The 144,179-nt window shown below is 41.1% G+C and overlaps 4 protein-coding genes and 1 non-coding gene across 8 annotated transcripts; 4 read left to right on the top strand and 1 right to left on the bottom strand.

Moving 5' to 3' along the window:
* Window positions 1–5,919: 5,919 nt before the first annotated feature.
* Window positions 5,920–7,020, bottom strand: LOC122672368. Its single transcript, XM_043869854.1, has one exon. It carries the CDS (start codon window positions 7,018–7,020, stop codon window positions 5,920–5,922), a length of 1,101 nt encoding a protein of 366 aa, XP_043725789.1.
* LOC122638462 lies at window positions 6,533–6,638 on the top strand. The gene has a single exon (XR_006329455.1). It is a non-coding gene; the product is annotated as a small nucleolar RNA R71 (small nucleolar RNA).
* A 17,197-nt stretch (window positions 7,021–24,217) lies between the features above and the next one.
* On the top strand, window positions 24,218–108,106 carry LOC122672765 (xanthoxin dehydrogenase-like). 4 transcript variants are annotated; one of them, XM_043870254.1, is made up of 3 exons: window positions 24,218–24,254; window positions 50,331–50,413; window positions 107,294–108,106. In XM_043870254.1, the coding sequence occupies exons 2-3, from the start codon at window positions 50,370–50,372 to the stop codon at window positions 108,090–108,092; spliced, it is 843 nt and encodes a 280-aa protein (XP_043726189.1). In that variant the 5' UTR covers window positions 24,218–24,254; window positions 50,331–50,369; the 3' UTR covers window positions 108,093–108,106. The 4 variants fall into 4 exon arrangements, with proteins under 4 accessions (XP_043726189.1, XP_043726188.1, XP_043726187.1 ...); XM_043870253.1 differs by having other exon boundaries at window positions 24,223–24,258; window positions 50,332–50,413; XM_043870252.1 differs by lacking the exons at window positions 24,218–24,254; window positions 107,294–108,106 and adding exons at window positions 39,982–39,992; window positions 52,342–53,165 and having other exon boundaries at window positions 50,337–50,413.
* Window positions 108,107–113,058: 4,952 nt separating this feature from the next.
* On the top strand, window positions 113,059–113,496 carry LOC122672365. The gene has a single exon (XM_043869853.1). The coding sequence runs from the start codon at window positions 113,059–113,061 to the stop codon at window positions 113,494–113,496; it is 438 nt and encodes a 145-aa protein (XP_043725788.1).
* Window positions 113,497–119,726: 6,230 nt separating this feature from the next.
* LOC122672766 (xanthoxin dehydrogenase-like) lies at window positions 119,727–138,419 on the top strand. Its single transcript, XM_043870255.1, has 4 exons — window positions 119,727–119,823; window positions 121,617–122,442; window positions 124,142–124,144; window positions 138,408–138,419. The coding sequence occupies exons 1-2, from the start codon at window positions 119,780–119,782 to the stop codon at window positions 122,413–122,415; spliced, it is 843 nt and encodes a 280-aa protein (XP_043726190.1). The 5' UTR covers window positions 119,727–119,779; the 3' UTR covers window positions 122,416–122,442; window positions 124,142–124,144; window positions 138,408–138,419.
* The last annotated feature ends 5,760 nt before the right edge of the window (window positions 138,420–144,179 follow it).

Here is a 144,179-nt window from a genome sequence, read left to right as displayed (position 1 = left end):
AGAGAGAAGGAGAGTGAAAGGGATGTGTGGAGAAAGAGAGAGAGATTCTAGGAGATTGGGATTTTTTATATATTTTTTTTTAGGAAGAGATGGGAGAGATAGTGATTGGTGAAGGGTTCTAAAAGGAAAGAATTTAGGAGAGAGAGATAAGTGAGAAAAAGGGAAAGAGAGCTCTCCACGCGAAGAAGGGAAAAGAGAAAGATTATGGGATGGGAGCAAGAGGGTCACGTGGAGGGAGATTAGAAAGTGGATGGGACAGTCAAAAATCCTCTTTTTGAAAATATCTCTCCATCCTAGCCCCAGATGGCCCCAATCCGAGAATTAAAGTTGCTCCAATTAATGTTCCGGACGATATGAGCCCAATATCGAATATCTTATGAAAATTTTCCCATTTTTTAAAATTATAGCTATGCCCTTGTGCTTGAGTTTCCTTTACTGCCCAATTTCTTGGTCATACTTCTAATTTGAGGTGAAATATTTTCAATGCCCTTGGCTCTTCAGTAAAATTTCTTCCCATCTCGCCCTTGATCAGATGTGAGTCAATCCATGGGTAGACTGGTGCCTAGATTGCATCAAATCCTTCCATTCAGCATCTTTTTATGTGCATGACCCTGTAACACCCTGAAATGCCAATTACATAGCAAAATGGAATTAATTAAACCAAAGATATTAAATTAGAACCAATAATTAAATAAAAATTCAATGCATAATTACAGCCCAATCACACTCCCCAACTTGCACTTTCGCTCGTCCTCAAATAAAAGAGAACAAAAACTACTCTGCTTATCACTCATTCAGCTTAATTTAACCACTTAGAAGCAAGTAAAATCAACATCAATGAATCAATAGCAACAACCCTTAAGCATGTCAATAAAATCCAATAGAAATCTAAACAAAGAACAAGAAACTTTTCCAAGTTAGCCAACTCCTACTCATGCATTCAAAATCACTCATCTTAAGCTATGTCATGTCCAAGTGTTACACAAGCCCACTATTCATTACCGTGCTTTATTTTTTTTTATTATATATATATATATATATAACTTTTTCAATCAGTGCAATGTCCTGACCCCTTAAGCTTTCTAGATGGGTCTTGTTGCGAGCTTTGGGTCAATTACTCTCAAGCCAGAGGGCTTTAAGGAATTAGGTGTAAAATACACCTCGGACTTACTCAACCCAAATAGGCTACAAGTCAAGACTGGATTAAAGAGTCAAACTTTTTTTTTTCAACTTTCCAACCGTTTTACACGAAGCTCAATGTTTGTGACAAAGAGACCCGGTTACTAAGTAGGAAGTTTTTTTATTTTTTTTATTTTTTTTATAGACATTCCAACTGTTTGACGCGAAACTTAATGCTTGTGACAAAGAGGCCCGATTACTAAGGAGGAAGTCATAAATGCATGATTTTGGAAAATTTTCAACCACAAAGGCTTACATAGTTATACATAAATCATCATAAACATTCACTAAAGATGAAAATCAATATCTCAAGCAAACATTTAACCAACAATGGAACAGAAATAATGTTCTAAGTTTAAATAACTGGTAAAAACATTAACAAACTCTAGAATCACCTGCTATAACTCCTAATAACGACATTGAATGCTCTAGATTGAAAAAAAATTTCAGCATGAATTCACAATAAAGATCAGAGTTCAATGTTGTGCCCTTCCCAGCTTAAATGACATTGTCCCCAATGACATGCAAAAGAATATGACAATATAAAACAATGGGAAACAAATAAAAACAAAGGAAAGGAGCAATACAACCTTGTGAAGTGGAGCTCTACGACCATCAACCCGCACCTGCCATGGCTATCTACTGTCTACCTAAAAAACTAAGAAAAACAAAAACCGAAGTAAAATGGTGGGTTGCTTCCCACAAACGCTAAGTTTACTGTCTTCAGCCAGACAAAGAGTAGGGGCTCAAGAAAATTCATAAATCGGGCCAATCAAATCAATAGACTCAATGACTTGCCCATCTGTAATACCATCCACTTAGGGCTTCAGACGCTGCCCATTAACCTGAAAGAGTGCCCTGTTTTAGGATTTTGAATGGTAATAGCACCATGGGGCGACACTTTAATGATCACAAAGGGGCCATCCCATTGAGAACGAAGCTTACCAGGAAAGAGGCGTAACTTGGAATTGAAAAGCCAAACCTTCTGGTTAACCTCAAAAGACTTACAGACAATATGTTTACCATGAAAAACCTTTGTCCTAGCCTTATAGCTATGTGCGCTCTCATACGCAACATTGCGTATCTCTATTGGACACCCCCTTGACCACTGGTCTGCGGATGACAAGGCGTGGCAACCTTATGAGTAATAGAATACTTCTTCAACAATGCCCCAAAATTCCAGTGATTAAAATGAGAGCCACCATCACTAATGATGGTACGTGGAAATCCAAAGCGACTGAAAATATGGCTCTGTACAAACTTAACCACCACCTTGTGATCATTGGTTCTAGTGGCTAATGCCTCAACCCACTTAGACACATAGTCTACCGCAATCAAAATATACTCAAAGCCAAAAGACGAAGGAAAAGGTCCCATGAAATCTATACCCCACACATCAAAGATCTCAACAACTAGAATAGGATTAAGGGGCATCATATCTCTACGAGACATATTTTTGACTTTCTGACACTGGACACAATTGCGGAAAAACTCATGGGCATCTCTAAAAATAGTAGGCCAAAAGAAACCACTCTGTAAAACCTTGGCAGTAGTTTTCTTGCCACTAAAATGCCCTCCACATGCAAGAGTGTGACAAAAGGTAAGGATACTAGTAAACTCACTCTCTGGGACACAGCGATGGACAACCTGGTCAGGACAATATCTGAACAACTCCAGTCTAGATCCTCCCAATAAAAGAACTTCAATTGTGAGAAGAAGCGGTCTTTCTCTTGCTTAGACTAACCAGCAGGAAACTTCCCAACAGCTAAATAGTTCACTATATGAGCAAACCAAGGAGAAAGAATACGAGAAATAGCAAACAACTGCCCATTAGGGAAGGATTCTCTAACCAACTCAGTGGTGGAGGGAGACTTAATTAAGATCCTAGAGAGATGATCTGCTACCACATTTTCGGAACCTTTTTTGTCCCAAATTTCTAAATCAAACTCTTGCAGCAGAAGAATCCATCTAATCAATCTAGATTTGTTGTCTTTTTTGGCAAGTAAATGCCTAAGAGCAGCATGATCAAAATACACCATAACCTTGGATCTTAAGAGATAAGACCGGAATTTATCAAGAGCAAATACAATTGCTAGCAACTCTTTCTCAGTCGTGGTATAATTCAATTGAGCTTCTGAGAAGGTCTTACTAGCATAATGTATGACAATGGGTTTCGTGTCGACTCTCTGTCCTAACACAGCTCCAACCCCATAGTCAGATGCATCACACATAATATCAAATGCCAGCGACCAATCCAGGGGCTGGATTATGGGTGCTGTAGAAAATGAAACTCTAAGGGTATTGAAGGGTTGGAGGCAGGCATCATCAAAGACAAAATGTGCATCCTTGGCAAGGAGATTGCACAAGGGTCTTGATATATGGTTGAAGTCTTTGATGAACTGCCTATAAAAGCCTGCATGGCCTAGAAAGGAACGGACCTGCCGAACAGAAGCGGGGGGTGGGAGGTTGGAAATCAAATCAACTTTAGGCCTATCAACCTCTATCCTACGTTGAGACACAATGTGACCAAGCATAATCCCTTGTTGAACCATGAAGTGGCTCTTCTCCCAACTCAACATCAGATTTGTCTCCATGCAACGTTTTAGGACATCAGTCAAGTTTAGGAGACAATCATCAAAGGAGGACCCAAATACAAAGAAATCATCCATGAAGACTTTAAGAAACTCCCCCACCATGTTAGAGAAGATAGACATCATGCATCTCTGGAAGGTGGCGGGTGCATTACACAAACCAAAGGGCATCCGCCTAAAAGCGAATGTACCATAGGGGCATGTGAAAGTGGTTTTCTCTTGGTCCTCTGGGCACACAGACACCTGATTATAATGTGAATAGCCATCTTGGAAACAATAATGGCTTTAGCCTGCTAATTTCTCAAGTATTTGGTCTATGAAAGGGAGAGGGAAGTGGTCCTTACGGGTGACATCATTCAATTTTCTATAATCAATGCATACCCGCCAACCTGTAGTTGTACGAGTAGGGACCTTGTCACCCAAGTCATTCTCAATGACAGTGATGCCCGATTTCTTAGGCACAACCTGAGTCGGACTCACCTACTTGCTATCAGAGATGGGGTAAATAATGCCTATATCTAACCATTTTACCACCTCTTTCTTGACAACTTCGTGTATGTTAGGATTCAATCTCCTTTGCACATCCCGAAAAGGTTTAGCCCCATCATCACAATAGATACGATGCATACAAATCGATGGGCTAATACCCTTTAAATCGGCCACGGACTACCCGATGGCAGCCTTATGTTCTTTGAGGACACCTAGCAGTTCGCTTTCTTGATCAAATGTTAAGCTAGAGGCAATGATGACAGGTAATGTCTCATTTGATCCCAAGAAAGCATACTTCAAAGAGTCTGGTAATGGTTTAAGCTCTAACACTGGTGGGGACTCAATAGAACTCAATGGCGGCTTCTCAGCTAGGGGAGGAAGTGACACATACTTGACAGTCCATGAAAGACAGTCTGGAGGAGTAGGGGCATCTAATAACGCATTGACCTCAGCAGTATACGCATCAATATCAAAATCATCACCTCCAGAGAAGGTCAGACACTGCTGCAATCGGTCATCTACTAACATCACCAGTGTGCACTCTGCTACTACCTCATCTATAACATCAATAGAGAAGCACTCTTCCTCATGTTGGGGCCCTAAAGAAGCATTGAAGATGTTCAATCGGAGCTTCTTATTACCAAAGAAAATATCCATTGCACTTGATTTACAGTTAACGCAAGAGTAGCCAAGAATGGACGTCCTAAGATAATCCACTGTGGTTTTCCCATTAGTTGGTGTTTCTATGTCAAGGACTAGGAAATCCACAGGAAAATAGAGCTCATCTACTTTAACCAACACATCCTCAATAAAACCTCTAGGGACTTAAATGGAATGGCCAGCAAGTTGGAGAATAACCTTTGTAGGCTTCAATTCTCCAAATCCAAAATGATCATAAACTGAGCTAGGCAAAATATTTACACTCGCCCCTCGATCAAGGAGTGCTCGTTCAATGGGAAGGTTGCCAATGGTGTAAGATATAAGAGGGGCTCCTGGATCCTTAAGCTTAGGGGGAAGTCGATTGGAAAGTACTGCACTCACTTACTCAGTAAGATGGATAGTCTTAGGAATGTGGGTCATCAGCTTAAGCTTTTGAGGGCATAAATCTTTCAAAACTTAGCATAAGCTGGGACTTGCTTAATGACATCAAGAAGGGGAAGGTTGATCTAGACTTGTTTAAACAGTTCCATCCTTTCTTCCATCTTTGCACCCTTCTTGCGAAATGCAGAAGAAGATAGAGATTCTAAACAAGAGGGAAAAGGGGCTCTAGGCATGTAAACATCAGGGTTGTTACCCTCCCCAACTTGTTCAATCTCATGGTTCTTGGAAGCTTGGGAAGCTTTAGGACTGGGTTTTGAACTCATCTCTTTCTCAGAATTCTCTGCAGGGGAACTCTATTCAAGGGTTCCCAATACTCGGCCACTCCTTAAAGTCATAACTGCCTTAGCTTGTTCATGGAAAACTCGGTTACTACGTTGACTGTTAGGATTTCCTACCACTTGACTTGGTAGTTGACCTTCTTCTCTCCTACTTATGGCATCAGCTAACTGACCCAACTGAGTTTCTAACTTTGTGAAAGATTAAGTATAGGAGTGCAAGAGCTGTGTGTTATAGTCCAACCCATTCAAGGCACACATCACCTTTTGCTCTAATGATGAACTCATAGGCGGAGAGGAAGTGGTTGTTGTGGCTCTCTATAAGCATTCCATTGATTGGAAAAATTCTGCCTATAGGGTGGAGCCTGGAATCCATTAGGTTGTTTCCAACCAAAGTTTGGGTGGTTCCTCCAACCAAGGTTATAGGTATTAGAGAATGGATCATTACCCAATTTAGAGAAACTCTGTGCAGCCTGGGCTTGTTCTTGAACATATTCAGGGAATTGCCCAGCTAAGGGATACTCACTCATATAATGGGAAGGATTGGTGCAAAGAGTGCAAACATCCTGAAAGGTTTGAGGAGAATTTGTTGGCCTAGGAATCTGCCCTATAGATAACAAATGATCTAACTTCTGAGAGAGCATGTCCACTTTGGTGTTTATGGCCACAAATTGACCTACCTCATAGAGGCCACCTTTTCTTTGGGGTCCACTCATGGGAATTTCAGTCCTAGAGGCCGACACATGATACAATGAATTCTCACTAAGGGTCTCGAACAATTGCCAAGCCTCATTCTCACTCTTATGAATGAATGTACCTCCACAAGAAGCATCCACCATCTGTCTATTTCTATCAGTCAGTCCATCATAAAAGCATTGAACTAACCGCCACTTAGGTACAGCATGATGGGGACACTTTCTAATCAAGTCCTTAAGTCTTTCCCAAGTCTCATGAAATTGCTCACCATCAATTTGCGAAAAGCTAGTGATGGCTTGCCTAATATGATTGGTCTGACCTATGGGGAAATGCTTTTTCAGAAACGCTTGTTGTATCTGCGCCCAAGTAGTGATCACTACAGCATCCAAGGAATTGAGCCATTGTTTGGCTTTATCCTTGAGGGAAAATGGGAACACGATCAACCTCAGAGCATCTTCAAAAAAATTCTGGATTTTAACAGTTGAGCGTATCTCTAAAAATTCATCCAAATGTTTGTAGGGTTCCTTATTATTAAGTCCATAAAAAGATGAGAGCATTTGAATAACACTGAACTTAATCTCATATTGGGCTACCTGAACAGCAGGAACCCTAATGCATGAAGTCGACGTATAGGTCGAAGGAGTGAAGTGCTCACTCAATGGGCGTTGGTTTGTTTCGTTCTCTCCCATTCTTTTATTTTTCCGAATTAAACGCAAAGTTCTCTCAATTTCAAGGCCTAAATCGGTCAATGTAGGATGACAGGAATGACAACCAAGCATCAATTAAACTAAAAACTATAAAAAAAAAAATCTAACAACAAAAAGACTCACAATCAAGATGTGAAGACATCATAAAATTATACTATGCAAATCAAATAGAAGAGGTAGGGTATATACCTGAAACGCCTAGCTCCAATGAAGATTGATCCTCACTTGAACTTTGCCGCATCCAAGAATGAATAACCAATAAAAAGAAAATTACACACATGATCTTAAGGGGAAGGGAGAATAAAATTCTGCTTTAACAATGATGAGAACAAAATAAACGAATGGGAAAAAAAAATGTGCAAGGGGGATGAATACAAGTTCAACAAGTTAGGCTGAATATGGCGTACTTGTCCTTGTTCTGCAAACTGGGCTGCCTACAAAACAAAATAAAAGCAACTTAGACTGAAATAAAATTAAACTAAAGAAGAAATTACAAAGAATAATTTTGATTGTGTTTTATTTATTTATTTTTTCAATCTGAAATTAAAACAAAAACAAAATAGAAAAAGAAACAACCAAATCAATCTTAGCAGCCATGCTTCGGTTCCCCGGTAACGGTGCCAAAGTTTGATCGTCTCATTATGTGATAAAAAAATAAACCCTAATTAGAACTAATAGAATAGTGGTAAATATGGATATAATCCAAGAGGAACTGGTAGGCTAAAATGCTAAGGATGAAATATAGTCGTTTAGGTTTTGATTAAACTAAACAAAAAGTAATAACTTAATTAACTATAAGGGATACTAAAAGTCAATTTGAGAGATGAAAGAGAGAGACTGTCTTCAGGTTTTGAAACCACATTGATTCATTAGTTAATTTATGGCATACACTTAAGGTTCATTACAGCTACAAGCCTAATGACACCACAGAATGATAAATTGCAATTTGATCTAGTTATACTCTATCTTACTGATCTATCGTCATTCACTTTTGGCTTAACACGCTTGGTTCGGTCAGTTATAGACTTTCATCGGTTTCAATTACAATCATAGGAATACCATTGCTTGAATAAAGAAGATGAATCACAGAAACAAATTTTCTAAACTAGATTTAGCAATAAAACCCATTCAATGAAATAAAATTATAAGTCTTAACATCAAGTAATCAAATGTATCATCCATAAATTTAATTAACAAAATTCAATGCTTCATCTACACATAAAGACAGAAGATACTTAGCCACTCATGGGGCTAATCGGGGGGGGGGGGGGGGGAGCAATGGTGATCTTCCATGGTGATGAAATGCAGGTGGAGAACTGGAATGCTACAACGATGGATGAAGCTGCTGGTTTGTGATGGGGCTGCAATGCGGTGAAGACGACGCTGCTGAAATGGTGATGGCAAGGCTGCTCTCCACTTGGGCTCCCAAGATAAAACGGAAGAAGAAGAAAGGGATTGAGAAGAGGAGAAGTCCCATCCGAGAAAAAAAAAAGAACAAAAATAAAAAAGAAAGCGTGAGAGAGATAGAAAAATTAGAGAAGTTGGGATTTGAGGGATAGATAGAATCGTGTGGGTGAGAGAAATGAGATAGAGATAGTTGGGAGAGAGAAGGAGAGTGAAAGGGACGTGTGGACAAAGAGAGAGAGATTCTAGGAGATGGGATTTTTTTATATTTAATTTATGGAAGAGATGGGAGAGATAGTGATTGGTGAGGGGTTCTAAAAGGAGAGAATTTAGGAGAGAGTGAGATAAGTGAGGAAAAGGGAAAGAGAGCTCTCCAAGGGAAGGGAAAATAGAGAGATTATGGGATGGGAGAAAGAGGGCCATGTGAAGGGAGATTAGAAAGTGGCTGGGAGAGTAAAAAATCCTCTTTTTAAAAATATATCTCCATCCTGGCCCCGGATGGACCCAATCCAAGAATTAAAGTTGCTCCAATTAATGTTCTGGATGATATGAGTCCAATATCGGATATCTTCTGAAAATTTTTTAATTTTTTGAAATTATGGTTATGTTCTTGTGCTTGATTTTCCTTTGCTGCCCAATTTTTTGGTCCTACTTCTAATTTGAGGTGAAATCTCTTCAATGCCCTTGGGTCTTTTGTGAAACTTCTTTCCATCTCGCCCTTGATCACATGTAAGTCGATCCGTGGGTAGACTAGTGCCTAGATTTCATCAAATCCTTCCATTCACAATCTTTTATGCGCATGACCCTAAAACACCCTACAATCACAATTACATAGCAAAATGGAATTAATTAAACCAAAGATATTAAATTAGAACCAACAATTAAATAGAAATTCAATGCATAATTACACCCCGATCAATGGAACTCTATGAAGCTAAGTCATCCAAGAGTCTCGCAGTGTTTCAAAACCCAAAAAAAAAAAGGCCTTTCATGGGGGTAAATTAAAGACCAGTGGATTTGATAGAATTAGGACGTGTTTGGTTCACTAAATCAAGTGGTGGTTGCGTTGATATAGGTGAGGAACCATTGGTGGTACACCAGTGGATTCGTTGTCCTGACAGAAAAACTGTTTGGTTTGTACGAGTCTGGTAGTTGAATCTTCCTGAAAAACTGTTTGGTTACCTTGAGTCAGTCAGTTGGATTCAACTTGAATCTGTATGAATAACCTTTTGGTTCAGACAGATTCTATCAACATATTGGTTACTATATGGCTAGAATATGGAACATTTATGAAGATATTTGCATGCACCTGATGTTTAAACTTGAATTAAAATGGCAGTTAAAAAGTTTTTGTCCAATAAATGTCCTTGTCATCCATTACATTAATAAAATATAATTAAAAATGTTCTTATGCTATAAGAAATGCTCCCAATCTTTGTAGCTAAAGGAGTTTGGGCCTTGGTGGATTCGATCCACCATCCCCTTAGAACACGCTCATGTTCCAAATGCTCTACCAATTTGAGCTAAAGGCCCTCAAGCAGAGGTTGGGATTTACAAGTAACCATAATACCTTGCCACAAGCCTTGACATCCATGGTGTTTTGAAGATGCAATCCTAAAGTTCTAGAATCCAATATCCCTATATAGTTGAAAACTATGAAGTATGTTCTCACTCAATTTCAAGTCTCTGAAAATTCAAAAGGGCAAGATCTAAGAGGGGGTAACACAAAAGGAAAATGTCTTGCATTGCTGTCAGTTTATTTAGCAAGAATGGAGTTTATAATTCAACATCAAACAACTTCTACACATTCAAGTTTTAACCTGAGAATACTCACAACTACATGTTCCCATCTCAATTGTTGGCCATCCATCCCCACATTTTTCAAGTTTCACAGCATCCTTCGCAGTCATGCAGTGCCTACTCTCTCATCCATGATGGAAACTATTTTCACTGTTTCCATCATCTAAAAAGCTTGGATTAAAGCAGGGAACATCAACAAACGCAGTAAGTTCATTGGGGCAATCAAGTTGGTCATCATTTAGTCGAATATTCTTTCTGTCTTCCAACAAAGAATGGTACCTACAATACTAGCAATGAGAATCTGCATCCAAATATTTAGAACCTAAAGTTGTGATACATCAATTTGTCTATTAGTTTTTTAGTAAGAAATTTGACTATAGTTTGGTCCTCCTGTCAGAAGAGAATCACTTCCCTCCAAAAGATCAGGACATTCAAACTCCAAAGAATTACTCATACATTAATAATACATATGCCATATGCATAGAGAGACTTAACAGCCATGGCACCGGATGAACCCAAATTCACACATCCAATCAGAGATCGCCATGTGGCATGACCCAGAAGAGTGGTCCAAGACAGAGTCAGTGAAGCACCATCCACCAACACCCATGGGCGCGGCCACCCTTGGGCGCCAACCCAATTGGGGCGCGGACCCCTTCTCCGAGCACGTCATCCCCGAGCACGGCTTCCCCTAACACGTCATCCTCGGGCAAGTCTCCCTCGAACACGGCAGTCACCGCCGCCATCAACAAGGCACAGATCGCATCACCAAGGACTCTAGGCCACCGCCTATCAGTCACATAGTCCGAACGGACTCATGCACCAGAAACCCCATCTACCCCGTAGATGAGGTCTATCCACCAAGGACACCAAGTCTATCAGGACACTACTTCTTACAGGAAGACAACTACCAAGTCTATCAAGGACACCACGTCTCCCCGAAAGACGACTACCAGGTCTACCGTGACATCACGTCTCACGGGAAGACAGCCTATCAGGGATAAGCTTTGCTACTTAGGGACTCTATCACCTACGGCAAACACTCTACATCAACTAAGACTCTCCACACCACCATACGCTACTATAAAAGGCAAGGTACACAACCCCATCAGGGGACATCTTAACTCATATTGAATACTACTATTCATCTGTTTGCTCAGAGAGATCTAACTTAGGCATCGGAGAGTCCTAGGCTGGAACCACACCGGTTCTCCTTTGTCATCCAGGGTCTTTTGCAGGTTACGGCATCCAAAGGACCGCTGAGCGATTTCTTGACCCAACAGATTGGCGCCGTCTGTGGGAACGACGCTAGCCATTACACCTACTAGCTTGTTTCCATATCTGATCAACCATGGCATGTAGGAAGACCGCTCCCTCCGCCAACAATGCCCCGAGGGAGGGGAATGGATCACCTCCTCCAGAGAGCTCACGTTGTAGAGCCACAAACCATGTCTCTCAGAGGAGGGGGTCCCAAAGAGCCAACAGGTTCGGGGAGTCAACCTCAACCCCGAAGCAGCCACTGAAGGCGTCGTGGAACCAGTACCTGATCTCAATGCACCAACGACTGTAGGTCAGATCAACGACCTGCAATGTCAGATCCTCAATGACCAACGACTCTTCCGCGAATATCTAAGGCAAAAAGCGGTCACCCATCGTCGTAGGCAAGAGCAGAGACGAGAGCAAAGCCCTAGGAGATCACCTCCTAGGGGTGATAGATCCGAAGGGCACACCAGGCAACAAAGGAATCCCTCCCAACATCAGAGGGGGACAGAGGAGCTCCAAGTACAGTTAGACCGAGGGAGGACACCATCACACCAATCCGTGGTGCCCAACCCTGAAGGGCCTGTCCGAAGGTCGGTGTTTGATGGTCGACTAGAAGGAAGTCATGTACCAGAGCGAAGCCAGACTTACCGTGAAACAATCCCCTCGCGGTCAAGACAAGATTCGTCATGACGTGATCCTTCAACATCTCGCCAACAGTCGAGATGGGAGGGGACTTCCAGGAGAGGACGTGAACGAGCTCGTAGAGAACGACCGGTGAGACGTGAAGGATAAACACGAGATCAAGAGTTAGACAAGAGACTCCGAGAGTTGGACGAAAAGCTCGAAGGGTTGAAGAAGCAAACTAAGGGTGAGACGCACTCAATCCCTGGACAACACCCCTTCTCAGAAGAGATCATGTCAGCCTCACTCCCATCCAGGTGCAGGTTACCTACCTTTGAACTCTACAGTGGTACCACCGACCGTAATGACCACATCAACTACTTCAATGGCATGATGACACTATATGGTGGATCGAACGTGGTATCCTGTCGAGCATTCCCTGCATCCCTCAAGGGTGCAGCAACTTCATGGTTCTACCGACTACGACCACGGTCGATTGGATCGTTTGCAGAGCTATGCAAATAGTTCGTGACCCGCTTCCAGAGCAGCGTCAAGCAGAAGAAGATCACGGTCAACCTACTAAACGTGATCCAAAACCCTAGGGAGTCCCTCAGGGAGTATGTCAGCAGGTTTACCAAGGAATCCTTGGAAATCAGAGACTTGGATGACCAAACCCAGCATGCAGCCCTGGCAAGGGACATCTGAGACATGGAACTAATCAAGGACTTGGCACATCATGAGACCAAGACCATGAAAGAGCTCCTGGAGCGATGTAACCAGTTCGCCAACATGGCCGAAATAGTATAGTCACAGACGAAGGCAATTGAAGGCAAGACCCAAGACAACAAGAGGTCAGCACCAGATGATCGCAAAGATAATAAAAGGTCGAGGACTGAGTGTCGACAGGAGAAAGGAGATCAACCGTCGGGAAGAAGTGATCGTCAATCAGAGAGAAGTGAGAAGGCAAGCAGCCCAGAGTTCACACCCCTCAACACCACCAGGTCACAAATTCTCATGCAGATCCAAGACCGTGACCTAATCAAATGGCCACGACCCATGCTAACAGGACCTGAGAAGCGCAACCCTAACAAGTACTGCCTCTTCCACAAGGACTATGGGCATGACACAGAGGAATGCTATCAACTGAAGAGAGAGATAGAAAATCTTGTAACAACAGGAAGTTTGAACAGGTACATAAAAGGAAGGCGTGACAATCGTTCAGGCCAAGGTGACCAAGGTCGTGATCGAGAAAGGGAAGAACTAATACAATAAGGGAAGAAAGGAGAGTGGATCGAGATAGAGAAAGAGACCGCACTAACGAGAGAAGAGATGCAGCAGAGCCAAGTGGCACCAAGGGAGCCCCTATCCTCACCATACTTAGAGGACCGGGGCAAGATTCAACCAGAAAAGCCAAAGCCCGCGTTAGGTTCGTGGGAGTAACGGAGAAGCCAAGCAAAATAGCAAAGACCGAGACGGTGATCTCCTTCTCGGATGCAGAGACTTGGAAGGCGTAAGCTTTCGACATGAGGACGCCCTGGTAGTACAGGTGGAGATAGCCAATCGACCAGTGCACAGGGTGTTGATTGACACAGGGGCGTCCGTGGACGTACTCTCATTAGAAGCGTACCGCTAATTTGGGATTGGAGACGATCAACTTAAGCCAGAGCCCACCTACCTCCATGGATTCTCGGGCGCAACAGCCTCCATTAGAGGCACTATAAAGCTACTCGTCACCTTCGGAGAACACCCTCGCTAGGTGACCATCATGGTGAACTTCATGGTGGTCAGGTCCGTGGTGTCATTCAATGGCCTCCTAGGGCGACCATCCCTGACGGCCCTCAGAGGCACCGTCTCTCCAATCCACCTGAAGATGAAGTTCCCTACCGACAATGGTGTGAGAGAAGTTCGAGGTGATCAGAACAAGGCCCGAGAATGCTAGCCACCTTTGTGAAAAAGAACAATGGCAACACACGAGGGATGCCACTATGCATAGAGAACCTGATCAGTGACCAGAGAGATGAGCTGACAGAGAAGAGAGGAAGACCGGTGGAGGACCTTACCCCCTGGCCACTCAGCAAAGACGACCCTTCCAAGGTCGTATAGATGTGCTCACTACTAAGCAACAAGCAGAAAGAAGAACTGGGACACCTCCTGCAGACAAACATGGATGTCTTCGCATGGTCGACTGCAGACATGCCAAGCATACCTAGATCCATAGTAGAGCACAGACTATATGTAGACCCAACCAGGAAGCCCGTCCAGCAGAAGAGAAGAAATTTTGCCCTCGACCGATAGGCAGCCATCAAAGAAGAGGTCGAGAAATTGAGTCGAGCAGGGTTCATCAGAGAAGAAAAGTTCCTTACCTGGCTCGCAAACGTGGTCATGGTACCCAAGCCTAACGGGAAGTGGAGGATGTGCGTCGACTACACTGACTTGAACAAGGCATGTCCCAAGGATGAGTACCCACTACCTAGGATCGATCTGCTGATCGACGCTACTGCAGGACATGAGATGCTAAGTTTCATGGACGCCTACTCCGTCTATAACCAGATCCTCAAGCATGAGGATGACGAGTCTTACACTGCCTTCCGAACGGACAAGGAGAATTATTGCTACCGTGTCATACCTTTCGGACTGAAGAATGCAGGGGCCACCTACCAAAGGATGGTCAACAAGATGTTCGAGGAACAAATTGGGCGCAACATGGAGGTGTACGTGGATGACATGCTCGTGAAAAGCATCCAAGCTCATCAACACCTCACCGACCTGGAAGAGGTATTCGCCATACTGAGAAGGAACCAGATGAAACTCAACCCTACAAAGTGTGCTTTCAGAGTAACGTCCGAAAAATTCCTAGGTTTCATGGTCTCAGTACGAGGAATAGAAGCCAACCCCTCCAAGATCAAGGCCATCCAAGAGATGGCACCCCCGCGGATAGTCAGGGAAGTACAAAGGTTGAATGGAAGGATCGCCGCCCTATCAAGGTTCGTGTCAAGGTCCGGAGACAAGAGTCTGCCATTCTTCAAGACTCTGAAGAACCTTCGAAGTCCTAAAGACTTTGCATGGACGGAGGAGTGCCAGAAGGCGTTTGAAGAGTTGAAGCTGTACCTAGAGAACCCACCATTGCTTGGGCGCCCGGAGCCCAATGAAGAATTGCAAGTCTACCTGGAAGCGACACCCGTCGCAGTGAGCACAGTACTGCTAAAAGAAGAGGGTAAAATGCAAAGGCCCATCTACTATGTAAGCCATGTTCTAATTGATGCAGAGACCAGGTACACAAGAATAGAGAAAGTCGCATATGCACTGGTGATTGCGACAAGGAAGCTCAGACCATATTTTCAGGACCATACCATCACGGTCCTCACCAACTTACCATTAAAGAAAGTGTTGCACAAGCCAGATGTCTCCAGACAATTGATCGCTTGGGCGATCGAGTTGAGTGAGCATGACATCAAATTCCACCCCAGGACAGCCATCAAAGGCTAAGCTCTGGCAGACTTCATCGTTGAGTGCACCCTACCAGAGACAGAGACAGAAGAACAGGAACCGGAGGAGTAGGATCGAGGGTCGTGGGAGATGTTCATGGATGGTTCAAGCAATGCCACGAGAAGTGGAGCTGGTTTCATGCGTACCAGCCTTGAAGGATTCCGAATACAGTATGCTCTCCGATTCACCTTTCCAGCATCTAACAATGAAGCAGAGTACGAAGCACTATTGGCTGGACTCCGGGTGGCCAAAGCTACTCAAGTCACACACCTATCCATCCGGAGTGACTCCCAGCTTGTAGTGAACCAGGTGAACGGAGAATATGAGGCAAAGGATGAGCGCATGGCATCATACCTAGCACGTGCTCGGGAATTGATCGGGTAGTTCATGAAGTTCGAAATGGTTCGAGTACCCAGGATCGAGAATGTCACTGTAGATGCACTATCTAGGCTAGCCAACGATGAACTCAAGAACCTAGCCAGTGTAGTATAAGTAGAAATGTTGCATGAACCAACGTATTAAGAGAAGTTGGTCAACGAGATTGAGGAAGGGCCTAGCTGGATGGACCCTATACTCAACTACCTACAGAATGACATGTTACCAGAAGACAAGGTCGAGGCAAGAAAGATAAGGATGAGAGCTGTGAAGTACACCATCCTGGACGGAGTACTATACAAAAGGGGGGCCACAACACCACTGCTTCAGTGCCTAGGACCCAAAGGAGCACAATATACCCTGGCAGAGGTACATGAAGGCATCTGCAGAAGCCACATGGGAGGAAGAGCCTTAGCCTACAAGATCCTCCGTCAGGGACTCTACTGGCCAAGAATGCCAGAGGAAGCCATCCAATATGTCAAAGCTTGCGAGCAATGTCAATTGTTAGCCCCAGTACCCCATCTACCCGCCACCAAGCTGACATCAATCATCAACCCCATTCCCTTTGCCATGTGGGGGGTAGACATCCTGGGGGAATTCACAGCAGCATCAGGCAACCACAAGTACTTGGTGGTTGCCATAGACTACTTCACCAAATGGGTAGAAGCCAAGCCACTAGCCAAGATCATAGAGAATGAGATGGAGAAGTTCCTCTGTGACGACATCATCTATAGGTTTGGGGTACCAAAAATCATAGTCTCAGACAATGGGAAGCAGTTCAATAACCCCAAGTTCAGAACTTTCTGTTAGAGTTACTACATTGACTATCGGCCTGTCTCGGTAGCATACCCATAGGCCAATGGTCAGATGGAGGTGACAAACCGCACCCTACTGGATGGAATAAAGAAAAGACTAGAAGGAGCCAAAGGGAGGTGGATAGAAGAATTGTCAAGCGTACTGTGGGCATACTGTACCACAGTAAGGACACCCACAGGAGAAAGTCCATTCCGCCTGGCGTATGGCACAGAAGCACTGGCACCAGTAGAGGTCCTCGCAATGTCTCACAGAGTACTGCACTTCAATGAAAGAACATACATAGATGGACTGCAGGCAAACCTGGACTTCCTGGATGAGGTGCGTGAGAAAGCATTGCTCAGGAACGTGGCCTATCAGCAGCGAACAGCCAAATACTACAATGCCAGGGTACGTGAAAGGTTGTTCCATTAGGGAGACCTAGTCCTAAGAAGGGCAAGTGCATCACAGCCAAGAAAAAAAGGGAAGCTATCGGCAAACTGGGAAGGACCCTATATAGTTTCCAAGCAGATACGTCCAGAGACCTACCGCTTGAAAACTCTTGGGGGCAAGAAGGTAGACCGCACCTGGAACTCAGAACACCTGAAGAGGTATTACCAGTAGAAGCAATACCAGGAGAAGCAATAGCAGTAGAAGCGACAGCAACAGTAGCAGTCAAGTAGTAGCAATAGTGGTAGTAATAGTAGTAGTAGCAGTAGTAGTAGCAGTAGATGGCATCACTGTTTCAAGTACAGTTTGAAAATTTTCATTCAAAATAAGGAGGTGTTTCAGAAATACGTGTCTTCTTCTACCACTAAATCACTGCCACTACATCAAAGCTTTACGCCACACTGAGGCTCTACGCCTAAGGCTTTATGCCACTCCGAGGCTTCACGCCTAAGGCTTTATGCCACTCCGAGGTTTCACGCCTAAGGCTTTACGCCACTCCAAGGCTTCACACCTAAGGCTTTATGCCACTCCGAGGCTTAACGCCTAAGGCTTTATGCTACTCTGAGGTTTTATGCCTAAGGTAATACGCCACCATCGAGGCTTTATGCCTAAGGCTTTACGCCACACTGAGGCTTTACGCCACACTGAGGCTCTACGCCTAAGGCTTTATGCCACTCCGAGGCTTCACGCCTATAGCTTTATGCCACTCCGAGGCTTCACGCCTAAGGCTTTATGCCACTCTGAGGCTTCATGCTTAAGGTTTTACGCCACTCCGAGGCTTCACGGCTAAGGCTTTATGCCACTCTGAGGCTTCATGCCTAAGGCAGTACGCCACCATCGAGGCTTTATGCCTAAGGCTTTACGCCACCACCGAGGCTTTATGCCTAAAGCAGCATACCACCACCGAAGCTATATGCCTAAGGCAGTACGTCACACCGAGGCTCCACGCCTAAAGCTATGCCATCCCCGAGGTGTCACGCCACCAAGGTCCATGGACCACCAAAATAGGGCACCCATATGGACCACCAATCACATAAGACTGTGCAGATCAATATCAAAAGCAACAAGGATAGAATCATATCAACATCGAAAGAAATGGTCAAGTGTATCTGAAAGACAAAAGCAAACACCACAATCCAAAAGAAAACATCATCATCCAAAAGCGTAATACCCAAAAAGTCATCATCCAAGAAAGAACATCTATAAAATCAAGAAGCATCTAGTGGAGGAGTAGCCTCTAATCCAGAAGGTGAGATCAAATCAGCATCAGCAAAAGGAGCAACCCTCTCCTCTGGGGCGACCACATCCTCCTAGCAATAGGGCAACCTCTGGGAACCCCGAGAAATCATAGTCAGGGGTCCTCTCTAAGATGCCAACTGCCAATCATACCACCATCATATATCTCCGGGTTGAACTGGTGAAAGTACGCAGTAATCTCAGGAGACAGCTTGTATGCCGCCACGGCTCACTCCCCGGCCTCAGACAACTCTACCTCAACATGTGGAGCTCCTCCTCTAACTCCAAAACTCGGGAAGAACTCTGAGTAGCGGCAGCAGTGGCCGCCTCAAGCCCCTCCAGCGCCTTCTGCTCACAGGCCACAACATCCTCGCGGGCAGCCTTAAGCCCCTGGACCTCCTTCTCCACATTCTGTAGTGCACGCCGTATCTGATGATCAAGGTGAGCATGACTCTCCAGTCAGAGCACCGTCTCAGTAGCACGGTGCTAAACCTACAATCAATGAAATAGGCAATAAACATCCCAAGTACAAAAGAAACGACAACCTGGAAGGAATGAGGAGAACAACTCACAGAAGCCATGTCATAATAAAGACTCTAAGCGAGCAGGGCGTCACTGATCTGGCGAAGGGTTGAACGCTCCGTGGGAAGCCTACCCTGGTCTAACCACTCTCGGCTCACACCCTGGGAGGCCAAAGTAGCTCCCTCCAGAAGATCCCACGCCAACACTAAGGGCGAAGAAGTCGATGGATCGACGGCAGAACCAGCAGGAGCAGAGGCCACCCCTTTCCCCTTAGCAGAGGGTGAAACAGTGGGTCTAGGAGTGGAAACAGGAGGAGATGTCCGGGGAAGAATAACGCGGGGTCTAGTCCTCGTCGAGTTAGGGGGACTAGGACCCCCCTTCCTCTTGGTCTCGGCAACCGTAGAAGAAGAAAAAGCCAGGGGTACAGCACCCGAAGAACCACCCCCAGAAGCAGCAGCCAAAGCGCCCCTCCTCTGCAGGTTGGAGCAGAAAGTACCAAGGTCCGGCCTTATATCCACTATACAACAACCAACAACACAGAGCAGGTCAAGCCATGAGTGCATGTAAAGACAATATGTGAACAAACACCCAAGGAATCAAATATCTTACCAGGACTCAACTTCCAAAGGCACAAGAAGGCCTCAGAATCCAATAGGCGAACGTCGAACGGGTCGCATCCCTGACACCGCTGAAGGGAGTCGCGCTCAAAATCGCTCAACTCAAGAAGGCGGTTCACCCTCTTGATATCAATAACCCCCCAAGTGGACCGCAAGACACATCGAGGGACCATGGCAAAAAAGAAGCGATCCCTCCAATACTTCACCGAGTCCGTGATCCCCACTAGAGGATCAAGCGCGGCAAGTGACCCCCTTGGAAGACGACGGGCGAAGTGGTAACACCCCCCTTCCCCCTTCTTTAACACATAAAAGTAAGAGAACAATGGAATAGTCGCAGCACGCCCCAATCGGGCGAAGAACACATAGAAGCCCAAGATAACCCGCCAGGAGTTGGGCAACACCTGCCTAGGGTAAGACACTAGTGCTCTAGTACTAACCCCACGAAGATGGGGATAGGGAAGCGAAGGCCATGAACAAAAAAGATGTGATACAAGCAAATCTCATCTTCTCTATGGGAGTAGGCACGGTCATCCGGTCCGGGGACATGAAGCACGACCTCAGAAGGAATGTGGAACTCCCGACGAAGAGACGCCAAGTCCGCAGAAGACAAGATGCTGCCAATATGAGCCAACTTACTCCTACGGTCGCCAATAGAAGTGGAAGCTCGAGAGGCTCGGCGACCTCTACTAGGAGCAGAACCCCCAGAGACCTCTTCCCCATCACTAGCAACAGGGGAAAGCGGGGGAGAAGTACCAGGGGAGGACGACCCCGCTGAAGACTCCTCAACAGATCCAACCTCGGCCGAGGCTGGATCAGAATCATCAGATGAAGACATGAAAAGACAATGAAGTGAACTGATCACTTACTCAAATAGGCGATCTCCCCGAAGAACCAAGCAACCAGGAAGAAGAAGACCCACTTGCAACTGACAATGCAAGGTCAATCAAAAAAAAAAAAAAACACAATGAATGTAAGTGCTACATGGAAAAGCGAGAAATGAAGAACAGTACTCATCAAGGGCGTCGATCGAAGCTAGGGTAGGCACGGATCGCCTAAGGGTGCGGATCGCTATAGAGCGTCGATCGAGGCAACAAGCACCAGGCACGGATCGTCACGGGCGCGGATCGTCACAGGCGCGGATCGCCAAGGGCGAGGAGCACCCAGTCACCGGCGCCAAGGGCGCGAATGGCCTACAGGCGCGAATCGCCATGGGCACGGATCGCCAAGGGAGCGGACCACCCAATCACGGGCGTAAATCGCCTACAGGCGCGGATCACTACGGGCACGGATCGCCAAGGGCGCGGACCACCCAGCCATGGGCAGCGGGTGCGGATCGCTACAGGTCATCGATTGAGGCAAAAGGAACCAGGCACGGTTCGTTATAGGCGCGGATCGCCAAGGGCGCGGACCACCTAGCCACGGGAGTGGATCACCGTAGGGCACCGATCGAGGCCGCAGGCACCAGGCGCGGCAAGACACTGATCGAGGACACGGGCACCAGGCGCGGACCGCCACTAGACTCTGGTTGAAGTTCAAAAGAGCATGAGCCGCGGGTCAAAACCCAAACAAAGAAGCCACAGCAAGGCACCAAGCCAAGGCAAACAAAGGGTATATGGCACAATAAGCAAAAGCCCAAGGCACTAAACCAAGCAAAGCACCAAGGGCAAGACAAGTGCCTACGAGCTAAGCAAAATGCCCCTCCATGTGACAAATGATCAAACACTTGGGGGGCATGGTCATGGGACACAAAAGCCAAAGATCAAGCCAAAAGGTGAAAGAAGAAAAAGCAAGGGAAGAGAAAAAGTTAGAAAGAGAGAGAGATGATGGAAAGCAAAAAGTAAAAAATGAAATGAAGACAAAGACATATATATCTACAAAAAAGAGTGGGAAAAGACAAAAAGATGAGGAAGGAGGGGTTTGAACCTATGACCTCTCCCTCACCAAGTTATTCACAAGCACACCCTCAGAGAAGAAATTATTCGCAGGGAGCCCCCTAGTTGATACAAGGAGATGGAGGATACTCGCTTGAGCACTCCGTTCCATGAGAGCGGGGGGCAAATTATGAACCCAAATTCCCACCAACCAATCGAAGATCGCCACGTGGCACGACCCAGAAGAGTGGGCTAAGACAGAGTCAGTGAAGCACCATCCACCAACACCCATGGGAGCGGCCACCCTTGGGCACCAACCCCCTTGGGGCTTGGACCCCTTCTCCACACACATCATCCTCGAGCACGGCTTCCCCGAACACATCATCCCCAGGCAAGTCTCCCTCGAACACGGCAGTCACCGCCGCCATCAACAAGGCACAGATCGCATCACCAAGGACTCTAGGCCACCGCCTATCGAGTCACGTAGTCTGAACAGACTCATGCACCAGAAACCCCATCTACCACGTAAATGAGGTCTATCCACTAAGGACGCCAAGTCTATCAGGACATTACTTCTTACAGGAAGACAACTACCAAGTCTATCAAGGACACCACGTCTCTCCGGAAGATGACTACCAGGTCTACCGTGACACCACGTCTCACGGGAAGACAACCTATCAAGGATAAGCCCTGATACTCAGGGACTCTATCACCTACGGCAAACACTCTACATCAACTGGGACTCTCCACACCGCCATACACTACTATAAAAGGCAAGGTACACAACCCCATCAGGGGACATCTTAACTCATATTGAATACTACTATTCATCTGTTTGCTCAGAGAGATCTAACTTAGGCATCGGAAAGTCCTAGGCCGGAACCACACCGGTTCTCCTTTGTCACCCAGGGTCTTTTGCAGGTTACTGCACCTGAAGGACCGCTGAGCGATTTCTTGACGCAACAGCACCAAGGGAGTAATCATGAACCCTGAACATTAAAAATTAATATCCATATTCCAGGTATGCTTTCCATATTCAAATGTAAGTAACCTTTATCTTTTAGGATTGGTGAGGCCTTGACACATGAGGCAACCTGGTTGTCTTGGGCATCAAGGCCCACCGTGTCCCCTAGGAACTTGGCAGTGCCTTGATGGTTATCTCATCAGTTTTGAAAAAGAGAATGTTAAGAGAGAGAATTATTTGCATTTTATGCATAATATTTTCTCAATTTATGTTGGTATTGGATGTTTCTGCCCAGAATTCATATGTTGTGGATTTAAAGAAATTCGTATGACTGCTCAAAAAATAACCAACAGGATGTGTGACCATTTCAGTTGATTAAAATACAATGTGTTGTAATAAATGATAATTCACACTAACTAGAGGTAGGGGCCAACAAAAAGTTGCTTTTCCTTTTTTATATCACAAATTAAACTGAAAATATTACATAAGCAAAACAAGAGAATTACAAACTGAAGTCCAGGTTCATGTAAAAATAAAGCTAAAGTCAATATTCTTCATGTATTTCCTGATTCTTCAACACACACAAGAAAAAAAACATAGAGGAAAGGAATGATAGGAATTTTAATTTTGTCACTTGCAAAAACAGTGAGTTGAATGTGATATTACGTGACCTCTTCATGTCTGCCCTTTCGCCTCCAATAACCTTCATCCTCATCAACCTGTATTTAGGAGGATCTTTATCACCTCCAGTTTGCTGACCGGCCCAGTTCCCGCTTCCTCTAACAAAGGGGGTTGAAATGACCTCTCTACCCATGCCCAAACACCCTGCCGGATGGGGTCCACCATCCCCCTATTAGAGGAACTGGGAACTGGGAACTGGGCCGTCAGCAAACCGGAGGTGATAATTTTCCGTATTTAGGAACATCAATGAGTGGAATGAATAAAAAATATATTGAAAAAAGGTGAAGAAGAAGGAGATATGAGCAAGGCTTCTCACCTATGGCCTTGGTTAGTCTCTCACCAACCAATATGGTATCTCACCCACACCACTGTCTCGCAGCAAACAAGGGCTCAAAGCCAATTCAACCCACAAAGAATATGGAAAAATAATAAAAAACTCCTAGTTTTCCAATTCAACCCACAAAGAATATGGCAAAAATAAATCCAGTACATATTTCAGTCTAACTAAATATATCAAAAGCTCAATACTCTCCAAATAAACAAGCGCTCAAGCAGCATGGCAAAGATAATCTCTACAGTCTATAACTGAAGATCAAAATAAAGCCCTTTACTCTGAACTAACAAAACCGGCCAACCCCTCATTACTTTTCCAAATTAAAACACCCAGATAAAATCACAAGGAGAAGCCGAATGAATTCCAGAAAAACCCCCCAAAAATTAGAAATTTCCTCAATAAATCCTGCAGACAAGCATAGGAAATAAAAGGTGGAAGGGCTGAATCCCAATCCCAAATGAAAAAAAAAAGCCTATGCTGAGAACTAAAAGAAGCAAAAGAGTCGGCCTCATAGTTTCCATATACATAAAACTAAACACAGAACAATAGATAAGGCCAGAGAGAGAGAGAGAACAAACATGCCATACATGCGTTAATCAAAGATGAATCTTCTAGTGGAGAAGTTCAATAAGAGAAGAATCGAGCCTAATTGAACTTCCTAAAACCTGAAATGGAAAAAAATTTGGTCGGCAATCAGAACAATCAACGTACAATCCAAATTTTAAAAAAACCTAACTAACTATACAGAACGAGAATGAGATAGAGAGAGAGAGAGAGCGAGAGAGAGAGAGAGAGAGAAAGTCATGAAGCTTTTACCTGGTCGACCATCGCAGATCGGGAGCTGCAGAGCTTGCCATGGTTCTTCGCTTCCTTGGAGAAGAAATGCTCGACGGGTTGAAATTACAGGAGGTCGATTTTGGTTTCTCTGTGGATTCACACCTAAAAAGAGTATTGATACTAAGGTTACAATTTGATAAATCAATTCCATAGGTGGACCCAAAATTGTTTCAAGTTTACATAGGAAAGGTGAATTAATCAGTGATTATGAATCCGAATCAGTGCACCATCATTTTGAACCAAATGATCTTTTAAATTCAGATTCATGTATCCATTGATACACCACCAGTTGATTTAGGGAACCAAACACGTCCTTAAGTGCTCTGTCTTTAGAGGTAGTATTTATGCAATAATTTTAGGCAATCTTCTTGCGAATTTAACTTCTAACATATTTCAAGCATGTGATACTGATATAAACCTCATAGATCTCAATAAATTACTTAAGTTATTAGTAATAAGGTGATGAGAACTCAATAAAATTTTAATGACAGCCCAAGGTCATGAAGTTCTTGGAGCAAAATAAGAGAAATCCTATGAGAGTTTAATAAAGGTGGTGGGAAATTATTTTTGTATCCAAATGGAGAAGTTTGTGCAATTATGCTACATAATACATATATAGTGTAATTGGAATTTTAGGGTTTATATATGTAGCCATTGTTTTTATTGCACTCCAGGAAAATATGTTTACATTTTAAAAATTATTTTCTTGTAGGGGGTGCATGGTGGGAGTGCAAATATGCTGCCAACTTATTCTCACATCCTTTAATTGTAACTATAGACCTGTCATAATGTTAATCTAAACCATCAATTAATTTTTCACTTGGTCGCAATTTCGACTTATACAATAAAATTCTGTAAGTGACTATTGACTCCTGTAGTCGTCTCTCTCTCTCTCTCTCTCTCTAAGGCCTCTGTAATGGAAGCTAATCTGAATTCAAAGATCATTAAATGATCTTATGCTAAAAAATGTTTTTGAAACAAATGAATAAGCTGGTCAAAATTCCATGCTATAAATAAAAAATCAACTCGAAAATGAGATATAAATAACCTTCTAAGAAAAATATTTGTCTTGTGGAAAAAATCAGGTCAAATGTTCTACCGCATAGATTCGATGAGGTTAGGTCAATGATTATGAGTCAAATTGAACTGTCAACATACTCTCAGATCCACCCCACGACCATTTAGCCTTCTTGGATTCTTGCAAAGCAAAAATTAAGGTTATTCTTTTTATTGGCGTATATGAGTGTCTCTCTATGCATGCGAGTTCAATAAACATTCTCATTCATATCTCTCTCTCTCTTGTAATCTTTCCTTTCCTTGCACAACACTCAATGTTGTGTATATATTTTCTCATTGCTTCTATAATTGTAGGACAATAATAATACAAACAATCTCTAAATCTATATGGTATCATAGCTAACCCATCTCCTCTCCCAGTCTATTCCTCCTCTTCCTACCAACCCTAACCCATCTCCCTCCCCTACACCTCCTCGTTTTTGCTCACTAGAAGAATTATATGCCCACCCTACCTCCACCCAACCCCTGGTTGAACCCTCATCCTCTACCTCACCCTTGGCTGAACCACGTTCCCCGCTCTTGGTTGCACCCTCCCTCTTGACATTACCAGCCCCACCTAGACCCATACAATGACCATTTGTGAGGCCAATGACATGGCAGAGGCTGATCTCCTCGTGTCCTCTACCTCATCCTTATTTTAGGGGGAGCAGAAGAGGTGATAATGTATGTAGGGGTTGCACCTAGAGGAGGGTCTAGGACCTACAATGTAAGATTGACTCTCTTGCAATACCCTTTGGAGCCTGATCGGTCCATTGGTTTAGGTACGAATCAAATTACGGTCCAGGGAAGGTACTAGGCACCCTAGTCTACCCGGTCAAGTTGGTCTTTCTGTTACTTGGCTAGGCTTGGATATAACATGCTTTAAGGGTTGGAAATAAATTACAAAAATGGTGAAATTAAGGTACAAAGGGAGGTAATAAGGGACATGATGGTTGAATCAGATATATGGCCTACATGACAAAGGTGTGATGGTGACTAGGGTATAGTGGAAAAAGGAAAAGTAATCCTATTGCATGTATACATAGAAAAATCAGGATGAAGGGGGGGGGGGGATAGTGAACATGAACATATTGTGCATGGATGATGAAAAGGAGGGTTTGGGATCATTGAAATTAACAATGAGACATAATGGTGCTAAATAAGTAAAAGAATGAGAGGTCTGACAAAGGGCACAAGCATCGAATCATGCAAAAATATAGCAAACATGATTTGATGAAGAGAGAGAATAAGGGGAGTCATAGTCTTAAGGGGATGAGGGTCATGTTTTGAGAGTAACTATAATAAATAGAAAAACAACAGATGCATGGGTGTGTGATCACCATCTAGAGAGATGGGATCGCACACCTCTAATTAGATGCAAAACAAAAGGAAGAAATAAGGGTGATAAAACCGGTGAAAGTAAGTAAAAAGAAACAGTTGAAAGCCAAAGAAGTGATTCCTTGAACACATAACATTGTTAGTGAGCGAAAAATGACTTGATACCTTGCTTAGGGGTGCCAAGGTCGAAATCTTGTAAAAACATTTAAATTCATGTCTTAAAGGAAGTCGTGTCTTAAAATAATGATGTCTGATCAATTACCTGTCTAACCGCATAGCCAACAACAGTACCTCATAACCTATCAGTCTTGCAAAACTTTCTAAGAAATCACGGGGTAGTCCTCTTGGACTTTGAACCAAAAGAGTTCTAAAGAAAGAAAATAAATCTACACTTCTTGAGAATTCCGAGGTAGCCCTCTTCAATTTTTATCCTCTGCTGTCCGCTGACCGGACAGCAGGGTGTTGTCCCCTCACATGGGGGCGAAATGACCATATAACCTCCCCTCGGGCAGTGTGTTCGGGCAGGGAGGTTAAATGGTCATTTCGCCCCCATGTGAGGGAATAGCACCATGTTGTCCGGTCTGCGGACAGCAGAGGATAACGATTCAGCCCTCTTGTACCTTAAACTAAAGGAGATTCAAAGAAGATCAATCGTGTCTCTTTTTTTGTCTTTTCCATTTTATTTTTTTAATTTGTTGTTGTTTTTTTATTTTTTGATATACAAGGTAAGGGATACTTACCTGTGACTTAGGTGCTTCTTATGACCATGTCACGAACAGTACCATTCGCAGGGCACTTCTGTATCACAAGTTTGACCTATTTGCAGGGCTTGGTTGAACTATGATTCCCCATAATAATCTGATAAAACTTCCTTCCTAATGATCAAGTAAAAATGTATACCTGTGGATATTCCCATTTTTTACTATTAGACTATCACATACAGATCAATACAGTCAATGAGGCTATCCAAATATTCTTTAGCTCAAATCAGGGGACTTAGATATCTAGGAAAGTGCCAGGGGAAAAATGATTATTTTTGTAAAAGATGTCGAATTCAGGTGAAATTTCACACAAAAGCTTAAAATGGTCAAATAAAGCTATCGTGGGGGTCTTGGCTCTATTTGGGACAGTCTGGGGGGTAGAAGTAAATTAGGGAGTGTAGACACTGAATTTTGTCACCCCTCGACAATGACAAAAATTAGACATGGACAGACATTGACATCTCTCTCGAGAAGGATTTTTATCCCAATACCCAAGCCATATCATCCTTAGATCCCTAAAAATGATTCAAAAGACCCTTATACCAAATGCTGAAAGAGGTACTACTCACCTTCCCCAAAGGAAGACCAGAGGATCTTGCAAGTAAAAGAAACCGAATGATTATAATGAATATCCAAAGGAAAATCATAGGGAGTCAGAATAGTAAAAAAAATGAAAGCTAAAATCAAGTCTAGTCGTCTATTAACCATCCTTTTACCATGATTATCGGAAATAAGAAGGGGATCTTACATTGAATGTGGAATTCCCATCAGATATGTACGTAGTAATTCTTGATCACAGTAACATGAGCGGTAGTGATCGAGGCTATTGTGAAGCTTCGTTCGATCAATAATCACTAACTGAAACCCTTGCTTAATAGAAATCTCGCAACACTAATCACCGGCGATATCAAATCTCATTGATTTCTTGAATCGAAAATTGCAAAGCTGGTAAGACCGGAAGAAGAACTTCGATTGTCAACAGAAACTTCTATCGTGAGATCTTTCTACAAGAAAAATCCTTTGATCTCTTTCTATCTCTCAATCTCTCAATCTCTCTTCTCTATCTTTCTCTGTTTCAGTCTCGTCTTTCTAAAATAAATCAAAAAAAATTTAATCGGTAAGAAGTCGAACCTCTCACTGTGAAAACCCCAAACCCTAAGAACGAAAAAAAATGGCAAAATTTCTCTGAAACTTTTAATTTGATACACGCACAGAGAGAATAAACACCGACTAAAACCCTTGCTCAGCAAAAATCAATGAGAGGGAGATGGGAGACTATAGAGGAAGAAAGGGAATATAAGAAGAGTTTGAAGAGTTCAAGAGTTTCCATAGGAAAAAGGAATTCAAGTAAAAAATAATTAAATAAACAATAAGAATGCCACTAATTTGAAAAAAGATAAAAAGAAAGACTTAAAAATAATAAAAGAAAAAATATTTAAATAAAAGAGAAGGGTATAAAGTAGTCAAATGAAAAAATAACCACGAAACATGAGTTCGTGCACTTATATATATATGTCCGGGAATGTGGCTTACGCCAATACCCCCATGAGTCTATCTCTCTCCTCTATGTGGAAAGACACCTCCACCACCTTGTTTTAAGGAGGAAAGAAATAGACACATGGGAGTGCTGGCGTAGGCCACACTCCCGGACAACAATCTACCTCCCTATATATCTATCTATCTAGATAGATAGATATAGATGTACGGACCATTCTCAATAGTTATTCAACAATATACTTTAAACTTAAGTTTTGTAAAATGCTCAATATTTATCCATAGAGAAAGAGCTGAACTTTTGAATTTTTTTTATGAATATCAATTTATTGAAAAGTAAGAAAAAGAGAGGGGGAGAAAATATACAACAAGGCGGATCTGGCACCCCAAAGACAGACCTAAGGAGGACCTAATCAGCACCCTAACCACAAAAGATGTGGAACAAAGACCATAAAAATAGGCGCCAAATCCTCACAGAGGAGAAAATAACCAAATGAACTAACGAAGGAAACAAAAGATGGAGGGAGCCAAGGGGCCGAGACCATTAGATATGAACACCCCAGGTCTGGCAAGAAAGACATTTCTAGTGGACTTGATCTTTTGAATTAGTGGCACATATACAATTGTACTTATGATGGTTGTTCCCCATCAATTGTGCAGCCACATCCTTTATTATGTACGCACATGGGTGCATGGGTGATTAAGATATGTTGTTGGTGTGTGTAAGTCAATTGTTGTTCTAAGTAGTTTTGGGTTGGGAGTTATTAACCTAAAGTTGTGGGGAGTAGTTATATTAGTAAATTGGTAGGAGTTATTATGAAAGTGGGATACTTAGTTGTACAGGTAATTATTCTTAGGTAGAATTCCTATTTAAATGCAAGTAGACGTAATGAACGGGAGATTGGAAAATTCTAAATTAATTCTTGAGTTTATCTTGAGAGGATTGGCTGCTTTCCAATTGCGCCAAGACACCTGACTTCGTCAATAAAGCCAAAATCCCTTTTTTTTTTCTTTCTCTCTCTTTCTATCTTCTCTCTTTTTTTTTTTTCTTTTTTTTTTTTTTTCTTAGATTATCTTGCATGAAACATGCTTACAGTGGATGGTTTGTTTAATGGGAAAATTATGCGTACACCCCCTGTACTTTGCCTAAAGTAGTACTGAACCCGAAGTCTCAAAAATTGCACTTGTACTCCCCTCTTATTTATAAAAAAAACTATAAAATTGACTGTCCGTTAACAACTCAACGTTAAGTAATGACGTGGAGTATACTTTAGACATGAAATGACTCTTTTACCCTCATGTGTCAGAGTCTCCTCCCCCTCCTTTAGACATGAAATGACTCTTATACCCTTATATGTTTGAGTCTCCTCCCCCACTCTGGCAACTGACCTTCTTCTCCCTCTCCAACTCTGCAACTCTCTCCTCTTCCCCCTGACCCCTCTCAGTTTCCCTCACTCTCCCGTCAATGAAAGTAGAACCGGCGTTCCCCAATGAACTCTATATATTCCCCAATGGAAAACGTTTGTAGAGTGATTCCCTAGTGAACTCTATTGATCGAAGAGCAAGATTCTCTGACAAAATGCGATTCGAACACTGCTTCCCATAATGATTTCAAACTTTGATTGCTTCACTGAAATCTTGAAAGAAAGGGCTTTGATAACATCAGACCCGAGCTTGATGGTGAAACTGAAGAACCAGCAGCACACCCTCTTCTCTGACCTCTCTCTCTCTCTCTCTCTCTCTCACTCAAGCCGTTTTTTTTTTTTTGGAAGAAAGCTAAAAGAAAAAGAAGATGGAAGAAGAATCGAGAAATGGGAAAGAAGATGGAGGTGCGGTCATGCCTATTGGGGTTCAGGATTACTTGGGCTCACAAGGATGTGGCAGCCATGGCTACTGGAGTGTTTGATGCCTTGTTATCCCCTGGCTCAATTCCTTTTTCTTCTTCAGATTTCTAATCTCTCCATTAAAGAAGAGAGAAGAGCAAAACCCTTCACAACGCCAAGTCCATGAAAGACCTCCGATCCCGCATGGACTCCGTTATCTCCACATCCCTAAAAGAGGCCAAACTTATCAAGGTCAGACTCGAAGCCCTAGCCCGAGCCAACACAGCCAATCGAAGCCTACCAGACTGTGGGCCTGGAAGCTCCTCCGATCACACACGAACATCCGTGGTGAGCGGCCTCAGGAAGAAACTCATGGACTGCACGAAAGGGTTCAACAAGCTGAGGTAGCAGATCTCTGGAGAGTACAAGGAGTTGGTGGAGAGGAGATACTATACGGTGACGGGAGAGAAGCCGATGCTTCTTCTTGGCCTCTTAGATCCAACGTGAGAGAATATGCAAGAACAGAGGAACAGGGCTGGTTCGCCTCTTCGCGGGAGACAGGGTGGTGAGGTTTAGGGAGGACATTCGGTTTGTGTTAAGGGTACGGTGAAAGGATAAAAGAGTCATTTCATGTCCAAAGTAAAACCTACGTCATCACTTAACGTTTACTGGCTAACGGACTATTAGTTTTCTATTTTTTGAAAAATATAGGGGGGGTACATGTGTGTTTTTTGAAACTTTCGGTTGAATAGTACTTTAGGCATGTAATGAGGGTATACATGTAATTTTCCCTTATTTAATTTATGCAAATCACTTGACCTTGGACTCGTGAATGTTGTTCATCATGAGACCCATTATAAGACTTGTGAACTCGAAAGGTAGAATAGAAGGGATGAAGAAGCTGCATAACCGGTATATGATTACAGCCCCACTAAAAAATAATTAAAGAGGATAAAGGACATAAGCAAGGAAAGAAGAAATAAGGCAACCAAGATTTACGATTAAGCAAACAAGCCATAATCTATAACCCTAAGCCCATTAAAAGTCCATTCTGAAGAAGCCCAATTGAATATTTTAAATTTAAATAAGATATTTTGGGTTCAAATACCCATTGATATGCCTTACCCACTTTAATTATTCATTTTTTTGCCGGGTAATTGTTCAACATTTCAACTAATACTTTCCATGTCAGAAGTGATGCAGAAGCATTACAGAAGTCATGAGTTGCTGTGAAAGTCTTTCAGAAAGAGGGGAAAAAAATTCCAAAAAAAACAAAAAAGGTGCCTTTCAATACTAGCCTTTCTAAACAATAAGTGCAACCCAGCCAAATGCCATTCTATTGGGCCGGTTTGGTTCTGTACTAAAACCATACTTATACTAAAATTGGCCCAAAGCATGAAAGTACTAGAGCTTACACAAACTGGGCCAGACATCAAACCAGAAAAGGCTGGCTGATCCACTTAAAACCCATTCTGCCCAATTGACCATGGATCACATAAACAGCCTGTAATACAAGAATCAAACAGAACCCATTCCAATAGAAAATAATCTCAACAAAAACAAGGCTAAAAAATTGTGAATTGATTTCAGAATACTTGCAACTTAGGAGGAGCAGTCTCTCTTTCTGCATATATTACTAGAAGGATACCACTCCTCTGTAGGTTGGAGACTGCCCCCCTCTAGCATAGCAGCAGACATTGTTTGCGACGCTAATGGTCAGCCAAGATACATGTTTTTGTAATTTTTTGTGAAATCCTCTAGCCTTTCTTGTAGTTCTTTTGATGGCCATGCTGAAAGAAGTTCTATAAGTTGGGTTGGTTTCTCTTTCTCCCCTGCTGCTGATGTCCATGTCAAAAAGGTGGTGGGGTTTTAGGAGATCCTTTTCTGTATTTTTGTTTTTTAATTTCTCATCATCAGTATGTCTCACATTTCATTTTCTATTAATAAATTTTTTTTTTTTTTAAAAAAAAAATCGCTGACTTTTAGCAAAAGAAAAAAATACCAGAAGGATTTGTGTCATGAGCTTTGTTTTTTATAACACATGATTAAGTTTTCCTTCACCGGAGCGGTGAAAGGGGAATTCCTTCAATGATGGTCATCATTGCGCTTCTATTACTATCTGAAAACAATGAAAAACCAATTTCGTATCTCCAACATATAAGTGTGATGTTAAATCTGTGGGTGAAGAAAAATATTCATTCGAGGTATCTAAAAATTTGTAATGGGAAAAAGTTTTCTTGCACCGTGGTTGAAGGAAAACTACACCCATCTAAAGTCGTAAATGCTCTACCATTATTGTACAAAGTCGATAATACCACCTTAACTGTTTTCCAATATTTTCTGCACACCATCCAAACCCTTGGATGAACGGACTTTCCCTTGAACATAATGAAGGAAAACTGCTTCCATTTGCAATTGAATAGTTGCAATCATAAAAGGCAGTTCGAAATTGAACATAATGGGATTTGTCAAAGTCGTTCCACTTTAGTAACTTACGTATATTACTAGAGAATCTGTTGGGAACCCACTCAATAGCAAGTTGACTTTGGGTATGGAGTCAATAGTGGGTTCGCTCATTTCCAAATTGGTCGGCCTAATGACTAGGTAAGGAGTCTAGTCAATGTTGTGATAGAACACGCAAGTACACAAGACACACACACACTCATATACTCATATGTGGCTTTGTACATTCGAAATGGATAACACAATTTCATATGACAATTGGATCTAGCAAGGGTTGTAAAATTTTTTTTTTTTTTGGCGCGAAAAACCCTTAAGGGGGAAATTTCATTAAACCTCACGGGGCAGCAAAGGAGATACAATGTTAACGAGGTCATCCGGAAAGGAGTGATTCCATGTACCCAAATGAGGGTAGAACAAGGCCCATTTAGAAATATTATGGGTAAAAACATTATCATCTCTAATAACAAAGCAAAAGGAGTAGGACTCAAGGGAGCGCAAAAGGCTAAAGATATCTCCCAAGATGGTTGATCCTTCAAGAGGCGGCCGCACAGACTCACAAGGACGTAGTGAATCAACATCTGACTGTCTGAGTGGAAAGAAATCTGTCTGATGCCCTTACCAATAGGGGCGTTGAGACCTAGATGGATAGCTAAAGCTTCACCAACAAATGGCGAGCAAGGGTAGCCGTGGTCTGTAGTCACCATAGAGAGAGGTGCCCACAAGAGTTGAGAACTAAGGCTCCCAACCCCATGGCCCGAGGTCTAGAAGAAAAGGAAGCATCAGTGAAGATGTGAAAAACTCAGCAGTAGGGTTTGTAGAGCACCTAGGCTGCAAGTAGTGGCAAGAGGGAGGGGCAGGGGCACCCACTGATGAAATCTCCGCAACCAGTCGATGCAAAAGGCCATTGCATTTCTCCTCTTCCATATTTCGCAAACAATAACCACATGAATTACGAAGTAGACCTTTTGTTCCCGCTTACTCAAACCTAGCCTCTTGCTTCCACTGAATAACTTAGTCTACGTAGGTTGTAAAAGTTGAATATGTGACCAGTAAGCCCAATTTTGAGTGTTTAAATTAATAGTTTATGTTATTATTTTATGTCTAATTAGTTTTCCTAAGGTTACATCTTAAAGAGTTCACAACTAAGCATAGAATCCATTCACCACAGGGGTTCAGATGCACACAAGGGATATCAGGTGGGTATTTTAGGGAATATACTAAAATCCTATAGGGTGAACCCTAGGATGGTCTGGTAAACCTTCATTGCGTAGTGAAGGAAAACTTTCTTCTATAAATAATGGTACCATTGCTATCTACTTTGTAAAATCAGAGAGGAATATAATAGACATGCTTAGAAACCTCAGTCCACCGAGATTAATCACGAGACATCTAAAGGAATAGGTTTAAGACCCATGTCATAACTCAAGGTGATAGATACCTATCATAATATATTTATTCTGATTAGATGGGAAGATATATAGTACTTACCTCCATTGAACAGGAAGATGAGAAATAAGACTCTTAATTAACCAAGACTTATGTCATAAGGGGGTATGTTAACTGTGATGCATACTATGGGCTGACCTAAGTGGATGTAGATGGTGACGCTGCCTCCGATGAGAATTTTACGAGCAAATTCTCTAAAAATTCACGAGTCCAAGATGACAACAAGACCAAAACAACCACAATAAAAGGGTGACTTCAACGTCAGATAGTAAGATATGAATGGTAAGTCAATCGGCTACACCAATGAGTAAAGCTTCAAGAAGTTGACTTCTCCCATACTCTATAGTATGGCTTATTGTAGGCATTGAATTTTGTCACTCCCTCGACAATGACGACAACAGGACACGAACGACATCGGTATCTCTTTCGAAAAGCACTTTTACTCCTGCACCCAAGCAATATCATCTTTTAATCCCCCAAAGTGATTTAAAAGATCATTTTACCAAATGCTAAATGAGGAATTGCTCACTTTCCCCGACCACGACGATCGCGTTAGCTTGTTAGTGGGCCGTGGAGGTTGTAGGGGGCAGACAGCCCACTTGTCAGGGGTGTAGGGGGCCAAGCAACCCCCGAAATTTTTTTTTATGAAGAATCAAAAGGCACGTATAACCTAAAATCCCAAAAATACCCTTCAACCAGGTCTATTGAGCTGCGAGACCCAATTAGGGTTTTCGCGACACCGTGAATCAAAAACATAAACTACCTATCTGTCGCAGCTGCTGCTGCTCAGTAGTTCAAGTTTTGATTCGTGGCACCGCAAATCGTCTCAAAACCCTTATAAATAGAGGTCCCTCCTTCATAAACATGGTGTCACATAAACATAAGAAATGAAATAACTTTAAAACTGCACCAAAGAAGCAGAAGACCAATCCACCTGCTGACAACAAAAACTCTGGCAAATTGAACTATTTTTTCTACAAGGAGGAGGGTCATCTTCGTAAAGACTATCAGAAACATCGAGTTTGGTTAAAAAAGAAGGGTAATAGTTTTATCATAGTTTGTTTTCAAACCAATCTCGTTGACGTTCCTTATAACACTTGGTGGATTGATTCTAGTGCAACTGTGTATATATTGAATTCCATGTAGAGATTTCTTCCAACTCAGAGCCCAAGTCCCAGTGAGAGTATCTTTTACATGGGGAACCGGATGGAGTTTGAAGTTTAAGCAATCCACTTGTAGACTCATAATGGATACCGGATACCAGCTGGACCTATTGGACACTCTCTATGTCCCCTCTATTTTTAGAAATCTTGTTTCTCTGTCAAAACTTGATTCTGAAGGTTATGACTTTATATTTAGGAATAATGTTTTTTATATAAAGTCAATAATCTAGAATTTACTGGATATTTATGCGATGGTCTTTATATATTTAATTTAGATTTCGATTATGAAAGTTCTTTGCTTACCATGCATGTGAATGTTGGAACTAAACATAAATCCAACAATAATGTTTCCTCAACCTTATAACACAGATGTCTAGGTCATATCTCCAAACCTAGGATGGAGAGGTTAGTGAAGGAAAGTGTATTGCCTAATTTAGACTTCACTAACTTCAAAACCTGTATATATTGCATAAAAGGTAAGCAATCTAGAACAAGCAAAGTTGATGCCATAAGGAGTGATGCACTGTTAAAATTAATTCATACAGATATTTATGGACCATTTGACCCATGCATTACTGGTGAGACGTATTTCATCACATTTATTGATGATTACTCACAGTATTGTTAAGTTTACTTGTTGAAGAAAATGTCTAAAAGCATAAATGTCTTTGAGACTCTTTGTGCTAAAATCGAAAACAAGTTGGACAGAAAGGTCAAGACCGTGAGATCTAATAGAGGGGTGAGTATTACGGTAGACATACAAACCTAGGAAAGTTGAGGGACCATTTGCCCACTTCCTCAAATCGAAGGGTATCACTCCCCAATATACACTTCCTGATACACTTAAACAAAATAGAGTTGTGGAAAGTCATAATCGTACCCTTAAAGATATGATCGTAGTATGATAAGTAACTCATCACTATCTGAGTTTATGTGGGGCCAAGCTTTGAAAACAACTGTGTATATCTCTAATCGGGTTCCCTATAAGTCAATTCCTAAAACTCCTTATGAGTTATGGACGGGGAAAAAACTCAGTTTGAGACACTTACACGTATGGGACTATCCAGCTGAAGCTAGATAATATAATCCCCATGAAAGAAAACTCGACCCTAGGACCATTAGTTGTTACTTTATTGGTTACTACCAATGGTCAAAAGGATTTAGATTTTATGCACCTAATCATAGTACCAGTATTGTGGAAACTTCAACTGCTAGATTCCTAGAGGATGGAGTATTAAGTAGGATAAAATTAGGAATAAAACCTTGTATTGATTAGGAGAAAATCTCTCAATTATACAGAGCAGCATGCATCCCATGCTGGTAGGAAAGGAAATACAAATAAGAGAAGAAATACAAAAGAAAATAAATCAAGAGGAATCAGTTTACAGTTAGAGGATGAGGATGAAAAATCCTCATCATCTACACGTCTAATACTCCCCCTCAAGTTGGAGAGTGAATGTCGAGAACTCCCAACTTGGCCTTGTGACTAGTAAATAAATCCTTTCCAAGAGATTTGGTGAAGATGTCAGCAATCTGAGCAGCACTGGTAATAAGATAAGGACGGATAAGACCGATGCGAATTTGGTCCTGAACAACATGACAATCAATCTCAATATGTTTTGTTCACTCGTGAAAAACTGGGTTGGCTGCAATATGCAGGGCGGCATGATTATCACAATAGAGAGGAACGGGTCGAGGGAGAACAACACCAAGATCACTGAGTAATGTAACTAACCACATAATTTCACAAGTAGCCGTGGCTATGGCTCAATACTCAGCCTCGGCAGATGAACGGGACACAGTAGGTTGTTTCTTAGATTTTAAGGAAATGGGGCTGGAACCAAGGAACACACAATAACCGGTGGTGGAGCGTCGTGTCATAGGGTAGCTTACCCAATCAGAATCACAATATACACGGAGAGAAAGTACACTATCAGTAGAGAGAAGGATGCCTTGGCCTAGAGAACCATGTAAGTATCAAAGCAGGCGAGTTGCAGCATCCATGTGAGGCTTGCGTGGTTCTTGCATGAACTAGCTGAGGATACTCATAGTGTGCACAATGTCAGGGCGAGTGATAGTAAGGTAAATCAAGCGGCCTAGTAAACGCCGATAAGGCATAGGATCAGGTAATAGGTCACCATCAGCATTAGTAAGCTTGAGATGATGCTCCATGAGGAAGGTAGTGGGAGTAGATCTAGTGAGACCAACGTTAGTTAATATATCCAACGTGTATTTTCATTGGTTGAAGAAAATTCCCTTGCAGGAGCGTGCCACTTCAAGCCCAAGGAAATATTTAAGAATACCAAGGTCTTTGATGCGGAAATGTTGTTGTAGAAGTGACTTTAAACCTGAAATGATCGTGGGGTCAGAGCCAACAATCAAAATATCATCGACGTATACAAGAACAAAGGTGGAAGAAACAGCTGTAGTGTGGTAAAATAAGGAGTAATCTGCCTTTGACTGGGTATAACCAAGATCGATAAGAGCACTTGAAAGTTTAGCAAACCAATTTCGTGATGCCTGTTTAAGCCCATACAAGGACTTATGTAACCGGCAAACCAACGGTTCCCCCTTTCAATGATAGCCAAGTGGAAGAGTCATGTACACCTCTTCGTCTAACTTGCCATGTAAGAAGGCATTGTTAACATCAAGTTGGTGCAAGGACCAGCCTTTGACGACCGCAATAGCAAGTAAGGCACGTACAGTAACAAGCTTAGCAACTGGAGCATAAGTCTCATAAAAATCAACCCCCTCAGTTTGTGTGTAACCCTTGGCAACTAAACGAGCCTTGTAACGTTCAATTGACCCGTCGGAATGCCATTTGATCTTATAAACCCATTTGCAACCGATGGGTTTCTTGTCAACCGGTAAAGGAATAAGAGACCAAGTCTTGTTTAGTTCAAGAGCTACAATTTCAGTGTGCATCGCCTCCTGCCAATCAGGAATAAGAACTGCCTTTACAAAGCTAGTAGGTTCAGTGATGGCGGTAAGGGCCTTGAGATACCTAAAATGAGGTGGAGAAATATGGTGGTAGGATAAAAGACAATTAACAGGGGTAAGAGAACCTGTGCAGGAAAGAGAATCCTGGGCATCCGTGGCATAGCAATGGTAATCGTTGAGACGTGCCGACTGTCGATGAACATGAGATGGACGTGGAGGAGGAGCATTAACAACTGGGGCAGCTAGTGACATAACGACTGGGGCAGCTGGTCATTGAACAACTGGAGTAGGAGGGGGGTTGTATGGTGGAGGGGGTGAGGAATGATCAATATTCGAGACCGAGATTGGTAAAACCGGCAAGGATGGAGAAGGAGAGGAAGGTGAAGATTGGGAAAAAGGAAATATTTGTTCAATATAAGTGACATCTCGGTTGGTGTACACTCGGTGTGTTTACAAATCATAAATCCTATATCCTTTTTGTGCATAAGGATACCCAATAAAAATCCCCAGAGATAAACGGTGGTCAAATTTATGGCGAATAACCGAATGATTATGACCATAACAAAGGCAACCAAAAGTCTGAAAATGGGCATAGGAAGGTATTTTATTAAAAAGAACATGGAGAGGTGATTTTCCATGTAGCAATGGGGTGGGTAAGTGGTTAATGAGGTAAGCGGCAGTCAAAATACAGTCACCCCAAAACTTGGGAGGTAGACTTGCTTGAAATGAGAGGGCAGGAGCCACATTGAGGAGGTGATGGTGTTTGCATTCGACAACACCATTTTGTTGAGGTGTGTCGACACAATTGTGTTGGTGAATAATACCGTGGGTAGTAAAAAAATCTTTAGAAGAATGTTTAAAAAATTCACGGCCATTATCACTACGAAGTTGTTTAATTTGATAACCAAATTGGGTTTTGATCATGACAAAAAATTCCCGTAAACGGGACCAAGCATCAGATTTGTGATTTAACAAAAACACCCATGTGCACCTAGAGTAGTCATCCACAATAGTTAAAAAATATTTTGCACCACAAAGAGAAGGTATGATAAAAGGTCCCCAGATGTCACAATGTATTAAATCAAAACAAGAAGAAGTAGAAATAGAACTAGAAGTAAAAGGGAGACATGTTTGCTTAGCCAAAGGACAAATAGAACAAACACAATTTTTAGGAAAAGAAATGAGTGGTTCTAAATGAGAAATAAAATCAGAAACTTGTAAAGATGGATGTCCTAGGCGAGAATGCCAGAGATCGAATGTGGAAGAAACGGCAGCAGTAGTGGAAAAATCCATCTCCAAATAGTAAAGTCCATTGATTGCCTTAGCCAGCCCAATCCTCTCCTTTGTGCATAGGTCCTGAATCACACAATGATCATGGTAAAATGTGAAAAAACAATGCAGTTGACGGGTAAGTTGAGTAACAGATAATAACTTAAAACCAAAGGAAGGGACATATAGCACATGTTGAAGGCGTAGGGAGGGAATAGGAGTGCAATGACCAATGTGAGAAACGGTTGCAAGTGAACCATTAGGTAAACTAATGGACTGATTATGGAGTTTAAGACTGCTAGGAGTAAACAAAGATAAATGGGAAGCCATATGAAGACTAGCACCAGAATCAATAATCCATAAAGAATGGGGGTTACCTGCGGCATTAGCCATAGGAGTAACATTACCAGAGTGCAGTAGAGATAGGAGCTGATTATACTGGTCTGTGGTGAATGAAGGTGCAACAATGGGAACAGCGGCAATAGCAGCAAATGAAGGAGCCAAAGTGGGCACCTCAGCAGTAGTGACAGCAGGTTTGGGTGCACGCTTAGGAGGTAACCATGCTTCTTAAAGCAACGAGACTCCGAGTGACCATCCAATCCACAGAAGTCGCAATGATAAAACTTCTTGACGCCTTGTTTGGAGTTGGGTCGTGGAGAAGCAACGACCAAAGCGGACTGAGTATGTATAGGATCAACAACCTCATTGATGGTGTCATGACGTTCCTCTTGAAGTAGAAGAGAATAGATAGGGTTCGCCGTCGGTAGGCGGTCCATAAGAAGAAGCTGACTACAAAGAGAGCCATAGGATTCATTAAGACCCATAAAAAATTCAATCAAATGATCTCGTTGGACAAGATCCATATGCTGTTTAAGAAGACCACAGGTACATGACGGTAAGTCATTGTAAGATGAAAGTTCGTCCCAAAATCCTTTAAGAACAGTGTAATAAGAGGCCAATAGAGAAGTGCCTTGCTTATGAGTGGAGATGGCATGACGAATCTCAAAGATTCGGGGTGCATTTTGTTGAGAATAACAGGCATGGAGATCAAGCCAAACCTCATGCGTAGTAGCAGCGTAAAGAACGCTATTGTCACACCTCACCTTGGACAGCCTAGACGTAGCATGAACCGATGCGGTCTCGCACCCAACCTAGCCAGGAAGCTCTGTGCAGCACAATTACCAAGCACACACCACAGAGAATCTAAGCAGCAAAAAAAATACTATGAACTTAAATATTTACATAAAATTCCTTTAAGAACCGAGTGATAAACTTATATACATATGTTCGGTTAAGTAACCCAAAAACCCATATTTACAGTTATCCAAAAAGAGTATTTATATACATACTTTAAACATCCAAATGGATAGATTTGAATTAAGAAGTTAGATATGCATGGGTGCAGATCTTGGAGCAGAGTTAGTAAAAAGAAAAATGCACTTGCGTGCCCTAATTTAAGTACTGGATGTGGTCCTACCATCGATTGAGTAAGTTCTCAACACAGGCGGTCTGGTCTTGAAGTTAACCTATTCTCCTTTTAATCATACATAAGTTTCTGGCTGTCAAGGTCCGGTGGTTTCCTACTATGCTTTTAAATAGGCTTGGGTCTTATTTAAAATACCTAAAACTTATCCATTTTGACTCCCAAAGCTTCTTCATTATGGGGAAACCATCTCCTAGTGCTTCTTGACACAGACATATTCTATTCTATTTTGGCTTTTCCAAGTAGTGGGTTGAATACTAAATTAAGATAGGACTATTAGTGAATTAGTTTGACAAATCCATATAGAAGTAATGACCTATGTCCTTGCCGATAGGGAAGAGTTAAATTCACACAACACAAACATTTACTATCGTAGGATGGCGGCTATTAATCTATTAAAAATTAAATCAAATATCCCTCACAATGGTACTAATAATCTAGGTAGAGGTATTAGATCTGGAACTTAAATTTAAAATATCGGAATAATAATTTAAATGGTTCTTATCTCTTGTAAACAAGAAAAAGTTTACAATATGGATCCTAAATATCTTATTATAAAAGAGGTCTAATAAGATGATATATTTTTTTTAAATCATGCACTGTTTACTAAATCATTGGAAGTGTTCAGGGTGTGGGGTCCACAATCAAGAGGACCACAAAATAAAAACTTGTCAGATTCCCAATCCAGACCACTCGAATCTTGGGACCCGGATTGTGGAATCGGGCACCTAATCCTACCATGCTTGCAACCCTCGTAGCTCTACCAGCGCGTTCAGCTCAAGATGCTCTTGTAATCATAGGAGACATGATGAAAGATTTCCAACAACAGCAGAGACTATTCATGAGTAATACAATTGCTGTGATGCGACAACAACAACAATAATTCATGATTTGCATGAACGCATAAATACAAGCTGTGCAGCAGGCCGTGCAGCAGGCCGTGCTAGAGACTTCTCCTATATCTAATACACCACCTATACTCGATAAGTCTATAGAAGACGGACAAGGAAACGATGGCATACCACAACTGGGGTCTAGGAAAAGACCTATGACCTCACAGGAGTTTGGGGAAAATAGGAAAACTTTCAGAGGAACCAATGCATTTTATTAAACCAAATGCAAATCCTCCTTGTCAATTGGCATAGTTCACAACTGCTCCTCGATCACCAGAGTCAAACATTCAATGTTTCTCCTGCAATAAGCGGGGTATATGGCCAGAAATTGCACGCTCCATCAAGACAAGCACGCCATAGCAAGGCGGCAAGCCCCATGAGGAATAAGTTCGCCATAATTATAGAGGTGGCAGAGTCATCATTGGGTGTCGTGGTAGGTATTTCATCCACACTTATGCCCTGCCCCTACCATGTTGAATTAATTAAGTATAAAGAAAACAGAACATAAAAAAAAAAAGGGGATTAACCCAGGGTCAGGGGTACTTGACTATCGGGGTCTGCCCGAAGGTTTGAGGCCAACGTACCAAGCGTGGAGGTGGACTCCCTACTTATATTGGCTGAGGGGGTGCGGTGGGGATAAAAGAAGTGACCCAAAGTACCCCTCGAGTCGATACCATAGTTCATACCAATGACTTAGTCTGTTTATTAGGTGGATTAATAAAAATGGAATTGAACATGCATCATATAGTGTGATTGATATTTACATTTAATAATATATGTTTCATGCATCATTTGTATGTTGTGTGTTTTCTCCCTCATTGGGCTCAGTGTGAGCTCACACTCGTGGAAACCCTCTTTTTAGATGACTAAGCAGGTGACGGACTACTTGACAACGAGCTCGAGGTTGATGGTTTTGAAGACTTCGCAGACCGAGAGCCCAAGGAACATGATGGGTCTTGCATCTGTGACATGTGTACCTTCTCTTAGGCGGGCCTGATGGATTAGGCCTTTCCTTTTGATAGTTCTCTTTTATATATACATAAAACTTAATATATATATATATATATAAATACTCTTGTTGGATAACTGTAAATATGGGTTTTTGGATTACTTAACCGAACATATGTATATAAGTTTATCACTCGGTCCTTAATGGACTTTTATGTAAATATTTAAGTTCATAGTATTTTTTCGCTGCTTAGATTCTCTATGGTGTGTGCTTGGTAATTGTGCTGTACAGAGCTTCCTGGCTAGGTTGGGTGCGAGACCGCATTGGGTCATGCTACGCCTGGGCTGTCTAAGACAAGGTGTGACAACTTGGTATCAGAGCAGGCTGACCGGCCCTTCTGGAGCTAGAAGCTCTGGCCACCCCTGAATGACTTTTTGGGATCTTTAATGGGTTAGGATGGTTCTCTAACCTTTTAGGAAATGTCTTAACATTTTTGTGACTCTGTATTTAGGACATTGAACCTGCTTGAACCCCTTCTCTTCGATTTTGGACACTTGGCTGGGTAGCTTGATCAAGACAACCAAGCTGAGTGGGGTTTTTGGTGTTGCTTGCAATATATAACTAATCTATTATATACATGAACAATAGTTTCAAATCTGATTTTCATGTTTGAGTGCTCATTCTATTATTAGATAATGTTGCATATGTAGGATTATGTATTGTTTATATAGAACATGTTGTGATATATTTGAAGTCTTATTTTGGAATTGCTATGGTATAAGTTGATTTCATAAATGGTGTATGGATATGCAAAACTGGTTGTGATTGTTGTTTGGAACTGATATGCACTACCGCTTGTGTGACCTTGTGTTCCTGAGTGGACGTGTATATGGAACACAGTGCACTCTTGAACACAGCATGTCATCATCTAAAAATCATGGTTAGGATGAAAACCCCAAACTACAACCCTTACCAGCAGGGGTTCAGGTGCTGGGTAGTCGGGTTACTGAAGCCTGGAGCAAAGGGATTTAACCCAGGGTCAGGGGTACTTGACTATTGAGGTCTGCCCGAAGGTTTGAGGCCAACGTACCAAGCGTGGAGGCGGGCTCCCTACTTGTATTGGTTGAGGGAGTTCGACGGCGATAAAAGAAGTGACCCAAAGTACCCCTCGAGTCGATATCGTAGTTCATACCAATGACTTAGTCTGTTTGTTAGGTGGATTAATAAAAATGGAATTGAACATGCATTATATAGTGTGATTGATATTTACATTTAATAATATATGTTTCATGCATCATTTGTATGCTGCGTGTTTTCTCCCTCATTGGGGTCAGTGTGAGCTCACACTCGTGGAAACCCTCTTTTTAGATGACTATGCAGGTGACGGACTGTCTGACAACGAGTTCAAGGTTGATGGTTTTGAAGACTTCACAGACCGAGAGCCCAAGGAACATGATGGGTCTTGCATCTGTGACATGTGTGCCTTCTCTTAGGCGGGCCTGATGGATTAGGCCGTTCCTTTTGATAGTTCTCTTTTATATATACATAGAACTTAGTATATATATAAATACTCTTTTTGGATAACTGTAAATATGGTCTTTTTGGGTTACTTAACCGAACATATGTATTTAAGTTTATCACTCGGTCCTTAATGGACTTTTATGTAAATATTTAAGTTCATAGTATTTTTTCGCTTCTTAGATTCTCTATGGTGTGTGTTTGGTAATTGTGCTGCACAGAGCTTCCTGGCTGGGTTGGGTGCGAGATCGCATCAGTTCATGCTATGCCTAGGCTGTCCAAGGCGGGGTGTGACAGCTATTGGCAATGTCTGGAGTGAGAGCATTAACAAGCCAGGAGAGGACCATACTGTTGTAACGAGTCCATTGAGGAATCAGATCTGAATCATCAAGTTTAGGAAGGGAACCGACAAGGAATTACAGCTTATTTTTGGCTTCGAAAGCCATGTGCATTGCTCATCTCCAGGTAGGATAGTTGTCACCCTTCAACAGTTGGGTAACCAAAACAGCACCCAAGTTATCCGAGTGATGAAGGAAATAGGGAGAAGAAACGTCATTACCGGTAGACATGGTTGCAGAAACAGTGGAGGAAGATGAACGAGAACAAAATGAAGAATATTGGAGGATCGAGAGTTAGACTGATACCATATTAAGTGGGATAAAATTAAGAATAGAAGCTTGTATTGATTTGGAGAAAATCTCTCAACTATATAGAGCAGCATACATCCCATGCTAGTAGGAAAGGAAATACAAATAAGGGAAGAAATACAAAAGGAAATAAATCAAGAGGAATTAATTTACAGTTGGAGGATGAGGATGAAAAATCCTCATCATCTACACGTCTAATATAGAGACATTAATGGGAGTGATAAACTATGTAATGTGGTATTTGAGAAGCTCCTGTACATCATGATAGCGTTGCTATTCCACAAGTCATCACTGATGATGATCCTATGAAACAACAAATTATAGATGATGTACCATTCCATGAAGACATTGTTATTGAGAACACTATGGAATTACCTCCACCTCAGTCGAAAATATAGAGTAGACCTCAGAGAGTGAGGAGGTCTGCCATTTCGGATGACTACACAGTGTATTTCTATAGGTCTGACTTTGATCTTGAAATCAAGGATGATCCTTTAAGTTTTCCACAGGCTATGAATGACAATGATTCCAATAAATGGGTAGATGGCATAAGATGATATGAAATCCATCAGTGACAATGATGTCTGGGAGCTTGTTGAACTACCTTCAAGATCTAAAGAGATTGGTTATAAATGGGTATTGAAAATCAAGCATAACTCAAAGAGTAAAGTTGAACGACATAAAGCCAGATTAGTCGCGAAAGGTTTCACTAAGAAGGAATGCATTGATTACAATGAGACATTTTTTCCTGTTTTTAAGAAGGACTTACTTAGGATCATTTTAGCATTGGTCGCTCATTATGACCTAGAGCTTCACCAGATGGATATAAAGACAACATTCTTGAATGAGGATTTAGAGGAAGAAGTCTACATGAACAAACCAGAAGGGTTTAGTATATAAGGAAAGGAAAGTCTGGCGTGCAAATTAAAGAAATCAATCTATGGACTTAAACAAGCTTTTAGACAGTGGTATTTAAAGTTCAACCACATCATTGTGTCTTTCGGATTCATAGAGAACACTTTTGACAAGTGTATATATCTGAAAGTCAGTGGGAGCAAATTTATATTTTTGGTCCTGTATGTAGATGATATCTTGCTTGCCAACAATAATCTTAGTTTGTTAAAGGATACAAAAACATTCCTCTTTAAGAATTTTGAAATGAAGGATATAGGCTTGACATCTTTTGTTATTGGCATGGAGATATTTCAAGATAGATCTCGAACACTGCTTGGGCTATCATAGAGAGCCTACATTGACAGAGTTCTTGAGAGCTATGGTATGAATACTTGCAGACCTTGTGTTTCTCCTGTGATTAAGGGTGATAAGTTTAGTTTGAGCCAGTGTCCGTAGAATGATCTGGAGCGAGAACGGATGATAGACATTCTCTATTCTTTACCAGTAGAAAGTCTTATGTATGCTATGACTTATACTCGTCCAGATATTAGCTATGCAGTTGGAATGTTAGGTAGATATATTAGTAATCCTAGTATGGATCACTAGGTGGCTGCTAAGAAGGTACTGTGTTATTTACAGGGAACAAATGAATACATGCTTACAGAGCAACTGATCAGTTGCAAGTGATCGATTTTTTAAACTTTGATTTTATTGGTTGCCTCAACAATAGGAAGTCTACATCTAGTTATGTCTTTCTATTAGCTGGTGAGGCAGTTTCTTGCAAGTCCAAGAAACAGACTTGTATCTCTACTTCCACAATGGAAGCGGAGTTTGTGGTATGCTTTGAGGCCAGATCAATGACAATTCGATTGCGGAATTATATCTCAGGGCTTAGGGTTGTCGACTCCATCATGAAGCCGCTGAGACTTTACTGTGACAATGTCACCGCCATGTATTACTCCAAGAATGACAAGCATTCTACCAGAGCTAAGCATATTGGAGTGAAGTACAACTTTGTGAAGGAAGTTGTTCACGAACAAAAGGTGTCTGTATCACGTATAAAGACAAGTCTAATGATTGCAGATCCTTTGACCAAGGCATTAACACCTAAGCTCTTTGTTATCTTGTATTTGATATGGGTCTTACTAGAATTTGATGTATTGGTCACATTTTGTTATGGACACCCTCTATTATTTGATATGATCATATTTATGGATTTTTATGAGCATATCTCATCTCTATCATTGTGGATACAATTATTGCGATATGATTGAGATATTATTATTTTTGGAGCGTTTATTATTTGTTTCCCTACTTTTGAACCAATTTGGGTGAGATTGTTGGTGTTGTGATTATGAAAGGGAGTATGTTGGCTCAATAAATGACATGTAACCGCCATAGTCCACATCAATGGTTTCTTTCATGCGTGGTATTACTGAATACAACCGATGAATGGGGTGTTTTGTTTCGTGGCCACATTGAGTTGTTTACCCGTGTTGGAATCCAAGCATTATTGTTTTAATAAATAAATGTTTTACAAACAAAATTTTTTGAGTGATTGTGAATCGGTCATATGTTACAAGTGGGAGTTTGTAGCAATTTTTTTTTGTTCCTAATTAGTTCTCCCATTAGACATTTTCCATTAATGGACTCAAGGGATTTGATTTCTTGCTTTATCATCATACCATACTTGGATTCATTGAGATATACTCATTCTACTTCAGTAAGATTGTAACTTGGAGAGATCCTATTGATTGGATTTAATTTGGAAAAGATCCTATTGACTGGATTGCAATTTGGGAGAGATCCCATTGATTGATTGGCCTACCTTAATGTGAGGTTGGCATTATATTATTAAAGGGAGACTAGCTCCCCCTTGTATTCACGTACTATTCTCATCCATTTGAGAAGTACATTGAAAAAAATACTAAGGGGAGAAACTCTAGTCCTTCATTACCGATTCTTGTCATTGTTCGTTGGTGCTAGTCGTCTTGCAAACATAAGTGAAGATGGCTGGATCAATATCGGCAATGAATGGTATGTTGTCGATCCCCTCTTTATTAAGATGATTCATTTATGTGTTGACTAGATCATACATGTAGGATTATCTATGTTTTTTTTTTTTTGGGAAGTAAAAATTATCAATGTTACAATACATTGACATTGTGGGGAACTTTTTCCCTTAATTTTTTTAGGGAACATGATTTATTGATGGAAATATCCAATCATGCATCAGTTGCAAGATTCAAAGGTTCCTCACTCATATTATGTCACATATTAAATTTCATCCCAAACAAAATTGGCCATGTGGCAAAACAAATCACTATAAAAAATCTAGACAATGAAGTATGTGCATGGAGCCATGGACTACAAGAGGGTTCATGGACAATTGAATTTGAAGTAGCAAGGGAGAAAAAAGATATGGAATTTATTTTTGGGAATCTTAACTTCCACTGATCCACTCATTATAATCTCGCCCTCCTTCTTTAATTCAAGTGTTACGATACGCGGGTTGTTTGACTAATCAGCACAGAATCCCAACTACCATAGCGCCTATATAAAAAACCCCTACCTGTTTACCTGTCTTTCTCGAAAGATTCCATAATCCTGTTTGGCCTGTGAACGAGGTCGGAAGTAGAACTGTAAAGCAACAAAAAAATTTAAAAAGGAAATTTTAAAAAGTTAAGATGTCTTGGGATAACAAGATCAGCTATCTCAAGGATCACCACATGGATTGGAGGGTCACTATAGAAGATAATTTTGGTATTCAAATTTTAGTCTAAATTAGATCTACCATTTTTTATTCAGATATGTAAAATTGGGAGATCCTCCCATCAACTCCAAAAAATATGGGTTTTTATGTTATTTTATGCCAATTTGAGTACATGTAATGCAGGTCGTGCACATGCACAATTGTGCAAGAAAATTTTTGTCATTTAAAAAATTACAGTGACTCATACCTCTTGAGTAGAGTTTGGATCCATATATTCACCTGTGTGTATGGGTTAGATGCCAACATTAGTCCCAGTCCCACCTATTACCTATTACTGCCTGCATGTGAACATACATGTAGAGAATCTCAACTCCTTTAAAGAAGCTTTCTATAGTACTTAAATTCTTTTAAAGGAAAAAGAACACTACCCGGTTGCATTCCCTGCATCCACACATAAGGGGAAAATGATCACCCTGCCCCTCCTGTTAGATGCCTTTGCATATCCCCTTATTGGTCTTGTAACTCTTGTGCCTGAGTGAAATTACCCTTCCATCCTATAAAAATCGAAAATTCGATCTATATTGATGCCAGTATGCATGCTCTCATTGACCCAGCACTGGGGCAAGGATCACACACAACCAGATAGCGATATCTTGCCCAAAAAAGAAGGGAAAGTTAGATTTATTTATTTTTAGTCAACACACTAGATTTATTACTGATAGCCCCATATAAAAATCTATCCAATGGGAAGGTACAATAAAAGGAGAGTTACACTTTACATTAATTGGCTAGGGGACCAACCAGAATGAGACATAGTAAGAAATATTAACTTTGAAAAACTGAAGTTGAGATTTGTCACTTCTTCGTTTGGTAAACGATAAAAATAGAAAAATCTCATAAAGTCTTACCTCTTTTCAGTTTCTGCACGGTTGGGTCCTCCAGTGGACCAGTCCATTTTTTTATTGAGTGAAAAATTTAGTAAGAGATTTCTTAAGTCTTAATTCTAATCACCGACCAGGCGACCAGGCACCGAAAATGTTCCTCTGCCCCTCTCATTTCTTCTCTCTCTCTCTCTCTCTCTTGCCGTTGGCCCCTTCTCCACCTCGCTCTCTAAAGTCTCTATAAACAGAAGAATCCTTCTCACAATTTCAAAGCAATTACTCTGTGTGTAAAGGGAGAAAATTGAGAGTGAGAGAGAGAGTGAAGAGTCTGAAAAAGAGCTCCAACCATGTCCAGCATCAACTCAAGCAGTTCATCTCTTCCCCATCAAAGGTAAGTAGCAGAGAATCTCTTTTTATTTATTTATTTTTTTTCTAGTTTCTTTCTTGTAGTTACTTCCATGGGCTTTCAGATTGTTTTTCCCATTTCAGAGAACTATTTAATATGATTTTAAGTCTTATGTTCTGCAACTTTAATTATAGGCTTTACTACCTTATAATCCCATGAAACTAATTATTCTTCTGTCACAAATTGAGACCCAAATTTTTATCTTCGGTGAACTAAGAAAATTAGGATCTCTGGTTTGCAATTGTTACTCTCACCCATTTTGAGAAAGGGTTCTAAAAAAAGGGAAGAACCCTTTCTCTTGGGCTTCGATTTGTTCGCCCAAACATAAACTGACAATTCAGTTAAAATCCAGAAGTGATCACTTGGTTTTTTCTTGATTTCATCCAAAAACAGTTTCTGCAAGCTCTGTGATTAAAGTTGAGGGGGCCATTGGTAATTTCATTGATTTGGCCACACACAGTGTTCTCCCAAAGACTAATCTCTCGCTCTCTCTCTCCCTTTTTAGCAGATTAAAAATTCGTCTTTGTAGAGTTAATAGAATCAGCCAAACACACCCCCTGTATACAATGGAATTTGTTCCTTGTTATTCTTAGTTTTATTGTTATTTCTCTTCAATTTTTCATTTACACCTCTTTCTCTCTCTCTCTCTCTCTCTCTCTCTCTCTCTCTCTCTCTTAGCCATCCTAATTATAAGTTTCTTATAATTTCTCTTCTGAGATCTTGCATAATTTGCTTACTTTAATTCATTGGTTTATGAATGTTTTTAGGCATCTGTATATTGTTCTCTATTGAATTTTTTATATGATATTTCAATTGCTTTCATATACTTGTATTTGTAATCCCAAGTCCAATTCAAGTATTATCAAGGAGCATGGGTTCCCAATAGTTTTAGATTTTGATCTAAATATGTGGAGTAGTTTTCTGTATGGAAGTGTGGACTACGCTAGTATTCCCAAGTGTCTCTCTCTCTCTTCTGTAAAACAACGGGTCAGAGATGTCTTTTCATATGGGGAGGAGAGAGATGGACACATGGGAGTGCTGGCGGAGACCACACTTCCAAACAGAAATCTTTTTTCCTCTAAATATATGCATGGTTTTTTAACCTTATTTCTAATACTTTATACATGTCATATGGTTCTGAGGGGCCTTTAAATTTAACTACATGTTCTTTCACCCAAAAAAAAAAAGAATATTTTCAATCTATATGATATCATGATTCAACACAAATGACCAAATTTTTTATTGTCCAAATTGTTGTAGTTAATGTTATAAAATCAGGAAGTTATCATATCACTTTAGGGTATTTAAGAATTTATAAGTGTTGAATAAGAGCAATCACTTTAAGGGCGACGGTTGGGCATACCGCCCGCACCAGGTAAGCGGGCGGCCTTGCCCAATTGGAGGGGGGAGGGGACAAGGTGGTCCCTTTCACATGAGAAGAGGAGAGAGATAGACACAGGGTGGACACGCGGCCCTTTTCCCTTTCTTTAATGCTACTAAATACATCTTGTTCAGTAAATGATATAAAAGGGAAACTAACCCACATTGAGGCTTTTTCTTCTTTTCTTTCGGTTTTCATTGTTTAAATTTCAATTCTTCTCTTGGGAATGTCTTCTTCTTCTATGGACATGTGTGTGGGATACTATCTTCACATAAAGATGTATAGATGGCTATTGTCTAGTGAAAGAAAATGATACCAAACAATTTTTTTTTTGGTAAACTGATACCAAACAATTAAAGCATCGTTCATACTTTTATATACTAGTATAATATCGTATGATATGATTTATGCTTAAGTCCAAGTGGTAATATTCTCTCCTCCACCCAAATATGCCATCCTCTGGACCTCTAAATTAAATACATATTGGTTTTGGTTTAATTCTCATAAATTATTTCTATGTACCACATAGCAGACTTGTAGGGAAGGTGGCATTGGTGACCGGTGGTGCAACCGGAATCGGCGAAAGTATTGTACGTCTCTTCCATAAGCATGGTGCCAAAGTATTTATTGTGGATATAAAAGACAGTCATGGCCAGCAACTATGTGAAGCCCTAGGAGGTGACCAAAATGTGTGTTACATCCATGGTAATGTCACTATTGAAGACGACATCCGCTGTGCCATTGACGCAACGATCGACAAATTTGGCACCCTCGACATTATGGTTAACAATGCCGGCATCTCTGGTCAACCGATTCCGGACATTCGCAATGTAGACATAGCTGAATTTGAGAAGGTATTTGATGTGAATGTAAAGGGTGTCTTCATTGGAATGAAACATGCAGCTCGTGTTATGATCCCTAACCGTAAGGGCTCTATTGTTTCTATATCAAGTGTTTCAAGTGCTCTTGGGGGGTTAGGCCCTCATGCATACACAGGGTCCAAGCATGCTGTTGTGGGGTTAACAAAGAATGTTGCTGCTGAGTTAGGGGCTTATGGGATCAGAGTTAACTGTGTATCACCCTATGCTGTATGTACAGATCTGGCTTTGGCTCACTTGCCTGAGGATGAGAGGACTGAGGATGCTAAGGTTGGATTCCATGCTTTTGTTGGGAAGTTAGCCAATCTACAAGGCATTAATTTAACGGTAGATGATGTAGCTGATGCAGTGCTTTACATGGCTAGTGATGAAGCAAGGTATGTCAGTGGGACCAACCTCATGATCGATGGTGGTTTTACATGTGTTAATCACTCACTTAGGGTATTCCGGTGAGACTGGTCATATTAAGAAAATGTCTTAGTGACCCTAAAATTTGATTTGGTCTTTGTAAGAAAGAACCTATCAGAGACTATGAGTGAGAAACAGAGTTGTTAAAAGTGATTAGGTGGGAAAGAATCAGATAATGATGATGTTGCTATGAGGTTTGGAAGGGATTCACTTTTGTCATGCAAAGTGTATTAGGCAGAGATTAAGCATCCAATTCCATAATAATGGGTATAAACTTAATTTAATTAAAATGGAATTTCTTTTGGATGATTCTATAGGAGCTTCAGTGTTTCAAGGATAACAATATGAAGGGAGAAAGAATACTAACCAGTGTTGTGTCTTGGCGTATACCTGTGCCCAGACACAACTGCATGTGAATGACCGATACACTCCTGATCCTTTTCGCCTTTTAGGGGAGGTGCACCGATCATCCTTTTCTTCAATATTAATTAGCGTCTCATAATCCAAGCAGTTGTTACAAACTCTCAAGTGCACCAACCAAACCCCTCCTCCCTCCTCCCTCCTCCCTCCTCCCGAACAATATGTTTAGTTTCTTAAGTGTTGCTGCTTTTGATCGCCACCTGTGAAGGAACAATTTCATTTTTTTGTAAAAGCATCTTAGGGGGTTAAGATATTCATTAAAAATGGCCCCTCCCTCCCTCTGGCTTAAGATATTCATTAAAAATATTCTCTCTCTCTCTCTCTCTCTCTCTCTCTCATGAAAACCAACGATAGCCTTTTGGAGAAAGTTTTCCTCCACATATTTGAGCGCTCACCACACCATCATCGGGTTTACATACATTACCCTTATAAGCTTTTAGTACGTTTCCCAAAATACCCTCAGTCCTGTTTGTAGTGCACTCTATTGGAATGGATATTGGCCAACTTGGAAACTGATACTCATCAAAAAAATAAAAACTTGGAAATCAATACGGTATTGGATTGATATCGGTAAGGATCGGCCATATCAAACAAATTTGCCCATGATCCTCCTTTAAAAATAGGTTTTTTGACTAATTTACCCCTTGTTCGTACCGTATCACCGCTATAGTATCAGCAACGTACAAAACCAATATGGATCGCTCGATATGGATGATTCAATACCGATACTTAGAACCATGCTCCCAGTATTCTCTATGCGTGTCTAAACCTGCCATAGTGAATGGACCGTGGCTGAAGGAATCCAAGAAAGAAAGGGAAAAAAAATAGGAGTAATTTACACATACCACCCCTAAGGTAACACATAAGTATAATCAAACCCCTCAGTTTCTGAAAATTCTATGTACTCCACTGAGGTCCACAAAAGTTAACACATGCTCCCATTCTGTTAGTTTAGGTCTAAAAATGTTAAAATTAAGAGATGAATTGACAAAAATACCCTTAACATATAAAAAAAAATCCTACAATTCATCTTCCCCAATTTTTGAGGGTTTGAAAAAAAAAAGATGAGTTGATACATCAAGCATCCATGGAAGGCCGCCATCAATCCATCACACATAACAAAATATCTGGCAGGTCATTGTCTTTTTTTATTTTTTGGTAAAAGCATCCCACATCCCATGTGTTTCCGGGGGAGTGTGGCGATTACTTTGCAAATTACTCACTTTTACTATTTAGAAAACGACCTCTCTCAAACCTCATCTCTCTTCGCCATCCAATTTCTCTTCCCCCCTCACCCACAACACACACTAGTGTTCTCTGTCGCTACATCTCTTTCCCTGGAATCCAAAAGCCTCAACTATCCTCTTAAACTCCACCCCTGCTCATCTCAACTCACGAACTCTCTCTCTTCATTCCCTCGAGTCTCTTAAAGCTTCTCTCTTTCTCTGTTAGGCTAAGCGAGTGAATATCAAACCACTAATTAATGGCTGACTCATGTAGTCGTTCGGCACATCTCAAGATGCTCCATCAAACCAGAGTGCTTTTCAGTCGAATCAAAGCATCCATGAAAGGCCGCCATCAACTCATCTTCCCTTTTTTCAAACCCTAACAATTGGCCTGGGATGATGAGTTGTAGGATTTTTTTTTTGTGCCAAGGGCATTTTTATCAATTTATCCCTTAATTTTAACACTGTTAAACCTAAACTCACGGAATGGGGACAAGTGTTAATTTTTGTGAACCTCATGGGGTTATGCAGAATTTTCAAAAAATTGAAGGATTTGATTATATTTACGTGATACCTCAAGGGTGATATGTGTAAATTACCCAAAAAAAATAAAAAAACAGGACTATTATTAATGAGCAAATCATCAGACCTTATATATCCTGAAGGGAACCACATTCTAATTTCGGGAGCACATCACAACTTATATATCTTAAAGGGAACCACATTCTCTTTTTGGGAGTGTGGCCTCTGCATCAGTACGAGGATCAATGAGAGTGCATGCAAAAATACCAATAAGGACAAGATTTTTACCTTTTATAGGGATAGGATGATCATTTTACCCCATGTTATGTCTAGGCACTAAAACTATACTGCCAAAGGTTTTTTTTTAAATCTTGAATTAGGTGAAGGGTTTTGTATCTAAGAGTATAGACCCTACGCCACTAGGGAGGGCAATAGAAACGCACAAAAAAATATTAATAATGATGGGATTTCTTCCTTTCACAAGACCGGAGTGATCATTTTGGCAATGATATGTGAAAGCGCCAGAGCTACACTCCCGGAGAGAATCCTTTTGCCCTTTTGAATCATCACTATACTTGTTCCTACGCTATGCTGTTGTAATAAACCGGATTCAAGGCGGCAATCAATTGTAGCCTCAAAGATATAGTACATTGAGGCCCAAACCACCTATCTTCTAAGTGAAGGTATTAGGCTATTAGCTCAAATGTATTAATATCCATTAGTGTGGAATATTCAGCTGTGTTTGGAAGTGCACTGTGTACATGCCCCATCTCTTTTGTTTTTTCGGCTAACATCTAAAATATCTTGTCCCACACTCAAAGAGACAGTGCTGACCTCCAAACAGAGCCCATCTTGGATGGGATGTTCCATGGTGATCCCATGTGATGTGATCGTGACCGTGACTGTGACTTCATAAGAAAGAGTAGGCTTCCCTATTTTGTGCCTTGAGGGATAGAATATCTTTGATGGGATGTTACACAGTGATCTGTTCTACTATTTTATTTTAATATATAAATTTTGAGTGGGTGGTAGCAGAGCTATGGGTATTTTTGTTAAACGCAATAATAAACGCAAAAGCTTAATCTGAGCTGTTTATTTTTTGACCTTTTAATTGTAACCGTTGAATAAAATAAAGACTATCAACCTGTTCACTGTGATAACATGTTTCATCTTTTACCTATTCTTTTTCATTGTTAGAAAATAGTATTCCAGGCAATTGGTATAAAACCTGACAGAATCTGCTTGTATATAAATATATATATACCCGAATGAAATAACAAAATAAATACAGAAACAAAACAACTTACAGTACAACGATGACTATCTTCTTGTTTCTTCCAAAACAACAAGTAGGAACACAAATGGAATCGTACAGAGAGTACTTTCCTTAAGATGTGGAACGTCCCCTATTAGTGCAGATCCGGGTTGACTTTGGCGTTCTACCGCCAAGATAAAATCACTTCAATCACAATTGGCAGCACCCAAGAGTGATTACAATACGGAGTAACCAAAGGTAATTACTCAGTAATCAGAAAGGAAGAAGAAGAAGATAAGAAGCAAACAGAATGCAAAGAGCACACTGTTTGCAGAGCAATGGAAACACTTACACGAATTATTCTTTGAAGCCCAAAGCCCATTTGCTTTTATAAGCCCACTAGTACCTGTACGTATAGGATGTGTCTCTACACACCTGTACATGTACATCCCATATACAGACCCCTCTACGTATAGGTAGGTGTACATACCAGGTCCCTACGTATGGGTGTATGTATATGTATGTGCCTATACGTACTACAATGCATGTGCATGATGCCATCTCGGATAAGGGGTGGATGTGCATGTATGTGGATGCATGTACTTCACCAAAAGAATACATCAAATGAACCCACACCCACACCTACACCCGCCCTGCCTCGACCTCCACCAATGCCCGGCCCGGCTCGGCTCGGCCCGCATGTGTGTGAAAAGCACCTCAGACCCCAACCTCACACATGGGACAAGGGAGACTTCCCTTAGAACCCTCTATCCCTTGTAAGCTACATGAGCTCATATTAGCTCACTTTTCTACTTGTCCCTAACCAATGTGGGACTAAACTTGAAGAGGTTCTCATGCCTTTTCAAGTTTCCTTACAAGTTTATACAAAAGGTCCTTGGTTCAAACCACCATGCACACACATATACAAGTGTTTCCAACAAAATCAAAACAAAGTGGAGGGAAAGGGTTTTTCATATTTGAAACTTATATTTCAAAAAAACATTTCAAGAAGGAAAGTTTTGAAATTACCTTTTGAAAAATACAAAATCCAACAATCCTCCACAAGTTTCAAAATATCGATAAAACGAAATAGACTACTGAGTAAAATTTAGACATAGTAGGACACATCGTTGGAGGTATCTTTCGGACTTAAACCTACACTAGGTCTGTTGAACTACGCTGCAGAGTACGGGTGAAGTTAGACTTCTTGAACCTTTCCTCTTCTGTGTAGCTGGCTAGCTCACCATCCATATCCTACCAGTTGACATTCGGACCTCATCTTAAATATAAAATTGGACATTATATGGCCTTGTCCCCTATCTTGGTCTCATGAATGTTTAAAAAGTTTGCTTTTTAAAAACTCTTATCGGTAGGCGGCTCCACCCCCTACATTCATTTAGGTTAGCCAATGTGCACCACAGTTAACACACCCCCACATTTCGTAGGATTCGGCTAATTAAGAGTCTTATAACTCAACCTCTTCTCATTGTGGTGGTACTACTTTACCATCTAACCAGAATGCGCAAATACATAGTAGTACTATACAGGTCTCCTAGTGACTTCGTTTGTACCCTTTGAACCTAATTCAAGATTCGTACCCTTTGAACCTAATTCAGGATTAGTCCTCTTCACATAGGTTGGGTTTCCATCATATGACCTATGACACAGGCCTCAAGCTCATTCCTTTAGATGCTTCATTAAGAAGTGCTGTAGGCATAGGTTTTGTGAACACATCCGTAAGATTCCTTTCGGATTTCACATAGTCGATAGCTATCGTCCATTTACTTATATATTGCCTAACAAAATTATGACGTAGACGTATATGTCTCCTTTTTTCATTGTACACCCTATTCTTTGCTTTTGCTATAACTGCCATACAATCACAGTAAAGTGAGATAGAAGGCACCTGTTTCGGCCACAATGGAATATCCGTCACAACATTCCTAAGCCATTTGGCTTCAGTTCCTATCTTTTCTAAGGCAATAAATTCAGCTTTCATGGTGAAACCGGTACTATACGACTGTTTTATAGATTTTCAAGAAATTGCTCCACCACCTAGCGTGAATACATACCCACTAATTGCTAAGGATTCATTCGTATCTGAGATCCAATTAGCATCACAATAACCTTCTAATACAGTCGATATTCCGCTATAATGAAGACCATAATTCATCGTACCTTTTAGGTACCTCAATAACCTGTTAATAGCATGTCAATGCTCTTCCCCAGGGTTATGAGTGAATTGACTCAATTTCCCAACGGCTAAAGCAATATCTGGCCTTGTGCTATTCATCAAATACGAAATGGAACCAATAATCTAAGAATATCTCTTTTGATTAACTGGTTCACCCAAATTCTTTCGTAAATGGCATCCCTGATCAAAATGTGTCTTTATAGCCTTTGAATAAAAATAACCATACTTCTTAAGCATGTTCTCAACATAGTGAGCCTGAGATAAGATAATTTCTTTCTCCTTTCTGATGATTTTTATTCCAAGAATCACATCAGCTTCACCCATGTCTTTTGTATCAAAGTTAGATACCAAACGACTCTTGGTTTGTATCACTATATCCATACTAGTTCCCATTATCAACATGTCAGCGACATAAACTAGTATAAACACACCATTTCCTTGATGAAATTTACTATACAAATATCTTTCTGCATCATTGACCAGAAAACCATTTGATAGTAGTACAACATCAAGTTTTTCGTGCCATTGTTTTGATGCTTGTTTAAGTCCATATAAAGACTTCACCAATTTGTACACTTTTTGTTTGTGTCCAGGAACACTACAACCTTCCGGTTGTTTGATATAAATCTCTTCCTCCAAGTCACCATTTAAAAATGCTATCTTGACATCCATTTGGTGTATCACCAAATTGTATATAGACGCTATGGCCATCATAACTCTTATAGTAGTAATTCTGGCTACAGGAGCAAAAGTGTCAAAATAGTCAATATTTTTCCTTTGTCTAAAGCCTTTGACCACTAGTCTTGCTTTAAACTTGTCAAGTGATCCATCCGTTTTTAATTTTTTACGGAATATCCACTTAGTATCTAACATCTTAGATCCTTGTGGCAAGTCAACAAGTTCCCAAGTATGATTGGATATGATTGAATCCAACTCACTTTTTATTGCTTCCTTCCAGAATACAGCATCCTGAGATGTTATTGCTTCTCTATAGGTAACAGGATCCTTATCTATTAGATAGACAAGCCAGTGAGGTTCATCGTTTATTAAATAAACGATCCAATCATGTCCGTAATACTTAGATTTCTTTTGTCTTTTACTTCTTCGTAGTTGACTTGTATCGTCATCACTTAACTCATGACCATCATCAATTGCATGATCATCATTTGACACTTCTTTTCCTAACATCGAATCACTATAATCTTTGTTATTAGCCAACTGATTTGATTTATAAGGAAATATATTTTCAAAAAATTCAGCATCTCTGGACTCAACAATGTCATATTCTTCACATACACCTTCTATGGTCTTTAGTACCATAAACCTGTATGCATTACTGTGCATCGCGTATCCTATCAATATGCTATCAAAAGTCTTAGAATCAAGTTTCCTTTTCTTTGGTTCAGGTATTGCTACCTTTGTCAAACAGCCCCAAACTCTTAAGTGTTTAATACTATGCTTTCGATTGTGCCATAACTCGAAAGGCAACATACCCGTCCTTTTGTGGGGTACTCTATTGAGTATATAACAAGCCGTTAAAATAGCTTCCCCCCACATTTCAAGAGGTAATCCCAAACTTACTAGTAATGAATTCATCATTTCTTTTAAGGTCCGATTTTTTCTTTTGGCTATGCCATTCGATTCTGGTTGATAAGGAGCAGTAGTTTCATGTATGATGCCATTACTTTCAAGAAAATTAGAGAGATTAAAATACTCTGAACTTCTATCAGTTTTAAGTCTTTTAATTCTCTTCCCAAGTTGATTTTTAACTTCCACCTTATATGAGATAAATGCATTACACGCTTCATCTTTTGAAGCAAGCAAATAAATCATAGTATACCTTGAATAGTCATCAATAAACGTTACCATGTATTTCTTACCACCTCTTGATTCTAGTGACTTAAAATCGCATAAGTCATTATGAACAAGATCAAGAAGATTACTTTGTCTAGTCACAGACTTATGTGGCCTCTTGGTAAATTTGGCCTCAACACAGGTAGGACACTTGTCTAAGGAGGGTTTGATGTTCCCATCAATTAATCCCAACTTGCAAATCTTGTTAATATAAGCAGCACTACAATGTCCTAATCTAGCATGCCACATATCATAAGAACCAACAAAATAAACAGAACTAGATACTTCATTCATAACATCAGAAACACTTAATACAAAGAGCCCATCACTTAGGTAACCCTTTCCTACAAATACATCATTCTTAACCAATATCATCTTGTTAGACTCAAAAGATAATTTAAACCCTGCCTTGTTCAAGAGTGGCCCTGACACCAAATTCCTCCTTATTTCGGGAACATGAAGAACATAGTCCAAAATTAATGTCTTTCCCGAGGTCAATTTTAAAGTGACTTGTCCCTTGCCGACAACAATCGAAGTATTAGAATTTTCCATAAATACCCTTTCACCTGTGATAACCGGTGAATACTTGGAAAACATACTTCGATCCCCACTGATATACCGAGTAGCACCGGTGTCGATAACCCAATCTTTGGGTTTATCAACCATATTCACCTCGGTTACCATAGCAGTGAAAATATCGCTTTCAATGAGATTGATTTTCTTCTCATTCTTTTTCTTGTTTCGACAATTCTTTTTAAAATGACCTGCTTTGCCACAGATGAAGCAATTACCCTTTTTCTTCTTGAAGCTCTTATCCTTCTTAGTTCGAAGGCTCTTCTTAGATGGTGATTGCTTTTCGATTTCCATAAGGTTCGCTTTGAGTTTAGTCAACCCAGTTACCTTGTCAGCCTTATCCTTTGCTCTGCTCCTTTCCTCAATTTTAATTCGGACCACAACTTGCTCAAAGGTCCATTCCTTCCTCTTATGCTTCATAGCCACTTTGAATTCATTCCAAGAGGAAGGTAATTTTTCAATCATGGAACTGGTAACAAAAACTTCAGGCAAGACAATATTCTCTTTGGCCAATCATCCAACAAGTACTTGGAACCTGTCAACCTGAAGAGATATTTCTTCTCCATCATTCATCTCAAAATTGAGAAAATTTACCGTCACATATTTGCTGCTTCCCGCATCTTCAAGAGTATACTTCTTGGTGAACGCTTCCCAAATCATATAACCAAACTCAAGTGAATTGTAAACATTATACAATTCAAGAGAGAGAGTGTTCAATATATGATTTTTGCACTGGAAGTCTGCCTCCACCCACGCAAGCCTCTTTGCCTCAAGTGCAGCATCATCACTTTGGCTTGATTTGGGTTCTGTTAAAGCAAACGCCACCCCAATTTGAGTCAAAGCGAACAACATCATTTATTTCCAACGTTTGAAATTTTGACCATTGAACTGGTCAATTTTGTTAAACTCCGAAACAATCCTCATTTTCTCCATCGACGATTGAAGAGCACTCATGGAGGGCACAACATTAGTCGGATGAGAAAACACGGTAGGCAACACTGGATCGGTAGCAACATTTGGATCTGCCCCATTGGTTGGATTGACATTAAGTGCATCTGAACTAGAATCAGTAGCCATGTCTTATACCTATTCCACACCTTAAGCTTGTTAGAAAATAGTATTCCAGGCAATCGGTATAAGACTTGACAGAATCTGCTTGTATATAAATATATATAGGGGGGGGGGGGGGGGGGGGGGGGGTGTGGGGGGGGGGGGGGCGGGGGGGGGGGGGGTGGGGGGGGGGGTTGGGTTTGCCCTCCCCCCCCCCTACCCCCTTTTTTTCTTCATTGGGGGCCCCCCGGGTGTTTTTTTTTTTTAGGGCCCAATGGTTTTTTTTTTGGACAGGGGGGGGGGGGGAGGGGGGGAAAGGGGACCAAGGTCGGGGGGAGCACACTTTTTTGGGGATATTTAACACTTACACGAATTATACTTTGAAGCCCAAAGCCCATTTACTTTTATAAGCCCACTAGTACCTGTACGTATAGGATGTGTCTCTACACACCTGTACATGAATACCCCATATACAGACCCCTTTACATATAGGTAGGTGTACATACCAGGTCCCTATTTTTATATGGGTGCATGTATATGCATGTGCCTATACGTACTACAATGCATGTGCATGATGCCATCTCGGATAAGGGGTGGATGTGCATGTATGTGGGTGCATGTACTTCACCAAAAAGAATACATGAAATGAATCCACACCCACACCCGCCCCGGCTCGACCTCGACCTCGACCACGGCCCGGCCAGGCTCGGCGCTCGCGTGTGTGAAAAGCACCCCGGGCCCTAACCTCACACATGGGACAAGGGAGACATCCCTTAGAACCCTCTATCCCTTGTAAGCTACATGAGCTCATATTAGCTCACTTTTCTACTTGTCCCTAACCAATGTGGGACTAAACTTGAAGAGGTTCTCATGCCTTTTCAAATTTCCTTACAAGTTTATACAAGACGTCCTTGGTTCAAACCACCATGCACACACATATACAAGTGTTTCCAACAAAATCAAAACAAAGTGGAGGGAAAGGGTTTTTCATATTTGAAACTTATATTTCAAAAAGAACATTTCAAGAAGGAAAGTTTTGAAATTACCTTTTGAAAAGCACAAAATCCAACATTCATTGTAGGGGAGTGCTTCAGGTGATTTGGGGGATTTTTGATTTCGTTCAAAAGAGGGAGCTCGACTTAGGTCACAACAGTTTGAAGGGTAAAATCCCAGAATAGATTTCCAGATTTAAATCCCTAAGGTCACTGTTATTGAATGACAATCGCCGCTCGGGTGCAATACCAAATACTCATGGATGCTTGTTCTCCAGATTGGGTTCTAGGGATTTAATAGTGTTTTTGTCGGACCAAGTGGGAGTTCCAGGACCAGAGAATGGTTTAATGTCAAGAATTGAAGTTGGGCTCACCATTTCATCTGTCTCAGAAAAAACCTTTGCAGCAAAACCTGTAAAGTGCCTTGGAGAACTAAAGAAAGATGAAGCATGCATGATGTGTCTGTCCATGGGAGATAGAAGAGAGGCATGATCAGCCATGAGAGCTTGCTTACTGGTTACTAATTTGGATCTCTTCCTAAGCATCGCTTTGTTTGTCGGATTCCCCCAAACTTATTGTCCCCCTGTGTAGCAAAAAATGGAAAATAGATAAAACATTAGATTTTTGTTTAATCGTTCAAAGATAAGAGTATATTTTTGAATTCAAACTCACCTGCAATATTTGGGAGGCTACAGAAACCATTGAACCCATGAAACTGCCATGTAACACAGAAGTTGAGATTGGCAAAACTGATTTCCAACACCGCTTAACATACAGAAAAAAAGAATGGGGATTTCAATTTTAAGCTTTTTATTATCCAGTACCCAGAAACTAGGAAACCAGAAATGGAATCTCTTCTCTTTAAACCTCTAAAACCTCCAGGATCAAAGCAGATTAAAAAAAAAAAAAAAACCGAAACAAATAACAAAAAACAGAAATACTCTCCTTTTTTTCCTGTTTCTCTTTGAACGAGAGGTTAGTAACTTTCTTCTAACAAGAATCTTTTCTTAACCAAAGCACACAAACAAACAAGATTCATGATCAAAACCAGACGGGAAGAACTTGCCGTGACTCATCATGTTCAACAACAAGCTCACATACGTAGAGACATTGGAAGTGACAAGGCAGTTTGATGAGGAAAATATCAAACTGTTGAATTGGAAATACTCAGGAGCCCTGCGTGCATCTCTTCCCTCTTCTGATTTATTCTTCTTGTCCTCTTATTTGTCTGCTTCTTCTTCTGTTTCCTCTTTCCATGCTCTGTTCTAGACGGTAGTAGCAGCCCCAGATATTCTGGTTCGATCTCCTCCCTCACCAATCTTTGTTCCTCAAGCTTAAGGGTTAAGATTCTCCCACCTTAGGGCTACTCAAACCCCAAGTGCTTGGTGCATAAGTCTTCCTCTACTATGAGATTCGACCCCTTCAAAAACCATGAAAATGTAATGTCGCCAGATGTGATTTCAGAGCTTCAAATCTCACTTGGTTGTTGATGCTTGGTGATGCTAAGGCCTGTAATCAGTGGAGAATCGAGTCATCGCCCTTCGCTTGTAATCTTGAGCTGATTGTCAGAGAGATGGAGAGCCGTTAGAGAATTTTTGGAGAGATGGTTTGCAGCGTTGTGAGAGAGGAGAGAGAATGGAACCCTACTTGGTTGGATAACCGGTTGCAGGTTGAAAGCTCAATGGTTGTGATCGACTGGTTAAATATCAATGGTTGAGATTTAACCGTTGCATACAATGGTGCGCTTATCCAACTTTATCGGTTGCACTGCGACTTTTTTCCCATAAATTTTTTTTTGAAACAGAACGCTACTTGATTGTGTGGGATGCGCAACTCCTATGCCTAGACACTGGCCGCACGAAATGACCATTGCATCCCTAAAATGGAAATCCCTGAAAGCACGACTATCATTTTGTAAGGGCCAGAGTTTGGCGTAGGGCCTGCGTGCCTCACATGACCAGGTAACGTTCTTTCAGTGATTTGTTCTACTTCTACATTGTTTCTCTCACTTCCTTCGGAGCCTATGGGGTCAGATCGGAACTAAAAAACTCATCTTGTTTATGCGGACTTTTCCATAATTCAACATTGCTGTTAGATCCAAACCCGGTCAAGATATGTCTGATGTTCTGATCAGGTATGAATATCCAATCCAATTGAAATCCAAATCTAATAAACTAGATAATCATATTAGGGAGAATATTCTCTGTGCCGCAGCGTAGCCTGTGCCCAGGGACATGAGCAGGGTGGTTATTGCGCCCACCCCCATGTGCCTGGGTGCAGGCTGTGCTGCGGCACAGAGAACAGCGCCTCCATCATATTATTATTATGGGGGAGAGTTTTCTATCTGGGAGTGTGGTTCCTACACCAGCGTAAGTGCCAATAGGAACACATATGAAAACATCAATAAGGGCATGATTTCTGGGGTATAATCGTATTATTATCGTGGGGAAGAGTTTTTTATATGGGAGTGTGGTTCCTGCATCAGCACATGTGCCAATAGGAACACGCATGAAAGCTTCAATAGGGGTGCTTGAGTCTAGGTGTAGGAACCACGCATGCTCCTACTACTACTATGGAAAGAGAACACTACCTGAGCGAGGGTGTTATGCTGCCCCTTCGCCCAAATATAGGAGCAGGCGAAATGATCGTCGCACTCCAAGGAAATTCCATCCTTTTATGGGGGCGAAGTGATCAGTTCTGTCACGCCCCCAACCCGATGAAAGATATTTTACAATAAAGAGGGTGACTGGGACAACACGTGTCATCCCAATACCTACTAGGATCGCAGATATAGTGTCCCAAGCCACAGTCCACCCTGTCATCAATCATGATAACAGCAATGAACGTACCCAATGGAATAAATCGTTCCAATCACAGAGTTAGTGGAAGTGAAATTAAATAAAGTCATGTTAATATAGAGCATCGGTTCTCTAATAATAACACATGGTACAAGTTCAATATTTGTAACCATTCATTTCTCTCCTTATAATTAAATATAAAGTTTATACATGGTTGTGGATGAATACAGAAATTAAATAATAATGCCACTAGGGCACCATTCTTGGGTGTACATCGACTTCCAAATCACAGCCACCGGCTCCACTTGATTCGCATCCAACGGTGCTCATCAAGAGAATTACTTGCATATCAACTAAAAGGGGGTTGCGTAACGAGGTTAGCTACACTAGCTAGTGAGGGAGCAAAGGGGAATGCACATACATACACACAAACAATTTCAAGCAGTATGATGCATGCTAATGTTAGATTCATTTTCCACCTAGCACATAAATTCTATAAAGTGTATGCTACTGTGATAACTCGGGAAACACTGAGGGTCACTTAACTTATCACCCCAGTGAAACCTCAATTATCACACGGGAGTCTACGCTGGTAGAAACCATCAGGTCACCCAGTGGCAGACCCTGATAGCTATCACTACCCTTGACCTGGCCTCTCCCACCTCCACAGGCAACAGGTGCTCATACTATCCAACACATAAACCCCTGTTGGCAAGGGTCGTAGCATAAGGGAGTAAGCATCCTAGCCAAAGATATACTACATGCAAGTCCTATCGTCCTAGGAGGTATTCCAGGTGCATCAACGTCCCATTCCATTTAGTACCTGGGTACCAGAACGGCACGGCGCATATAGTTCAGGATGACAATCAATCAATTTCATAATTAAAATTGGGGTTCCGGTACCGGCACACTTGGCACCGTCACCCGATACATTGGTGAGAATAATATCACATTCATAACAGTTGACATTTGAGATAAATAATGCAATGCGAACAATGCTTATATTTATATAATAGCATGATAATGATTGCTTAATATGCATATTCAAGCCCAATAAAGTCACCCAAAACCCACTCATCGAACTCGGGTGTCACCTGGCGTGGTTGAGATGAATCTCACCGATGCACCAGCTATCCATCGAGTTGGTCCCATGTTATGCCCCCAAGGTTAAAATCAAGTTTCAACCAAGACAGCACGAGCGGACTCATGGACGGAAGCAATAGGGTGAGTCCGTCCCTGACTCCGTTCAGGCCAAAAGGTCAAAAACATAAGGAGCAGATCCACAGACGAAACTTCTTGCTTGGATCCGTTCGTGCATCCGTTCGATTTCTGAGACACACCCGAGAACAAACGGATCCACGGACAGATGCGCCATCTTAATCCGCCCTTACATCCGTTCGATCCTTGAGACATACCCAAGAGGGAATAGACCCACCGGCGGAGGCAATAGAATGAATCCGTTCCTTCATCCGTTCAAGTCTAGTCACTGGGATTATACTGGATGAACAGACGGACGGTACCACGATTGGTGAATCCATTCGTGCATCCGTCGAATTTTTTTTTGAGATTTCAAAGGGGTTTCCTTCTAGCTTGAAGCCTGGAGTACATCTTGCACTCAAGGTCATGGAGGGGGTGTCTAGGTCTCCCTAGGGTCACTAGAACCTAGGCTCTCCTCATGGATCCAAGGTCACACAAGGGTTTGGTTCCAATTGGTCCAAGAGTAAGGTTTGATGGTTTAGAACCAAAGGTTCAGCAACCATGGCTGAAATGCAGCTCATAGGAGCTTGAACCAGGGTTTAGTCATCCACTAGAGCTCCAACAAAGGACCGAGCTTCACCTTGAGTCTTAATGGAACCCTAGGTTAGCTCAAGCTTAAAGAATCTATCAAAATGGAAATGGAAACAGAGATGTACTGAGGGTTTAGGTCATACCTTGGTGAGAGGAGCTCCAATTCCAGCCCTAGCCAGCCTTAAAGATCCACCTCCTTTTCCTTCCTCCCTTCATTTCCATCTCTTCTTTTTCTTCTCTTTTTCAAGCCTTGTTCGGACAGCAAGAGGAGGAGAAGTGAGGCAGCCAGCCATCTTGGCATGGCTTCCACCTTCTTCCCTTCCCCTCTCATTCCTCTCCTACTTCCACTTCTTCTTCTTCCTTCTCTCTTCTCCTCCATGGTTTGCTTAGAGGGGGAGAGATAAGGGAATATGAAGTTATGTTTTATCTTTTAAGGGTGGAAAAGGGGCCTTAGCTCTTGTTTGTTTAGGTACCCCTAAAACACTTAGTAGTTTCTTGATTTAAATGGGTTTTAATTTGGGCCTTAGGGCTTGTTTGGCCCATGTCATAACCCATTAGGTCTAGTTAGTTAATGAGGACATGTTTGGGTTAGCCCTAAGCCTCATTAGACCTATTTGTCCTCTATGGTTTGTTTGGTTTAAGTTCGGGTATACAACCCATTAATTCTTTTAAGTTAGGTCTTGTGGGCCCACTTTCATGGCCCAAATAACTAGTTAATGGTAGGGGTGGGGGTCCATATGATCCAAGGGTCTAATTATAGTGTTAAGGACACGGAAAAATAAATCAAAAGGGCTAGTAACAACACGGGCGGATCCACAAGCGGTATTAGTTCGAGTGAGTCCGGTCATGACTCCGTTGCTGCTGTCAGGGCCCAAACTTCAAGGAAAGTTGCTGGGCTTTGATCCGTACTCTCAAGACTTCGAGGGGATACTTATAATAAAATATTAGGTTCAAGGCCATAGATGTTGACCAATGCCACCATGGCATTACCCTTTGGTAAGGTCCAATTTGTCCCGAGGGATTAGGGTATATTTCGGGTGCGGGTGTAACAAGTTCGACCATCCCTGTGTCTGGGTGTAGGGTCAGCACATAGCAAGTGCCCAGGTAATGTTCTTTCTCCCTTACTATTAGTACCCAAAAAAAAAAAAAAAAATTACTACTTGATATATTTTTTCACCTAACAAAATTACTTTAGAATTTTAATACACTCTCTCTCTCTTTCTCTCTCATATGTCTCTGGATCAGGATCGTCTCCAGGGAGCAGGGAACTCCCAGGGTGCTGCCAACCATTGGGCTATGCCACACACATCCCTAGGTATGCATCGAGATGTGTGTGGCACAGCTCAATCGCTAGATGCCCCTGGGAGCACCCTAGGCGCACGCCTCCCTGGAGATGAGCTAAACTCTATGTCTCTCCCCTCCTATCCCTCTCTCACGTCTCGTCCCTCGTCCTCACCCTCATTCTCCCTTTCATTCATCTCTCTCTCTCTCTTCCTGTCCATCTCTCACGTCCCGTCCTCACTTTCATCTCCCTTCTACCCTCACTTTTTTTTTTGATGAAAAAGAGAAAATATATTACTAAATATATGGCAAATAAGTACATTGTACATACAAGGAAGCGATTGTCTCGCATCTATCTTAGCCTTCAATTTTAGCCAGGTTAGAATCCTATAATTAGTTATGAATCAGAAAGTAATATCCATTGTCAACTCCAAAATCTGTAAAAAAAGAGTTAGAAGATCATAGGGCTAGGGAGATCGGAATGGAGTTGGAAGAAGTCCAGGCAAAGAGTTGTCAGAACACCAAACTTCTTTCAGCTTCAAACCTCTCTTCATTACAAGAGATAACCCGTTAATTATCCCAGTCAGCTTTGGTTCCAAAACGTGGGAATTTTTAATGAAACCTACATTGACCAAAATAAATTTCCCATCTAACAAAATGCCAAAGGCCCAACTAGAAGAGTTTAGGTCTCTAGAGTCAACCCCTGCGCATAACAAAACAAAAAATTCTAAAATAGGTAAATCAGGCATGCTAGGAAAAAACAAGTCCTCCTCATCAGAATCAATTACACACGGGGCCGAAATTGGGGTAGGGGATATATTAAGATCCTGCAACCAAATTGTGACCTTTCTTAACATCATGAAAGGGTGAGGTTTAATAGACTTAAAACATAAATTTTTCCTAGCTTCCCAAATACAGTAACAAGTAATAATGAACACAAAAAAAAACTAGTTCAGAGTGGATTTATCAAGCCTTCGAGAGAGAAAGGTGGATATGCAGAATTGTTCCATAGAGGGTTGGGTGAGAAATTTGGTTCTCAATTCCAAAGGGCCAGCTACCCAGATATGTTTAACCCAATCACTGGAGAAGAAGATATGCCAGATGGTTTCATTACAAGTGCCACAGAGAGCATAAGTGGGGTCAACCTGAATCCATTTTGAAACAATATCCTTAACTGGAATCCCTGCATTTAATACACACCAGAAAAACATTTTAAACTTAGGATTCAAATTAAGTTTCCAAAAAAACTTCCACCAATTGAAAGAAGATAAATCATGATTAGTGGAGCGAGAATTGAGAAAATTGGGCACTCTTCTAGTTTTAAACCGGCCATCCTTGGCGAGGGTGCACCACCAAGAGTCACAGGTATCAGATAGAGGGATGAGAGAAATAGCCTATACGAAATTTGGGACAAGCTGTCTGAGCAGATCACAATCCCAATTGAAGTTATTGGAGAAGAAAGAACACACCTTATCAGGGTGAGATCTATGGAGAAGAAAGAACACACCTTATCGGAATCTTCGGGTTGAGTATGGCACTTCATCTTCTATGTTTCATTAGTGATTCTTTGATGTTTCTTTCCTATCCTTCCCTCCTTATCTTTCATCTTTCCTTTACTCGTTTCTAATTCTCGGGTTCCGAGCTAGGTAGGTGTCACTTTACTTCGCCAGGTATCTAAGTCGGGATGTCTTCTTGAGAACGGTTTATTTCCCTCATCCACTCATTTCTTCCATGTGGGTCCCCTATCATTTATTCCTCCTTTTCCTTTTTGTTTCTTTCCAATTTGATCATTCACTCATCTTTATCTACTGTTCACCTGCCCTTCCCTTTCCTTTCAAACGTTTCTTTCTGTAGATCCTTGACCTTGTCTGGTGTTTTCTTTCCTTTCTGAAAGTAGGATTTCCTGAGGCTGGTTTTCTTGGTGGGCCTGTGGCTTTGTAATTTTGAGCAACCATGGGGCTCTTGTCTGGTTCCCTCCTTTTCCTTTGCCTTTTTGGTTTAGATCCCGATGTCGCAACTCTGCCTTGGTGGCCGACGTTCTTCTCATACTTCTTCATCTGCTCCACCGGTTTGGGAATGAAGAACGTCTAAGGTGGGGGAGGAACGATCTAACAGTATCTGTCAGGGTTCGACCTCTGCCGTCTGGAGAGTTCCTGGGAAACAGTCTATTGATGCAGCTTCTGGGAGTTCTGGTTTGAAACCCTTGTTTCGGTCAGAGATCTTGTTTGGCTTTAATCGGGGTAACCCGCTTCCTTCAAAGGACATTCTTTGTTCCAAATTAGTGGATATCTGGGAACCCCTAGGTCTGGTTTATATCTATTGCTATGATCGTGGAGGTTTTATGGTGGAATTTTTCTCTTGTTCTGAATGTGATAAGATGCTTGCTCTTGGCCCGTGGTGGTGTGGAAGATGCCTCATTAATCTGGTTCAACACGCTTTGGATGATGATCTGTATGCTTATGAAAGAAAGGCCTTTCCAATATGGGTTCAGTTAAGTCCGGTAAACTCTGAGTAGTTCTCCTTTGACGCAATCAAGTAGGCAGTGTCTTGTATTGGTAAGATGTTGGATTTGCATATGAACCTCAGCGACCTGCCCATTGGTGTGGCTCGAGTTAAGGTGTTGTGTAAGTTAAAATAGCTTGCTTGTCTAACTTCTAAAATCAGAAATCAACAAGGTGAACTTTTGCCAATCTCCATCAAGTACCAGGCTTTCAAAATTTGTTACCGATGTGGATGCTTCTTCCATGTGGCAGACTACTGTTTGTATAATAGATACTCCGTTGGACATTGGGCTCTGAGGGTTTTTTTTTATAATGCTTTGACTCATCCCCTGTTAATTAATGGCACCTCGTTACCCTCTACTTCTTCTGTGGATATTGCTATGTTGGAACCGGATCTTTCTTCTTCCGACGAATTGGGCCTTCCACCCCCAAGTCCCGAAACCAATGTCGACATGGAAGTGGAAACTCCGTGTTACAGCTTAGTTTATTTTGACCCGAACCCTAACCCGAATCCAAATGTACATCCGAAATCCGAAGTTGTAGCCTTGTATACATTATGGAGTATTGATTTGATGTTCGAGCGAGTAGAAGATGAAGAAGGAATCTCGGTGGTAACACGCCGCTTGCCGATAAAACGACGCGTACCTCCCCCATACAATTTCAAAATTCACAATCTAATATATAAATCATGGTAAGTGACTCTAAACATGTGAGGGGTATTTTTGGTTTTATAAATATTTTTGTGTGTGTGTTCGTACGTGGAAACACTGACACATGGGTGTCCCAGCCCAAAGACAACAAGGACAGCAAACATTGGTTGATGGCACTGGTCGACTACTACATCAACCAGAGATTTCTGTCATAGCAGAATTTGGTCTCGGGAGTGCAGGGCCCAGTGTTTTGAGTCCGGGATCTTACCGCCGCATCCCAAATATTTGGTTAGAATGTTTTCCCAACATTATGGATGCGTGGGGCCCACTAATCAGTGCACATGTGCGTGTGTCGGCTTTAAACATAAACTATTACAAATTAACCCACTAACCAACAAAACATTATAATAATCCATTAACTAACTATATATAGACAAAACCCTAATTCCTATTCATTTCTCTACAAACCTAACGATTGAAACAAAGGAGAGAAGCAGAACAAGGAAGGCCAAAAGGGGGCTGCTACCTTGATCAATTCCTGTCCTAAGGTAAAGATCATTACCTTCATCACCTCTAGTCATCTTAAATCATCTTCTCATGCCAACCCTTGCTGAATCAAGGGTAGGATCTTCAATTTTCGATCTATGATGATGAATCCATTGTTGGATTCATTCTTTCCTCAAGAAGACCTCAAGCTAGATGCATTCCTACTCTTCTTACTCTTTTTTTTAACTGTACTAAGTCAGTTTCAGAAATTAAAACCAGGAGAATGATTCTCTATTGTTTTTCCATGACAAAATGGTTTGGAATTTTCAGAATTCAAACCAAAACCCACATGCATGTTCAAATCCTAAACCTTAACCCTATGTTAGCCTTATTACTAACCTTTTCACAGCTCTGATGTTTGAATTAAAGCAATAGATTCTTGATTTCAGCCATATGTGACTGTTATACCTAAAATCAAAGAATTTCAACTATGGCTGTACCCATCTTCAAACCCCCCAATTTCTCATGTAATTGGATCATAATATGGGTCCATCTCATGGTGATGGTCATGTGAACATCATCCCCTAACTAATTGAGTGAGATTCAACCAAAAACCCCATCAAAACCCTAAATTTCAGCCCTACTATATTGCTGCAAAATCTCTGGTGGGAGTTCTGGTCAATTGGTACATCCACCAGAGAATGTTGTCTTTTACCTACTTTTTACTCAGGATGATGTCCTGGTCGACTGCATCATCATCTAGAGAATGCTGTCTCAGTCTTTTACCTATTGTTATCTCAGGATGATGTCCTAGTCGACTGCATCATCATCCAAAGAATGATGTCTTAGTCTATTTACCTACAGTTATCTCAGGATGATGTCCTAGTTGACTGCATCATCATCCAAAGATTGCTGTCACACTCATATTTGAGTCTTGGACCTAATCTGACCTAACTTTAAGGCAACCTTAGGACCCCACAAGTACTTAGACACCTTCTAACACTTATGTATGATTAAATAATCATAGGACTTAGCCTTTCGATCGTTGAATCGTACCAGCAACCGACTCGAAGAATAACCTGACTTCACAACTACAATCATAACAAAGTAAGTGGGGACTTAGACTTTAGAATGCTTGTTAGAAATCATGCATATGAATGAATGTTGTCTTTATTCGAAAATGATCTTTTGGCTAATGGTTATGGTTTATGGATATGGAAATGTGGAGTGATGTTGATACGATGGTTTGAAATGTGAATCTTTGTGTTAGAATAGATGGCGTAGTCGGCTTGGAAATGAGAGGTATGGTGTGCCGTAGTATGGGATACAGGAGCCTTGTACACCTCGTACTATGCCATTTAGATTGCATATGGCTAGGAATGTCACTCCCTGGTGCTACGACCCTTACCAACAGGGGTCTACGTGTTGTATAGTCCTCCCTGGGGAAACTAGCATTACCAACGGAGGTACTGGGAACAACGATTTTCGACTAAGGACTGGAACTGTGACAGAGGACTAAATCTTGGGGGTTTATTGGATAAACCAGCGTTACCAATGGAGGTGCTGGGATCGGCGATTGAGGACGGGGAACAGAAGGCTCCCAGCTCAACTCTGGTTTGACATCGCCAACGGAGGGGATGCTACCTAGGGTGTTGCTGTAGCACAAGCTTTAAGACTTAGACATTTTTTATAGGTGGAATTAAGATTAAAATTGAATCCCTATATCTAAATTTTGCTTTGTGTGTGCATGTGCTTGTGTGTGGTATATCCTTTACTTGCTGGGCTCGGTGGAGCTCACCCCTGTGGAATATTTTCTTTTAGATTATCTTATAGGTGGATCTGATGGTGGCAAAAAGTATTACTTCGAGGCGGAGGCTGATGACTACTGTGAACTTGCTGGTGGACCCAGAGGGTTGTGACCCCAATCATGTGGACAATTAGGGTGTCCTTGGAGGACAAGGACTGATGATGTGGTGTTATCTTTATGTTTTCTTTTGTTAAATGCCATCCCTTTTGGTGGAGTTTCCACTGTTTATATTTTAGAATAGTTGCGTGTTGATCCGATGGTCGTGAACTTGGGAATATCAAGCTATTAGAACTTTTAATATAAATAATATATATAGGACTTGTAAATATTTTTTCCCGTGCACTCTGATCAAGGAAACACTTGTTATCTCGATATTGTGTTGTGTTTGTGACTTGTAAATACTGCATTTGGATCCTGACGGTCTTTGAATACTTCAAGTATTCGGGTCATCCATCGAACCCTCCTAGGGGGTGGGTTCAGTGTGTGACAAGATGGTATCAGAGCATGATGCTCTATTTACACTCACAAGTAACGAAAGTGAGAGTAATAAAGTCTAGAGCCAAAGAAAACAATTAAATAATTTAAATATAAATGGGGGTAGAAGAACACCATAGGAAACTAGCTAGGTGCAAAAGCCGACAACATATTATAGTTGCAAGAGCATAAACTTCTACATAGTCTTCTTCAAAAGATAAGCAAGAAAAGAAAATACAACTGATAACGGGAAGAAAGTAAAACATAAAACATAGTTGGAAAGCATAGAAAGTCCTAAGCCTAAGTCTACTCCTGAGGCGGATCTTGTGTTGGTGGGCGCGAATCAACTCCGAAGTGGGTATCCCAGGAATCAAATCTCTGCTCTAGAGTGCCCACCCTGCCACTCAAAGAAGATATATCTCCTCGAATTCTTGAAAAACCATGATCCATTCGAGTGGATATGCTAGTGAGCCCTATACCCAAGCTGTCAAGGCGGGCCATCACATCCTCCCATCCGAAAGCTCCAGACGAAGGTAATGGCCCATGTGATGATGAAGCCCCAGTGTGACCTCTAATAGTATCCTTCGAAGCGGTCCTTCCTCCTCATCACTATCGATCTTGTCAAATAATTGCATTCTTTTAAGAGTTGCATTGTTGATTGGCTCAGTTTCCTCTCCACCTATCGCCTCATCAGTAAAATCTACTCATAGCATTGAAACCCTCATACTTTGAGTTTCTTGAGATGCTCAGTATTAATCACCATACCATTCTCCACCTTCTTGACACGATAGGCACCCCATTTTGAGAATTCGAGTAATTCAAGAATCGATCCTCATCATATTCACCCATTTCTTCTTCCTCACCCTCTTCCTCCTCTCTTGAAACAACATATGGATCATCTTTAGATGATGAGGATGATGATGAAGACCATGTTGGTGGTTCTTACCGTTGGCGTTTACTAGCCAAGGTCTTTCTTGAAGAACCACCGGCTCTACTTGAAAACATGGCTACAAGAAAACAATAGGAGATAAAAAAAAAAAAAGAATTAGAAGTTTTACAATAAATAAATAAATACATGTGTGGTGTCAAAAAAAAAAAAGATAAATAAAATAAATACATATACAACTTACACATGAATGCACATACACAAATGGAAAATGATAAAGGAATCACAATGATATATAGGTCATGAACAAGAGGGAGACAAATTATACAAAGGACAAAGGAAAACTAACATTACAAAGAGTTTTAAAAAAAATACCGTTATGACGGCATTCATGAGCTGAATAATAGCTCGAAATGATAATCAACGAATCATAGATATCTATAGACATAGTTGTATCGTAATCAAACCCTAACAGCCAGGGACTTCTGCATAATCGAAAGGGAAATAGAATACCTCCAAATTCAAACAACCTGTATCGAAACCTTATTCCATCCATGGTCAGATCAAATCCAGAATCTTAAACCACCCGTATCGGGAACTTACTCAATAGATGACTGGACCAAATCCAGTGCTTAAATTTGGGCAGTTAGGTGCATATTTTACTAACTCTACCTTATGGTCACTATACCCATATATGTCAACTTTCTTATTCCAAATTATTCTATTCACATATTTCAAGTACGTAAATGCTATCTCAATATCTATGAAATGTTGAATCCTCCGGTTGCATCCAAGTAATCTTAATCCCAAATTCTATCCCAGAGAACAATCATGGTTTGAACTAAATCCCTTGAAGATATTTTCAGAGAAGCACGTTCCCCTCCTCGACTTTAACCTTCTAATAAACCCGTTGTTCAGAATACTGAAGTTGCTACTTCTTCCACAAGTGGTACATAAAGTTCCACTTGCACATGTACTTGAGGTCTCTCTGGCTCATGCGCCTGCACCTCTCTCGGTTATGATTGCTGGAGAAATGACTGCCATCATGACCAACCTGATACAGGCCATACAACAACAACAAAGGGTTGTTGGCTAACATGAGCGCCCAGTTTATGACGGCCATGCAAGGGAGAGTAGCACCCTGCCCCAATCGTTCCCCGAATTTTCCTCCTATGCCTCTAATTGCAGAAGACAACTCTACCTCGAAGGTTATGGAGAGATTCAAGAAACTTCAACCTTCCTCATTTTCTAAGATTGACGCGAACCCACTACAGCCCGAACAATGGATTAGCGCCATGGAAAAATTTTTTGAAGTGTTGGAGTGCACAGACGCACAAAAGTTAATCTCTGTCGGATTCCAGCTGCATGATGAGGCTGCGGCTTGGTGGAAGTCAACCAAGCCCAATTTAGAAGTTATTCATCCCACCCCACTTGGGAGCAATTTAAGGAAGTTTTCTTTGGAAATTATTTTCCAAAAAGCTTTAGAGATGAAAAGGAAGCAGAATTTACAGCCCTCACCCAAGGATCAAAGTCAGTGCTAGACTACCAGCAACAGTTCGAGGACTTATTCCACTTTGCCCCAGAACACATGAGGAGCGATGCTTGCAAGTCGAAGAAGTTCAAGAAAGGACTCAAGCCTGAGATTAGTGCCATGTTGGCCATTTTGGATATCCAATCATATGCCCAGATGGTTCAAAAGGCAAAGATTGTGGAAGATCGGTTGAAAAAGAAGATTTTGGTATCGCAAGTGTCGGGTAAGAGGCCTAATACCTTTCAAAACTATAATTGGCCCAACAAGACATTCAGGGGACCTATTTGCAACCTTAACCTAATACAATGCCATGAACCAGAATCAGGACAAGCTTCACAACCTGCTCATCCCGCAATCAGTCAACCTACACAGTACTACAGCCCTATAGCAAGCTAAGTTTCATCATTTATTCAGCCTCCTCACCCAACACCAAGCCAAGAAGGTCAGACTTCTTCTCAGCCTATCTGTCCTGCACTTGTCTATCTGTTTGCTGGACCTAGCCACTGCTATACGTGCAAACTGCCCAAACACATGTTGAGAGATTGTCCTCGATGCAGGTTTAGTGCACCGCGACGAGTTCCACCTACTACTCGGCCTTTCCAGCCCCAAAGCAATAGAGTTCAAGAGAAAAAATGTGCCTTGAGCATGGAGGAAGCTGAGGCAAATCCGATTGTGATGACAGGTACTTTATCCATATCATCATCACCTGATCGAGCATTAATTAATTATGGTACATCATTCTCTTCGTTTCCACTATTTTGCGATAAGATGAATGTGCCCTAAAAGAACTTGGAACACAAATTAGTGGTTAGCACTCCTGCTGGATATGTTGTGAGTCTAAACAAAGTGTAAGAGACTTAACTATTAGGAAATCTTTGATTCGTATCTAGATTCTAGAAGGACAGTGAGGGACCAAGACGCATAATTAAGTCTCGATAAGGATATACAATCGCAAGCAAATGAATAGAACATTTTAGGCTGGATTCAAATAAGTTTAAAGTGTACCAAGTAGTTGGTGGTAAATAACAAAATCTAGAAATTAAGTGATGGGTGTTAAGTATAGCCAAGACCAATTGAGAACGGAAAAGAACCAAAATCGAAGGACTTTTGACGAAACCTTGCTCAATAATAGGTATGAGTGGAGTAATGGGTCACCGAACGTCCCCTCCGTTATTGGGAGTGAACAGTAGGGATTCCATCAATATTTCAATTCATTCTAAAGTTGAGTTAGGTATTGGAGAACCAGAAGTAAAGGCCTTCATAAGAAAAATCATGTAAACAAGGCAATATAGACTTATACCATATAATCCAAAGCCATAAGAAATATAGGTTAATGGGTGAAATACCCGAGGATAGTTTGATCAGTTGATTTCTTGGAATATACATTTAAGGTTCGATCCCTTTAGGCCTTCACATTAAGTAGAGCCTTAGATCAACCATAATCGGGTGTGATTTAGATCACTTGTTGAGGGGTTTATACTCGGAGAATTGAACCTTGGTGGTTCAATCAAAACAAAAAGAGTCATGCCAATACGAGATAAAAGATACTATGAAGTAATCACATCGAATCAAGGAAAGTCTGGATGACGAAAAGATGAAAGGAGGTCAAGGTATGCTCACCTATACTTCGAGGATGAAATTTTTGTAAGATAGGGAGAATGTTACAGCTTGGTTTATTTTGACCCAAACCCTAACTCGGATCCAATTGTACATCTGAAATCCGAAGTTGTAGCCTTGTATACATTATGGAGTATTGATTTGATGTTTGAGCGAGTAGAAGATGAAGAAAGAATCTCGGTGGTAACATGCCGCTTGCCGGCAAAATGACACGTACCTCCCCCATACAATTTTAAAATTCACAATCTAATATATAAATCATGGTAAGTGACTCTAAACATGTGAGTAGGTATTTTTGGTTTTATAAATATTTTCGTGTGTGTGTTCGTACGCAGAAACACTGACACATGGGTGTCCCGGCACAAAGACAACAAGGACAACAAACATTGGTTGATGGCACTAGTCGACTACTACATCAACCAGAGATTTCTGTCATAGCAGAATTTGGTCTCGGGAGTGCGGGGCCCAGTGTTTTGAGTCGAGGATCTTACCGCTGCATCCCAAATATTTAGTTAGAATGTTTTCCCAACACTATGGATATGCGGGGCCCACTAATCAGTCCACATGTGCGTGTGTCGGCTTTAAACATAAACTATTACAAATTAACCCACTAACCAACAAAACATTATAATAATCCATTAACTAACTATATATAGACAAAACCCTAATTCCTATTCATTTCTCTACAAACCTAACGATTGAAACAAAGGAGAGAAGAAGAAGAAGGAAGGCCGAAAGGGGGCTGCTACCTTGATCAATTCCTGTCCTAAGGTAAAGATCATTACCTTCATCACCTCTAGTCATCTTAAATCATCTTCTCATGCCAACCCTTGCTGAATCAAGGGTAGGATCTTCAATTTTCAATCTATGATGATGAATCCATTGTTGGATTCAGTCTTTCCTCAAGAAGACCTCAAGCTAGATGCATTCCTACTCTTCTTACTCTTTCTTTTAACTGTACTAAGTCAGTTTCAGAAATTAACACCATGAGAATGATTCTCTATTGTTTTTCCATGACAAAATGGTTTGGAATTTTCAGAATTCAAACCAAAACCCACATGCATGTTCAAATCCTAAACCCTAACCCTATGTTAGCCTTATTACTAACCTTTTCACAGCTTTGATGTTTGAATTAAAGCATTAGATTCTTGATTTCAGCCATATGTGACTGTTATACCTAAAATCAAAGAATTTCAACTATGGCTGTACCTAACTTCAAACCCCCCAATTTCTCATGTAATTGGATCATAATATGGGTCCATCTCATGGTGATGGTCATGTGAACATCATCCCCTGACTAATTGAGTGAGATTCAACCAAAAACCTCATCAAAACCCTGAATTTTGGCCCTACTATATTGCTGTAAAATTTTTGGTGGGAGTTCTAGTCGATTGGTACATCCACCAGAGAATGTTGTCTCAGTCTTTTACCTACTTTTATCTCAGGATGATGTCCTGGTTGACTACATCATCATCCAGAGAATGCTGTCACAGTCTTTTACCTACTATTATCTCAGGATGATGTCCTGGTCGACTGCATCATCATCCAGAGAATGTTGTCTCAATCTATTCACCTACTGTTATCTTAGGATGATGTCCTAGTCGACTGCATCATCATCCAGAGATTGCTGTCACACTCATATTTGAGTCTTGGACCTAATCCAACCTAACTTTAAGGCAACCTTAGGACCCCACAAGTACTTAGACACCTTCTAACACTTGTGTATGATTAAATAATCATAGGACTTAGCCTTTCGATAGTCGAATCGTACTGACAACCGACTCGAAGAATAACCCGACTTCACAACTACAATCATAACAAAGTAAGTGGGGATAGACTTTGATTTATTTTGGGAATGTTTATTTCATTTAGAATGTTTGTTAAAAATCATGCATATGAATGAATGTTGTCTTTATTCGGAAATGATCTTTTGGCTGATGGTTATGGTTTATGGATATGGAAATGTGGAGTGATGTTGATACGATGGTTTGAAATGTGAATCTTTGTGTTAGAATAGATGCCATAGTCAGCTTGGAAATGAGAGGTATGGTGTGCCGTAGTATGGGATGCGGGAGCACTGTACACCTCGTACTATACCATTTAGATTGCATATGGCTAGGAATGTCACTCCCTGGTGCTACGACCCTTACCAACAGGGGTCTACGTGTTGGATAGTCCTCCCTGGGGAAACCAGCATTACCAATGGAGGTATTGGGAACGGCAATTTTTGACTGAGGACCGAAACTGTGGTAGAGGACTAAATCTTGGGGGTTTGCTGGGTAAACCAGTGTTACCAACGGAGGTACTGGGACAATGATGTCTGATAGAGGACCGGGACGGGTAGGCTCCCAGCACAACTCGGGTTTGACATCGTCAACGGAGGGGATGCTACGCTACCTAGGGTGTTGTTGTAGCATAAGCTTAAAGAATTAAACATTTTTAATAGGTAGAATTAAGATTAAAATTGAATCCATGCATCTAAAATTTTGCTTTGTGTGTGCATGTGCTTGTGTGTGGTTTATCCTTTACTTGCTGGGCTCGGTGGAGCTCACCCCTGTGGAATATTTTCTTTTAGATTATCTTACAGGTGGATGTGATGGTAGCAAAAAGGATTACTTTGAGGCAGAGGCTGATGACTTCTGTGAACATGCTGGTGTGGACCCAGAGGGTTGTGACCCCAATCATGCGAACGATTAGGGTGTCCTTGGAGGACAAGGACTGATGACGTGGTATTATCTTTATGTTTTCTTTTGCTAAATGCCATCCTTTTTGGTGGAGGAGTTTCCACTATTTATATTTTAGAATAGTTGTGTATTGACCCGATGGTCGTGAACTTGGGAATATCGAGCTGTTGGAACTTTTAATGTAAATAATATATATAGGACTTGTGAATATTTTCTTCCCGTGCACTCTGATCAAGGAAACATTTGTTGTCTCGATATTGTGTTGTGTTTGTTATATATAAATACTGCATTTGGATCCTGGTAGTCTTCGAATACTTTGGGTATTCGGGTCATCCATCGAACCCTCCCAGGGGGTGGATTCGGGGTGTGATACTCCGTGTGGTTTGATTATTGAAGTTGCACCTTCTCCTCCTCTGGCGATCATTTATGTTCCGAATGTTGACCCTGCTTGCAAGGGTGTGGACACCATCACTGTTCCTATGGAGTTGTTGGAATCTCATGTTGCTTTGTCTTTGGTCTCTAGCGGGAATGCCAATGTGGTTAGTCCTCAATCCAGTGAGGATACTTGCATTTCATCTCTATTTATTGACTTGCATCCCCTTCCCTCACTTGGAGACATCTTTCCTAAGATTGTTTTTGCTGAAGCTAGTGGTTTAGGCAGTCCTTTTGATCATTCCTCTCCCCTAGATCCAAAGTGTGGTCCTTCTCCCACTACTGGTCCTCCTTCTGGTGTTTCAATGGCTGTTGATCCATTTTTTATTGGGCCTGCTATTATTAAGCTAGCCTCGGCTTCAGGCGTGTGCGCTTCTTTCCCCGAGACTTTCATCTTATCGCCCCTTTGTAAAAAATGTAAAATTTTCTCTCCAGATATTCCGCCTTCGCTGGGTGCTGAATTCACCTCTTTCCGTGGCTCACTGGAATCTTCTCTTGCATCTTCTTCTGACCCGGCTGCTTTACTTTCTCTGAACAAGGAGTGGATGGGGGAAATAGCCTCGGATTCTGTTGATAATGCCTCTGTTGATTCTCTTGGATGCACATCCCTTAACTTAGATCCTTGCGAAGTGGATGGGACACTGGCACCTGGTGCAGTAACTTTCCTTTCATTGTATTCTTATTTCTTTAATTACTTCTGTGTGTTCTTTATATCTTGCTTAGTCTTTCTCTATGTTTATTTAATCTTAATCTTCGTGCTCTTTTGTGATCTTTTGTTCCTAGAAGAAACTTTAGATATTAGTAGTTTTTGTTCCCCCACCTGTTGTTTGGATCGTATGCTTTTCCTTTTGTTTATTCTCTGTTTATTTTGTCTCTCCTTATCTGGGTCTACCATGATTATTATGGCTTGGAATATTCGTGGCATCAACAATGCCTTTTCTAAGAAATGCTTGACCCACCATATTATTGGCTCAAGCCCTGATGTTCTGTTCCTATGTGAAATGAAATGCCAAAACCACAATCTTCTGAAGTTTAGAGACGTATCAAAGTGGTGTAAACTTGCGGGGGCTTCGGACTGTCCCTCTAGACACAAAGGAAAAGGAGCTTTATGTGTGTTTGCCAAGAACCCGGTGATGGTTATGGATACTATTAATAACCCTTCTTTTGTGGGACTAAAGGTTGCTGATGTCTCCTTTGGGTTTCTTTGGATCTTTTGCATCTATGCACCTCCACATCCCTCCTTAAGGAAAAATTTTTGGAATACTTTGTGTTCTACCATTTCTTCTCAATGTGAACCCTTCTGTGTTATTGGGGATTTTAATGAGATTTTGTCTCAATCTGACAAACTGGGTGGCTCCCCTTTCCATCCTTCTCCTTCTTCCCTAGCACTTTCGGACCTTATTTCCAATCTCTCTCTTGAGGAAGTGAAACTCTTTGGCTCCCCGTTTACCTGGTCCAACCGCTAAAAACCACCAAAGCTCATTAGGGAATGCTTGGACTAGGTTTTTTGCTCCCCCTAGTGGTTTCACTGTTTCCCCCTTTCTTCTTTGAAGAAACTTTCTTCGGTTGGGTCTGACCACAACCCAATTCTCCTCAATACTCATCCTAACAAACCTTCTTTTAGGAAACTTTTTCATTTCCAGTTTGGTTGGACCTACCACCCAGATTTTACTGCTCTGTGCTCTAACTATTGGTGTGCTCCTTCCAGGGATCCTTTCCATTATCGATTGGTCTACTTTTCTAACCTCCTCTGTGGTTGGAATAAGCAGGTTTTTGGACATATTGACACATTAAAAAGAAATCTTTTTTCTAATTTTGAATATCTTGAAAACTTGTACTCTCCTCCTACTGAATCCTTGACCTCTATCTCCTCCAACTTAAAATGGATTTTTGAGGTGGAAGAAGCCTTCTGGATGCAAAAGTCGAGACGCAGTTACATTAAGGATGGTGATAGAAATACTAGATATTATCATTCTGTGGTCAAATCCAATCCGAGAAGAAGGAGCTTTGAGTATCTATTTTGGGAAATGGTGAGAAAATATCCAATCCCTTAACGATTGCTAATGCTTTTGCTAATCATTTGCAATAGGTTTTCACATCCTCCAACCCTTTGGATGCTGATTTTGTAGAATGTCTTTTCTCGAATGGGATCCCTTCATCTCAGCTTAATTTTCTTTGTGACCCCCCTTCCCTAGAGGAAGTTAAAAAAACTATATTTTCTATGGGCCCGTTCAAAGCTCCGGGGATTGATGGGTTCCAAGCCTGTTTTTTTCAAAATTTCTGGGATGCGGTAAAGAATGAATTATTTTCCTTAGTTGTCAATTTCTTCACTACCCTCACCCTCCCCTAGAGTGTCAACCACACCCTGATTTGTCTCATCCCCAAAATTGATAATGCAGGCAAGCTTGGTGATTTTAGACCCATCAACCTGTGCACTGTAAGCTATAAGATTATTGCTAAAATTATTGCTAACCGACTAAAGAGCTATCTTCCACTGTTCATTTCTCCCTACCAGGCTGCTTTGTGACTGGTCGTCAGATTTCTGACAACATTATCATTGGACAGGAAATTCTCCATTTCCTTAATCACAAAAAAGGTAAGCTGGGTTATGTTGCAATAAAAAGTGACATGTCTCAAGCCTATGATAGGATTGAATGGTCATTCCTTTCATCAATTTTCATATTTCTTGGCTTTGGGGATAGATGGTGCACTCTTATTAATGCTTTAATCACCACCTCTTATTTTTCCATTAAACTTAATGAGAGCCCCTTTGGTCAGTTCAAGGGTTCCAGGGGTATCCGACAGGGATGTCCCCTCAACCCTTATTTATTCATATCGGGCATGGAGGTCCTGTCGCGTCTCTTGTTGGCTTACAGAGAGCTGAACTTGTTTCAAGGAATAAAAGTTACTAGAAATGCTCCTCAGATCTCTCATCTCTTATTTGCTGATGATATTCTCATTTTTTGCAGAGCTGTGCCTGAGGATCTTTTAACTATTAAGGGTATCCTTGATTTATTTTCTGATCTCTCAGGACGGGAGATAAATTTTTCCACAAGTGGGATTCATTTTAGCAAAAACTTTCTTGTGACTGAAAGAAATCATCTTTCTTCTATGTTAGGCATTCCTGAGATGTCTAAAGAGACTGTTTACCTTGGAACTAAATTACTCCCTCCCAGATCTCGAACTAATGCTTTTCTCCTCTGGTAAACACGATGAATTCTAGATTATCCTCTTGGAAAGCTAACTTTCTCTCATTTGCAGGGCGTAGTGTGCTCATTAAATCTGTGCTTGGATCTTTACCTGCTTATCTCATGAGTTGTTTTTATTTTCCTAATTCTGTTTGCAAGAAAATTGATTCTATATGCCTTAATTTTTGGAATGGGGGCACTGAAAATCACAGGAAATCTTCTCTTGTCTCTTGGAAGAATATTTGCCGGCCTTTGGCAGAGGGTGGTCTTGGTTTTTATTTTTTTGGATGAAAAGTAAAAAACTGTCCTTTCTTCACAAAAAGTTATACATCTAGTTAGGATCATTACTAGTGTCCCTATACAAGTGATAAGTTAAATTAGGGATATTTTTAGTTGCATCAGAAAAAGAGAGGAGTGATAAAGTATTCCAAGGTAGGGGGGATGGGGATTGAAACGTTAGAGCATTAAAGAGTTTGCTACTGCATAGCCATATGTCCCTAATCTGAAACTCGTTTTGCTGTGACATCTCCCAGCCTTTCCATAACCCAAAAAGCTTTGCTTCTGTATCATCTTGTGTGGCCATCCAACCTGCATCTGTTAGGACACTCACCACCTATCAAAATATAATAAGCCCACCTTTCTAATTTAAGATCTGGTTCATAAATTCCTGTAACTAGCAAACCAGACATATTTAAATTAAACTATTTAACAGCAATGGGAGTTATAACTAATGGGGGGGGATTGGGGTTCATTCAAATGCCGTGATGGGGGGTTGATGTCCATATCCGCTAACCATTGAGATACATTGTTGAGGACCACAAGAGGGTCAGCTGGAGCATTACACATGATTACTTTGTTTCTTACAGACCAAATGAAATAAAAAATGAGAATAAAAACAGAGAAAAACCAAATTAAAGAAGCCTTGTCCAAGAGTAGGGAGCCATGCAAAGAGATAACGAGATCAATTAGAGATGGAGCAGATAAGTGCTTGGTTCTCAATCCAAGAGGACCCGAAGCCCACACATGCTTAGTCCAATCACAAGACAAAAAGAGGTGCCAAATGGACTCAACACTAGAGCCACAGAGAGCACATTGAGGCTCGATAGCCATCCATTTGGAAAGGGTGCCTCGAATAGGGATCCCTGCATGTAAAACATGCCAAAAAAAGATTTTAAACCGTAGATGAATTTGTAATTTCCAAAAAAAAATTCCACCATTTGGAAAAAGTACAGTTGGGTGGATTGGAGGGGGTGAGGAATTGGGCAGCTTTCTTGGTGGAGAAGCTCCCATTCCTAGAAACATTGCACCACCATGAGTCTTCATTTTGTGAAATATTAATTCTAAGAATTGCATGCACAGAAGAGGATTAAAAACAAGCAACCAACTTAGAAATATCCCAGTCAACATTATGAATGAAATCACTTACATATCCAAAGTTTGGGGAGGGGAGAGTTACCTAGGGTATGTGTTAGCAATCAAAGATCGATCGCAGCGGAAGCAAAAACAAAAGATCATGATATCGATGGGAGAAGTGATTCTCAAATAATGAAATAATGCAGGGATCGATTATTACCTAAGTCTCACAGATGCAAGACCTCCAATCGATGATAGCCCTTTAGCGATCATTCCACGCACCACACAGGCTTTGCGTTCCCACCACGGTCAAGCTATCTCCTCTAAAATTCCAAGAACACAAAAGCTTGGACCACCTCTAGGATCAAACATCAAGAGAGCAAGAGAGGGAGAGGACGGTTTCTAGGAGGGAGAGAGAGCTCTGCGTTTTTTGGGTTCTTGTGTATCCTTCTTCTGATTTTGCAATTCCACAAATAATATATATTTGTCTCACAAAATCCCCAAAAATGCTAGCTCACATGGGTGTGATATATTGAGTTACTAATTGTGACTCAATTATCTATCCATCCAATCTTTCTCTAATAGGAAAGATATGCATTGCTAGAGGAATCAAATATTAGGTTGAATATTCAATATTCATCCACCAAGTTTCCTTTTCTAACAATCTCCTCCATCCTACTGTAAGATCCAATCTTACAAGAGGATCATGAAACGAAAACCATGTTCAACCGTTACAGCGTAGATGAATGGAACCGAAAGGAAAGGGGTAGGATCGCAATGGGATACCACTTAGCTTCCAAGAAATATGACATTGAAGATTCTAAGTACATGTAATTACCTAAGCCCAAGGTAAGTAGTTAAAACACGCATCAATCCCCCATAAAACAATGTTGCATGGTTCAATATAAGGCATGTGTACGAGACTATCAATCCTTAATGAACCGATACACCGATCGAGAGATTCAATTACCTTGATTGGACCAAAGAAAATCATTTCAAATAAAATGGTCAAGAATATAGATAACATTTTGTAAGTATATATGTCTAAAAACATTTCAAAAACAATTTTGAAAATGCTACCGGTACCAGATTTGAGTCCAATCCTGTATAGAATACTCTCCTCAACATAATCCCAAGGTATAGGTAGTGGATTCCATGTTGGGCATCTCTTTCGAATACAGTCCACACTGTGAGTCTAGTGCACCGATATATAGTCAAAGGGAGACATCAACCATTGGTATACCAAAACTTACAACACATGAATGCAACGATAAGGACCCCTCAGGTCAAGGGACCAACCGAGAACTACTTCAGAGAATCTCATTTTCTTTATGAACTGACAGTACAACACATGTGAAATTCTCAATGATCCAGTCCAATGTACACACCATATGTACACTGACATTTGTGTCTTGGAAAAGCAAGCACACATAATGTGACCACCATGCCGGACAGGAAGTCCAGTCCCATCCCTAGTGATGAACAGTTTTAGGTATAAATACCTATGGACAATAACTGAGCTCAACAACTGATCATGCTAATTAAAACAAATTTATTAATTTAATTAGAAGGAGTTTTGTACATCAGTGCCAGTTACCCATGGACTTCACCCCCATATTCCCAACATGTTTCTCAAAAACACTAGGAGGCAAAGCCTTATTCATGGGGTCAGATAGGTTATCTATAGTGTCAACCTTAGCTATGGCTATGTCACCACGCTGAATAATCTCACGAATCAAGTGATATTTTCGCTCCACATGCTTGTTCCTCTGATGAGCTATTGGTTCCTTCGCTTGTGCAATAGCTCCCCTGTTGTCATATAACAATTGTATGGGTCGCTCCACTAGCTCAGGCACCACCCCTAGGTCTGTCAAGAATTTCTTGAGCCAGACGCCTTCCTTGGCTGCTTCACTAGTTGCCAAGTACTCAGCTTCAGTTGTGGGATCAGTTGTTGACTTCTGTTTGGCACTCCTCCAAATCACTGCACCCCCTCCAATCACAAAAACCATCCCAGAGGTAGACTTTCTGTCATCTTTGTCAGTTTGGAAATCCAAATCCGTATATTCAACTACTGACAACTGATCACAACCATATACAATGAAGAAATCTTTGGTCCTCCTTAAGTACTTGAGGATCCCCTTGACAGCTGTCAGTGCTCCTATCCTGGATTGGATTGATATCGACTCACAATCCCTATGACATGACAAATATCTAGCCTGGTACACAACATGGCATACATCTGGCTTTCTACTACTGAAGCATAAGGAACTCTCTTTATAGCCTCAATTTTCTCAGGAGTTTGAGGACATTGTGACTTGGATAAATCGATTCCATGTCTGAGAGGCACATTACCTCTCTTCGAATCCTGCATGTTGAACCTCTCAAGCACTTTGTCAATGTAGGTGGATTGTGACAATCCCAACATCCTCTTCTTGCGATCTTTCGCAAGCTTAATTCCTAGGATGTAGCTGGCTTCACCCAGATCTTTTATTGAGAATATTTTGGATAACCACATATTTACAGATGAAAGAAACTCCACATCATTCCCAATGAGCAATATATCATCCACGTATAGGACTAGGAAACAGACGGCACTCCCACAGACTTTCTTATACACACATGGCTCATCAATGTTTTGTTCAAACTTAAAATCCTTGATAGTTTGGTCAAAACGGATGTTCCATGATCTGGAAGCTTGTTTCAGTCCATAAATGGACCTTAACAACCTGCATACCTTGTTTTCCTCCCCTAGGGAGACAAAACCCTCTGGCAGATTCATGTAAATGACCTCATCAAGATAATCGTTAAGAAAAGCTGTCTGTACATCCATCTGCCAGATTTCATAGTCATGGTATGCAACAATCGACAACAGAATCCGAATGGATTTAATCATCGCTACAGGTGAGAAGGTTTCATCATAGTCAACACCCTCTTTCTGAGTGTATCCCTTCGCCACCAGTCTTGCCTCGAAACGTTCTACCTTTCCATCTACACCTTTCTTCCTCTTGTAGATCCATTTACAGCCTATGGGTCTTACCCCTTCTGACAGATCTTTAAGAGTCCATACATGGTTAGAATCCATAGAATCTATTTCCCTGCTCATAGCTTCCTGCCATTTCACCTAGTCAACACCCTTAAGAGCCTTGGCATAAGTATAAGGATCTGTGTCTGAATATTCAGACACCATGTGGAATTCTTCCACCTTTTGATCCTCCTCTGTGAGAAGGTTTAAATGAGTTGGTGGTCTGATAGACCTCCCACTCCTCCTAGGCTCTTGAGGCTGTTGCTCAACTATGGGTACATCAACTAGAACCTCTGTCGGCGTAGAGGGTACTTGGTCATCAGTTATTTCTTTAATGACCATTGGAACTGACCTTGGTGAGATCATGTCATCCTCAAGAAATGTCGCATGCTTACTAACTATGACTTTCTGATTAACAGGGTAATAGAAAATTTCTTTTTTTTTTTTTTTAGTGAAAACATTTTGTGATTTCAATATTAATTATCTTCTTAGTGACTGTTCATTGATAAATAATTATATGATTTATAATAATGATTTCTCTACGAACTCTATTTATCCATTGATTTGAATATTAATTATCTTTGTTAACCAAAAAAATATATATATATATTAATTATCTTCCATTCTTCCCCATATAATGTATTCTTCTTTGTTCGGATTGTAGCATGAACATATCAAATCAATTTTCTTCTTTTTAGTTGTATATGTGTTTTGACTTGGGAAGATGAATTGAAGTGTTTTTATCGAATCTTTCTTCAGTACAAATTATGAATTTAAGATTTCATTGTGGCTCAAACCCAAAAACAAACTGATCAAAACTGGTATTAATCCGATATTGAAAAATCGAAATAAACTAAAACTGACCGAAAACCGAAGTTTCTTAACAGTTTGGTTTTGGTCTCACCATTCCGAGACCGAGACCGATTCAGCCCGTACCAAAACCAAGTCGAACCGACCGTTTGAAACCCCTACCCACTCCATGATCAGAGGCCAATTAGGGTCAGCCTGGCCTGATGGGTCAGGGTTGGATTTTCTAAACCCTGAGGCAGGGTTGGATCGGGGCTGGACCCAACTAAAGGGACTCAAGGTTGGGTTGGAGTTTTGAAAAGCCCGGCTCAATCCAACCCGATCCTGTTGCAGCCCTATATTCATGTGCAGATAATTTCCTTAAATTATTTTTGAAGAAATACCATTAATTAATCTTTCTTTCTACAGTTCTCTCTCTCCAACCGAAAAGGGAAAAGATAAATCAATGAAATTGCCAATGGCTCCTCAACTTTAATCACAGAACTTGCAGAAACTGTACCTCAATGAAATCAAGACGGAACCAAGTAATCTCTTCCGGATTTACCTGAATTTGCTTTCAATTTATGTTTGGGAAGATAAATGAAGCCATCCCTTTCTCAAAATGGGTGAGTAACAGTTGCAAACTAGAGATCCTAATGTGCTAAGTTCACTAAATATACAAATTTGGGTCTGTTGAACACACAGTGCAGATGGCAGTGACTGTGTGTTGGTTGTCATTGTTGTCAACACAGTGCATGTGTGTTGTTGTGGTCAACACAATGCATCTTGGTGCAATTACAACACTCAGGCCAGTCAAGCAGCATTCTAGTTGAGTAGACATGCTTATGGCAGTGCAGGCAGTAACTGGATTGTGTCCTCACCATCCCCAGTAGTTCTTACTGTGTTCACTATGGCAGTGATATCATTACAGGGGTATGACAGTGTATACAAAGGTCCCATAGTGTTTGGGAGTCATCCAGGGGCATTTTGGTCATTTGACAGTGTCGTGGCATGTTGGCAATGATACTGGAACATCCGGGGATTATGTGGCAGCATGACATTGTTCATTGCAGTGTTTGGATGCCTTATACAGCCTGGGGTGAAGGCTAGGTGCATTAAGAATGTTGATTTTATAGGTTTTCGCACTAGCAGCGTGTTTGTCGGTATTTTTGGAGGGTATATTGATAGAACTGGGTGGAGTATTTCACATAAATATTTTAGTTCGTTGAGTCCTCTTTCCATCGGTTCAAACGGTTCGTCAATCCGACGTCAAATGAGGGAGTTATGATTTTTTCCGTTTGGATGCGTAAATTAGAAGCAAATCTGGAAAGTTGGATTTCAAATTTTGCTCTCGGCTAGCAGCTTAAGATCACTTTTTGGTCTCAGGGGTTTAAATGCAAATAAATTTAATTAATGTCTATGATGACATAAATAAGTGAGGTTAGAGGGGCTCTTTTTGAAATTATCAAAGTTGAAGAGATTTTCAAAAAAAGGAAATCATTACTCTCCCACGTGAAGGCTGTGAATGGATGAGTTAAAAAGTTTTTCAAAAAATCTTTGATTCCATTTAAAAGCTTTTGATTGGTTCTTCAAAAAGCACTTTGGAAACTGTGCCAATCTCTCTCTACCTTAAGAGAAGTACTTTAATCAATGCTTGATTGAAGATTCCTTTTATGTAAATTCCATTGGTCCATCTAAAAAGGGCTATTTAGTCTTTTACTTGATCTTTTGTAGAAAGAAGAGAGAAATGGTTCTTCTTCTTCTCCAAATGAAAAACAAGCTACAGAATCGTGGAGAGAAATATAGAAGAAAAAGGGAGAAGGAAAAGGAGAGGAAAAGAGAAGGAAGGAAGAAGAAAAAAAGGGGTTGCAGCCCTAAGCCCTAAGAGGTGTTGTATGCATCTATGATTTGAGTCTCCTTCTCTATCTCATGTCTCCAGCCCTTCCTTGATGCCATTGATATTCTGAAATCATAGAACCAGAACTTCTTTAGGTGGTTGTAGCCAAGAAGGAAGAGGGAAAAGAGAAAAGGAAGAAGAAAAAAGGAGCAAGGAAGAAAAAGGAAGGAAGGAAGAAAGAAAGAAGAAGAGAAGAAAAAGAAGTTTGAAGCCTCATCTCAATCCCCATCTCAGATTCGGTGGAGGAAACAAAGAAGAAAGGAAAGGGAAAAGAAAAGAAAAGAAAATAAGAGAAAAGAAAGGAAAGGAAAGGAAAGGAAAGGAAAAGAAAGAAAAGGAAGAAAACAGTGGTTTCCCACACTGCCAGGAACCACTCCAGGACTCCAGTGACAGAGCACACTTGAAGATTCCAGTTCTCCATCAAATTGGGAGAAATTAAAGATTCCAGTGAGCCACCAGAGTTGCCAGACTCCATCACCGGACATCAGTGATCAAAGACAGTGCATGGTTGTGAGATTTTCTACACTTTATTGCCTATTGTGTTTGATATACTATATTTCCATTGCATATGCTAGCTAGGTTATATTGCCATAGACCTATGCTATGTGGATTTCATTGTAGGGCATTTGTATAAGCCCAATTATTTTTATTGAGTTCTCCAGTTGCATCTGGACACAGTGCTGGTTACCAGTGGGTGCTGGAAAAACCATTGGGGGTAGCACCCTTGTCTCTATACTTAGGGATAGAAGCAGGTCAGATGTCCTGAGTCATAGGTGTGAGTAAAACATCATCTGCCATGGGTGCGGCCTCTCAGTTTTATGCTGGGAAATTTAGTGATGAGTAGATGCTGAGGTCCAAGTGACCATTACTCCGTGCATGTAGGCAACTTGCCGAAGAACGTATTTCTCTGTGTTGTGGATGCTTGCTTGCTTTGGTTAGAAGTGCATTTCTGCAGGATGGGTGTACACACCTGGTAGAGCCTTTGAGTCTGGCTGGGGTGTGTATACGACTTTGTGGTTTGTATTCAGATCCTCCAGTTGTGATTGAGTCAGTGTGCTTGAGTGAGGGATCTTCAACAGTTGACATAGCAACTCTTGGCAGTACTTTGTTTAGTAGCTCTTGGCAGCAGTATCAGTGATTGTGGTTGTTTGTGACTGTGTCAGGATTGCTAGTTAGAGTGTGGTTGTGTGCCTGTTTGCCTTTTGAGAAGACTGTGTGGGTGGTTGTGGTGAGTGTTAAAGATCTCAATAGGTGAATTGGGAGTGAACCTGTTGGAGGGAAAGATTTTTATAGTCCACTGATTCACCCCCCCTCTCAGTGGCCATCACTGTTCAACAGGGTCTTCAATATGCAATAGCAGAGGGGGTTAGTTTCATGGATTATAAGGCAATACTAAAGCCTATAAAGTGCAGAACATAAAATCTCAAAACATATTAAATAGTTAGTTCTCTCTAAAATGGGAAAAACAATCTGAAAGCCCATGGAAGTTTGCTGCCATGCATACAAGTAAGAAAATAGAAGGAAAAAAAAAACCATTCTTTGCTGCTTACCTTTGGTGGGGAAGAGATGAACTGTTTGAGTTGCTGCTTGACATGGTTAGAGCTCCCTCTCAGACTGCTCTCTCTGACTCTCTCTCGCCAGGTAGATAGATAGAGTATAAATGAGGGGCAGAGGAATAGCAGATCATGTCCTTGTACAAGTACTGTCTAAGGCCCTCCAGGACCACTCACATGGAATCCACTCCTGCGGATTCCAGTGATTAGGATTAAGACGAGTCCAAATCATGTCCTTGTTCACGTACATGAGTTGCTGTCCTTGTTTTCTTACTAAGTGACACGTGGATTTCCATTAACCTGTTATCTTCTCTGCCTCCACTCCACCATTTATTAAACCCCTTAGCCGACTCGTAACGATTATACCGATTTGATACAAGGCTACAACAAATAGAATAGCACCATGTGGCTGACCTTACCAATAAAGATTTAAAAAATAAAATATTGGTAAAATTGGTATCGGATTGCTTCCCAATCGATACCAATATGAATCGCCTAATTCAGATGATCCAATATCGGTACCCTGCCCCGTTCCATCCTTCCATGCCCCACCTCAACCTCCTTTCTAATCGTTATTGGTATCGTCATCCACATGACACGATCCCAATTGTTGTAGCATTGTCTCGAATCGGTATCGATCGAGACCGTTAAATTGTCCAAGCAACAAAAGAGTTGCAATGAGATTAAATAAAATTTAAAATAAATAACAATCCAAATAATGGATATTGAATAAAAAATTAAGAGAAACAGAAGTAAGAGTAAATAATAAACGAGAGATAGAAGAAGGGGTTCACAGGATCAGTTGTGAGTCGGCCACATTCAAATTTATTTTTTCAATCTTTATTGGTATGGTCAGGGCTATTGTATTTGTTGCAACATTGTATCAAATCAGTATCGGTCGAGCCCGTTAAACCCCAAGTACTTGAGTTGCAATGGGATTAAATAAAAAGTTAAAATAAATAAAACAATCCAAATAATGGATGTTAAATAAAAAATAAAAAAAAAATAGAAATTAAATTAAATACTAAATGAGAGATTGAACACCGTATCAAATCGGTATCGGCCAAACCATTAAATCCAAGTACATGAGTCGCAATGGGATTAAATAAAAAATTAAAATAAATAAAACAATTTAAACAATAGATTTTAAATAAAAATAAAAAAGAAAAATTATAAATAGAAATAAGATTAAATAATAAATGACAGAGAGAAAAGGAATAGAGACGATAGACTCATTATGAGTCGACTAAGGGGTTCAATAAAAGGGGTTCAATAATGTATGGGTAGAAGGGATCCACGGATCCGTTCAAAAGTAGGTGTTCAGACCATTCCCAATTTTCTTAAAACTAAAGGTTTTTAGAGGTCCAATAATTTTAGTTATGTTATTCCACGTCCAAGATCCCTTTTTAGAAACTGTTCTAGGATAAAAAATGGAAGTATGGGGGAAGTAGCGGGCTTTTGAGGACCCGAACCCACAGGGTATTGTCGTTTGTCAAAAGTCTCCAGCTCAGTTTCAATAGAAGAGCCTCATTATGAATTCTAGCTCTTCTAAAACCAACGCCTTCGACGGTACCGGTTGGGGATACGGGTAGTCCCTTTACTTTTGACTATACTGTCCTCTCGGCGCTTGGTGGCAACTTCACCACCCCAACGCCTTCCCTGTTCTCTGTTGCCGAAGATCTTCATTGGGCTTTTCCTGAGTCTGTTGTGCAGCCACAGGCGCCACTACAACAGCCTGTATGGTCGGATCAAGGGGCCCCCATGCCTTCGACCTTTGCTGGTTGGGGACCTAGCCCTAGCACTCGGCCTACCGGTCCACCTACCTCTGCCTCACTCTTTGCAGCAAGCTCATTCAGCTCCAATATGTTTGTTGGCTCCACTCAGTTCTCTCCCCCCTCCAAGAAAAGAAAAATCACTTTGTCTGAGTTCAGCAGCTCCACCCTCTCTGAATTCTCGGCAATCAAGGATATGCTCACTTCTGCTCTTTTGTCCTCCTCGGATCCTCGTATGCTCATCTCCCTGGCTAAAGATTGGCTCTCTGAAATAGCACCCTCTCATTCTGGAAGCATGGTTTCTACTGGTTTTTTGACCCACTGAGCTTTGCCTTCACTGTTGCTGGTCCAGTCACTCCCTCGTCGATGCAGGTAAGTGATTTCACCCTTCCTCTTGCAGATTTTTATAAGTTTTGGTGTAGTTTCTTTATTGTTCTGTTGTCTTTTGCTTGGTGTTGGTTTTCTCTTGATATTAAAGCTACAAAACGCTGCTTCATTCCTAGAAGGTTTTTCTATCTTTTTTCCCACTTGCCTGTCTTTATGTATATTATTTCCTGCTTTACTTGTTTCTGTTTCACTCTGATCTTGCTTTGCACCATGATCATTCTTTCCTGGAATGTTAGGGGTATGAATAATGCATTTACTTAGCACTGTTTAACTCAACCTCTCCAAAAAACTAAACCAGACCTTGTGTTCTTATGTGAAACAAAATGTGTCTCCCATGAAACATTAAAATTCAATTTCCTTCATTCAAATTATAAGACTGTTTCAACTATTGGAAGCACTGGTACCAAGGGACGACAGGGTGGCTTGTGGATACTAGCCCATCCTAATTTAACTATCTTGGTTTGTTTCACCCTCCCAAACTTTGTGACTGTCAAGGTTGAACAACCACTTGGACCCCCTGTGTGTATTATTTTCTTATATTCCCCCCCCCCCCCTGCATCTGATAGGTGTGGGGTTTGGGAAGCCCTCTCAACACTTGTCTCCACGATCCCCTCCCCCTTTACTACCATTGGTGATTTCAATGAGGTTCTCTCCCCATCTGATAAATTTGGAGGATCCCCCTTCTCCACCCACCCATCGACACAGGCCCTTCTCAATTTCATTTTTTATCACAACCTCGAGATCCTTACACCCTCAGGGTCTTGATTTACATGGTCCAACAAACAAAAGCCCTCTAGGCTGATCAGGGAATGCCTCGACAGGGCATTAGCCTCTCCTAGATGGATCACAAAATTTCCCCTCTCACAACTATCCAAACTTCCTTCTGTAGGATCTGACCATAACCCTATCTATCTTGATACTGCACCAACCAAGAGGACTTTTAGGAAACTTTTTCACTTTCAGGCTGCTTGGGCATGTCACTCAGATTTTCTACCCTTCTGCTCACTTAAGTGGGCGTCTCTGTCAACTGAGCCACTTCATCTTAAACTTATGGCTCTTTCCAGGCTCCTTTCTTCCTGGAACAAATCTGTTTTTGGGCATATTTCTGCACTAAAAAGGCATTACTTTGAAAACTTCCTTATGACTGAGGATTCCATGGCCACCCTGGACAACTATCACACCCTTCGTATCCTCCATTCTAAATTACTTTGGATCTCGGCGGCTGAGGAATTGTTTTGGTTACAAAAATCACGGCAGTCTTTTATTAAAGATGGGGATAGAAATACTAAGTTCTATCATGCGGTGTCTAAGTCCAACTTAAGGAAACACTGCATTTCTTTTCTTTTGGATGACCAAGGTAATAAAGTGGATGACCCTAGACTCATTGCGCAAATGTTTTTGGCGCACCTTGAATCAATTTTTAGATCCTCTCCAACCCTCTTGACACCTCCTTTGTAGAGTGCCTGTTTCCCCCGCTGTTCACTTCTCAATCGGTTGCCCACTTAACCCTCCCTCCCGATTTATGTGAAATTAAAAAGGCTGTTTTCTCGAGCGGAGCTTTTAAAGCCCCTGGGTCGGATGGTTTCCAGGCGTGTTTCTACCAACAGTGTTGGGACTTTATTTGGGAGGATGTGGTTAGTTTTGTCCGAACTTTTTTCAATACTGTGGCACTCCCTCCTGGGTGCAATCACACTTTGTTCTGTATGATACCCAAATCTAAGAATGCTACGACAATGGTGGACTTCAAACCCATTAGCCTCTGTAATGTTAGTTACGAAATTATTGCAAAAATCATGGCCAACCGACTCAAACCCTTACTGCCTTCTATTGTCTCCCCTTTCCAGGAGGCTTTTATGGCTGGCCGACAAATTGGGGATAACATTGCCATAGCCCAGGAAATCTTTTAGTATTTAAAGCAACATAAAGGAAAAATTGGCTTTACAGCTTGTTTGAGTTAAAATAAAACCGCAAGCGTACGGGTCAATCGTAGCTACGGGTCGAACACGAGGAGATATACGCCACTCTATTTAACTAACTTAAAAGTAATGCAAAATGAACCAAATTAAAGTGTTAAATTAAACTAATTAAACTAACGAAAATCAATGCATCCTAACTCATAAGCATCTAACAAAATTAAGGGATTAAATCGGGCCCTAACACATGAGCATCTAACCTATCGAACTAAAGAGAATTGAAAGGAATAAAAATGCAGCCACACATACTAACCACATAAAAAGAAATAAGGGAATAAAAATGCATCCATAAACTACAACCATATAAAATTAAAATAAAAGAAATAGAGGGGGAAGAAGAAGAAGATAGAGAGAGATAGAGGAGATGGAGAATGAGATTGAGAGTTTAGATAGTAAAACCTGGATGTGCTTGCATGAATGTAAATGAAAAGCTTGAATACTTGCATAAACTTACCATGGCCTCCTCTTCTAAATCTTCAAGTCTTGTCATCAACTTAAGAACTTAGACTAGAAGGCTTAAAACCTAAACTAGAATTAAGAAATTACAACCCAATTGAAGACTTAAATTGAAATTAAAGCATAAACTAAACCTATTATAACCATTAACTAAAAATTATAAAAGCAAACTAGAACTTAGAAAAGCCAAAAATCACAAATTAGAAGGAGAAGAAGAGAAGAAATTTCACTAAGTGAATGAGCAAATTTTTACAAGAGAGGTAGGGGGTATTTATAGGTGGAAGAGAGAGAAGAGAGAAGATGGAAGTGTAGGAGAAATATTCCCAAGAAAAGAGAATATTCTCTTCTCTTTCCTCTTTACAATGCCTTGAATCCTAAGAAAAAGAAAAAAATAGAAAGAAGAAGAAGAGAAGATTGTTTACATAGAGCCTTCTATTTCTAGAAAATAAACTTCCAATTTTAACAAGTGCTTCCTTTTCTTTGTAGATATCTTCTCAAGTAATAAAATCAAAGCATCTTTGATTTTTCAACCTTCCATAGATGAGAAAATATAAATCTATCCCAAGTAGAATTTAGAAGTGCCCTTGAGAAGTTGGAGGAGAGAGAGAGTAAGGGTGATGACTAGGATTCCTTCAAGAATAAATAAAATACCCATTCTGTCCTTCAAAAACGTGGAGCATGGGGTGCTTATCTAGGTCTCACCATTGTATTCCTTGCGAAAAATCATACAAAATAGACCCAAATTTCATCCAATTCGGAGTTGGGGAGCCCAAGATATCTCAAGTTGAAGTTGGACTGTCCGGAGCCTTCCAAATGGAATCTTTCGGGTACAGTAAAGTAACTTCTGATAATTTCATTAAGGCCCCTAAAATCCGAACTTCCGTTTCACTTTGTTCCCATCCGACTGTCAATAATTATAAATAAACCCCTGCAGACCATTTTCACGCATCGTTACGGAAACGGCCATAACTTCTTCGCTTCAACTCGGAATTAAGCGCGTTTGAACCATTACGAGGCTGACTCGATGGGCTATGCATCCATTTACACTTCTAAAAAGCTTAAAAACATCTCCTTAGCATCATCTCCTTCATTTTCACAAGAATTCACCTAAACCCTGAAAAGCACAAGAAAGCACCGAGTAACTCTGTCCAATGTGGTAAAATGTATAATTTATGCCCTAAAATTTCACACATAAATGTGCTCATCACAGCTGTCAAACTAGACATGTCCAAAGCCTATGACAAGGTTGAATGACAATTAATTTCCAACCTCCTCAAAATTTTGGGGTTTGATGATCATTGGATCTCTCTGGTAATGGCTCTTATAACTACAACCTCTTTCTCTTTTAAGCTGCAGGGGAGTTCTTTTGGTCATCTTATTCCTCAGAGGGGGTTGCGCCAAGGCTGTCCCCTAAGTCCATACCTTTTCCTCTTAACTATGGAAGTCCTTTCCAGATTGCTAGGAGCTTACAGGGAGATTGGCCTTTTCAAAGGCATTAAAATTGCACGCACTGCACCTGAAATATCCCACTTGCTTTTTGCTAATGATACTTTCATTTTTTGTCAAGGTACAAAGGATGATTTCTTAACTATTAAGTCAGTCTTTGATCTATTTTTAGATATTACAGGGCAAGAAATTAATTTTGGAAAAAATGGCATCTTCTTTAGCAAAGGGGTAGGATTGGAGAGAAAAAAACAGCTATGCAACCTACTTAGGATGAAGGAAATGACCACTAAATCTGTCTATTTAGGAACTAGGCTGTGTCATTCTAAATCTAAGCATAAAGACCTTAGTACCTTGGTGGATAGAATGCACTCTAAGCTCTCTATTTGGAAGGCGAATCTTCTCTCCTATGCTGGAAGAAGAGTTTTGATTCAATTTGTTTTGGCCTCAACTCCTGCATATCATATGTCCCATTTTCTTCTACCTCAAAGGATGTGCCAAGATTTGGATAGAATCTACCTTCGGTTTTGGAATAATGACCATGGAGACAGGACTCGCTAGTTGGTTGGGACTCTATTTGTAAGCCCACTGCACTTGACGGACTAGGCCTCTGCAAATCTAGGGTCCACAATAGAGCCCTAATACTTAAACTTGGGTGGAGACTTTTAACTGAACCATCTTCTATCTGGGCCAGAATCCTCAAGGGTAGGTATTTCCCTAAGTCTTCCATCTTTGACCCTAAAACTGGGCGCAAGAGAGGGTCCTGGACTTGGAACAGCATCTCTAAGATCCTCCCAGACTTAAAGACCATCTCTTTCCGCTGAATTGGGAATGGAAAAGCTACTTGCTGTTGGCATGATCCATGGGTCCCTATGGGGGCAGGTAAGTCCATACTGTTAGAAAAGGAAACTTGGTGGGTGAATATTGAATATTCAACCCAATATTTGATTCCCCTAGCAATGCATATCTTTCCTATTAGAGAAAGATTGGATGGGTAGATAATTGAGTCACAATTAGTAACTCAATATATCACACCCATGTGAGCAAGCATTTTTGGGGATTTTGTGAGACAAATATATATTATTTGTGGAATTGCAAAATCAGAAGAAGGATACACAAGAACCCAAAAAACACAGAGCTCTCTCTTCCTCCTAGAAACCGTCCTCTCCCTCTCTTGGTGTTTGATCCTAGAGGTGGTCCAAGCTTTTGTGTTCTTGGAACTTTGGAGGAGATAGCTTAACCGTGGTGGGAACGCATAGCCTGCATGGGGTGTGGAACGATCGCAAAAGGGCTATCATTGATTGGAGGTCTTGCATCTATGAGGCTTAGGTAATAATCGATCCCTGCATTGTTTCATTGTTTGAGAATGACTTCTCCCATCGATATCATGATCTTTTGTTTTTGTTTCTGCTGCGATCGATCTTTGATTGCTAACATTGGCATCAGAGCCTCGTTATCGATGGGGCTGTTTTCTCTTCTCCATTATGCATGTGGTGCTCTTAATTTTTTTAATCAGTCTTTTATTAAAAAAAAAAAAAAAAATTCGAGGGGATTGAGATGCATGGGAAGGAGGGGCCGCGGGCTTGTTGCTTGCGCGCGACCCTCCCCACCACATGCACCCCAACCCCCTCCCCCTTTGCTGTGGCTTGCCCTCCCTTACGCGCACCATGGCTGCCTGCCACGTGCGCGGTTTGGCAGCCCTGCCGCGTGTGGTGATGCATATGTGCCTTTGTGCACTTTATGTATGTGATCTTCTCTTGTTTATGTTTTTGATTTGGCTATTTTATGTAACAGTTTTTCAAATAATAAAAAAAAATTTTCTGGTTTGCTTTATTGGGAAGATCTCTTGGAGAAGATGGGTGGAAAGATTCATTCATTCACCCACCTTTCCCAATGTGCATAATGGCTTATGATATTTTTATGGTTTAATAATTTTATTATAAGCATGTATGTGATTATTATGTGGGGGCATGTGATATAACCATTATGACATAAGTTGTCATGGTAATGGCTATGTGATGCATATGACCATAGTGCTACTGGTTGTCATGGTAATGGCCATGTGATGCACATAATCATTATCACATAAGTTGTCATGGTAATGGTTGTATGATGGGTGCATTGGATGCACATGATCATAGTGACTTCGATTGTCCTGGCAATAATGATTTTATGTGTTTTTGACATTTTTCACATAAAACATTGGAATATTAATTTTTGAGCATCATATGTGTAATGAGGACCATAGTTATGGGATTTAAAAAAATTACATGCATTAGATGGATGTGTGTGGTAGGCATGGCATGGATGTGACTTGATATGTATTTCCTTCTTTATCCTCCAGGCAATCCAATTTGGTGGACTGGTTTCCTGTCTTGTAATTTTATTTGAAAGGGTTGTAATAATTTTTGAGTTGTATTTTCAATTATTTATTGTAATCTCTTGGAGATCGTGATGAGATCGGGATCGTTGATCAAGGATCTTGTAGGGTAGTAGGAGAGATGGTTGAAGGAAGGACTTGCTCACTTGAAGTGTCCAAATTTATTACAGTTTTGAAATTTTCTTGTAATAGTTAATTGCATATGCATTATCACACTAATTTTGCTATGTGTGGGAATAACATATGAGGCTATGATTGCTCCTATCCATTTTTAGTCAAAGTGAGTTTGTCTTAGTTATGAACTCATGTTGATTAAAGATGCTATCCCATAACCATTGGTGTTTATGTGTTTATTATTTCCATTGGATGGGTGTGCTTTTATACATTGGATGTATGTTTATGATTTAATATGCGTTCCCATTTTTCCCTCAATTTTAATACAAGTGTGATGTGGGAAACCTTGGTTGGTTGGATTCTCATGGCCTCCCTTAGTTGGTGAGTGTAGAAATGTTATTGATCCACCCTTGTAGATGTCGATAGGATAATATTTTGATGAATTGGTGAAATTATCTGCACCCATCTCACATGTGATAGGTAGAGAATGTGGTCAGTAGTATGTGCGCTATGATAATAGGCATTAACCCACAAACACCATAGTTCCCTCCAAAATTAAGGGTAAACACTTGACTTGAGTGTATGTCAGCCGATAGGAATGGGTATGACACTTAGGTGGCCAACTACATTGGAAGTCTAAGTGAAGGACAGAATAGTCCACCAAACCAAGATGCGAATGATGAACTCCGATAAGCTAAGTCAGGAGCATGAGGGTTGGTCGTTTCCAATTCATGCCCTACAAGCTAGAGGGAAGCTTGGGGTGTGATTGACCATTGATTGTTCCTACCCCAGTTATTTCAATGGTTGTCGATCATGCTAATTATTATTTTTGTACATCATGTAGATTTAAAAAAATGTCAACCCAAATGAACTATGCCGCCTTATCAAAGACCATGTTTTGACTGCCCAAACTATGTTGGATCGGAGGAGGAACATCAAGTTATTCTCGTCTGCAGAAGGTCTAATGTCCGCCCGGATGAAGAAGAGCCTGAATTCCCTAATGAGGAGAACCCTGATTCTAAGATGGCCTATGAGTTGTTTCTCTCTAAGGCAAAACTCCCGTGTTGAGTTCTCTAGAGAAGACCATCGCGATTCGGCCAAGGATCTATACTTGACCAAGGACATGATGGAGGAGTTGAAGGAGATGTATGGGAGAGAAGAAAGACATGTCCATCATCAAACACTCCTCCATAGCACGAAGATGACTCAAGGTACTCCGGTTATTGACCATGTCATGAAAATGCGAACTTCTTCCTTGAACGAGAACATTGGGACATCCTTCAAGCTGAATTATAAGACAGATGTCATCTTCTACTCATTGCCTTAGGAGACCTACGGATCGTTTATTGATTATAACATGAATAAACTCTCCGTGGAACTCCGAGGAACATGTTGGAAGAAGTGGAAGGAATCCAAGAAGGAAAGTGGAGGTCTTGACTACAGAGGACAAGTCTTCTTCCTTCAAGCCCAAGGGCAAAAAGAAGAAAAAGAAGGTTAACAAGGGCAAAACCCCTAAGGTTGGCAACAAGGGAATTCAGAAGAACAAGGGCAAGGGGACTTGTTTCTATTGTAAGAAGGATGGACATTGGAAGAAGGAATGTCATGCTTTCCTGGCTGCTCAGAAAAAGAAGCAGGAGAAATAGGAAGAAGATATTTCTGAAACCTTGGTCCTTTATGAGTCTAATTTGTCAGAGGAACCTACTAACACATGGTTGGTGGACTTGGGGTCTACCACCCATATTTGTAACTTGTTGCAGGGGTTCAAGCTGACAAGAAGACTGAGTAAAGATGAAGTTCGTTTGCGAACGGGTACGAGTGCTAAGGCCATTACTGAGGCTGTTGGAGATTTTAATTTAGTTTTTGATAATAGTACTTTAGTTTTGAGAGATTGTTTTTATGTTCTTCATTTTAGAAGGAACATTATTTCTGTTAGTAGGCTTGTTTTGGATGGTTATATTTTTCTCTTTGGTAATAAATTAACTATTTGGTTGAATAATTCTTTTATTGGTTCTGACCTACTGGATAACGGATTACTGGATAACGGATTATATCTCTTAAAACCGGTAGTAGAGGTAAATGAGATCTCCAATAATTCTTTAAAAAGAAAATCAGCCCAAGATAATTCAACATATCTTTGGCACTTGAGGTTAGGTCATATTGGAGTAGAAAGGATAAACAGGTTGGTGAAGGATGGGCATTTGAAATCATTGAAGGTAGAGCCTTACCCAACCTGTGAGTCGTGTCTACAAGGAAAGATGACCAAGAAACCCTTCTCTAATAAGGGAAGAAGAGCCGAAGCAGTGTTAAAATTTATACACTTAGATGTATGTGGACCCATTAACGTTCCGGCGAGGTATGGTTATGAATACTTCGTGACCTTCACTGATGACTATTCTCGTTATGGTTATATTTACTTGATACACCGCAAGTCGGAAACCTTTAATAAATTCAAGGAATTTCGGGCGGAGGTTGAAAAATAGTTGGGTAATTGCATCAAGTGCCTCCGATCTGATCAAGGAGGAGAGTACTTATCAGATGAGTTCAGGGACTATCTGAAAGAAGCTGGGATCATAACCCAGTTGACTGCCCTAGGGACACCTCAACAGAATGGAGTTTCAGAAAGGAGGAACCGAACCTTGTTAGACATGGTTCGATCCATGTTGAGTTATTCAGAACTGCCATTGAGTTTTTGGGGTTTCGCATTAGAAACTGCCATCTATATACTTAACAGGGTACCAACAAAGTCTGTGACCAAAACACCTTTTGAGTTATGGTATCGACGTAAGCCAAGTCTTCAACATCTTAAGGTGTGGGGTTGCATAGCACATGTAAGGAAACAACAGACAGATAAGTTGGAATCCTGAACAGATAGATGCTATTTCTTGGGATACCCTAAGACTACGATAGGCACAAAATGAACCCTACTATCAAATCATTTATTTGATAACCAACTAATTTTGTACAGTAAACAAGGAGATCAATGGAAGAAGCATGGTTACAAATCAATTTCCTTTCTTTCACAATCTCATACTCATTGTTTTGTTCCAATTCCCCTTACAACTAGAAATTTGCTCACTAATATTAAAATCAATGGATAATCAATTTACCTATTCATAACCTTATACTCAATGATTTTTTTTATCGGTTTCATTCGGTTCGATTTTTGGTTTGTTATCGATCAGCCCAGGGTGGGCCAGCCGGTCCCATCATACCCAGCCCAAAACCAATCCAATAAGGATCGGTTTGGTTCAATCTGGTTTTTCGGTCGGCTTCATCGGTCTTAACGGTTCGGGCTAGGTTTTGACACCCTTAGGAGTGGGGGAAGGGGAGATGTATGCACTGGACTAAGTTGGGCTGGGTCGAGGAGAAACTTATAAATTTTACATAAAATAACACTATAATAAAATATATTATCACTTATTTTCTTCATATATAATATATTATATAACAAAATATGTGTCACATTTAAAATTTATAATCTATGTAGTATATCAATATATATTTTATAGTATAACTTAAATCCGGGTAGGGCTGGGCCGGGTCGAGCTCAGCCCAAGGCCTCAACCTTGGCTTGACCCGACCAGACCCTAACTTAGGACTAGAAATTTCCAGTACTGATTTGCCCTCAGAGCCAAGTATCTCAGTCCAGCCCTTGTTCGGGCTCAGGGCGGGTTCAGGCCGACGGCCAAACTTGCATCCTGATGAAGATGTATAGTAGGACATTTTTGTCAACGACAAAAAGAAAGACCCAAAAATCAAAACATCATTAATCATACTTTTATATATAATAGTATATAGTATGGTATGCTATGATATTATTTATGCTTAAGCCCATGTGGTAATATTCACTTCTCCAGCCGTATATATGCCATCCTCTGGACCTTTTGTTGGTTTTAAATTAAGTTTTTAAAACAAATTAAGATTCAAAATAGGTTTAAATACAAAATCAGTTTTATTATATTTATCTCTTTATTTACTTATCACTTCAATTCTTTTTGGAGACATTTATGTCTCTTCATGTTGATTCTTAAGGTGCTACATAGCCTTCCTTTGAAGCTTCTTGAGAAAAGAAAAACTCTATTATGTTAATGGATTAGTAAATCCATAGTCTTAATTCTCATCTTAATTCCCCCTCTTAAAGACATCTCTTTATTCCTCCTTCTCAATGCATATTCCTACCAATATAAATAGGGGAGAAGGGCCTATCCTTTTTAAGGAGCAATCAATAAATCAAGTCCTTCTTGAGAGTAATCAAGTCATCTTAAGATTAATCAAATCCCTATGAAGATTAATCAAGTCTCTCTTGAAATGAATCAAGTCTCTTTTGAAATGAATCAAGTCTCATTTGAGATTGATCAAGTCTCTCTTGAGATGAATTCCGCTTTGTGTCATGTGCATGCACGTATTGCATGTTATTATTTATTCTTATTGTTGAGTTTTGGAAGTAATACTATTATAAGTATTTTCCTTTTAGTTTGAGCACAAACCTGTAGTAATCGAAGGGGTCTAGTAGTCGAGTGCACGATTACTGGGGGAGCCAATGGACTGTTTTATCTTGGAGGCCGATTCGCATATTCCCGGTTGTAACGTAGGGGGCGTCTACGGTCTTAAGGACAGTGTCAAGTGACACGACTCAGCCCACAAATTTTCTAACATAATTTTTGATTACAGGTTCCTGAAAGAGACAATGCAAGTAATTGTTTGAAAACTCTTACAGTAAAAATAACTTTCAACTCATTTATGTTTGATCTCTCAATATTCTGACATATAATTTGTTACACCTCTAAATTAAAGACATAAAGACATATTGGTTTAATTCTCATAAATTATGTCTAATATTGATCACATAACAGACTTGTGGGCAAGGTGGCATTGGTGACCGGCGGTGCAACTGGAATCTGTGAGAGTATTGTACATCTCTTCCACAAGCATGGTGCCAAAGTATTTATTGTGGATGTCAAAGACAGCCATGGCCAGCATCTATGTGAAGCCCTTGGAGGTGACCAAAATGTGTGTTACATCCATGGTAATGTCACTAAAGAAGACGATATCCGTCGTGCCATTGACCCCACGGTCGACAAATTTGGCACCCTCGACATTATGGTTAACAATGCTGGCGTCTCTGGCCAACCGATCCCGGACATTCGCAACGTAGACATAGCTGAATTTGAGAAGGTGTTTGATGTGAATGTAAAGGGTGTCTTCATTGGAATGAAACATGTAGCTCGTGTTATGATCCCTAACTGCAAAGGCTCTATTGTTTCTATATCAAGCGTTACAAGTGCTCTTGGGGGGTTAGGCCCTCATGCATACACAGGGTCAAAGCATGCTGCTGTGGGGTTAACAAAGAACATAGCTGCTGAGTTAGGGGCTTATGGGATAAGAGTGAACTATGTATCACCCTATGCTGTATGTACAGATCTGTCATTGGCTCACTTACCTGAGGATGAGAGGACTAAGGATGCTAAAGTTGGATTCCATGCTTTTGTTGGGAAATTAGCCAATCTACAAGGTATTAATTTAACGGTAGATGATGTAGCTGATGCAGTGCTTTACATGGCTAGTGATGAAGCAAGGTATATCAGTGGGACCAACCTTATGATCGATGGTGGTTTCACATGTGTTAATCATTCACTTAGGGTATTCCGGTGAGACTGGTCATATTAAGAAAATGTCTTAGTGACCCTAAAATTTGATTAGGTTTTATAAAAACTTATCACTCTTTTTTCTCATTTTGAAATGTCTGGTAATTGGCACAATCGTCTCTCAACACTCAACAGTCAACACACAAAACGATCCCCCTTTTTTTTTTGTTTTTTTATTTTGTTTTAATAGCTTCTAGAGTGCTGCTCTTGTAGATTGTTAATATTAATATGTAGATGGAGGTGCGTGGTGGACGATCATCATGTCAACTTGGTTGTTACTTTAATCATGATGATCGATGATGGACCCATTCAATCAATTAATCAATCAATGGTCGAAGATGTTGATGAGGAGTTTCATTCATTCATTCAACAATAATAACAAGTAGTGTTTAAAACATAGAGACCTTAAACCCAAGAGAGGAGTGATCTTATAGTGAAACTTAATTTATGGAAAGTGGAAGTGTTTTGGTGGGTGAGGTGGCGCTGCCGGATGGGGGGGGGAAGCTACCGAAAAGTGGTAAACAATTGAGAATTCTTGACTTCTTCAAGCCTATGACTAAAGAGGTGGCTGGGCTTCAGCAGGAGAAGGAGACACCTTGTGGTGAGGGAGGTGGTACCCCTGTCAGGCCCCCTCTGGTGAAATCTTTCGCTCGAGCAGTGAGAGGTCCTCTACTTGTAATGGCTGATCTTCCGAACCCGATAAAAGCAGGAAACTTTACCAAGGTTATCATTACCCAAGAGGCTTATGAGGAAGAGTTAAAGGGTTGCAGTTGGAAGGTAGGGTGACCCTCTCGCCGTTGGGCAAAGGGTTCTTCCTGGCCCTGTTTGAATTGGAAGGAGATATGGTAAAACTGTGGAAAAGGGGATCGTTGAGGTTGGGTTCGCAGGCTATCTCTTTCCAATGATGGAGGCCTTGTTTTAACTTTCAGGACAAGGCAGCGACGATGAAACGGGTCTGGATCAGATTTCCAAACCTCCCTCTCGAGTACTGGCATGAAAAAATTCCTTTCTCTATGGCCAAGGCGGCAGGGAGACCGGTGGCGATCGATAGGAGAACCCAACATCTGATGTTTGGTAAGTATGCCAGGGTCCTGGTAGAGGTTGATAGGGAGAGCGAGAGAGTTGGAGATATTCAAGTTGAGAACCTTCAACCTGGCGCGAGTGATCCCTTCTGGTTTCAGCAAACTATAGTGTTTGAAGATGAGTTGGAGTGGTGTGGGCTGTGCAAGAAAGTGGGGCATTCCTTGGAGAAATGTCGTGCTAAAGGTGACGCAGAGATTCAGGTGGATGATTTGGGAGATGGCCGGAGTAACAGGGACACCGGTGAGAGGGAGGGTGACAAGGGTCGCCGACGATGAAGGAGAAAGGAGCGTGGTCATGCCAGCTCACCCCAAGAGAATCGTGATGATTTAGGAAACCAAAATCAAGGAGTTGGTGGAGACCCTCAGTTTCCTATTTTGGAGGATTGTACATGGAATGTGGAGTCCGTTAGGGGAAGGCAAAATCCTAATAGTACTCTGGGCAAGCCTAGTAACGCACAGTTGGTTAACCACATGGCGATTGAGGAGGTTGGTAATTTAGGTGTGGGTGGGGGCACGTTAGAAGTGGTATTGCACCCTGACCTTGGCCCTTAGGCTGGGTCTCTGGTTGTTGGTGGGTCGGACACAAACTTTGGATCAGAATCCGAGCCCGGGTTTGATTCGACTGACGACAGTGAACACGCAAATAGGTGTGAAGAGGTGGAGGGTGGAAGGGACTCTGGTGATCAATGCTTTGCTCCTGATTTGCAAGAGAATGTCATTACGTCTATTGGCCCTACGCAAGTGAGAGCTGGGGAGGTTGTGATTCACCACGGAAGTGTCGAGGCAATTGACAATGCTATCATGGCTTTAGAAAAGGCTGATGCTGAGAAAAAGCTGATGCTGTGCTATTGAGTAAAGCAAAGGGCAAACATAGAGAGGAGCAGGCTACCAGGAAGTCGGCTCGGATGGGTAAAAAAATACGTTATTAATGCGTGCTTTTTACTGGAACATTAGAGGGATTAAGAGGGCAGCTGCTAGGACTGCCTTGAGAAGCTTTATTAAAGAAAAAAACCCAGATATTGTTTGTATTGCTGAGCCGATGGTGGATGCGTCTAGTTTCCCTTTGCTGTTCTTTAATAAGCTGGGCTTTGAGGCAGATTTTTTTGTCAACAAGCGCCTCAACAAAGTCCCTAACCTTTGGGTGGTGTGGAAGCAAGGTCTCTCAAAGCCCTCGGTGGTGATGGATTCGGAACAGCAGTTAACAGTGACAGTTGATTGGGTTCATAGGAAAGTTCAATTGAGTTTTATTCATGCAAAATGCTTGAGAGCGCAAAGAAGAGACTTGCGGATGGAACTGGGTGCGATGGCACCTCTGGATTCGTTACCTTGGCTTGTTGTTGGGGACTTCAATGCAACTCTTGAATCGCATGAAAAAAAAGGTTTGGGGGCTTTTAGTTTGGGGTCGACTGCGGAGTTCGGAGCAATGGTGGATGCATGTTCGCTCAGGCCTGTCCCCTCCCAGGGGCATAAGTACACTTGGACGAATAACAGAAGGTGTGGTCATGTTTCTGCTGTCTTGGATAGGAGCTTTTGTAATGACTCATGGCTTGCGGCTTTTGGGGATTGTTCGCAACTAGTGCTCACTGAGACTGTTTCTAATCATGCTCCGTTGCTTGTGGTGTCTGAATCGATTGCAAGGCCTGCTAACTCCCTCTTCCAGTTTCAGAGATTTTGGTTGGAGCATCAGTCCTTCATGGGCGTGGTGGAAGCTTCGTGGAAGGAGTGGATCAGTGACTCTTCTCCGTTTGTGTTGGCTCAAAAATTGAAAAGACTTAAGCCTACTCTGAGGGCGTGGGCTAGAGAGAATTTTCCTAACTTTGAGGTTCAGATGCGAACAACTAAGACTGCGTTGGAGTCGGTGCAGGCTGAGATTGATAGAGTAGGGATGACCGACTAGTTGTTTGCTTGTGAGAGCGATGCGAAAATGGCCTACTCTAGGGCAATGGAGGGATATGAGAAGCTTTAGGCTGAGAAATCCAAGGTAAAAAGGAGGACTCTGGGTGATAGATGTAGTAAGTTCTTCCATCTCACTAAGAAATTGAGGCGTGCTAGAAATACCATTCGTACTTTGAAGAAGGCTAATGGTGAGGTGCTCGTCGATCAGGATCTGATCAAACACCACGTGGTGGACTTTTTAGAGAATTTTCATAAGGCGGTGGAGGTGACAGAGCATGCGGAACTTCTGGATCGTGTGCCCCTGGTGTTGGAGGAAGCGGATATTTTTCGTATGGACTTAGTCCCGTGTGAGTCAGAGATTCAAGCGACTGTGTGGGATTTGGATGCGGACAGTGCTCCAGGGCCTAATGGCTTCCCAGGTGCCTTCTTTAGAGCTTGTTGGGAGTTGGTTGGTTCGGATGTGTGTAAAGCAGTGTGCTTCTTTTTTTCCTCTAGCCACATCCCTGCTGGGATTAACAACTGCCTTCTGGCCTTGATCCCCAAGGTTGATGGTGCTGCTTCTCTAGATAAGTTCAGACCGTTATGCATGGGGAATTTCTTTTGTAAAATTCTGTCCAAAATTAAGGCGCGCCGGTTGGAAGGAGTCCTCGCTAGGCTAATCTCGGAGGAACAAGGTGCATTTCAGAAAGGGAAGGTTATCCATGAAAACATTGCCTTAGCGTCTGAGCTTGCTAATGTGATGCCTATGGCTATCAGAGGAGGGGGTTTGGGGTTGAAGATCGATATCCAAAAGGCCTATGACACGATTTCGTGGGACTTTATATTCAAAGTGCTGCGAAAATTTGGTTTTTTGAAAAGATGGATTAATTGGCTGAGGATTCTGCTCTCCTCCACAAGAATTTCGGTTCTTGTAAATGGAGGTTCGGTGGGCTTCTTCGGTGTTGAACGGGGGTTGCGTCAGGGGGATCCTATCTCTCCCATGATTTTCATTATTGCGGAGGAAGTTCTCTATAGAGGGTTATCTGCCTTGTTGGAAAAAAAAAGTATTAAATTTCTTCATGGTCCTAAGGGTGTGCGCACGCCGGGACATTGCCTTTTCGCAGATGATATTTTTATTTTCACTAATGTTTCTATCAGGTATGTAAGGAACCTTAAGGATTTTCTTTGCAGATACCAAGAGTTGTCTGGGCAGCGCATTAATCTAGAAAAGAGCAAACTTTTCCTGGGTCCCATCCCTCCTCAGAGATGCCAGGCGATCGTGGAGGTGCTTCAGATGCCGATCTGTAACTTCCCTACTAGATACCTCAGGGTGGAAATCTCGAAGGGTCATGTCAGGAAAAATATGCTGCTACCTGTGCTTGACAGAGTGTGTAATAGACTTGCAGGGTGGAAAGGTAAACTCCTCTCGATGGCGGGGTGTGTTGAGCTAGTGAAGTCAGTGGTGTCGAGCATGCCTATTCATAGCTTCTCAGTGTACTGGTGGCCTTCGTCTATGATTGTTACTTGGGAACGTTGGATGAGGAATTTTATCTGGGCTGGTGATGCGGAGACTACTAAGGCCATTACTGTAGGGTGGGATAAAATTTGCAAACCTAAGGACGAAGGGGGTTTTGGGATCAAGCGCCTCAGGGATGTCAATAAGGCCATGCTTAGTAAACTAACCTGGAAAATCAGAAATGAGGCCTCTATTTCCTGGACTTTTTTGAGCCACCGCTTCGTCAATAAGTGGGGAATATTTGGCCAGGGTATAGGGCCTCTTCAATATGGCCGGGTGTTAGAAGGATGTGGAGCTTTGTGTCGGCTAACGAACGCTGGATCTTGGGGAACGACAAGAAGATAAAATTTTGGACTGATAAATGGTTGGGGCCGAATTCTATTAAAGAAGTTACTAGGCTCGATGATGCTTTCTTCAGGAACGAGGGGACCAGAGTGGGTGATTTTATTGAGGCCGGTGGTTAGAGGCTTCCTACGGTTAGATCGACTGCCTTGATCGAGATGTTCAAAGTGATTAAAAGCACTGATATTCCTTGTTATGATGTGGAGGATTCGGTGTGTTGGGGCCCTTCGAAATCGAGTGATTTCACTACGGCGTCGGCTTGGGAAGAGTTGAGATTGAAGGGTCCTAAAGCTCCTTGGGTTCAACTTGTTTGGCATAAAAACCTGCAGCCTCGTCATTCTATGTTTGGGTGGAGATTAGCGCATGAGAAGCTCCCCACAGAGGAGGAATACCAGAGATGGGGTGTTAGTTTAGCATCCAAATGCATGCTGTGTAAGAAGCAGTGCGATTCAGCCCTTCATTTGATCCTCAATTGTGAGTTTAATAATGTTGTGTGGGGGAATTTTGCTCTTGGTTTGGCATTGGTTGGAATCAGCCAGCTTCCACTGTTGATTTTTGAGATTGGTGGAAAAGAAAGCGTCGATGCACGAATGTGAAGGATCCTTGGGCTGTAGGGGTTGTTGTCACTTGTGCTACCTTATGGGAGGAGAGGAACAGAAGGCGTTACGAGAACTGTTTTCGCAGCCAAAGGCAGATTCTTGAGGTTATTAAGGGTGAGATAAGGGAATGTAAGATGGTGATTAAGGGAGTCAAGACAGTTCAAGACCTAAGCTGTGTCAGATCTCTAGGTCTGGCTACCTCTACCTCGTCTTCAAACGACATCTCTGAGATGTTCTGGTGTAAGCCTCTGCCTACTTGGATCAAAATAAATATTGATGGTAGCTCTCTTGGGAACCCTGGAAGGGCGGGAGCGGGAGGTGTTTTCCGTAATCACCAAGCGCAAGTGGTGTTTTCCTTTAGCAGGTTCTTGGGGATCTCTAGCAGCTATGCGGCGGAGTATGAGGCCCTTCTTGGTGGTCTCTCCAGTGCCAAGGAGATGGGGTTCAGAGAGCTGTGGATTGAATCCGACTCGGCTTCAGTGGTTTCGTCTATCCAGTCCTCGAACATCCCGTGGTTTGCTCGGCAGAGATGGATGGTTCTCAAGCCGTATCTGGACTCTTGCAATTGGAAAATAACTCATTGCTTCAGGGAGGCCAATTCTATAGCGGACTTCTTCGCCAAACAGGCACCGAAATTGGGTTCTTCAGTGACCAACTGTGCTCTTCCTAGACACATTGAGGATCAATTGGCTCATGATGCCATGGATCTGCTGAGATATTGGTTTTGGTAATTGAGGGATGTCCCTCCTTTGTTTGGGGTTGTTGTTTTAGTTCACTTGTGTTTGGGCTTTGTGCCTGTTGTTTTTCTTTTCCTCTTTAATCCAATGATCCTTTAGCTTAAAAAAAATGTCTGGTAATTGCGTGATGAGAATGTTGTCATTTCTTTGTAAGATAGAAACTTATCACAGACTATGAGTGAGAAACAGAGTTGTTAAAAGTGATTGAGTGGGAAAGAATCAGATACTGATGATGTTGCTATGAGGTTTGGAAGGGATTCACTTTTGTCATGCAAAGTGTATTAGACAGAGATTAAGCATCCAATTCCATAATAATGGGCATAAACTTAATTTAATTAAAATGAAATTTCTATTAGATGATTCTATAGGAGCTTCAGTGTTTCAAAGATAACAATATTAAGGAAAAAAGAACACTAACGATGTTATGTCTTGGCGTGTATCTGTGCCCGTACACAACTGCATGCGAATGACCGATATACCCCTAATCCTTTTCGCCTTTTAGGGGAGGTGCACCGATCATCCTTTTCTTCAATATTGATTAGGATCTCATATTCCAAGCAGTTGTTACAAACTCTCAAGTGCACCAACCAAACATCTCCTCCCTCTTCCCAAACAATGTTTAGTTTATTAAGTATTGCTGCTTTTGATCGCCACCTGTGAAGGAACAATTTCATTTTTTTGTAAAAGCATCTTAGGGGATTAAGATATTCATTAAAAATAGCCCCACTGTCTCTCTCTCTCTTTCGGCCCCTCTGAAGGAACAATTTCATTGTTTAAGCATCTTAGGGGCTTAAGATATTCATTATAAATGGCCTCTCTCTCTCTCTTTGTTTAAGCATCTTAGGGGCTGCAGCTTAGGGTGGCCTCTCTCTCTCTCTCTTTGTTTAAGCATCTTAGGGGCTTAAGATATTCAATATAAATGGCCTCTCTCTCTCTCTTTCTCTCTCTCTCCGAGATGAAAATAAATGATAACCTTTTGAGAAAATCTTCCTCCACATATATGACAATTTGGATCTTCTACTGTCGAGTTGTTCGGCAGGACCGTGCTGTCTAGACACGATGAGGCATGCAATGACCGCCTTACCCTTGTCCAAGCGTCTTGCCCGAGTGAGGGTAAGGCGGTCATTACATGCCTCACCATGTCTGGGCAGCACGGTCCTGCCGAGCAGCTCATCAGTAGAGGATCTGGGTCCCATATATGAACGCTCACCATACCATTCTAGGGTTTACATACATACCTTTACAAGTTTTTAGTACGTTTCCCAAAATAACCTCCATGTCATGGTTTTAATGCAATCTATCAGAATGGATTCGGTCAACTTGGAAACCGATACTCATCAAAAAAAAAAAATACTTGGAAACCGATATGGTATAGGATTGATATCGGCAAGGATCGGCCATACCAAACAAATTTGTCCATGATCCTCCTTTAAAAATAGGTTTTTTGATTGATTTACCCCTTGTTCGTATCGTATCACCGATATAGTATCGGCAACGTAGAAAACCAATATGGATCGCTCGATACCGATATTTAGAACCATGCTCCCAGTATTCTCAATAAGTGTCTAAACCTGCCATAGTGAATGGACGGTGGCTGAAGGAAAAGCTGGTCCCCTTCTTGTTTTTTCAACCCAAGAAAGAAAGAAAGAAAGAAAAAAAAAACAAAAAGATGACTATTATTAATGGGCAAATCATCACAACTTATTTATCCTGAAGGGAACCACATTCTGGTTTTGGGAGCGCATCACAACTTATATATCCTGAAGGGAATCACATTCTCTTTTTGGGAGTGTGGCCTCTGCATTAGTATGGGGATCAATGGGAATGCATACGAAAGCATCAATAAGGGTAGAATTTCCACCTTTTATAAGGATAGAATAATCATTTTATCCCATGTTGCGTCTAGGCACAAGAACTACACTCCCAGAGGTTTTTTTTTTCCCTATCTTGAATTAGGGAAAGGGTTTTCTATTTGGGAGTATAGACCCTATGCCAATAGTGGGAGCAATAGAAACGCATAAAAAAACATTAACAATTGTGGGATTTCTACCTTTCACAAGACCTGAGTGATCATTTTGGCCATGATATATGAACGTGCCGGAGCTACACTCTCGTAGAGAATCCTTTTTCCCTTTTGAATCATCACTTTACTTGTTCCTACGGTATGCTGTTGTAATAAACCGGATTCTAGGAGGCAATCAATTGTAGCCTCGAAGATATAGTACATTGAGGCCCCAACTACCAATCTTCTATGTGAAGGAATTAGCTCAAAGGAAAGAATATCCTTTATTCTGGGATATTTAGGTGTGTTTGGAAGTGCAGTGTGTACATGGCCCATGTTTTCTGTATTTTGGCTAACATCTAAAATATATTGTCCCACGCTTAAAGAGACAATGCTGACCTCCAAACACAGCCCATCTTGGATGGGATGTTCCATGGCGATCCCATGTGATGTGATCGTGACTGTGACTGTAACTTCACGAGAAAGAAGGCCTCCTTCCATATTTTGTGCCTATAATTGAGGGATAGAACATCTTTGATAGGATGTTCTATAGTGATCTGTTCTAATACCTTATTTTAATATATAATTTTTTTTGGAAAGATAACGCTCTCTGGTCGTGTGGGTGCGCAACTCCTGTGCCTAGACATTGGCCTTACAAAATGATCATTGCCTCCTTAAAAAATTGAAAATCCCTAAAAGCACGACTATCATTTTTGCAAGGCCTGGAGTCTAGCATAGGACCTACGTGCCTCACACCACCAGATAACGTTCTTTCAGGGATTTGTTCTACTTCTACCTAGTTTCTCTCACTTCCTTCAGAGCCTATGGGGTCAGATCGAAACTAAATAACTCAGCTTGTTTATGTAGACTTTTCCATAATTCAACATTGCTTTTAGATCCGAACCCGATCCAGATATGTCTGATGTTCTGATCGGGTAGGAATATCCAATCCAATTGAAATCCAAATCTATTAAACTAGATAATCATATTAGGGAGACTGTTCTCTATGCCACAGCGTAGCCTGCGCCCAGGCACATGGGCAAGGTGGTCATTGTGCCTACCCCCATGTGCCTGGACGCAAGCTGCGCTGTGGCATAGAGAACAACGCCCTATCATATTATTATTATGGTGGAGAGTTTTCTATCTGGGAGTGTGGTTCCTACACCAGCGCAAGTGCCAATAAGAACACGCATGAAAGCATCAACAAGGGCATGATTTCTGGGGTATAATCATATTATTATCATGGGGGAAAGTTTTCTATATGGGAGTGTGGTTCCTGCACTAGCACAGGTGCCAATAGGAACACACATGAAAGCATCGACAAGGGTGCCTGAGTCTAGGTGTAGGAACCATGCACGCTCCTACTACTACTATGGAAAGAGAACGCTACCTGGGCGAGTGTGTTACGCTGCCCCTTCGCCCAAATACAAGAGCAGACGAAATGATCGTCGCACTCCCAAGAAATTCCATCTTTTCATGGGGGCAAAGTGATCAGTTTGCCCACCCCTGTGTCTAGGCATCGGGGTAGCACAGGGCAAGTGCCCAAGTAATATTCTTTCTCCCTTACTATTATTACCCAAAAAAAAAAGGAAAAAGAACTCTGTACGGGAGTGTGGCCTACGCCAGCACTCTCATGAGTCTATCTCTCTCCTTCCCATATGAAAAGACACTTCTGCCCCCTTGTTTTGAGAAGGAGAGATATAGACACATGGGAGTGTTGACGTAGGCCATACTCCTGGACAGAAAACTACTTTCCAAAAAAAAAAATACAAATTACTATTTGATATATTTTTTCACCTGACAAAATTACTTTAGAATTTTAATACACACTCTCTCTCTTTCTCTGTCTCATATGTCTCTCCCCTCCTGTCCCACTTTCACGGGACCTTTATCGCCCCCAGTACTATTGAGGGTGTTGTGCGTATCGTGCGGTGCAGTACTGTCCATGTGTGCACGGTGGTGCCGCACCCCCAATAGTACTTGGGGCAATAATTTTCCTCTTTCACGTCTCGTCCCTCGTCCTCACCCTCATTCTCCCTTTCATTCATCTCTCTCTCTCTCTCTCTCTCTCTCTTCCTGTCCATCTCTCACGTCCCGTCCTCACTTTCATCTCCCTTCTACCCTCTCTCTCATTCTCCCTTTCATCCATCTCTCTGTCATTTATTATTTAATCTTATTTTTATTTATTACTTTTCTTTTTTCTTTTTTATTTAAAATTCATTATTTAAATTATTTTAGTTATTTTAGTTATTTTATTTAATTCCATTGCAACTCAGGTACTTGGGATTTAATGGTTCGATCGATACCGATTTGATAAGGTGTTCTATCTCTCATTTATTATTTAATTTCATTTCTATTTTTCTTTTAATTGTTTATTTAACATCTATTATTTAGATTGTTTTATTTATTTTAATTTTTTATTTAATTCCATTGCAACTCAGGTACTTGGGGTTTAATGGGCTGGACCGATACCAATTTGATACAATGTTGCAACAAATAGCATAGCGCTGACCATACCAATAAAGATTGAAAAAATAAATTTGAATGTGGCCGGCCGACTCACAACTGATCCTTTGAACCCCTTCTTCTATCTTTCATTTATTATTTAATCTTACTTCTATCTCTCTTAATTTTTTATTCTTTTTTTTTTTGGTAAATAGAATTACTATTGAAGAACACGAATTACACTCTTGCGATCTGAGATTGAATCAACAGAAACACAGGGATCAGAATTGGACCAAACTATGCTATCCGTAAGAGATAGAGCCTTCCTGGCAAATGAATCAGCCACAACATTGGCTTCCCTTGGAATATATTGAAATGAAACCTGGTCAAAATAAGTAACCAGATGTTTACTTTTTTATTCAATATCCATTATTTGGATTTTTATTTATTTTAAATTTTATTTAATCTCATTGCAACTCTTTTGTTGCTTGGACAACTTACCGGTCTCGGTCGATACCAATTCGAGACAATGCTACAACAAATGGGATCGCGCCATGTGGTTGACGATACCAATAATGATTAGAAAGGAGGTTGAGGTGCGGCATGGAAGGATGGGACAGGATAGGGTAACGATATCGGATCGTCTGAATCAGGCGATTCATATTGGTATCGATTGGAAAGCAATCCGATACCGATTTTACCAATATTTTATTTTTTAAATCTTTATTGGTATGGTCAACCACATGGTGTTATTCTATTTGTTGTAGCCTTAGTATCAAATCAATATACTCGTAACGAGTTGGCTAAAGGGTTTAATAATGGTGGAGTGGAGGTAGGGAAGGAAACAAATTAATAGAAATCCATGTGTCAGCTAATAAGGAAATAATGACAGCAACTCATGTAATTGTACAAGGACATGATTTGGACTCGTCTTAAACCTAATCACCGGAATCCACACAAGAAGTGGATTCCATGTGAGTAGCCATGGAGGGCCTTGGAAGATATTTGTATAAGGACATGATCCGCTTGCCAGAGAGAGAGAGAGAGAGAGATCCGCTTGCCAGAAAGAGAGAGAGAGAGAGAGAGAGCTCCAACTATGTCCAGCAGCAAATCAAGCAGTTCATCTCTTCCCCACCAAAGGTAAGCAGCAGAATGGCTTTTTTTTTCCTTCTATTGTCTTACTTGTATACATGGCAGCACACTTCCATGGGCTTTCAGATTGTTTTTCCCATTTCAGAGAGAACTAACTATTTAATATGATTTGAGTTTTTATGTTCTGCACTTTATAGGCTTTAGTATTGCCTTATATCCATGAAACTAACCCCCTCCGCTGTTGCATATTGAAGACCCAAATTTGTATCTTTAGTGCACTTAGGAAATTAGGATCTCTAGTTTGCAACAGTTAAAGGGTTGGCTTCATTTATCCGCCCATACATCAACTGAAAGAAAATTCAGGTAAATCCAGAAGAGATCACTTGGTTTCGTCTTGATTTCATTGAGGAACACTTTCTGCAAGTTCTGTGATTAAAGTTGAGGGGCCTTTGGCAATTTCATTGATTTGGCTCGACAGAGTGTTGGCGTTCTTTCTCCTCCCAAAGACTCGTATCTGTCTCTTCTTTGGATCCAGATCCTCTACTGCCGAGCTGCCCGTCCTACAGTGCTACGCAGACACAGCAAGGCATGCAATAACGAGCCTAGATCCTCTACTGCCGAGCTGCCCGGTAGGACCATGCTGCCCAGACACGGTGCTACGCGCAATGTCCACCTTACCCCTGCCCAAATGCCTTGCCCGAGTGGGGGTAAGGCGGTCTTTGTAGGCAGCACCGTGTCTAGGCAACATGGTCCTGCCAGGCAGCTCGGCAGTAGAGGATCCAAATTGTGCAATAACCGCCTTATGCTCACTCGGGCAAGGTGCTCGGGCAGGGGTAAGGCGGTCACTGTGCACAGCCCTGTGTCTGCGTAGCACAAGCAGGACCGGGCAGCACACCGTAGAGGATCTGTTTTCCTCTTTTTTTCCCTCTTCTTTACCCTTTTCGGTTGGAGAGAGAGAGACCTGTAGAAAGAAAGATTAATTAATGGTATTTCTTTAAGAATAATCTAAGGACATTATCTTCCCATGAAGTCAATAGGGTTGCAACAGGGTCGGGTCGGGTTAGGTTGGGCTGGGCTTTTTAAAACTCCAACCCAACCTTGAGTCCCTTTAGCTGGGCCCAGCCCTGATCCGACCCTGACTTATGGCTTAGAAAATCCAACCCTAACCTGTTAGGCCAGGCTGACCCTCATTGGTCCTGATCAGGGAGTGGGGGAAGGGGAGATGCATGGACTGGATTGAGTTGGGCTGGGTCGGAGAGAAACTTATAAATTTTACATAAAATAACACTATAATAAAAAAAAAATTCACTTATTTTCTTCATATATAATATATTATATAACAAAAATATGTGTCATATTTAAATTTTATAATATATGTAGTATATCAATATATATTTCATAGTATAACTTAAAACCAGGTCGGGCTCAGCCCGAGGCCTCAACCTTGGCCCGACCCGATCCGACCCTACCCTAACTCAGGACTAGAAATTTCCAATACTGATTTGCCCTCAGAGCCAAGTATCTCAGTCCAGCCCCGCCCCAATTCGGACTCTGGATGGGTTCGGGCCGACGGCCAAACTTGCATCCTGATGAAGATGTCTAGTAGGACATTTTTGTCGATCAATGACAAAAAAGAGAGACCCAAAAATCAAAACATCATTAATCATACTTTTATATATAATAGTATATAGTATGGTATGATATGATATTATTTATGCTTAAGCCCATGTGGACCTAGTATTCACTTCTCCAACCGTATATATGCCATCCTCTGCACCTCTAAATTAAAGACATATTGGTTTAATTCTCATAAATTATGTCTAATATTTACCACATAATAGACTTCTGGGTAAGGTAGCATTGGTGACCGGCGGTGCAACCGGAATCGGCGAGAGTATTGTACGTCTCTTCCACAAGCATGGCGCCAAAGTATTTATTGTGGATATAAAAGACAGTCATGGCCAGCATCTATGTGAAGCCCTAGGAGGTGACCAAAATGTGTGTTACATCCATGGTAATGTCACTATCGAAGACGACATCCGCCGTGCCATTGATGCAACGGTCGACAAATTCGGCACTCTCGACATTATGGTTAACAATGCCGGCATCTCTGGTCAACCGATTCCGGACATTCGCAATGTAGACATAGCTGAATTTAAGATGGTGTTTGATGTGAATGTAAAGGGTGTCTTCATTGGAATGAAACATGCAGCTCGTGTTATGATCCCTAACCGCAAAGGCTCTATTATTTCTATATCAAGCGCTGCAAGTGTTATTGGGGGGTTAGCCCCTCACGGATACACAGGGTCCAAGCATGCTGTTGTGGGGCTAACAAAGAACGTAGCTGCTGAGTTAGGGGCTTATGGGATAAGAGTTAACTGTGTATCACCCTATGCTGTATGTACAGATCTGGCATTGGCTCACGTGCCTGAAAATGAGAGGACTGAGGATGCTAAGGCAGGATTCCATGCTTATTTTGGGAAGGCAGCCAATCTACAAGGCATTGATTTAACGGTAGATGATGTGGCTGATGCAGTGCTTTACATGGCTAGTGATGAGGCACGGTATGTCAGTGGGGCCAATCTTATGATCGATGGTGGTTTCTCATGTGTTAATCACTCACTTAGGGTATTCCGGTGAGACTGGTCATATTAAGAAAATGTCTTAGTGATCTAAAACTTGAAATGTCTGGTTATTGCATGATGAGAATGTTCTCATTTCTTTGTATGGATAGAACTTATTGCAGACTATGAGTGAGAAATAATGTTGTTAAAAGTAAATGGAAGAGAATCAGATACTGATAATATTGCTATGGATATTTATCCTCTCAAGTGTGGTGCACCATCCAGTGCACCTTTAAAGTTCATCGGAAACTGCATTGATCACTTGCGCATTTGGTTTTTAGAAATGTACAAATTATGTGTACCATCCGATGCACAACACTTGAGAGGATAAAAATTCTATTGTTATGAGGTTTGGAAGGGATTCAATATTGTTATGTAAAGTGTGTTAGACACAAATTAAGCATCCGATTCCATAATAATGGGCATAAAGCCATAAACTTAATTTAATTGAAATGGATTTGCTTTTGGATGATTCTATAGGAGCTTTTCAGTGTTCCAAGGATAACAATATTAATTAGAATGGTCTCATTTACAAGCAGTTATTAATTCTTAACTGCACCAACCAAGCAACCCCCTGCCCCCCCCCCCCCCCCTCCTCCCAAACAATGTTTAGTTTACCAAGTTTTGCTGCTTTTGGTTGCCACTTCTGAGGGAACAATTTAATTGTGTTTTGTAAAAGGGTTTAAGATACTCATTAAAAATCTCATAAAAAACCAAAAGAAAGAAAGACACTCATTAAAAATGACCCCATTCTCTCTCTCTCTCTCTCTTTTGTTCACCACACCATCTAGAGTTTACAAAACCTTATAGGTTTTAGTATGTTTCCCAAAATACCTTCTAGATATTTACTATGCGCATCTAATCCCACCATTCCCATTCACTATGGCTGAAGGAAAAGTAAGGATGTAAACGGATCAAATTCGGTCAAATAGTGGCATTATCATATTCGTATCCGTTTATATTCGGTCGGATTCGGATAGTTTCCTGATAGTATTTTTTTTAATACGGATTCTCCTTTTTTTTTTTTTGGTAGTAACATTGAGAAACCTTATTAAGAACAACAATTACACATGGATGAAGTTGAACATAACTCCTAAATCCATGGATCATAATTTGGCCAGACTATTGTGCACATTACCAACAATGCCTTCCTCGCCAAAGATTCAGCTACACTATTAACCTCCCTTGGAACATATGAAATTGAAAAAAAAGTAAAATAGGACGACAAATGTAGAATATCATCCACTACATGTTTACTTCTAATGGTGGGTAACATAACTCACATTGGAGATAAGACACCAAATCTCTATCATCCATCTCCACCAGTAAATGCTCATATCCTTCAAAAATACCTTCTAACAATGCCAAACGAATAGACAAGGCTTCACCAACACGTACCGATGTGAATGAACATGGCATAGAAACAACATGAAGAGAAGCCCCTGCAGAATTCCTAAATATAAATCCAAGACCACCACTGGCTACTCCTTGGCAGAAGCTAGCATCACAATTCATCTTAACATACTGTTGAGGTGGTGGAGTCCTTTTTGAATTGCGTGAGAGTGCATTGCAATCCAAAACAAAATTTGAAGCAAAAGTTGGTAACATATTACCATTTAGGAATTCCCAATGAGCAGTAGTAGCCACACGAATTACTTCCTCAGGCTGCCAATCTTTTCACCCTAAAATATAATCACATCAAGCAATCCATATTTACCATAGTAAAAAGGAGCAAAAAGAAGTGAGTGTTAGCATGACACTTCATCGATCCTATCCACAGCTGTTGTAATCCCTGTGATTGTGTGATTGTATCCCTATCCCCATAATTGTATCCTTATGACTGTACATTCCTTTGTTAACTTCACCCTATTAGGAAGCTATACCTGTATATATTGTCCATTAAGGACAAGATTGAAATCAAGATAAGATATTCACATTCTTTACATCTTATCATGGTATCAGTTTAAGGCAATGATTATGTGCCTCTATTCTCTCTGCTTTTTATTTTCTTTCTTCATGCCTAACGACTCTGTTGCAACCATGCCCATGGGCACCACAGCTCCGGCGACTCTGCCAATCTCCTCTCCTTATTACCTTCATTTAAATGACCAACCGGGGTCGGTCTTGGTTACTCCTCTCTTGGATGGTGACAACTATCCAACTTGGCACCGCTCTATCTTGATGGCACTGGAAGCCAAAAATAAAATCGGTTTCATTGATGGTTCCCTCACGATTCCAGCCTCTGATTCACCGGACTTTGCCAATTGGGTTCGCTGCAATAGTATGGTGTGCTCTTGGCTCGTGCACTCAACCATGCCGTCCATTGCTCACAGCATCTTATGGCTTGATTCTGCGCATGCGATATGGACAGACCTCCGGGAACGTTTTTCTCCCAAAAATGCTCCCCGGATTTTTGAAATTCATTGCGCACTCTCTACCCACGTCTAAGGCAATGACTCCATCTCTGCTTATTACACTCATATCAAGGCATTCCGTGATGAACTTTATTCCTATCGATCTCTTCCAACTTGTTCATGTGGGGCGATGAAGACCCTTCACGATTTCATTGCAACAGACCATTTACTTGACTTCCTTCACGGACTAAATGAATCCTATGCGGCTGTTCGCAGCCAGATTTTGTTGATCGAACTGCTGCCTTCTGTTAATAAGGCTTACTCTCTTCTTCTTCAAGAAGAAAGACAGCGCACCCTTCATGATGCACATCCAGCACCACCGGACCAAGCAACTATGGCTGTTCTTAATCGCCCACCTGCGGCTCACACTCGGCCTGCTGGATCCAAGCCCAATTATCACTGCACCTACTGCGACAAGGATGGTCACTCCAAGTCACGATGTTTCAAAAAACATGGTTATCCTGAAGGGTGGACGCCAAGTTCTAGTTCTCATAAGGGTGGCTCTGGGACATCCCGTCTCAGCCAGCCGCGTACTAATGTGCCACGCGCCCTTGCTGCTATCACGGATTCTGGTTCTTCATCTATTTCAGTTCCCACTTTAACGGTGACTCAAATCCAGCAATTGTTGACGCTGCTCCCTCCTGATGATCACCCATTGGTTAACCTCGCAGGTAATTCTCTTTGTCCCACTTCGGTTGCTGCCTGGATCATGGATTCCGGAGCAACCGAACACATTGCTTCAGATATTTCTCTTTTGTCTTCCATTACTTCTACTGCTGCCACCAATCTAGTTACATTACCCGATGGTTCCCGCGTTCCAGTCACACATATTGGTACTATTTCTCTATTTCCTGGTCTAATCCTTGAAAATGTGCTTTATGTTCCAGCCATTAAGTTTAATCTAATTTCTGTTGGTAAACTCACATCCACCTCTAATGCATCTAATGTTTTTTCTTCTACCTCTTATGTCATCTAGGGCCAACAACCGAGGATGATTTTAGAGACGGGTAAGTGGCATGGTGGTCTTTATTTTCTAGCACCCGTTTCCTCTTCTTCATTCGCGGCTATTACTTCCCCGGGTACCCATTTCGACTTTTGGCATTGGCGGCTGGGTCATCCTGGTTCAGCTTCTACTGCTAAAATTCATAATATGGATACTAGTATTTCTTTTTCTAATAATTGTACTTGCACTGTGTGCCCTCTTGCGAAACAAACACGCTTGCCATTTCCTTCTAGTTCAATAACAAGTACATTTTGTTTTGAAATGATACATTTGGATGTTTGGGGACCTTTTCGAACTAAATCCCTTTCAGGTGCACATTTTTTTCTTACAATTGTTGATGATTATTCCCACTGCACATGGGTTTATTCAATGCATTCAAAGGATGATGTTAATTCTCTTATTCTCCATTTTTTTGCAATGGTTCATACACAATTTCAAACCACCATTCGGTGTCTCCGTTCTGACAACGGGAGCGAATTTTTTAATACCTATGTAATTCCATATCTTCAATCTTTGGGGGTTATCCAACAATCTAGTTGTGTCTCTACCCCTAAAAAAATGGGGTTGTTGAGTGCAAGCACCGCCATCTCTTAAATGTGGCCCGTGCTTTGCGTTTCCAATCCAATTTGCCTCTTGAATTTTGGGGGGATTGCATTTTAACTGCAGCATATTTAATCAATCGTATTCCCACCCCTGTGCTCAATGGGAAATCTCCTTTTGAACTTCTATATGGCAAACCACCATCTCTTACCCACTTGCGTGTCTTTGGTTGTTTGGCCTTTAGTAGGCAAACGATTCACCATAAGTTTGACAAACGTGCATCTCCAGGGGTTTTTGTAGGATATCCTCATGGTCAGAAAGGGTTTCGCATTTTTGACCTCACCACAAAGCATATCTATGTCACCCGCGATGTCATTTTCCATGAAAATATATTTCCCTACTCTCTTCATCCTAATCCCATGCTCCCTAACTCCCCAGTTCTTCCCTTACCCATTCCCAACACAGAAATTACTACACCCGTAGAGAATTCCACAAACCCCAATTCCCCTCCACCCGCATCCCCTCCTTCCCCTTCGGCAGCCCCTAGCCCATCCCCACCACCACCTGTTCCCCCCCCCCCTTGCCCTCAACGTACACGTCAACAACCCAAATATTTGAATGACTACCAATGCACGCTTATCTTGTCTCCTGATTCGTCTCTCACCGTTGGTACAGGTACTGCTCATCCTATGTCCAATTTTTTGTCTTATACTCATATTCGCCCTGCACACTTGGCATTTCTTACTGCTTTGTCCAGTTCCACAGAACCCACCACTTTCACAGAAGCAATGAAACATCAGGAATGGAGGGATGCAATGCATGCTGAAATACAAGCGTTGATACTAAATAAAACTTGGTCTGTTGTTGCTCTTCCACCTGGGAAGAAACCTATTGGTTCCAAATGGGTATACAAGATAAAGCGCAATTCGGATGGGTCCATTGAGCGTTACAAAACTCGTTTAGTCGCCAAGGAATACACACAGGTTGAAGGATTTGATTATCATGATATGTTTGCCCCTGTGGCCAAAATGGTTACCTTACGGGTTCTCCTAGCAGTTGCCACTATTCGTAATTGGTCTTTACATCACATGGATGTCAATAATGCCTTCCTCCAAGGCGATCTTGATGAAGAAGTCTACATGACTCCACCTCTCGGATATCGGCGTAAGGGGGAGACTTTGGTTTGCCATCTTCACAAGTCCCTTTATAGACTCAAACAAGCCTCCCGCCAATGGTATGCCAAGTTCTCCACATCATTATGCCACTTGGGTTTTGCCTACTCTGAGGCTAACCACTCTCTGTTCCATCTCCAATGGGGTACCGATTCAATTTTTGTGCTCCTGTACGTTGATGATATTGTTATAACCGGTTCCAATGATGCTTTGATTGAGAATGTCAAAACCATGCTCCATCACCAGTTTCATATCAAGGACCTTGGCACCTTGAAATACTTTCTTGGGATTGAGGTAGCCCATTCCCAACATGGTCTCTCCCTCTCTCAACACAAGTACATTTTAGACATCTTGGATGACTATGGGCTGAGTGTTTGTCGCCCAGCAGACACACCAATGGAGCAGCACTTGAAACTCACTGATGATACCGGCACTATATTATCAGACCCCTCCCTTTATAGGCGTTTGATTGGTCGGCTGATCTACTTGACTGTAACCAGACCCCATATTGCCTACACCGTCAATATATTGAGTCAATTTATGCACCAGCCCCGACAACAGCACCTCGATGCCGCTCACCGTCTTCTACGCTATCTAAAAGCTATAGTGGGGCAGTGCCTTTATTATCCCAAATCGTCTTCTCTTGAGCTACGAGCCTATTGTGACTCTGATTGGGATAGTTGTTTAATGACTCGGCGTTCAACAACAGGTTACTGCATTTTCCTTGGCGATTGTCCTATATCTTGGAAGACGAAGAAGCAAAATACCATATCTCGCTCCTCTGCCGAGGCTGAATACCGAGCAATGGTTGTCACCACATGTGAAATCACTTAGTTATCATACCTATTTCGTGATCTTGGGCTTCCCATCACTCGCCCAATTTCCTTATTTTACAACAATCAGGCTGCCCTACACATTGCAGCTAATCCAGTATTCCATGAACGTAACAAGCATATCGAAATTGATTGCCATCTTGTATGTGAAAAGTTACATCAAGGTCTGATCCATCCCACCAAAATCTCAACGGCAGCTCAGGTCGCTGACCTGTTCACCAAACCACTGGGTTGAGATCAGTACCGGGTTCTACTTTCCAAGTTGGGCATTCGCAATCTTCACGCTCCAACTTGAGGGGGAGTGTTAGCAGGACACTTCATCGATCCTATCCACAGCTGTTGTAATCCCTGTGATTGTGTGATTGTATCCCTATCCCCATAATTGTATCCTTATGACTGTACATTCCTTTGTTAACTTCACCCTATTAGGAAGCTATACCTGTATATATTGTCCATTAAGGACAAGATTGAAATCAAGATAAGATATTCACATTCTTTACTTCTTATCAGTGAGGTGGTGCCTTCCCTCCTTGCCAGGAGTAGAAAAGGAGCTCCAATTCAACAAAAAACCAGAAATATGATGATCTCCTGATGAAGAGGAAATATATCCCAATCCACTACCAAACCAAACCGCCTTCGCAAAACTATATGTAACAAGGGATTCAGCTACACTATTAACCTCCCTTGGAAAATTTGAAAACGAACAAGAAGTAAAATAGGACGACAAATGGAGAATATCATCCACTACATGTTTACTTCTAATGGTGGGTAACATAACCCATGTTGGAGATAAGACACCAAATCTCTATGTTCCGTCTCCACCAGCAAATGCTCATATCCTTCAGAAATACCTTCTAACAATGTCAAACGAATAGACATGGCTTCACCAACAAGTACCGATGTGAATGAACATGGCATAGAAACAGCATGAAGAGAAGCCCCTGCACAATTCCTAAATATAAATCCAAGACCACTGCTGGCTACTCCTTGGCAGAAGCTAGCATCATAATTCACCTTAACATACCGTTGAGGTGGTGGAGTCCATTTTGAATCGCGTGAGAGTGCATTTCAATCCAAAACAGAATTTGAAGTGGAAGTTGGTAACATATTACCATTTAGGAATTCCCGGTGAGAAGTAGTAGCCACACGAATTACTTCCTCAGGCCGCCAATCTTTTCGCCCTAAAATATAATCACATCGAGCAATCCATATATACCATAGTATAAAGGAACAAAGAGAAGTGAGTTGGTGCCTTCCCTCCTTGCCAAGAATAGAAAATGATCTCCAATTCAACAAAAAACCAGAAATATGATGATCTCCTGATGAAGAGGAAATATATCCCAATCCAATACCAAACCAAACCGCCTTCACAAAATTATATCAAACATGAATATGGAAAATGGTTTAATCATCTCCACAACAATTGCATAGTGGATCTAAGTTGCAAGACCTGCACCTTAATGCATCTCTTGTAGCAAATTCATTAGCACAACATCTCCATAAGAACCGCTGGATTTTAGGAAGTGTTTTACTAGACCAAACACCCTTCCTAACAACATATGGAATTCTGATTCTAGTTGATAATGAAGAAGTAGATGTTTGCTGCCTCTCCGCATTTGCTCTAAGATTAGTTAAAAGATGATAAGCACTCTTCACCGAATAAATACCATTCCTTGCTGCCACCCACACCAACTTATCATCACCAAGAAAAAGACGAAGATTAATCTTCAAAATCTTTTCCACACCAGTCGGAAAAAAATAGAGATCAAGAGGTTCTCTCTTTCAACTCATACCACCGTTGTCAATAAAATCAGCAACTTTACATAGAGCAGGACATAAAAATTTAGATGTAGCTGGCACATAACTCACATCCCCAGGTAACCAAGGATCATTCCATGGACCAATAGAAGATCCATCTCCAATCACCCATGCAAGGGCTTTAGATAAAACCTCCTTGCCAACCATAATGCTACGCCACCCCCAACTAGGATCATGTCCTATAGAAGAAGACAAGAAATCTGATCTGGGATAATAAATAGCCTTCATCAAACGAAAAAACAAACAATTGGAGCTATCCCAAAGTTTAAAAAAGCAGTCTTTGAGAGGAGTGCACGGTTTTGTAAGGTAGAATCTTGAAAACCAAGACCACCTTTGTTTTTGGATTGGCATAATCTCTCCCATAAGACCTAATGGATCTTTGGTCAACCCTCATTATCATCCCAGAAAAAATTTGCAGCAAGCTTCCTTAAATGCTGATGTTGGGATGCAAGCATTTTAAAATGCATAGAGGTATAATTACCCATAGGAAAAATAACAGACTTCAGGAGAACCTCCTTACCTGCATGAGAAAGTAACATTGATTTCCACCCTTCCAATCTGCCTTCAACCCGCGTGGAAATTTCTTAAACAAATCAGCCTTAGAAACCCCAAAGTCAATGGGTAATCCCAAGTATTTCTTTGGTCCAGGATCAAAAGGAATTCTTAGAATTTTAGAAATCCACCTCTTTAACTTTGGATGAGTATTTGGGCTAAAAGTCAAAGAAGACTTCTTCAAATTTATTGCTTGACCAGAAGCCTTGCAATATAAGGATAAAGCATCTCGAAGATAATGAATCTCATCAATATTAACCTAAAAAAAAATGAGGCTATCATCGGTAAAAAGAAGATGTGAAATGGATGGAGCCCTGTGTCAAACACTAACACCATGAATATGCAAATCATCCTCAGCATTTAGCAACAGTCTATTGAGAGCATCAGAGCATAAAAAAAAAACTGGCTGGAGATAATGGATCACCTTGCCAAATACCCCTACTTGGAAGAACAGTTCCCCTTGGAGCACCATTAATAAGAATTTGATAAGAAACATACCGAATAGAACTCATAACCATTTTTAATAGCAGATTTTCATTTCAATAAAATCTCACTCAAGCCTATCATAGGCATTTTTCATGTCTAACTTCATGGCAACATACTTCCTCTTCCCTTTCTTTCGTTTACGAATGTAATGGAAGAACTCATGGGCCATAAGAACATTATCTGTAATAGATCTATCATGTATAAAGCAACTTGAAAAGGGCTTATAACATCTTTTAATACCAACTTCAACCGACTAGAAATAATCTTTATAATTACTTTGCAAACCACACTACACAAAGCAATAGGCCTGGATTGATCTGTAGATTCAAGTTTAGCAACTTTGGGTACAAGACAAATCAAGGTATCATTTAGTTTGCTAGATAACTTTCCAGAATCAAAGAAATTGCAAACTAAATCAAAGAGATCACCTTTAATTATGTCCCAGTACCTTTGAAAGAATGCCGGTGGAAAACCACCAGGTCCAGATGACTTAAGCAAGCTCATAACAAACAAAACAGATTTCATCTCATCCATAAAAGAAGCAACACATAACATAGAATTTACATCTATCGAAATAATAGGCACAACACATTCAAGAACAAAATTCATAGAGGCCATCGCCTTCAGACATAAATGCACCTTCAAAATGGCTGATAACAGTGCTATAAATCTCATCTTCATTTTGAGTCAATACACCATTCTCCATATGAAGACTTAAAATTCTATTATGTTGTCGTTGTTGCATAGTTTTAGCATGAAAGAACTTTGTGTTTCTATCACCACTATTCAACCATTCAACCCTTGACTTTTGTCACCACAAGTCTTCCTCCTCCAAAATAAATCATCCAAGATGACTTAAGACTTTTAATCTAAGAACAAATAGCCTCTGTCAAATGTAAACGTTCCATGGCCTCAATGTCTTGTATCAAAGATCAAATTCGGTGATGCAAGTTTCCAAATACATTCTTGTTCCATGACTTATAATCCAATTTGCATTGTTGCAATTTTTGTTAGATTACATTAGATATATCACCATTAAAAGCAGTAGACCAGGCTTGGGCAGGCACAGACTTACAATCTAGAAGTCAAAACCACATGGCTTCAAAGAAAAATGTCGTTGTCCATGGAATCTTCCACCATTCATATCAACTAGAAGAGGAGAGTGATCAGACCCAATTATAGATTATACAAATACCGCTGCATTTCCATTATTGAGTCTCTAAGCGTCATTTGCTAATGCCCTATCTAATCTGATCTTCACATTAGCATTTCCTACACGCCGATTGGATCAAGTATACATAGAAAGGTCCATTACTCCCCAAATCCATAAGATAACAAAAATCAAGCATTGATTGAAAATAAGTGGTATCTTCTTTCTCTTGCCACTTCAAATGGGAGTTGAAATCACGAAACAACAGCCAGTCAGATGAACGATTACACCCAATACTAATCAACTTCACCCATACCTGTTGACGTATGGACTGAACAGGATCTCCATACACACAGCTAAGAGAGAAAGTATAAACACCATTAATCGTCACTTCAACATCCATAATTCTGTTGGAGATAAAACCAGGTACTATTGTCATATAATGTCTCCAAAACAAAGCCAAACCTCCAGAGGAACCATCGACATCAACATTGAGAAATTGATCCATCCTCAAACTGTTGTTGGTGAAGCCTGATTTGGTTCAGAAAGTGCGATTGAGACCTTCGGAGGGCTGTTTCGGCCTCGAAACTATCTCGGAATGCCGAAAACTGGCGGGAGTGGTGTTAGGCTCGTCGAGATCTTCAAAACGAGTACCTTTTGAGCCATGTGTTATGTTTTGGTCCGGCCCCGGTTTTTTGGGCATTTTTGGGCTGGGGGCATTTGTGTACTTTCTAGGTTAGGGTTTTCTTATTTATTCTTCTTATCTCTTTGAGATTGACGGATGAGGGTTTTGTAATACTTCAGAGATATAGTGAAATCCGTTCTACTGTTCAACCGTGGATGTAGCTTCCAGATTGGAGGTGAAATAGTCAAGTGATAGCAAGCAAAAAATATAGAGAGAGAATGAATATCTACCTTATTTAATTAAGGGTTTTTTTTTAATTGCCTTAATTTTATGAGAGAGAATTGAAGAGGTTTTCTCTCCATAATTGTTAATCGATTTACTTTTGTTAAATCTAATTTTGTGGAGAGATTTGCTTTAAATAATAATAAATATTATTAATATTAATATTAATTATTACTAAGGGTACCTAAGATTATGAAATTATTAGAAAGAATGACATAAAGATTAAGAATTGAAGAATGAAATTTTAGATAAGAATGAAGGGTAGAATAGGTAACTGAAAGATTTGCCACAACGTGCTTTTATATAATAATATGATATATATATATACCAATAAAAAATCTAGAGAATCACATTATCTTAACTTATAAAATTATAAAAATAAGAAAACAAAATCCAATAAAGTAACTTAATCGGACAGACAGACACAAATATATTCAAATATTTTATTACCGTTGGATTGCTAAACGAATCAGATATTAATAATCAGTCGGATTGGAGGATTATCATATATATTCCTATCCGATTAGTTTTCGGACGGATTCAAATCTCCTAAACGAATACGAATACAGATTTTTGAATATCCGTTGGCATCCTTAAGGAAAACCCACTCCTCTTTTTATTTCAACCCAAGAAAGAAAGGAGGAAAACGTATTATTACTGGACAAATCATCACAACTTATATATCTTGAGCGGAACACATTCTCTATCCGAAAGTGTCGCCTAGGAGTGTGTGTGAAAGCATCAATAAGACGGGATTTTCACCTTTCATGAGGTAGGCCATTTGGTGATATTATCCCAGGTAGTGCCTGAATGTGAGGACCATACCGCATCAAAATGGGAGCCAATGGAAGTGCACGAAGAAACATCAACAGGAATAGGATTTCTGCCTTTCATGGGTTGGGGCAACATTTCCTGTCACGATGTGTCTAGGCGTTGGACCTACAATCCCTGAGGGACTCAGCTCCTGTCAATCCGGGCAGCAGTGCTGCATGTGCAGTACCTGAGATGAGGCGATGCGCATTTACCATCTTACCCCCTGCCCAATGCCTTGCCTGAGCAGGGGTAAGGCGATCAATGCGCCCGCCTCATCCTAGGCGCTGCACACGGCTGCATGCTGCCCGGATTGGCATGATCTTTTTAAATCCCTGAGAGAGTCCTTATTCCCGTTGAATTATCACTTTACGTGTTTCTATGCTATGTGATGTAATAAACCGGATTCTAAGTGGCAATCAATTGTATAAATACCCTTTAGTTTGGAATATTCAGCTGTGTTTGGATGTTTACATGCCCATCTTTTTCATTTAATTGGCTCACATCTAAAGTATGTTGTCCTACACTCAAAGTGACACTGCTGACCTCCAAACACAACCCATCTTGGATGGGATGGTCCATGGCCATCCCGTGGGGTGTGACTGTGACTTCACAAGAAAGAATAGGTCTCCTTCCCTATTTCGTGTCTTTCTATAATAGAGAAATAGAACATCTTTGATGGGATATTTACACAGTGATCTGTTCTCTGCATTGTTTCATTTTTTTTTAAAATAAAAATACAGAAAAAGTTTAGGGAAGTCTTAAAATTCTCTCCAATTCCTTGATCGTCATGTGCAGTATATATCAGGATTGTTAGGTTGACACCTGGCAGGTGCGACATCCAATGGTCCAAGGATAATTGAGTCAGTTTTTTTTTTTTCTTTCTTCTTGAGCTTAGCACAGTCGGATGTCATGACTGTTAGGTATCGAGCTCTTAGCCTCATACTGCACCGCACTGCAATTTTAGGGAATCGGAGAGGATTTTTTTTTCCTCTTTTTGTAGTTAGAAAGAGTGACCTGTTCTACCTTGTTTCCATCTCTTGCATGAGAGGAGTTCAATATGGGACAGCTACTCCATGTCTGTTTAGAGTTGCCTACGGGTCAGATCATAAGCCGAATAACTCAGCCCGTTTATACGGACTTATCCACAATTGAACATTGCTTTTAGATCTAAACCTGATCAACATAGGTCCGGTTTTCTAATCGGGTAGGAATATACAATCAAATTGTAATCCAAATCTGTTACGTTTAGATCATCATATTAGGGAAAAAGAACTTTATCCGAGAATGTGGCATGCACCAGCACTCCTATTAGCCTATCGATCTCCCTTCTCTCCAAATGAACAGCTCAGGTCCTCGTTCGAGGACACTCCTTGGGACCTGAGCACCACCCATATGGAATCCACTGACCCCTCCGGATTCCATGTGGGGTGGTGCTTAGGTCCCAAGGAGTGTCCTCGTACAAGGACCTGAGTCGAACTCCAAACACTTCTGCTCCTTGTTTTGAGGAAGAGAGAGATAGACCCATGGGAGTGTGGCCTACACCAGCACTCCCTACCAAAAAACTTCCCATTACATTATTAGGGGTGCTGTTCTCTGTGCCACAGTGCAGGCTGCTCCCAGGCACATGGGGGTGGGCACAATGACCACCCTGCCCCTCTGAGTGGTAGGCCCATGTGCCTGGGCACAGCCTACGCTGCGGCCCAAAGAACATTCTCCCATATTATTATTATGGGGGAGAGTTTTCTCTCTGAGAGTGTGGTACCTGTGCTAGTATGGGTGCCAATGGGAGCGCATGCGAAAGCATCAACATGGGCATGATTTTCACTTCTCTAGGGCAGGATGGTTATTTCATGGTTGCATGTGTCTGGGACTGTAAGAGCCACGCTCCAAAACAAACTCCATTATTATTATTAGGGAAAATTACATATCCCTCCCCTGTACTTTGCCCTAATTACACATTCCTCCTCTTAGTTTTTTCACCTTATATTTTGACCCCTTATGGCTGACGGTGTTAGGGTGCTATTAGTTAATGATTTGAAAAGACAATATTACCCTTGTTCTAAAACACCACAAGTAAAATTACAATGATATCCTTTTCATTATCTTCAACCTTAAAACACCCATTATTTTCCTCCTCCACAGCCAGCACCACCACTGCCACCACTGCCGCCTCCTCCTCCTCCACCATCAAAGAAGGAAACAGAATCAGTCGTAAAAGACGCCGATCATTCCGACTTCCGACGGGTTGATGATCTCTAATTTCAAGAATTTGAAATGCAAAACGAATTCAAGTTTTTCCGTGAAATTCTGCTTTAAACTAGAAGGAAAAAAAAACACGGAAAAAGACATTTAATTCTTAAATTCTTACTACAGGAGCAAAATAATTAGTTGTAATTCATGTTCATAATCTGATTGCATAGGTTTCAGATTCAACTTTTTTGCCTACATTTTAGTTTCTCAGTTGGGAGTCAAATCTTTTCATTTTTCGTTTTTTTGATTTTTTCCCCTACTTTTTCTCATTTCAGCTTGGAACTCAAGAAACATCCAATAGTGGTTCTCATAATTCAGAGCCTGGTGCTTCCGAAAATGACTCTGTGAAGGATTCACTACAAGTTGTCCATGCTCCATTCGCGACCTGAACAGTGTTTGCGCTTTGCAAGTGTCCTCTTGATGGAAAAAAAACCCTAGCTCCCTCAATCTTCTTCTTTTCTCTTTCCTCTCTCATCTTCATTTTTTTCGCCGCAACCTTCCTAAGTTCCGAGGCAACATCGGCTATAGAGTAGTATTTCTGCATCTGAAGGAGAAGAGATCCATGGGAGGCCCATCTCGCCATCATAAATTAATCCTCCATCTCTTCACAATTCTTCAGTTTCAGATAATGACAGAGGAGAGATCAGATATAAGATCTCCAGAGTCCGTGAGATCTTCACCCTGTACTCCAAAGTGGATCTTACAATTAACTTCATGAATCTGAATCCATTGAAGTGGATTTTGGTGGGTTCCATTTGTAGGAAAGGGGTCGCAGGAGAAGAAGAAGAAAAGAAGGGAGGGTGAAATGGTCTATTCATATGGACCAAGGTTTAGTTTGGGATTAAATCAAAAGGGTAAATGGATCATCTCACAATGACCCAGGATTAGTTTGGGCATTATAAAAAAACTAATTATACCACGTCAGCATTTAACAGACAGATGCTAATGGCAAGGGAGGTTTTCATAATTTTTTAAAAATTACAGGGAACTCGTATGTAAGATGAGAAAACCAAGGGGAGAAACGTGTAATTAAGGCAAAGTATAGGGGAGGGGGATATAATTTTTCCTTATTATTATTATTATTATTATTAGGATATTATTATTTGTTGCTATATTTTTTCAATGGACAAAATTACTATAGAATTTCAACCGTCTCATACTCTCTCAACCTTGTAGTCCCTCTCTTAAACATCCTAACCCAACCCTCCTCCCACCTCGAATTTATCTTGTCTCCGAGGAGCTCAGCATGCCCAAGGTGCTGCCAGCCGTTGGGCTATGCCGCACACATCCCTAGGCATGCGTTGAGATGTGTGTGGCACAGCTCAACCGTTGGATGCCCCCTGGGCATGCCCTGGGTGTTGGGCTCCCCGGAGACGATCCTGATCCTCCCTACTTCCCCTTCGTCTCTCTCTCACATATTTCTTTACCTTCCCATCTCTCTCTCTCTCTCTCATGCGTCCCTCCCCCATCTCTCTCTTTCACGTCCCTTCCACACACTTTGAGACTCTCTCTCTCTCTCTCTCTCTCTCTCTTTTCCATACTGTTTACTCAGGGTAAGACATTAATATTTGGGAAAATGACTAGTTTAGCTACAATTGGATTTTGATTTACAAAATTAACCACCCAATCTTTATGTTAATTAAACTATCAAAATTGAGTGTTGGTATTTCAAAACTATCCAAAACAATACTTCTTACTCACCACATACTTTCTTTCTGACATTTTTACCCCTCTTCGTCTTCATCTGCCCTTCTTTGCGCTCTTTCGTTTGACCTACTTTCTACCTACGATAACTCGATTGCAAGGGTGCCTCTTAGACTACAAATTTGGAAAACCAACGAATGAATTCAAAATGTAATTTCAGATTACAGGACACTGAAATTGTGAATTAAATTTAAGCAATAAACTGAGCATCTTTCCTCTTAATTTCATTTCTCATCTCTTATACTTTCATTTCTTCTTTTCTTTTACTTTGATTTGCAAGGATCCATCTAGCGGATCCCATTTAATTGGGATAAAACTTAACTTGTTGTTACATGAGTTGCAATAGATTCACTATCGAGTTCATAGTTGTAGGTCAGCTGCCAGAACTGTAACAGAGGATTTTATAAATAAAAAACAATTGTCAAATCTATAGGGGGTGGGACCTCTTCAGCTTGATGGGCAGATTTGGGTGAGGCATGGATAGTTGCAGAGAGATGCCATATTCCGTGATATTTGTCTACTTGCTTTGAGAAACCTCACAAAGGCATCATAAGGCCCTCTATTAAATAGAGAGAGAGAGAGAGAGGATGCGGCGTACCCGGCTGCTACTCCTGCTATGGAGGTGACAGAAGCGATGCTTGGAGAGAGTGACTGAGAGGGAGGCAGGGGTAAAAATGTGAAATAAATTGTATATGATGATGAGTGACGATACTATTTTGGGTAATTTTGTAAATCAAAACTCAATTTTAGCTAATCTAGTTGGAAAACGGACATGGGCCCAAGGCCTGATCCAAGCTGCCCACAAGGGGCTGGCAGCACCCAAACCGGATCCAACCCGTGCGTAGGAGAGGGAGCCGGCCACTTAAGTGGCTGACTCTCCCCCCCCCCCCTCTTTGTTGATTCCTTGTATGAGTCTACAAAGAGGCCTTACGGGTTTTTGTTATATATAGAGGACCTCTAACCCTAAGGCCATAACATTGGCAACCAAGATTTGTCTTTCTCTCTCTACCCTCCAAGTAATTGTATGCTTTTGGGATTCCATCTCTTCCCAAAGATTTGTGGTATGGCGTTCTTCTTCGTGGAGAAAACTTTGAGATATTCAAAGATCGTAAAGGAGATCGTTCGAGTTTGTGAAGCTAGTAACAAAATCCGTACGGGTCCTCTTCCGCTGCGTTCCCATCTCTGTTCAGGTAATACCCTAGCGGGTGATGATTTATTTACATTGGCATCAGAGCCGTTAGGGTTTGGTTCACTTTCAATTTGAGACGAAATTTGTTTTGGGGGGCTTCTTGAGATCTACAACTAGCGGCGGTGCATGCTGCCATAGCAGCGCACGTACATCGCAACTGGCTACCGCCGCTGCATAGAAGCCAACACTTACGCACGCCTGCCGCTGCCTCGCATGTTGGGCTTTGCTCTCACAGTCCCTGCCGAGCTAGCAATTGTTATGAAAACAACGCCCAGAATGGCGATTTGCATAAGAAAAATGAAAAATAGAAAGAGAGCACACAACGCACAACACAGAGATTTACGTGGTTCACCTCCTAGATGGAAGCTACGTCCACGGCCGAGCAGTGGAACAGGTTTCACTATTTTCTCTGAAAAATGTTACAAAACCCTCATAACCGTATCTCAAAGAGATAAGAACAATATATAGGAAAACCCTAACCCCAGAAAGTACACAAATGCCCCTAGCCCAAAAAATGCCCAAAAACTTGAGCCGGACCAAAACACAACACATGGCTCAAAAGTACTCATTTCGAAGATCTCGACAAGCCCAACACAACTCCATGCCAAAAGCCCCGCCATTTTTTGGCATTTCAAGATCGTTTCGAGGCCGAAACGACCCTCCGAAGGTCTCAACCGCACTTTCTGGACCAAATCAGGCTTCACCAACAACAATCTCCCACTTGAAGACTGATTCCAGCACTCCAGAGAAAAACCAAAACCCTTAACAACTATTGCTCAAGTAGCACCACCAATCATCATCCATGAAGATTGATCAAACTTGAGCAAAGTCCCAACTTTTCCCTATCAACTCCCTTTGTCAACATATCAGCAGGATTCTTACTACCATCTATCTTGTCAAGCTTCACCTGCCCATCCTCCAAAACAGACCGAATGAAGTGATACCTCAGCTGAATGTGCTTTGTCCTTGAATGAAAGGCTAAGTTCCTTGCTAGATGAATAGCACTCTAGCTGTCACTCCATAATATGCTATTCTCTTGCACCCTACCTAACTCCTCCATAAACCTCTGAAGTCAAATCATCTCTTTACTTGCTTCAGTTACAGCAACATACTCTGCCTTTGTGGTTGAAAGAACAACCACCTTCTGTAGCTTAGAAATCCAGATAACTGCAGTTCCACCTACATTGAATACATATCCTGTAGTACTCCTTCCACCATCTCTGTCTCCTGAATGATCTGAATCAACAAAACCTTGTACATCAACATTAGTACCACCAAAGCATAAGCAGTAGTGGGATGTACCTCTTAGATACCTAAGTATCCACTGGATTGCCTTCCAATGCTCCTTTCCTGAGTTTTGTAGATACCTACTAACAACTCCCACTGCATGTGCAATGTCAGGCCTTGTACTCACCATTGCATACATCAAGCTCTCAACTGCTGATGAATATGGTACTTTTGCCATGAACTCTTTCTCCTCCTCTGTAGAAGGACATAAATCCTTTGAAAGCTTGAAATGAGCCGCCAATGGAGTAGTCACTGGCTTCGCCTTGTCCATGTTGAACCTTTTCAACCCCTTCTCCACATATTCTTCTTAGGATAGCCACAACTTCTTCTCTTTTCTATCTCTCCTTATTTGCATGCTAAGAATCTGCTTTGCTTCGTCCAAATCCTTCATGTCAAAGACTTTGGACAGATTTTTCTTGAGATCACTTATTCTTTGCATGTTGTTTCCTACAACCAATATATCATCTGCATACAATGCAAGAATAACAAAATCTCCATTTTCAAACTTCTAAAAATAAACACAATGATCAGATTGACATCTTGCAAACTTCCTGTCCTGCATAAACTTGTCAAATTCAAGTACCATTGCCTTGGAGCTTGCTTGAGGCCATACAAGATCCTGTTCAGTTTACGCACTAGTTTCTCCTTGCCCTTCACTTCAAATCCTTCAGGTTGATACATGTAAATCTCTTCATCCAAATCTCCATGGAGAAATGCAGTTTTAACATCTAATTGCTCTAGATGTAAATCTTCTACAGCTACTATGCTAAACATAATACGAATTGAAGTCATCTTAACAACAGAGGAGAAATTTTCTTGAAAATCAATACATTTCTTTTGTGCAAACCCCTTTACTACAGGCCTTGCTTTGTACCTCTTTATTCCTCCAGCTTCACTTTTTCACTATGTATACCCATTTATTGTGCAATGCCTTCTTTCCAGCTGGCAACTTCACCAGATTCCAAGTCTTGTTCTTCTTTAATGAGTCCAGCTCTTCTTTCATAGCTTGCTCCCACTTGACCTTGGATTTAGCCTGCATTGCTTCATGGAAACATTTTGGCTCACCAAAATCAGTATACAAAATAAAGTTCAAAGGCGGAGAATTTCTTCTGGGAGGTCTGATAGTCCTTACTGATCTTCTCAGAACAGGAGTTTCTGGTTCCTGCTCTTGAAGACCATCATGATCATCATGATCATCGTCATCATCATTGTTTCTGCACCCAGACTCGCCATCTGAATCTCCAACCTCACCATCTGAGATTCCAGATTCATCATTCAAACTTTCTAAAATTTCTTGTGCACTAGGTGTAGTCTCACCTACAGTCTCATCAAGTTCAAAGAATTTTGTTTCTTCTTTTCCCTTCTATTGCTGCCTATCCTTGTACATGCAATTCTCATTGAATACAATATTTCTACTCCTGATGATTTTGTTATGTTCATAATCTCATAAATGATAACCAAAATCATCTCCACCATATCCAATAAAAACACACTTAACAGATTTAGAATCTAATTTTTGCCTATTTTCTTTATCAACAAGGGCATAAGCAATGCAACCAAAAGTTTTCAGAAAAGAATAATTCACCTATTTTTTAGTCCAGGCCTCCTCTGGAATACCTCCATCGAATGCACTAGATGGGCTTCTATTGATCAAGAACACTGCTGTGTCAACAGCTGCTGCCCAGAACTGTAGTGGCAATCCAGAATGGATCCTCATACTCCTTGCACGTTCCAGAATGGTTCTATTCATTCTTTCTGCAACTCCATTTTCTTGTGGTGTCCTTATTACTGTTTCCAATCTCCTGATTCCATTGAGGGCATAGTATTCTTTGAAACCTCCATTACTGTACTCCCCACCATTGTCAGTTTTCAGACACTTAACTTTGTTTCCTGTTTCAGATTCTACAAGGGCTTTCCATTTCTTGAAAACATAAAAAACATCAGACCTATTTTTGATAGAAAAATCCCATGTTTTTCTGGTTGCATCATCTATAAACGAAACAAAGTAAGATTTACCACCAAAAGATTTTACCTGAGCTGCTCCCCAAACATCTGAGTGAATTAGTTCTAACTTCTCCAATTTCTTTTCTCTTCCTCCTTTGTGGAAACTGACTCTCTTTTGTTTCCCATACACACAGTCCTCACAGAACTCAAAGTCAATATTCTTCAGGTTTGGTAATAAGTTCCTTGAGTGAAGCTTCTTCATGCCTGTCTCACTCAAGTGTCCAAGTCTGTGATGCCAGAGTGTGGTATTCTCTTCTGTAGAGGCTACTGAAACAGTATTATCATTAGTACCAGTAAACATATACAAGGTACCATGCAAATTTCCCTTGGCCACAATCAGAGACCCCTTTGTAATTTTTCATTGGCCATTACCAAAGCCAACACAGTACCCTTCACTATCCAACTTGCTTGTCGAGATGAGACTCTTCTTCAAATCAGGGACATGTCGTGCCTATTTCAGTTTCAACTGTCCTCCATTTGACAATTTTAGAGAAATTGTCCCTTTCCCTGCAATCTTACACACTTGTCCATTTCCCACAGTGACATGTCCATAATCACCATGAACATAGTCACAAAAATATTGCTTATGTGAAATGCAATGAAAGGACGCTCCAGAGTCAATAAACCAAACTTTAGACTTTACATCTACTGATGTAGATAAGCACAAATCATTGTATACCTGATCATTTGTAGACACCAAGTTTGCTTCTTCTTCATTTGACTACTTGCCCTTTTCATCCTTGTTCTTCCCTTTCCAACAATCTCTCTTCAAATGACCCGATTTGCCACAGGTCCAGTACTTTCCAAACTTCCCATCATTTTTCCCTTTTTCTCTTCATTTTGACTGTGATCTTCCTCTGGATTGGGACTTTCTCCCACTCGACTCACTTACTTTTTCTTGTTGTCTTCCTCTTGTTTCTACCGACAGGGCAGTAGCAGATGAGATCGCCTCAGAACTCTTTCTGCGCATCTCATCACTCAGTATGCAACTGACAACATCATTGAAAACTATTTTTTTATTAATAGTATTGCTCACTACCATAACCAGGTTGTTCCAACTCTCTGGCAGAGAACACAAGAACAACAAAGTCCTAAGCTCATCATCAAAAGTAATATCTACAGATTGCAATTGACTAGTGACCATATTGAGCTTATTCAAATGGTCAACAACAGATCCAGAATCAGACATAGTCATATTAAACAATTTCTTCATAAGAAATACTTTGTTAAAAGCAGAGGGTTTTTCATATAACTTAGCTAGGGCAAACATCACTCCAGTAGTAGTTGTCTCCTTCGTGATATTGAAGGCCACCTGCGACGTGAGCGACAACCTCACCGTAGCCAACGCCTTCTGATCAAGGATCTTCCACTCCTCATCCTTCATCGCCTCTGGTTTTTTTCCTTCTAATGGTTGATACAAATCCTTCTAAAAAAGAAGGTCTTACATCTGCATCTTCCACCACTGAAAGTTCTGACCGTTGAACTTCTCAATCCTCGCCTTTCCATCTTCTGCCATCGCTCCCACTCAATCTAAACACAAAAACCTTCGATCTGCTTCCTGAATCGAAGCTCTGATACCAGTTGTTATGAAAACAACGCCCAGAATGGCGATTTACTGAAGAAAAATGAAAAATAGAAAGAGAGCACACAACGCACAA

The sequence above is a fragment of the Telopea speciosissima genome, chromosome 8 (assembly GCF_018873765.1).
Source record: "Telopea speciosissima isolate NSW1024214 ecotype Mountain lineage chromosome 8, Tspe_v1, whole genome shotgun sequence".
Taxonomy (NCBI): domain Eukaryota; kingdom Viridiplantae; phylum Streptophyta; class Magnoliopsida; order Proteales; family Proteaceae; genus Telopea; species Telopea speciosissima.
This window is presented reverse-complemented; position numbering and strand designations above follow the sequence as displayed.

What these genes read in the sequence shown, in the direction of transcription:
- LOC122672368 (XM_043869854.1), bottom strand. Translation starts at nt 7,020, where the DNA reads ATGGGAGAGAACGAAACAAACCAACGCCCATTGAGTGAGCACTTCACT.
- LOC122672765 (XM_043870254.1), top strand. Translation starts at nt 50,370, where the DNA reads ATGTCCAGCATCAACTCAAGCAGTTCATCTCTTCCCCATCAAAG. An exon ending in TCATCTCTTCCCCATCAAAG is followed by an intron (nt 50,414 to 107,293) that starts GTAAGTAGCAGA and finishes ATCACATAACAG; the next exon opens with ACTTGTGGGCAAGGTGGCAT.
- LOC122672365 (XM_043869853.1), top strand. Translation starts at nt 113,059, where the DNA reads ATGTTCAAAGTGATTAAAAGCACTGATATTCCTTGTTATGATGTGGAG.
- LOC122672766 (XM_043870255.1), top strand. Translation starts at nt 119,780, where the DNA reads ATGTCCAGCAGCAAATCAAGCAGTTCATCTCTTCCCCACCAAAG. An exon ending in TCATCTCTTCCCCACCAAAG is followed by an intron (nt 119,824 to 121,616) that starts GTAAGCAGCAGA and finishes ACCACATAATAG; the next exon opens with ACTTCTGGGTAAGGTAGCAT.